This window comes from Aegilops tauschii, chromosome 6 (genome assembly GCF_002575655.3).
Source record: "Aegilops tauschii subsp. strangulata cultivar AL8/78 chromosome 6, Aet v6.0, whole genome shotgun sequence".
Lineage (NCBI taxonomy): Eukaryota > Viridiplantae > Streptophyta > Magnoliopsida > Poales > Poaceae > Aegilops > Aegilops tauschii.
The window spans coordinates 333479605-333623783 of NC_053040.3; the positions used below are offsets into that span (position 1 = coordinate 333479605).

Here is a 144179-nt window from a genome sequence, read left to right on the forward strand (position 1 = left end):
TTGACTTGGCGTAAGCCTCCCCGGCAACGGCGCCAGAAATCCTTCTTGCTACCTCTTGAGCACTGTGTTGGTTTTCCCTTGAAGAGGAAAGGGTGATGCAGCAAAGTAGCGTAAGTATTTCCCTCAGTTTTTGAGAACCAAGGTATTAATCCAGTAGGAGACTTCACGCAAATCGCCTCGTACCTACACAAACAAATAAGAACCTTCCAACCAACGCGATAAAGGGGTTGTCAATCCCTTCACGGCCACTTGCAAAAGTGAGATCTGATAGAGATAAAAAGATAAATATTTTTGGTATTTTTTATGATATAGATTGAAAGTAAAGATTGCAAAGTAAAATAGATTGGAAACTTATATGATGGAAAATAGACCCGGGGGCCATAGGTTTCACTAGTGGCTTATCTCAAGATAGCATAAGTATTACGGTGGGTGAACAAATTACTGTCGAGCAATTGATAGAAAAGTGCATAGTTATGAGAATATCTAGGCATGATCATGTATATAGGCATCACGTCCGCGACAAGTAGACCGAAACGATTCTGTATCTACTACTATTACTCCACACATCGACCGCTATCCAGCATGCATCTAGAGTATTAAGTTCATAAGAATAGAGTAACGCATTAGGCAAGATGACATGATGTAGAGGGATAAACTCAAGCAATATGATATAAACCCCATCTTTTTATCCTCGATGGCAACAATACAATACGTGCCTTGCTGCCCCTGCTGTCACTGGGAAAGGACACCGCAAGATTGAACCCAAAGCTAAGCACTTCTCCCATTGCAAGAAAGATCAATCTAGTAGGCCAAACCAAACTGATAATTCGAAGAGACTTGCAAAGATATCAAATCATACATATAAGAATTCAGAGAAGAAGCAAATATTGTTCATAGATAATCTTGATCATAAACCCACAATTCATCAGATCTCGACAAACACACCGCAAAAAGAATTATATCGAATAGATCTCCAAGAAGATCGAGGAGAACTTTGTATTGAGATCCAAAGAGAGAGAAGAAGCCATCTAGCTAATAACTATGGACCCGAAGGTCTGTGGTAAACTACTCACACATCATCGGAGAGGCTATGGTGTTGATGTAGAAGCCCTCCATGATCGATTCCCCCTCCGGCGGAGCGCCGGAAAAGGCCCCAAGATGGGATCTCACAGGTACAAAAGGTTGCGGCGGTGGAAATAGGGTTTCGTGGTGCTCTCGGATGTTTTCGGGGTATATGAGTATTTATAGGCGAAAGAAGTCGGTCAGGGGAGCCACGAGGGGCCCATGAGGGTGGGAGGCGCGCCCTCCTGCCTCGTGGCCTCCTCGTTTCTTTCTTGACGTGCACTCCAAGTCTCCTGGATTGCGTTTTTTCCAAAAATCATTCTCCCGAAGGTTTCATTCCATTTGGATTCCGTTTGATATTCCTTTTCTGCGAAAACTGAAATAGGCAAAAAAAAACATCAATTTGCATTGGGCCTTTGGTTAGTAGGTTAGTCCCAAAAATAATATAAAAGTGTATGATAAAGCCCATTAAACATCCAAAACAGACAATATAATAGCATGGAACAATCAAAAATTATAGATACGTTGAAGATGTATCAGCGCGCCACAGAGTGCGCCACCGAGATGCGAGGACCTGTGTGCGGCAGCCATCCTTGGTGGGGTGAAGGAAGATGATCTCCCCAAGGATGTCGTCCAGGATATCTCTGATGCGGTCTGCCTGATATTCTATGGGTTCCTCAGATCCATGGGCGTGGCCGCTTCTGCCCGCGCCGGTGGCCAGAGCCTCATCTGTGTACATAGCAATCTGGAAGAAAAAAAGGTAGAAACATACATGTCGGACATTCAAAATCAATTCTCAAGATCTGGAAGAAAAAAAGGGCACAAACATATATGTAGGACATTCAAAATCAATTCTCAAGGTCTGGCTATGAATTATTAGCACGCACGCTAACCCTAGTCGGATTATTAGCAAAAAAATCATTTGTACAGAACAAACAATTAATCACTAACCATAGATACCATTCAAACAATCAATACACTACACAGATCTAGCGAATCTTACTCTGATTTCTTGGAATGGTGAGCATAACCAAGGGTTTCTGTTCCCAACAAGGGGGGGGACTAACCGGTTTTCTGTCGGAGTCGGAGTCCTTGCCGGAGTAGCTGTGGACCTCCGGCTCCGGCTGGGGAGGCACGACGATGGCGACGATGTCAAGGTCGCGCTGCTGCCCGCGCGAGACCTTGTCGGCGGTGACAGCAACCTCTGCGCCCAGTTTCATGCGTTGCATGGGTGGTTCACCAGCCCCGGTGTCGCCACTCCAACCGATGGTGCGCTTCGGCAAAATCTTAATACACTCCATGCGGCGGTGACAACTGCGGACGGGGTGTGCAGCCGCCTATTATGACCAGCGGATCGGGCGTGTCATTAATATGGAGCAGTGGGAGCGAGGTGGGCGGCGGTCAAAGGGCTGGCTTGCCTCCCGGTGAGTGATGTTTGCTAGAACTACATCGTTATTTCCCCAATGAGGAAGGGATGATGCAGCACAGCGACGGTAGGTACTTCCCTCAGTGATGAGACCAAGGTTATCGAACCAGTAGGAGAACCAAGCAACACTACGTAAATACCACCTGCACACAAATAACAAATACTCGCAACCCGACGTGTTAAAGGGGTTATCAATCCCTTTCGGGTAACGGCACCAGAAATTGGCAAAAGAACGGGATAAAGTTGTAATGAATTGATAGATCGAACGCCAAATAAAATAAAGTGTTGCAAGGTATTTTTGTATTTTTGGTTTAATAGATCTGAAAATAAAAGCAAAGGAAAATAGATCGCAAAGGGAAATATAATAAAGAAGAGACCCGGGGGCCGTAGATTTCACCAGTGGCTTCTCTCGAGAAAAATAGCAAACGGTGGGTAAACGAATTACTGTTGGGCAATTGATAGAACTTCAAATAATCATGATGATATCCAGGCAATGATCATTATATAGGCATCACATCCAAGATTAGTAGACCGACTCGTGCCTGCATCTACTACTATTACTCCACACATCGACCGCTATCCAGCATGCATCTAGTGTATTAAGTTCATGGAGAAACGGAGTAATGCAATAAGAACGATGACATGATGTAGACAAGATCTATTTATGTAGAAATAGACCCCATCTTGTTATCCTTAATAGCAACGATACATACGTGTTGGTTCCCCTTCTGTCACTGGGATCAAGCACCGTAAGATCGAACCCATTACAAAGCACCTCTGCCCATTACAAGATAAATAGATCAAGTTGGCCAAACAAAACCCAAATATCGGAGAAGAAATACGAGGCTATAAGCAAACATGCATATAAGAGATCAAAGAAGACTCAAATACTTTTATGGATAAAAAGATAGATCTGATCATAAACCTAAAGTTCATCGGATCCCAACAAACACACCGCAAAAAGAGTTACATCATATGAATCTCCAAGAGACCATTGTATTGAGAATCAAAATAGAGAGAGGAAGCCATCTAGCTACTAACTACGGAGCCGTAGGTATACAAAAGACTACTCACGCATCATTGGAGAGGCGCCAATGGTCATGATGAACCCCTCTGTGATGGTGTCTAGATTCGATCTGGTGGTTCTGGAATTTGCGGCGGCTGGAATTGATTTTCGTCGACTCCCCTAGGGTTTCTGGAATATTGGGGTATTTATAGAGCAAAGAGGCGGTTCGGGAGGCAACCGAGGTGGGCACAACCCACGAGGGTGCACCTGGGCCTCTAGGCGCGCCCTGGTTGGTTGTGCTCCCCTCGGAGCACCCCCAAGGTGCTTCTCCGGCCCACTGGATGTCTTCTGGTCCAAAAAAATCCACAAAAAGTTTCGCTGTGTTTGGACTCCTTTTTGTATTGATTTCTTGCAATGTAAAAAAACATGCAGAAATAGCACTTGGCACTATGTCAATAGGTTAGAACCAAAAAATGATATAAAATGGCTATAAAATGATTGTAAAACATCCAAGAATGATAATATAACAGCATGGAACAATATAAAATTATAGATACGTTGGAGACGTATCAGCATCCCCAAGCTTAATTCCTGCTCGTCCTCGAGTAGGTAAATGATAAAAAAAGAATTTTTGATGTGGAATGCTGCCTAACATGTTCATCTCATATTCTTTTCTTTGTAGCATGGACATTTGGACTTTTATATGGTTCAAAGCAATAGTCTAATTTTGACATGATAATTTCAATTCTCAAGCATATCAACAAGCAACCGTGTCTTTCAAAATATCAACGCTAAAATAAGTTATCCCTAGCCCATCATGCTTAATCATTGATCCATTCATGAAACACACTCGCATATTAGCTACACCCAATGCTCAAGTACGATCATAGTGCCCCTTAGTTGGTGCTTTATAAGAGAATATGGAGACTCAAATTAAAAATAAAAATTGCATAAAGTAAAAGAAAGGCCCTTCACGGAGGGAAGTAGGGATTTGTAGAGGTGCCAGAGCTCAAAGCGAAAAACATAGAGATAAAACACATTTTGGGAGGCATGCTTTTCCTGTCAAGGAGAACGATCGAGTAGTTCCCAATACTTTCCATGCTAGATATATCATAGGCGGTTCCCAAACAAAAATTAAAGTTTATTCCTTTTTCAACCATACTTTCACTTTCCATGGCTAGCCGTATCCACGGGTGCCTTCCATACCAACACTTTCCAAGGAATTTATTATTTGACAACATAAAGTAAATTCATTTTTCATTTCAGGACTAGGCATCCCTAATACCTTTGCCTTACTCTCGTGCAATGACAAGTGAATAAACACTCATCGTGAGAATAACATATCTAGCATGGAAATATATTAGCCACCCCCTACCGTTTCATGAGCGGTACGAGCACACAAAAGAGAAGTTTATTTTGAAAATTAGAGATGGCACATACAAATTTGCTTAGAACAACAAAAGAATACCGCATATAGGTAGGTATGGTGGACTCATGTGGCAAAACTGGTTTAAAGGATTTTGGATACACAAGTAGTGCTCATACTTAGTGCAAAATGAAGGCTAGCAAAAGATTGAGAAGCGACCAACCAAGAAATGAATAATCTCATAAGCGAGGATTAAGCATAATTAACACCGAACAAAGCACCACAAGTAGGATGTAATTTCATTGCATAACTATTGACTTTCCTGCTTGCATAGGGAATCACAAACCTTAACACCAATATTCTTACTAAAGCATAATTACTCATCAACATGACTCACATATCATATCATCATATCTCAAAACTATTACAAGGAATCAAGTTTATTTTGTCCAATGATCTTCATGAAAGTTTTTATTATATCCTTCTTGGATATCTATCACTTTGGAACTAATTTTCATGTGTTGCTTTTGATAAGCTCAAACAAATATAAGTGAAGATCATGAGCATAATATTTCTTTCTCTCAAATTAATTTAAGTGAAGCAAAAGAGAATTTCTTAAAAAAATTACTAACTCTCAAATAAACCTAAGTGAAGCATGACAGGATTTCTTCAAAAATAGCAAAGCACACCATGGTCAAAAAGATATAAGTGAAGCACTAGAGCAATTCCATAGCTCATAAAGATTTAAGTGAAGCATAGAGAGCAATTCTAACAAGTCATGGCATAATTTTGGCTCTCTCAAATAGGTGTGTCCAACAAGGATTCAAGGCTTATATCAAAAAGCAAAACAAGCAAAGACTCATATCATCCAAGACGCTCCAAGCAAAATTCATAGTATGTGACGAATAAAAATATAGTTCCGAGTAAAATACCGATGGTCGTTAGAAGAAACAGGGGATGCCACTCGGGCATCCCCAAGCTTAGTTGCTTGCTTCTCTTTGGATAATAGCTTGGGATGCCATGGGCATCCCCAAGCTTAGGCTCTTCTTACTCCTTATTCCTTCATCCATCATAACATCACCTAAAACTTGAAAACTTCAATCACACAAAACTCAACAAAACCTTTGTGAGATCCGTTAGTATAAGAAAGCAAATCACTACTATAAGTACTGTTGCAACCCATTCATATTTTATTCTTGCATTATATCTACTATATTCCAACTTTTCTATGGCAAAAACCCTTCAAAGAAACCATAGAATCATCAAAACAAGCACATAACACAAAGAAAACAGAATCTGTCAAAAACAGAACAGTCTGCAGCAATCTGGCACGGGTGCGCCTCGGTCCTAAACAAACGGTTTTTGACCCCATTCCGCGACGGCATTTGGAACGTCGCCAAGTGAGTGTGGGCGATAGGGGGGTCCTTCCCACACGACCCAGAAACCGTCGGGGATATGCCCTCCTGGCACACACGTTCGGCAAAATGAGGTCGTGTGCGACCGGCGAGCTCTCAAATATGGAAATACGTACAGTAGAGCTAAAAAATACAATTATACGGCGAAATTGTTTTCGGTCGCAAGTACATCCCACACAGCCAGTCCCCGCTAAACGTTTCCGTTCATATGTACATCCCACACAGTCACTCCAAGGAAAACGTTTCCGTTCACAGGTACATCACACACAATTTTTCCCGTTAAATCGTTTGTGATAGCGTTGCCATTGCACACGATATTAATAATTTTATCATTTGCGTTATTGAATGCATCACACACGGTGCATAGAAGAAACTGTGTGGCAAAGGCCGTCCATCACACACACTTTTTATGTGGTAAACGTTTGCGCAAGGTGGCCTAACACAAACAGTTTTCAAGAAAAAGTCGTGTGTGCAGTGGAGATTGATCGCACACGTAGTGGATCCTAGAAACGTTTCTGATCTCCACGTATATCGTAGATGTTTCGCTTTCGCAAACTGTGTGCAGTGTAATCCCTAATCAATCCATAATTAATCCAATTAATCCCTAATTTAAAAATCACATGTTTTGAATTTAAAAGTAGGCAATCACTTATTTCATATCCAGCCATGTTTATTACAAATATAGGTTCAACCATGAATCCATAATTCAATGCACTGGTATATATACTGAAGAACTACAGAAGCACCAAGTAAAGAATGATGAACCACAATTGTACTAAAGACTGTAAAGAGAGAGGCGAAAGACATTCTGGTTGCTGGAGAAGGTGAAGCGGAATGCCCATATTGTGCCCTCCTCCATGCGTAAGGCGCGCACGTACGACTCTAGGCCAACCCCTTGTGATGGCTGCCCGTCCATCCTTCACTGTCTTCATTAGGACTTCTCGATGCTCATTGTAGTCCGGATGAAATACTTTAACCTTCATTGTGTGTCCACCAATCATGTACTTTGCGAGGTAATCTTGAGTGAACTGCTTCGGGAACCACTGGGAACGAAAAAGATTCAGACATTGTTGTCTAACAACTCATTATGGGTAGTAAAAAGAGAAGGCTGCAGAGTTTGTAGTTACCATCCTACAGCTCACTGTTGTGTTGGATAGAGCATAAACAAATAATTTGCTTGCCACCATTCATATCTTTTTGCTAATAATCCTTATCAGTGTCCTCACTTGATGCTTGTTCATCGATATCTCATTGCCCCATACGCAAAAAGGGTCGATGTGTGGATCCTTGCCAAGGGCATATGTACCTACAAGCAACAAGTTAATATTAGAAGCTAACTAGTGTCCAGGCCTGGATCTATATGCACTACATTGTGGAACGACGGGGGGAGTACTAGCCGAGGGATGAAGCTAACCTCGGCGGAAAATGGTGGCCACTCCCGTTGTTGTCCTGCATAAGTAGTGGAAAGGCATGATAAGTACAGCAATCTTAACATCAAAGAAATTAGCAAAGGTAAACAACATCATCTCCAAATGATAGCTTGAATGTGTTGGTTTCAGCATGTTGTTAAAGCAGATATAAAATGGAAGGCAATGTTACCGATAGCAGGCTTAACAGCCATCAAACATTGCAATTCAAACTGGTATTGTTGAAAGTGAATAGAACGTAGGTAATGCTTAAACATCACACTCGATAAATGTATAAATTGAAATAAAGGGCATGTGTTAACTACACCAGGAATAACTGGAACCAAATATAGCCGTTCAAACTGGTACTGATGTAGTCGAGCGGCACAGTTCCGACTTGCACATAATGAACCACACATTGTGAATGACTAAAATAAACAAGGCATAAATGACCAGTATAACAACCAAATATAGCCATTGAAAACTGGACAGAGTCTCATTGCAACCAACCTAACAAGCAAATACAGATAAACAGGGCATATGCTTGAAAACTGGACAAATGCTCACTACAACCAACCTAACAAGCAAATAAAGATAAACAAGGCATCTGCTTGATAACTAGAGAAATGCTAAAAAAGCAACCTAACAACCAAATACAGATAAACAAGGCATCTGCTTGATAACCGGACAAATGCTAAAAAAGGCAACCTAACAACCAAATACAGATAAACAAGGTATCTGCTTGATAACTGGACAAATACTCACTGCAACCAAAGAACCAAATACAAATAAACAAGGCATCTGCTCGATAACTGAAAAAATGCTCACTCCAACCAACCTAACAACCAAATACAGATAAACAAGGCATCTACTCACTTTAAACAACCAAATATAGCCATTCTTGAAACTAAAGTGGACAATTCATACTTAAACATCACATAGACCTATTGAACAATACATTTTTGCATAACTGAAATAATTAAACACGACACAGTTAAAGCACCGCATGGAAAATGCTACTACAGCAAAGGGTACGAGTTGGGAAGCTAGACAAGGTAAGATTTGCTGATAGAATGTTGCCTCACATTTCATGGACGGGATCCTTCCAGTTGGAAGATCACAGAGCCATGGTGCGCTCTGTGATGTCACAGATGGGTTGTTTCACTTGGAAGAACCATCGTGGGTGCCCTCCTCGTGGTCGTGGTCGATGAGATCTGACTTGGCAATTGAGGATCCCAAGCTGCCGCCGTAGAACGTGTCCTTCAGAAGTGACAAAATGGGCTCGATGGCGTATAAAGCTCGCAAATCCTTGACCGTTTGGCGGAGGAGATCAGCGGCAGGGCCGTCGAAGAGATCGACGGCAGTTGAACCAGAGGGGTTGGGGATGGACCACTTAACCTATGACATGTCCCGCGTGAAGCCTTCGGTGTGGACGAGCTTGATTTCGTAGCCAGCATTCCCGAGATACAGTAATACGCTAGCCCGCTGACATGAAGCCTTCGGCATGGCAACGTAGTCAACGTCTTCGCCGGCTTCCGTGGCGACGTGTTGCTCCGAGATCGACAGGTCGGGGCGAACGGCGGCCACCTCGCCAACATCCGCCGGAGAGGCCATCATAAACCTCTTCTTGGCCGAACGCTCATCGGGCTCCCCGGGATACGTGGTCGAGCTTAGGCTGCGACATTCTAGAGCAAGGGATGTGGATCTGGCGGGGAGGGACACCGCAGGCCTCATCTAAAAACTCAGGGGAGTGGGGCGTGATAATCCCCAAGTGCAGGGAATCATCGTAGCAATTTCCAAAGGTGGAAGTGATAAGTATGGAGTGTCGAACCCACAAGGAGCTAAAGGTAAGATCAATATTCTCTCAAGCCCTATCTGCCACTGATACGACTCTACGTACACCGAGCGTTTGCTTCCAACTAGAAACGAGAAATAAAACTATGTTGTGGGTATGAAGATGATAACTTTGTATGATATCGGAGAGCTAAAATATAAAAGTAGGTGCTGTTATCATAAAGTTAGAATATATTACTAAATAATATAAATAGCGAGTGTGGAATAATGATGGGTCGGTGTGCAAAATTATCCTAGGTAATCGTTAACAAGACCGGTAGTCATCATTGCAATTTCATATGAGGGAGAGGCATAAGCTAACATACTTTCTCTACTTGGATCACATGCACTTATGATTGGAACTCTAGCAAGCATCCGCAACTACTAAAGATCATTAAGGTAAAACCCAACCATAGCATTAAAGCATCAAGTCCTCTTTATTCCCATACGCAACAACCCCCTTACTCGGGTTTGTGTTTCAGTCACTCACCAACCCACTATAAGCGAATCATGAACGTATTGCAACACCCTACATCGGGAATCCCTCACGCTTGCGCGACACGGAGGGCACCATAGGACAGCACCAAAGTAAAACATACAACTCGTACCAATCTAGATCATCGATCAACCCAAGGACAAAAGATATCTACTCAAAACATCATAGGATGGCAACACATCATTGGATCATAATATGTGGCATAAAGCACCATGTTCAAGTAGGGATTACAGCGGGGTGCGGGAGAGTGGACCGCGTAAAAGAGATGAGGATGGTGATGATGATGGTGATGTTGATGAAGACGATCACCGCGGCAATGATTCCCCTCCCGATGGCACTCCGGCGCCACCAAGAGAGAGGAGAAGAGGTTCTCCCCCTTGTGCTTCCTCCTCCATGGCCTCCTCCCTAGATGGGGAAAGGTTCTCCCTCTGGTCCTTGGCCTTCATGGCGATGATGGCCTCTCCGGGATACTCCTCCATGGCCACCGGTGATGATGGCCCCCTCCGGCAGGGTGCCGGAGAGGGCCTAGATTGATTTCTCGTGGCTACAGAGGCTTGCGGCGGCGGAACTTCTGATCTAGGTTAATTTTCTGAGGTTTCTGTATTTATAGGAATTTTTGGCGTCGGTCTCACGTCAAGGAGGTGCCCGAGGTGTCCACGAGGCAGGCCCATGCGCCTCGGGGGGGGGGGGGGGGGGGTGGTCGCGCCCCCCACCCTCGTGGACGCCCCGGGACTCTCCTGGCCCAACTCTTTTACTCCGGGGTCTTCTTTTGGTCCATAAAAAATCGTCAAAAATTGGCACGTCAATTGGACTCCATTTGATATTCCTTTTCTGTAAAACTCAAAAACATGGAGAAAACAGAAACTGGCACTGGGCTCTAGGTTAATAGGTTAGTCTCAAAGATCATATAAAATAGCATATAAATGCATATAAAACATCTAAGATTGACAATATAATAGCATGAAGACTTCATAAATTATAGATACGTTGGAGACGTATCAACATCCCCAAGCTTAATTCCTGCTCGTCCTCGAGTAGGTAAATGATAAAAGAAATAATTTATGAAGTGTGAATGCTAGCAAGTGCTTAAGTTTGATCAATGATAGTTTTAATCACTTTTTCTAGCATCATTATATGTCATAACAGTGGCTCATTTCCTAAAACTTTTCATGATCAAGTAACAAGATATTAACATGTTAAAGTATAGATCATAAACTTTCTTGAAACTAACAAACTATATTCTCAGTCATCAAACAATTGCAATTCATCTTATTTTCAGGAAGGGTCCATGTCAGAGCTTTGATTCAGCAAACTCCACATACTCAACTATCATTTAATCTTTCACAATTGCTAACACTCACGCGATATTTATGGGTTCAAAGTTTTAATCAGACACAGAGAAAGATAGGGGCTTATAGATTCGCCTCCCAACCTTGTACCTCAAGGGTAATGTCAACAATAATAGTTCATGATGCCTTACATCCAATTGGATATATATATCAGAATCTTTCCAACACAATGTGCTTGCCAAAGGATAAAATGTAAAAAGGAAAGGTGAAAAATCACCATGACTCTTGCATAAGGGTAAGAGATAAAAGTAAAACATAGGCCCTTCGCAGAGGGAAGCAGAGGTTGCCATGCGCTTTCAGGGTTGGATGCACAAAATCTTAATGCAAAAGAATGTCACTTTATATTGCCACTTGTGATATGGACCTTTATTATGCAGTCCGTCGCTTTTATTTCTTCCACATCACAAGATCGTATAAAGCTTATTTCCTCCACACTAATCAATCATACATATTTAGAGAGCAATTTTTATTGCTTGCACCAATTACAACTTACTTGAGGGATCTTACTCAATCCATAGGTAGGTATGGTGGACTCTCATGGCAAAACCGGGTTTAAGGGTATTTGGAAGCACAAGTAGTATCTCTACTTAGTGCGAAGAATTTGGATAGCATGAGGGGGAAAGGCAAGCTCAACGTGTTGGGCGATCCATGACAATATACTTTATTTCAGATATAAGAAAACATAACCCATTACGTTGTCTTCCTTGTCCAACATCAACCTTTTAGCATGTCATATTTTAATGAGTACTCACAATTACAAAAGATGTCCAAGATAGTATATTTATATGTGAAATCCCTCTTCCTTCAATATTCTTTCATGAATTGTTCAAGTGACCAATTCTACGTTTGCTAACTTTCAATAAGTTTACTACCTATACTTATTATGTGTGAAGTCATTACTCCCCATGTTATAAGCATATGAAACATATATAAATTTAGGTTTATGACATTCAATTTGTTCAACCATTTACTCATAGGATATACGTGAAGCACATGAGTAAATGACAAACTACTCCAAAAGATATGAGTGAAGAACACTGAGTAGTCAAATAATTAACTAGCCATGGGAGGATTCTTTTTCATTCAATATTTCAGATCCAATGATTTTATTCAAACAGCAAGTAAAATTGAAAATACGCTCCAAGCAAAACACATATCATGTGACGAATAAAAATATAGCTCCGAGTAAGGTATACTGATAGTTTTGAAGATGAAAGAGGGGATGCCTTCCGGGGCATCCCCAAGCTTAGGCGCTTGAGTCTTCCTTGAATATTACCTTAGGGTGCCTTGGGCATCCCCAAGCTTAGGGTCTTTCCACTCCTTATTCTCCTCATATCGATATCTCACCCAAAGCTTGAAAACTTCAATCACACAAAACTTAACAAAACTTCGTGAGATAGGTTAGTATGATAAAGAGTAAACCATTCACTTTGGTACTGTCAAGGACAAGTTTCATAATTTTTATCAAACAATGCCCACTGTACCATATCATTTCTACAATTTATATTGAGAAATATAAGTCATAGAAATTAGAAAACAAGCAAACTATGCAATGAAAACAGAATCTGTCAGAAACAGAACAGTCTGTAATGATCTGAACATAAACCATACTTCTGCTACACCAAAAATTATGAAATAAATTGGTGGACGTGAGTAATTTGTCTATTAATCTTCTGCAAAAAGAATCAACTCAAAATCACTCTTTCGTAAAAAATTACAGCTAATCTCGTGAGCGCAAAGTTTCTGTTTTTTACAGCAAGATCACATTGACTTTCTCCCAAGTCTTCCCAAAGGTCTTACTTGGCACTTTATTGAAACAAAAGCTATAAAACATGATTACTACAGTAGCTTAATCATGTAAACACACAAAAACAGTAAGGGTAAATATTGGGTTGTCTCCCAACAAGCGCTTTTCTTTAATGCCTTTTAGCTAGGCATGATGATTTCAATGATGCTCACATAAAAGATAGGAATTGAAGCACAAAGAGAGCATCTTGAAGAATATGACTAGCACATTTAAATATAACCCACTTCCTATGCCTAGGGATTTTGTGAGCACACAATTTATGTAACATCCCAAATTTTCAATTTGGTATGTTATACATAGATCATCATTGCATATCATATTTTATTGCATTTTGACAAATCCTCGATAAATCCTAAGCAACTCAAGGACCCTTGGAGAGAGTTGGGGATTTTCTCGAATTTTCATATTTGATTTTCATCAAATAATAAGACGAGGATTTTGGTTTTAATTATTTTCTCTCTGGAAAAATATTTCATTAAACAAAATAAATGAGAGCAGAAAATATGACTTCTCCAAAACAATTGAAATACTGGAGGAAAAATGTTAAAATCATCTATTGGATTTTATTTGCCATTTTTATTGCATTAAAAATATTGCATGTTTTCAAAAAAATTATTTTTGTGTTAAAAAAATGTTCACCCTATTCTAGATTTTCTAACTAGACGGGGAAAATTTATTTTATATTTTTTGACTTTTATTTATTTTTCTACGAATTATTTTCCGCGGAACATATTTAAAAAAAACTGCGCGCGCCCGCCGGGCCGAAGCCCAGCCGAGGCCCAGCCGCCCGCGCCCCTCTCCTTCTCCAGCACGCGCCGCCGCCGCCGTGTCCGGCTTGGACACGGGACCCCGCCGGAGCTTGCCCCCTCCTCCAAGCCGAGCACCCCCCCTCCTTTATATACCCCCGCACCCCCCTCTTCCCTCATCTCGCCGCCGCCCGCACCCGCCTCGCTCGCCGCCGCCGTTCGCCGCCGAACCCCGCCGCCTCGCCGCCCCTCGCACCCCCCCGAGCCCCCAAGCCCCGCCGCCCTCGCCGCCCCTCGACCGGAGCACGGGAGCCCTGCCGGAGCTCTGCCCCGACGAGGTACTGCCTCGCCTCGTTTTGCCGGTTTTCTTCAAAAGAAAAAAAAACCATTCGTTTAAAAAAAACTCTAGATCGGTTTTTTTTCGGTTTTATTATTTTGCGAGCGTTCACCGAATCGTTCGTTTTAACGAACGCGTTCATCGATTTTTCTCTGTTAACGAACGTCCGTTCTTTAACCGTTCGTCCATTTTTCTTTTTCGTCGGATTTTTCCGCAATTTTTCTCAGATTTGATTTCTGATCGAATCTTCGTTTCTGTTTAACTTCTCGCTCGTTTATCGGAATCAGGCGATTCAAGCGCCTAGAGTTTCGTCACGAAATTCTCTTTCCGTTTAACCTACTCAAACAAGTTTTTGCTACAGTAAAATTTGACCTAGATCCAGATTAGTAAACGAAGGTTGTTTCTTTCGCCGTTTGACTTTCGTTGCTTCTTTCGAGTTGATTCTTTTTGCAAACCGGAGTTCTTAAGTTGAACTTTCTGGTTGGATCTTTCATTCGAGTTTTACCTGTGCATTAGATGAGTACTTATTGTTTGCTTGTTTGTTTGCGATAGAGTACCCGGAGTGTGCCGCTTGTTACTTCGAATCGCTAGGTTTTGCGGATCATCAGCAAGGCAAGTAACACTTTGATCATACCTTTCCATACCCAGTTTTATTGCATTAGATCAATCCTCAAACACTTGCATGATTAGGATCTAATTAAATTGTGGGTATTGGGAAGTAGTTGAGGTAGCACCTATTACCTGTTTTCTTATCAAACCCTTGGGAGTTACTTCTACGTTTGCTATTATATTGCCATGCTATGCTCGTAGACGTGGATTGGGTTTGAAGAGATTTCCATGACAGATGTGAGATTGTTAGTTAATGGTTTACTTAAGGTGGCAACTAAAACTCACATCTGGGTGGATTGAGGTACCTGGGTATTCCAGGATTGCCTGTTTTTCTTTTGGACCGCCACCCAGGTTCAAAGGGATCATGAGATTATTCATGCTAGAAACTTCCGTGTGCAGCCGCAAGCTATTATGGGCTCTAGCATAGTTGATTAAGTTGTGTGAACTCTTACAGTGGTAGACTAGCAGATGTAGGGGAAAGTAGGTGTAACTGTCTACCCATACGTAAGGTGCAAACACTTCTGAAAGACTGTGTCTCGGTCATCCGTTACTCAAACACCATGTAGTGCGAGTAATCCAACGGAGGAGATCGAGTCTTGTGGGGAAAAGTGCGCAAACCTCTGCAGAGTGTACAAACTAATCATGGTTAGCCGTGTCCCCGGTTATGGACAACTTGAGTATCTAGTATTTGGATTATCATGTGAATCTCATCACCATGTTACTTTTAATTAATTTTGTTGGGTTAATGATGATTCTTAATTGGGATTGAGATGCTGTCAACCATCTCAATGTTTCACAACCACCATGATAGTTAAATAAAATTTATTCCTTTGAGGTAGGATAAAATTTGCTTTTCGCAAAAATTGTAACCATAGAGCTTTCCACCAGCCATATATGCATGTAGTATAGCATTATTATTGTTCATTATTCTCTATGTGTTACATTGCCAGCATATTCTATGTGCTGACCCGTTTTCGGGCTGCAACGTTTCATGTTGCAGACTTTTCAGACGACGAGTAAGGTGCTTTAGGTCGTGGTCTTATACTCAGTGATGCCGCTGGAGTTGATGGACTCACTTATCTTCCAAGTCTTCCGCTGTTATCGTTATTAGATGGCCTTAAGCCATATTTATCATACTTATTCTCTTTGGAGATATTCGATGTAATAAGTGTGTGATTGCTACTCTGTTATAAATCCTCCATTTGTACTGTGCGTGTCAGCATTACTGATCCAGGGATGACATTGGTGCACAGCAGCACAGACCATTTGAGGTCTGGTCGCTACAAAGTTGGTATCAGAGCACACGCTGACTGTAGGACACGACCACTAAGCTTAAGCCCTAGAAAGCTTCTCTCTTCTCATTTCTGACCCTCTCCACTTTCTACTCTTTTAGGAATGGTGGATGCAAGGAGCAAGTTCATGCAACCAGATGAAGACATGCCGTTTGGTCGACACTTGAAGGAAGTCACCAAGTACTTGAACATAGGAATACCAAGCATCACCGGAACCTACAACGCCACATTACCCGAAGAGGAGAGCTGGAAGATTCAAGTTCACATTCCAGGAAGGACGTTTGTGCCAGTTACTGAACCCATAAGATTGGTTTTCGAAGCACCAACCTGGAGTTTAGGGAAGAGCATGGCCGCTCACATCGCCATGGGACGCATTGGAGAAGTCTACTACCAGGAGCTTAAGGATACAATCTATCAGATTTGTGGATGCCGAGACGCGCAATGGGAGATGATCAGAACCAAGAAGGATGGATCAATTGCAGCTTTCATCCAGGAGCAGAACCAACATATTCGTCGCCAGGAGAACCAGATGTGCACGGACAAGGAAGAACTGAAGAAGGCATTAACGAAGATCAAGGAGCTGCAAGAAGAACTCAAGGCTACACGCGAGGATTATATGGAGGAAATCATCGCACTAGTAGGGAAGAATGACGACCTGGAGAAGAAGATTGGAGTATTCATGGGAAATCCAGTGCCAAAAGTAGAAGTCGACGAATGCACTTGTACGGACAACTACATCATCATCGACGACACTGACTCGGAACCAAGTGAAGATGACTTTGTTGATGAAGCTGGAGCAGACATCATGGAATCTTCAATGGATTAGAATTTTATTAGACCACCATATCAGTAGTAGTTTTCCCCCATTTAATAGTATAGTTCAAGCACTTTGTAATGCTAGTTAGATCGATTGTTTTGCCTTGTTTGAATTGATTGAGTGATATTGATTGAATTTGTCTCATGAGCATATGGGTAGTGTTTTCTCTCTAGACCTCATTCTATTCTTAACTCTCATCTTTTCTAACCTATCAGATGCCTCCGAGACGCGACACCGGATTTGTTTTTCCACCAGAGATCACCCAGTTGATTCAGCAACAGAATGCCCTGATGTAAGTGTTAGTGCAGAACCAAGGCAACAACAACAACAACAACAACCCACCGCCACCACCACCTGTTGATCACTTAGCCCGTTTCTTAAGGCTAAACCCGCCGGTGTTTTCCAGTAGCACCGAGCCGATTGTTGCAGATGATTGGCTCCGCAAAGTTGGAAGGGACTTGACCACTGCAGGATGCACAGATGCGGAAAGAGTGCGTTTTGCCGCACATCAGCTTGATGGACCCGCAGCATCATGGTGGGAGAATTTTACAGCCACGCACCCTATTGACACTGTCACATGGGACCAGTTTCAGCAAGCTTTCCGTACAGCTCATGTTTCAGCAGGAGCTATGGCTATGAAGAAGCGTGAGTTTCGCAACCTACGCCAAGGAGGACGCACCGTAGGCCAGTATGTGGAGGATTTCAGTAAGTTAGCACGTTATGCACCAGATGACGTTGATACAGATGCAGCCAAGCAGGAGAAGTTTTTGGAAGGACTGAATGATGAACTGAGTATGCAGTTGATGGTAGCAACTTTCAACAACTACCAGGAGCTGGTAGATAGAGCTCTCATGATTGAAGGAAAGCAACAGCAGATTGAAAACCGTAAGAGGAAGTATGGACAAGGGAAGTATAACTCAGGAGCTCAACAGAAGCCTCGTTTTGCCTCGAAGCCGGGAGGACAGTTTCAGCATACCCACGGAGGAGGTAGTTCGCACAACCATAATGGCTCTAAAAATGGTAATGGGAATGGAGGAAGCAACGGACAGAACCGCACCAACCCATCTACCCCAGCCAAGAGGGACCTGAGCCAAGTCACTTGCTTTAAGTGCCAGAAGAATGGACATTATGCCAATGAATGTCCTGAAGCCCAAAATGGAAATGGCAATGGAAGCTCTGGGAAGAAGCCGAACCCGTTCAACAAAGGGCATGTGAACCACGTGAGCGTGGAGGAGGTTGAAGCTCAGCCTGATGCAGTAATAGGTAAGTTTTTGGTTAAGTCATTTACTGCAACCGTTCTTTTCGATACTGGTGCATCGCATTCATACATATCAAGGGGATTTGTGAATAAGTTTAAGCTGTCCACCAAAGTTCTCAGAACCCCTATGTTAGTAACCTCGCCAGGAGCAAAGTATATGGCCAGCCAAGGATGTTTTCAGATACCATTGGCCATTGGTAGGCATGTTTTCCCCTCAGACCTCATAGTTTTGGAGTCGCAAGGTTTGGATGTGATTTTGGGAATGGATTGGCTATCGTTGTATGGAGGAAACATCGACTGTGCCAACAAGACGATTTTGCTTACCACCCCGGAAAGAAAAAGGATCAAGTATGTATCCCGGCATATGCCGAAGAGGACTCAAGTAAATTCCTTATCAGGAGTTGTACAGGAGGAAGTGCCAGTGGTGAAGGATTATCCGGATGTATTTCCAGAAGAGTTGCCAGGCATGCCACCAGATAGAGACATTGAGTTCTTGATTGAACTTTTGCCAGGCACAGGGCCAATATCTAAGAGACCGTACAGGATGCCCGCAAAAGATTTGGAGGAAATTAAGAAGCAGATCAAGGAGTTACTGGATAAAGGCTATATTCGCCCAAGTTCGTCACCTTGGGGATCACCAGTACTTCTAGTGGAGAAGAAAGATGGATCATCGAGGATGGTTGTTGATTACCGTGGATTGAATGAAGTGACCATCAAAAACAAGTACCCGCTGCCGATGATCAATGATTTGTTTGACCGCCTACAAGGAGCTAAAGTATTTTCCAAGATCGATCTACGATCAGGATACCATCAGTTAAAGATTCGAGAGCAGGATATACCCAAGACGGCATTTACCACCAGATATGGATTGTATGAGTATACCTTTATGTCATTTGGTCTGACTAACGCACCTGCCTATTTCATGAACCTGATGAACAAAGTGTTTATGGAATTTCTGGATAAGTTCGTCGTGGTGTTCATTGATGATATTTTAATCTTTTCCAAGGATGAGGAAGAGCATGAGGAGCATTTACGATTGGTACTTGAGAAGCTCAGAGAACATCAGTTATATGCCAAGTTCAGCAAATGTGAATTTTGGCTGAAGGAAGTTGGATTCCTCGGACATGTTATTTCTGGAGAAGGAATAGCAGTGGACCCTGCCAAGGTTGACACAGTGACAAGTTGGGAATCACCCACGACAGTTGGAGAAATCCGGAGTTTTCTTGGACTTGCAGGATACTACCGGAGATTCATCGAGAATTTCTCGAAGATTGCTAAGCCCATGACTGAGCTATTGAAGAAGGACACCAAATTCAATTGGACTGAGGAATGTGAAGCTAGTTTCCAAGAGTTGAAGAAACGATTGGTTACATCACCAGCATTGATTCTGCCAGATCAACGCAAGGATTATGAAGTTTATTGCGACGCTTCTCGTCGAGGACTTGGAGCGGTGCTTATGCAGGAAGGAAGAGTTGTGTCATATGCTTCACGACAACTTAAACCTCATGAGAAGAATTATGCTACGCATGATTTGGAGTTAGCAGCCGTGGTGCATGCGTTGAAGACATGGAGACATTTTCTCATCGGAAACCATTGTGAGGTGTACACGGATCACAAGAGTTTGAAGTATATTTTCACGCAGAAGGAGTTAAATCTCAGACAGAGGAGATGGTTGGAGCTCATTAAAGATTATGATATGAGATTGCATTATCACCCAGGAAAGGCTAACGTAGTAGCAGACGCGTTGAGCCGCAAGAGTCATGTCAACACCCTCATGACAGGAGAGTTACCCCAGGAGTTAGCCGAGGACCTTCGCGAGCTATGTTTGGAGATAGTCCCAAGAGGCTATTTAGCGACACTGGAGATTCAGTCTACCTTGATGGAAAGGATCAGAGAAGCTCAGAAGACAGACAAGGAGATTGAAGAGATAAAGGAGAAGATGAGCAAAGGAAAAGCCAAGGGATTTCGTGAGGATGAACACGATACCTTATGGTTTGAGGACCGCGTATATGTGCCAAATGATCCGGAGATCAGGAAGTTGATTTTGCAAGAAGCCCATGATTCACCGTACTCGATTCACCCAGGGAATACCAAGATGTATTTGGATCTGAAGAATACTTTCTGGTGGACCGGAATGAAGAAGGATATTGCAGAATATGTAGCAGTTTGTGATGTGTGTCAGAGAGTGAAGGCAGAGCATCAGAAGGCAGCAAGATTGCTACAACCATTGCCGATACCCGAATGGAAGTGGGATAAAATAGGCATGGATTTTATCACAGGATTACCCAGGACTCATTCAGGCTATGACTCAATATGGGTTGTAGTCGACCGTTTGACGAAAGTGGCTCATTTCATTCCAGTAAAGACCACTTATACCAGTGCTAAGTTGGCAAAGATATACATGACGAGGATCGTATGTTTGCATGGAGTTCCGAGGACCATTGTATCAGACAGAGGAACCCAATTTACCTCGAAGTTTTGGAAGCAGTTACATGAAACATTGGGAACCAGGCTGGAATTTAGTATAGCTTTTCACCCACAGACTGATGGACAGACCGAGAGAGTCAACCAGATTTTGGAGGACATGTTGAGAGCATGTGCACTAGATTATGGATCTAGTTGGGACGATAATTTGCCATATGCAGAGTTTTCGTATAACAACAGTTATCAAACCAGTTTGAAGATGGCCCCTTTCGAAGCCTTGTACGGAAGGAGGTGTAGAACACCGTTGTTATGGGACGAAGTTGGAGACCGTCAGTTGTTTGGACCAGATTTGATTAAGGAGTCTGAAAAGAAAGTGAGGTTGATTCGCGATAGGCTCAAGGTAGCCCAGTCCAGGCAGAAGAGTTATGCTGATTCTAAACGAAAGGAGACAGTTCACGAAGTCGGAGACCGAGTTTATCTTCGAGTATCACCACTTCGAGGAGTGAAGCGCTTTGGCGTTAAGGGAAAGTTAGCGCCCCGTTTTATCGGACCATACAGAGTTGTGGAACGTATGGGAGAGGTTGCCTACAAGCTGGAATTGCCCGAAGGATTGTCTGGAGTTCATGATGTATTTCACGTTTCCCAGTTGAAGAAGTGCCACGCAGAGATGGCTGAGATACCACTGAGAGATACTGTGCCACTGGAAGCGATTCAGTTGGAAAGTGATTTGACCTATGAGGAGAAACCAGTTAAGATTCTTGAGTATGCCAGCCGAGTTACCCGCAGCAAGGTTATCAAGTTTTGCAAAGTCCAGTGGAGTCACCACACGGAAGATGAAGCCACCTGGGAGCGAGAGGAAGATCTACGGAAGGACCACTCCCACCTGTTTTCTAGCCAACCCGAATCTCGAGGGCGAGATTCATCTTAAGGGGGGTAGGTTTGTAACATCCCAAATTTTCAATTTGGTATGTTATACATAGATCATCATTGCATATCATATTTTATTGCATTTTGACAAATCCTCGATAAATCCTAAGCAACTCAAGGACCCTCGGAGAGAGTTGGGGATTTTCTCGAATTTTCATATTTGATTTTCATCAAATAATAAGACGAGGATTTTGGTTTTAATTATTTTCTCTCCGGAAAATATTTCATTAAACAAAATAAATGAGAGGAGAAAATATGACTTCTCCAAAACAATTGAAATACTGGAGGAAAAATGTTAAAATCATCTATTGGATTTTATTCGGATTTTATTTGCCATTTTTATTGCATTAAAAATATTGCATGTTTTCAAAAAAATTATTTTTGTGTTAAAAAAATGTTCACCCTATTCTAGATTTTCTAACTAGACGGGGAAATTTTATTTTATATTTTTTTGACTTTTATTTATTTTTCTACGAATTATTTTCCGCGAAACGTATTTAAAAAAAAACTGCGCGCGCCCGCCGGGCCGAAGCCCAGCCGAGGCCCAGCCGCCCGCGCCCCTCTCCTTCTCCAGCACGCGCCGCCGCCGCCGTGTCCGGCTTGGACACGGGACCCCGCCGGAGCTTGCCCCCTCCTCCAAGCCGAGCACCCCCTCCTTTATATACCCCCGCACCCCCCCTCTTCCCTCATCTCGCCGCCGCCCGCACCCGCCTCGCTCGCCGCCGCCGGAGCCGAGCCCGAGCCGCCGCCGTTCGCCGCCGAACCCCGCCGCCTCGCCGCCCCTCGCACCCCCCCGAGCCCCCAAGCCCCGCCGCCCTCGCCGCCCCTCGACCGGAGCACGGGAGCCCCGCCGGAGCTCTGCCCCGACGAGGTACTGCCTCGCCTCATTTTGCCGGTTTTCTTTAAAAAAAAAAACCATTCGTTTTAAAAAAAAACCCTAGATCGTTTTTTTCGGTTTTATTATTTTGCGAGCGTTCACCGAATCGTTCGTTTTAACGAACGCGTTCGTCGGTTTTTCTCTGTTAACGAACGTCCGTTCTTTAACCGTTCGTCCGTTTTTCTTTTTCGTCGGATTTTTCCGCTATTTTCTCAGATTCGATTTCTGATCGAATCTTCGTTTCTGTTTAACTTCTCGCTCGTTTATCGAAATGAGGCGATTCAAGCGCCTAGAGTTTCGTCTCGAAATTCTCTTTCCGTTTCACCTACTCAAACAAGTTTTTGCTACAGTAAAATTTGACCTAGATCCAGATTAGTAAACGAAGCTTGTTTCTTTCGCCGTTTGACTTTCGTTGCTTCTTTCGAGTTGATTCTTTTTGCAAATCGGAGTTCTTAAGTTGAACTTTCTGGTTGGATCTTTCATTCGAGTTTTACCTGTGCATTAGATGAGTACTTATTGTTTGCTTGTTTGTTTGCGATAGAGTACCCGGAGTGTGCCGCTTGTTACTTCGAATCGCTAGGTTTTGCGGATCATCAGCAAGGCAAGTAACACTTTGATCATACCTTTCCATACCCAGTTTTATTGCATTAGATCAATCCTCAAACACTTGCATGATTAGGATCTAATTAAATTGTGGGTATTGGGAAGTAGTTGAGGTAGTACCTATTACCTGTGTTATTATCAAACCCTTGGGAGTTACTTCTACGTTTGCTATTATATTGCCATGCTATGCTCGTAGACGTGGATTGGGTTTGAAGAGATTTCCATGACAGATGTGAGATTGTTAATTAATGGTTTACTTAAGGTGGCAACTAAAACTCACATCTGGGTGGATTGAGGTACCTGGGTATTCCAGGATTGCTTGTTTTTCTTTTGGACCGCCACCCAGGTTCAAAGGGATCATGAGATTATTCATGCTAGAAACTTCCGTGTGCAGCCGCAAGCTATTATGGGCTCTAGCATAGTTGATTAAGTTGTGTGAACTCTTACAGTGGTAGACTAGCAGATGTAGGGGAAAGTAGGTGTAACTGTCTACCCATACGTAAGGTGCAAACACTTCTGAAAGACTGTGTCTCGGTCATCCGTTACTCAAACACCATGTAGTGCGAGTAATCCAACGGAGGAGATCGAGTCTTGTGGGGAAAAGTGCGCAAACCTCTGCGGAGTGTACAAACTAATCATGGTTAGCCGTGTCCCCGGTTATGGACAACTTGAGTATCTAGTATTTGGATTATCATGTGAATCTCATCACCATGTTACTTTTAATTAATTTTGTTGGGTTAATGATGATTCTTAATTGGGATTGAGATGCTGTCAACCATCTCAATGTTTCACAACCACCATGATAGTTAAATAAAATTTATTCCTTTGAGGTAGGATAAAATTTGCTTTTCGCAAAAATTGTAACCATAGAGCTTTCCACCAGCCATATATGCATGTAGTATAGCATTATTATTGTTCATTATTCTCTATGTGTTACATTGCCAGCATATTCTATGTGCTGACCCGTTTTCGGGCTGCAATGTTTCATGTTGCAGACTTTTCAGACGACGAGTAAGGTGCTTTAGGTCGTGGTCTTATACTCAGTGATGCCGCTGGAGTTGATGGACTCACTTATCTTCCAAGTCTTCCACTGTTATCGTTATTAGATGGCCTTAAGCCATATTTATCATACTTATTCTCTTTGGAGATATTCGATGTAATAAGTGTGTGATTGCTACTCTGTTATAAATCCTCCATTTGTACTGTGCGTGTCAGCGTTACTGATCCAGGGATGACACTGGTGCACAGCAGCACAGACCATTTGAGGTCTGGTCGCTACAATTTATAAGAACAACAATCAACTAGCATAGGAAGGCAAAACAAGTATAACTTCAAAACTTTAAGCACTTAGAGGGGAAACTTGATATTATTGCAACTCCTACAAGCATGTATTCGTCCCTCATAATAATTTTCAGTAGCATCATGGATAGCAACTTTGTTCTCATACTCAATTGGAACCACTTCCGAAATAGTGGAATCATTACTAGCTAAAGTTGACACTCTTCCAAATCCACTTTCATAAATATCACACTAAGATTCAACACCCTCCAAAATAGTGGGATCACTAATTCCTAAAGTTGACACTCTTCCAAACCCAATTTAAATGATAGTATTATTCATACTCCAAAAGATATAAGTGAAGTTCATGGAGCATTCTACAATTAATATAGACTAACCAAGCTCAAAATGTATAAGTGAAGCACACGAAGCATTCTATAAAACCGTAGTCAAAAGATTTAAGTGAAGCACAAAGAGCAATTCTATAAGATCATTCTTAAAAGATATAAGTGAAGCACATGAAGTATTCTATAAATTGATGAAGGGACATCTCACACTAGCATGGTTCTTAAAGGAAAAACAAAAACACAAAGGACACAAATCATGTGAACAAAACAAAAACCGAGGGATACCGATATTTGTTGAAGAAGAAAAATGGGATGCCAACCGGGGCATCCCCAAGCTTAGATGCTTGAGTATCCTCTTAAATATTTACTTGGGGTGCCTTGGGCATCCCCAAGCTTGAACTCTTGCCTCTCTTTATTCTTCTCATATTGATAGCTCCTCGATCTTCGAACACTTCATCCACACAAAACTTTAACAAAAAACTTTGTGAGGTCCGTTAGTGTAATAAAGCAAACTACCACTTTAAGGTACTGTAATGAACTCATTCTTTATTTATATCGGTGTTAAACCTACTGTATTCCAACTTCCCTATGGTTCATATCCCCCGATACTAGCCATAGATTCATCAAAATAAGCAAACAACACATGAAAAACAGAATCTGTCAAAAACAGGACAGTCTGTAGTAATCCGGAAGTTTAGTAAACTTATGTAACTCCTAAAATTATGAAATAAATTTGAAAATTTGAAAAATTTGTACAGAAGTAATTTTCAAAAAGTTTCAGACCCATTTGACTCTCCAGTAAAAAATGGAAATTCATGCACTACAGCCAAAGTTTCTGTTTTTGTTCTGCACATAGTAAACAAGCAATCTAATCATCCTAAAACCAAAGCTTGGCACACTATTTTTATAATACAATGGATATATACAAGGGGATAATTATTTACAGAGAAACTTCCATGAAAAATTCTACATTGTTTCCGTGAGCATGAACACAAGTGCTCAAGGTCGGCCCTCACTTCTTCAATGCATAACTTTCCAATCACTTCTCTTTTCGAAAAACCTTTTAGGCATGATAGGCAAGTAATTTTTTTTGTATTTTCATTCTTTAATTTTTTTTGTATGTTTCACCCACAACTAAATAGAAACAAAAAGGAAAAAAAATCTACTTAGTGGAGAAAGCAAACAAGCACACACGAGAATATCAACCCCACGCTATTGCTCCCCGGCAACAGCGCCAAAAAAGAGCTTGATAATCCCCAAGTGCAGGGAATCATCGTAGCAATTTCCAAAGGTGGAAGTGATAAGTATGGAGTGTCGAACCCACAAGGAGCTAAAGGTAAGATCAGTATTCTCTCAAGCCCTATCTGCCACTGATACGACTCTACGTACACCGAGCGTTTGCTTCCAACTAGAAACGAGAAATAAAACTATGTTGTGGGTATGAAGATGATAACTTTGTATGATATCGGAGAGCTAAAATATAAAAGTAGGTGCTGTTATCATAAAGTTAGAATATATTACTAAATAATATAAATAGCGAGTGTGGAATAATGATGGGTCAGTGTGCAGAATTATCCTAGGTAATCGTTAACAAGACCGGTAGTCATCATTGCAATTTCATATGAGGGAGAGGCATAAGCTAACATACTTTTTCTACTTGGATCACATGCACTTATGATTGGAACTCTAGCAAGCATCCGCAACTACTAAAGATCATTAAGGTAAAACCCAACCATAGCATTAAAGCATCAAGTCCTCTTTATTCCCATACGCAACAACCCCCTTACTCGGGTTTGTGTTTCAGTCACTCACCAACCCACTATAAGCAAATCATGAACGTATTGCAACACCCTACAGCGGGAATCCCTCACGCTTGCGCGACACGGAGGGCACCATAGGACAGCACCAAAGTAAAACATACAACTCGTACCAATCTAGATCATCGATCAACCCAAGGACAAAAGATATCTACTCAAAACATCATAGGATGGCAACACATCATTGGATCATAATATGTGGCATAAAGCACCATGTTCAAGTAGGGATTACAGCGGGGTGCGGGAGAGTGGACCGCGTAAAAGAGATGAGGATGGTGATGATGATGGTGATGTTGATGAAGACGATCACCGCGGCGATGATTCCCCTCCCGATGGCACTCCGGCGCCACCAAGAGAGAGGAGAAGAGGTTCTCCCCCTTGTGCTTCCTCCTCCATGGCCTCCCCCCTAGATGGGGAAAGGTTCTCCCTCTGGTCCTTGGCCTTCATGGCGATGATGGCCTCTCCGGGATACTCCTCCATGGCCACCGGTGATGATGGCCCCCTCCGGCAGGGTGCCGGAGAGGGCCTAGATTGATTTCTTGTGGCTACAGAGGCTTGCGGCGGCGGAACTTCTGATCTAGGTTAATTTTCCGAGGTTTCTGTATTTATAGGAATTTTTGGCGTCGGTCTCACGTCAAGGAGGTGCCCGAGGTGTCCATGAGGCAGGCCCACGCGCCTGGGGGGGTGGGCGCGCCCCCACCCTCGTGGATGCCCCGGGACTCTCCTGGCCCAACTCTTTTACTCCGGGGTCTTCTTTTGGTCCATAAAAAATCGTCAAAAATTGGCACGTCAATTGGACTCCGTTTGATATTCCTTTTCTGTAAAACTCAAAAACAAGGGGAAAACAGAAACTGGCACTGGGCTCTAGGTTAATAGGTTAGTCCAAAAAAATCATATAAAATAGCATATAAATGCATATGAAACATCTAAGATTGATAATATAATAGCATGAAGACTTCATAAATTATAGATACGTTGGAGACGTATCAGGGCGACGGTATGGGAATGCTGGATAACCTAAACTTTATTATCTAAGCTAGGAGGAACGGGCAGACCGGCAGGCTTGGCGGCGGCCCCGGCGCCGGCCGCGAGCTAGGGTTCGAAGGGGGGAGGGGCGGGTGCGGATTGTGGAGGGGGGTGGTGTTTGAGGATACGCCGCGGCTACTGAAAATTTTAGTAATGGTTGGTGGAGATGTTGGTGGACGAGGGAGGGCAACGGTTCAAATGCCTCGGCTACTGCAATTTTACTATAAGGTCGGTGGTGGAGGAGTGTGGGCGACGGTTGAAGTACGGCAGCTACTAAAATTTGGGTAAAGGAATTGATGCGGGGCGGGAGTACCCAAGATCGCGCATAGTCCAATCACAATATGCGTGTATGATAATAAGGAAAAGTGGTGCGGATCCGCCGATTTTTGCAATGCTCAAGGCGGGTAGTTTGTTTTTTATATTTCTAGCTAGCTGGTCTATCACACACGGTTCGTCCTAATTTCCAAATAAACTTACCCGCCTTTAGCTTCCACAGGTGGTGGTTTTACAGCGCACTTGCATCGCACACGATTAAGCCAGTACCTCCACCCTTTGCTCGTGCTTGCGCGGTCGTGGTGATTTCAGCGCACTTGCATCGCACACGGTTGAGCCAATACCTCCACCCTTTGCTCGCGCTTGCGCGGCCATGGTGATTTCAGCGCACTTGCATCGCACACGGTTGAGCCAGTACCTCAACCTTAATTTGCTCACGCTTGCACGGTCGTGGTGATTCACATCGCACTTGTATCGCACACGGTTAAGATATTATACCCCGTGTCCGTTGAGGGTCATCCGAGTCTTTGCAGCAAAAAATAATGTTAGGGAGGGTCAAAAGACAGCCACACCAGCATGTGGCCCAAATACATATGAGTGAAAAGGGTGGTATGTGATGTTCAAAACTACAATGCACAATTTTGACCCCGCGGGCCCATGGTTGGGCGCGTCATTGAAGATCGATGAGAGGGGCCAAAAGTCAAGAACCACCTGGAAGTGGCCAAATATATGTACGAATATTGGGGATGTTTAAAACTTTAAATACACAATGCATAACTTTGGTGGCACCTGCCTCGCAAACCCGAAAGCACCCTAACAACCACCTAGCTAGGATATATATATAATGACATAATGCCGTACCTAGCTAGGATGCTTGGCCCACCACCTCCCACTTCGTGTCAGTGGGGCGGATGCACGTAATGATCGATACTTTGGTCAGACATGCATGTTGCCATGACCAACCATAAGACGGACCAATAATCTTTCGTTTGGTCAAATGACAGTTGTTGTTGTCGATAAACCGCTTGGGCCAATAGATTTAACCATCATAAACATCGCACGAGAGGGCCACAAAACCAGCACCTCTTGCATGCGGCCCAAAATGATGTACGTTGGGAAGGGGTGATATGTGTTTTCAATATAGAATAATGTACAATTTAGATGTGGTGCCTACTTCTCGATACAGACAACAACCATGAAGGCAAGGTAGTTAAGGACGAGATACGTACGCAGGGTTTGATGTAGGTCAAACCCAGCAATCCGAGCATCTGGGAGGGAATCCTGACAACGCATGAGCTCGAGCTTTGGTTGACCGACATTTGAGGTGACCGACCCTAACATGAACTAGGAGGAATCCATTCATGGCCAACACATACCCCTCATTATCGGTCAAAGGGATGATATATATACACTCAGGGAGCCCACAGATATCCGTGTCGTCACAAAAAACCGCACAAGGGAGACGTGGTCAATCAGAAGACCCCGTATACACTACATGCGGCCCGAAAATATGTATGGGTACGATGGTGTATGATGTGTTTAAATCCCAAATGCACAACTTCGATGGCCACGCCAAGTACATTACAAACCGAACACCGTACCCGACTCCAAGCATGGTTCAATACCTATGATGTCAGATTCCCAACTTTGAGGCGGCAGCGGGGGGGGGGGGGGGTCGTCCCACGCATGCGCTCAAACTTTATTTTGTCTAGCATGGGACACATCTATATATATATATATATATCTATACATCTATACACCTATATAGTGTTCGAATAACTATGAAAGTTGCTCGTTGGATGAAGCCTATCCGATGGTACAGAGATGGCAAATCCGAGCACTACTGGCCGTTGGATATCATCTACATTCCACCAGATTCTGCCACATGTACAATCTAGAAGACTCCATGGTTGAACTTAAGCATAATGCACAAACCTCAAAACACAAGCACTTCTCCTTTATTCTCTAGAATCTTCCATATCTTAATTGCCCAAACCTTTTTTTAAATGAATTGTCACTTTTTGTTTTTACCTTTACAATGCACAATTCCATGAATCTTAATATAGTTTTTTATATAAAACTAATTGATTTTGGATGAGATGAACTATAAGAATTAAACGAACATCTACATCATGCATATCTAGGAGAAGAGGCGGGAAACCGATGAGAGGATGGCGAGAAACAGTAGCCTATTTTGAATGAAAACCTAGTACAGAAGGAAGCGTGAGGTACACGACGGATGCGCACAGTGCTTACCCATGTACTGCATGTGTTGTCGAAAGGGCTCAGGGTTGCCGTTCGATCTGGGAGCATCCAACGGTGCACAGGTATGATCCGTGGGGTTTGGGTTCTGGCCAGTCAGAACGCAGGACTCAGATCGCGCGCGCAGTGGGGGGGGGGAATATCATACGGAAACCAACATTCGGTGGAAACCGGTGAAAACCACGAGAAAAAGATGTTTTGAAGTTTCAAAAAAATGTGGGATGTTAAGAGGATGATGTTTTATTGGCACACAAAATTTCAAGTTGAAACACATTAAGAGATGTGAGCTATGAAAAAGACAAAATCAGTGTTGAATAGTGCCGAATAGTAATGTCACTATTCAGGGCGGAATTTGTCTTTTTCATAGCTCACATCTCGTAATGTTTTTCAACTTGAAATTTTTTTTCGCAATAAAACATCACCTTCTTAACATCCCACATTTTTTCAGATTTTTATGAAACTTCAAAATATGGTTTCCACGAAGTTTTCATTGAATATCGGCTTTCGTGAGTGAACCGTGTGCTATTTGAAAACATTTCATGAGAAGAATCTCGGTTTTTAAATCCCCGTAAATCCAAAACTAAGTTAAAAATCGTGAAACCTGCCATGGTGTCACGACATCGCACTTATATGTCGAGGAATTTTTTTCGTCCATTGTGGCGCAAGTTTTATTACAAGCCTCTTACAAACCGGAGCTTCTCTCAAAGAAGCCTCGTGGTTCCGATAGGGAAACGTGTCCCCCTTGTGGGCGAAATGTAATCACTGCCTCTTTTCACCTTATATTTTCTTCTACGGGCAACATGGAACGACAGGATATCCGTGCTGAAATTTAAAGTTATTCAGGGTTTGTTTGGCCTTTTTATACACTAATTGAGTTTCCTAGGCATTTAATGTCCATAATTCAAATCTGAACTACAAATACATGCTCCAGTTTACCAAAATGGCTAGAAAAACTATACATGTGTCCTTGGGTGCATGTTTAGGCCCATGCCAGGAATGGGAACGAATTACAACCGTACTGGTGTCATGGCTCGTACTCAAACATTTCGAATCTCGGTTTTTAAGTCCCCATAAATCCTAAACTCACCAAAAAGTCATCAAAGGTGGCATGGTGTCACGTCATGGCACATATATGTTGTGGTAAAAACATTGTCCAATTTGGGCCAAGCTTTATTACAAACCTCTTACAAAAACTGGAGCTTCTCTCAAAGAAGCCTCGTGGTTCTGATAGGGAAACGTGTTCCCCTTGTGGGCAAAACGTAATCAGTGCCTCTTTTCGCCTTGTATTTTCTTCCACGGGCAACATGGAATGACAGGGTATCCGTGCTGAAATTTAAACTTATTCAGGGTTTGTTTGGCCTTTTTATACACTAATTGAGTTTCCTAGGCATTTAATGTCCATAATTCAAATCTGAACTACAAATACATGCTCCAGTTTACCAAAATGGCTAGAAAAACTATACATGTGTCCTTGGGTGCATGTTTAGGCCCATGCCAGGAATGGGAACGAATTACAACCGTACTGGTGTCATGGCTCGTACTCAAACATTTCGAATCTCGGTTTTTAAGTCCCCATAAATCCTAAACTCACCAGAAAGTCATCAAAGGTGGCATGGTGTCACGTCATGGCACATATATGTCATGGTAAAAACATTGCCAATTTGGGCCAAGCTTTATTACAAACCTCTTAAAAACCGGAGCCTGTCGCAAGAACCCTCGTGGTTTCGATAGGGAAACGTGTCCCCTTGTGGGCCAAACAATAATTACTCCCTCTTCTAGCCTCGTATTTTCTTCTACACACGACATGGAACAACTGGAGATTCACACTAAACTTTGAAATTATTCAGGGTTCGTTTGACCTTTTTTATTCATTAATTGAGTTTTCTAGGCATTTAATGTCCATTATTCAAATCCGAACTACAAATACATGCTCCAGTGCACCAAAATGGCTAGAAAAAACATACATGTTTCCTTGGGGTGCATGTTTAGGTCCCGTGGAACGAATTCAACCGTCTCGTCATCCTGGCCTGGCCACAAACATTGCGAATCTTGGTTTTTAAATGTCTGTAAATCCAAAACTCACCAGGAAATCATGAAACTTGGCATGGTGTCACTACATGGTATATATAATTGTCCAATTTGGGCGAAGCTATATTACAAGCCTTTTACAAACTGGATCCTGTCGCAACCCTCGTGGTTATGGTAGGGAAACATGCCCCTCTTGTGGGCGAAACGATAATCGATGCCTCTTCTCGCCTTGAACTTTGTTTTCTACAGGCAACATAGAATAACAGGAGTGTCGGGCTGAAATTTGAAACTGTTCAGAGTTCGTTTGGCCATTGTATATATATTACTAATTACTAAGTTTTCTATGCATTTAATGTAGTCCATAATTCAAATTTGAATTACAACCACATGCTCCAGTGAAGCAAAATGGGTGGGAAATCGTACATGTGTCATTGGGTGCATGTTTAGGTCCCGTTTAAGGAATGAGAATGAATTACAAACTTGTCATCATCCTGAAACAATGAGAATCTCGGTTTTTAAATCCCAGTAAATAAAAAAGTCACCCAAAAAACATGAAACTTGGCATGGTTTCATGACATGGCACATATATGCCGTGGAAAAAAATCGTCCAGTTTGAGAAGAGGCGCACACATTAGTAGCCAACGAAGTCCTTTTCGAAACAAAAGGCTGACACGTTAATATCGCAAATGGTTGTATTATATTTACCGTGTTGAAATTTAACCATACTCGGTGGCGTGTGTGCAGCTGTTTGATTAGACGGGACGAGCGCGAGAAGTCCGCCGTGCAGGTTCGATGGGACACGTGCGAGCAGTCCGCCACGCAGGCTCGACGGGACACGTGCGAGAAGCAAGGCCGCCCATGCTCACCGGGAAGCGAGCTCTTTGACCTCCATGCACCAGCCGCCGCCCGCCTCGCTCACAACTTCTCCATTAATGGGTTAATTAAAGCACCTAGACGGAGGGTGTTTGCTTGTGATCCTACGGCAGCATCTGCTTTGTTCATGTTTTCAACTCGTATTCCGCCCTAATTTAAATTGCCACATAGGGCAACGGATAATACGACCACAAATAAAATGGCAACGAATAATATGACCACAAATTTACAATGGGGCAGATAATAATTGTCATACATATTCCGGATAATTTAAAATGCCACATGCGGCATAGCTGGGAAGACACGGGGGCAAGAGAAGAAGGAAATTGCAGACAACGATCTGGGTCGCTACTGTCTCTACTCGTCGGGCGGCGAAATCCTCCAGCTCCTTCTTCAATTCCTCACGACTTTGCTTGAAAGCAGCCACTGATTCCTCCACCTCCTGCTCGCACTTGATCCGGAGCTTCCTCAAGCCACCCATCAGTTCCTCGATGACCACTTTCAGCGTCATCTCCGAGGCACTGCTCTGCTCATGCAGCATCTTCCAGCCGGCGGCCTCCTCCTCCTCGGCGACCAACTTGAGGAGCTTCGCATTGTCATCCATGAGTTGCCCGACGAGGCCGGTCGCATTGTCAACCGAGGCATCGCTGATCTTGAGCAGCTTCATCAAGCCGTCGACCAGCTCCTGCTGCGTAGTGACGCCAGCGAGAATGTCGTCGCCGCCGGCGAAGGACTTCAGGAATGCCGGCTCGTCGCGATGGCCGACGCCGTGAATGCACTTGTGAGAGCCCTCACGTGCCCGTGAGAGCTCGTTCGAGGGCTCCGCGGCGCGCCGGGACATCTCTGCTGCGGCTGCGGCTTTGCGGCGGGACCTCTCTAGTGCTTCCGCGGCCTTGGTCTTTGCTGCCTGGTTATATGACCACCCTAAACTCCTCCTACCGGTCATGGCAGAACAACTTGACAGAAAAAACCAGTTTTGTGGGTGATGAGGAGATGAACTGTGAAGTAATTTTCGAGTGGGTAGTTTTTATAGCCCGGTGCTAAGTGTGAACACATATTAGTTTGATAGGTGTGAACAGATTTGCAATTACTTATTGTGTTGTAATCAGCAATGTGATGAGAAACAAGGTCAAAATTTATTGATGGCAGAAGGTTGACCACGTGGTTGCTCGCCGTTGAGGCGGCCGTGGCGCGCTCCGCTCTGGCGTCCCTACGCGCGCTCTGCTCGCCGTTGAGGCAAAGTTACAATGGCAACGGTTAATAATTCTTAATAATTGTCTTAGATATTCAGGATAAAATGCCAAATGCGGCAAGGCCCAGAACACTCACGACCTACACATGCACACAATTATAATAAAATATAAGCTAAAAGGCTGAGGTGGCGGCCTTTCGAGGATGATCTTCTCGGACTCCATGATCAGCATAGCACCCTTGCGGCCGTTCACTCCGAGTGTCCCGACCCGCCTCCGCCTACGGAGCTGCTAGCGCTGGGAGGCTCTTGGGGTTGCTGGGCCTCTTCCAGAAGAGCTTGACAATCTCGTGCATGACAACTCCACGGAACCGCTCCATTTCCATGTCTCTGGCCTGGTAGCAAATTCCGTCGATCACATGCATCCTCAAGATATCACGTTGGTGATGTTCTACTTCGTTGGGGACGTCAACTCCGCCAAGGATGCGCTCAAGCCTGGCCACCACATCATCGGGATCGAGGTTGACATGACCGCTGCGGGCAATGATGAAGCCACAGGCTGCCTTTGTCTTGACTGAATCGCAGAGGTCCTCTGCCCATTCCTTGCGGGGCATCAGGCTCTCGATGAGCAACTGTGACGGCGGTTCTTCGGGTGGGTCGTCGATCATGCCGCCGAGCAGCTCTGGATCTTTTGCACGGTGGATGGCAAACTGCTCATCACACCTCCTCTGCAATATGTCGATTGTGCTCCCAAGGACTGTGACACCGATATCGCTGCCGATGGGCCATGGTGCCTGCACCGGCCGATGAAGCTCTTGCTCCCCGACCTGCTCCGGCTCGTTCTCCTCGCCGAAGATGTAACACAGGTAGGCGTCGATGTCAAAGCTTTGGTCGTTGCCTAGCATGCTCGGAATAACTAATGGTAGATGGGTGAGGACTAGATCTTTGCAGAGTGTCGCGGCGGTGCGTTGCCGCCTATGTTATATGCAGCAAGCCGTTACCTGGTGGCGGGAAACCGGTGAGGGAATAGGCGTGGGTTTTACAATTCACCCATGTGGAGCACGGGAAGCATTCGCTCGAGCGCGGGAAGACTAAGTGGAGCACACACACAACACGAATACCTTATCCGGTGCCACGTGTTATTTATCACACAAGTGTTAACATAAGGAAATGCATGTGTAACTTACCATCGCACACGAGTACTCGCAGACGCATCGTGTGTGATACTCCTAGCCACCACAAGCAACTAGTTTGCATTTTTTTAAAGTTTTTTGTACAGACAGAATTGCACACAAACTAACTGTATTAACCGTCTGTGTTGTAAATTCTCATCGCAAACAGTTCATCCGAGTCGGCTGTTTGCCACGTATCACACACATCTTGTTAAGTTGAACCGTTTCTGTTGCGTTCACTAATCAAAAATAGTTCGTCCGAGTGAACCGTATGCCCTATATCACACACACCCTGATCTGGCTAACCGTTTATGTTGCACTCCCTAATAGCAAACGGTTCATCGGAGCGAACTGTATGCCGTATATCGCACACATATTGATATGGCTGCCCGTTTCTGTTGTTCTACCTCATCGCAAACAGTTCGAACGGGTTAACCATGTGGCCTACATCGCACACGCAACTAAAATCTGAACCGTGTTTGATGCGTCCTCCATCACAAACGTTTTGCACTTGACGGTTTTTTTACATCCCTGTTTGTGATTAATGCATCGCACACAGTTTCGTGAAAGGGTCTCTGATCGTAGTGTCGCGTTAGCAGCATCCTGCAGTAGTGTGGATATTTTGAATACTTCTGTAACTCCAATTTTTTTGAAAATTAGGACAACCTGAGAAATTTGTATATTAATCTTCTGCAAAAAGAATTGGTATTTTATAATGCTCCTGTTAAAAATTAGAATTATTTTCGTGAGCGCAAAAGTTTCTGTTTTTCAGCAAGATCAAATCAACTATCACCCAAGATGATCCTAAAGGCTTTGCTTGGCACAAACACTAACTAAAACACAAAAAACACAATCATAACAGTAGCATAATTTTGTAAACACTCAAGAATAGAAAGCAAAAGGCAAAAATAAATTTTATTCATTGGGTTGCCTCCCAACAAGCGCTATCATTTTACGCCCTTAGCTAGGCATAAGATTTCAACGATGCTCACACGAAAGATAAAAATTGAAACACTAAGAGAGCATCATGAAGCATGTGAAGATCACTTTTAAGTCTAACATACTTCCTATGCATAGGAATTTCATAAGCAAATAAATTATCAAAACTAGCAAAAACTAGCATATGCAAGGAAAAGGAATAAAGCATTGACAATCTCAACATGAAGGGAGGTAATTTAGTAACATGAAAATTTCTATGACCATATTTTCCTATCTCATAATAATTACATGTAAGATCATACTCAAATTCAACAATATAGCTATCACATAAAATTTTCTCTTCATGATCCACATGTATGCAAAGTTGACACTCTTCCAAAGTAGTGGGATTATCATCAAATAAAGTCATGACCTCTCCAAACCCACTTTTATTAAAAAATTCATAAGATTGAACACTCTCCAAATATGTGGGATTATTTTTAGCTAAAGTTGACACTCTTCCAAACCCACTTTTAATATTATCACAAGCATATTCATCATGAGGTTTAAATAAATTTTCAAGATCATAAGAATCATCATCACCCCAATCATGATCATTGCAATAAGTAGTGGATATAGAGAAACAAGCATCCTCAAGCTTGGGGTTTTGCATATCACTAACACAATTGACATTAATAGAATTTATAATAACATCATTGCAATCATGCTTTTCATTCAAGGAGGTATCATGAATCACTTTATAAATTCCTTCGTTTAGCAATTCATCACAATTTTCAGATTCACGAATCTCAAGCAAAACTTCATAGAGATAATCTAGTGCACTCAAATCACTAGCAATTGGTTCATCATAATTGGATCTTTTGAAAAGATTAGCAAGTGGATGAGGATCCATATCAATATATTTTCAGCAAGCGAAGATGCAAGCAAATAGAAGGCACATGGCAACACAACCAAACATAAGATCGAATGAGAAAAAGGCGAATGAAAAAGAGGGCGAATAAAACGGCAAATTTTTGCGAAGTGGGGGAGAGGAAAACGAGAGCCAAATGGCAAATAATGTAAATTGCAAGGAGATGAGATTTGTGATTAGGAACCTGGTAGATGTTGATGATGTTTCCCCGGCAATGGCGCCAGAAATTCCATTTGATGTCTGCTAGAACTACGTCGGTATTTCGCCAAAGAGGCAGGGATGATGCAGCACAACAACGGTATGTATTTCCCTCAGTGATGAGACCAAGGTTATCGAACCAGTAGGAGAACAAAGCAACACTACGTAAACAACACCTGCACACAAATAACAAATACTTGCAACCCGACGTGTTAAAGGGGTTGTCAATCCCTTTCGGGTAACGGTGCCAGAAATTGGCAAAAGGACGGGATAAAGTTGTAATGAATTGATAGATCGAACGCCAAAAAAAATAAAGTGCAACAAGGTATTTTTGTATTTTTGTTTTAATAGATTTGAAAATAAAAGCAAAGGAAAATAGATCGCAAAGGCAAATATAATAAAGAAGAGACCTGGGGGCCGTAGATTTCACTAGTGGCTTCTCTCGAGAAAAATAGCAAACGGTGGCTAAACGAATTACTGTTGGGCAATTGATAGAATTTCAAATAATCATGACGATATCCAGGCAATGATCATTATATAGGCATCACGTCCAAGATTAGTAGACCGACTCGTGCCTGCATCTACTACTATTACTCCACACATCGACCGCTATCCAGCATGCATCTAGTGTATTAAGTTCATGGAGAAACGGAGTAATGCAATAAGAACGATGACATGATGTAGACAAGATCTATTTATGTAGAAATAGACCCCATCTTGTTATCCTTAATAGCAATGATACATATGTGTCGGTTCCCCTTTTGTCACTGGGATCAAGCACCATAAGATCGAACCCATTACAAAGCATCTCTTCCCATTGCAAGATAAATAGATCAAGTTGGCCAAACAAAACCCAAATATCGGAGAAGAAATACGAGGATATAAGCAATCATGCATATAAGAGATCAAACAAGACTCAAATAATTTAAAGTTCATCGGATCCCAACAAACACACCGCAAAAAGAGTTACATCATATGGATCTCAAAGAGACCATTGTATTGAGAATCAAAAGAGAGAGAGGAAGCCATCTAGCTACTAACTACAGACCCGTAGGTCTACAAAAGAGTACTCACGCATCATCGGAGAGGCACCAATGGGCATGTTGAACCCCTCCGTGATGGTGTCTAGATTGGATCTGGTGGTTCTGGAACTTGCAGCGGCTGGAATTGATTTTCGTCGACTCCCCTAGGGTTTCTGGAATATTGGAGTATTTATAGAGCAAAGAGGCGGTTCGGGAGGCAACCGAGGTGGGCACAACCCACCAGGGCGCGCCTAGGCTTCCAGGCACGCCCTGGTGGGTTGTGCTCCCCTCGGAGCACCCCCTAGGTGCTTCTCCGGCCCACTGGATGTCTTCTGGTCCAAAAAAATCCACAAAAAGTTTCGCTGCGTTTGGACTCCATTTGGCATTGATTTCCTGCGATGTAAAAAAACATGCAGAAAACAGCAAGTGGCACTTGGCACTATGTCAATAGGTTAGTACCAAAAAATGATATAAAATGACTATAAAATGATTGTAAACATCCAAGAATGATAATATAACAACATGGAACACTAAAAAATTATAGATACGTTGGAGACATGTCAGTGAGCCTGCGTAGCAGATTGTTGGCACGCCTACCGTCATTTCACACAGCTACTAGCACGCCCCATGGTGATTGCTTAGCAAACACGCACATGCTTCGGTCTCCCGGTCTGCCTGCTAGCATGCATCTCGTCAACTCACGCATGCTCGTACGGCACACGGGACACGTGCGCGACACGTATTATATTGATTTTTCCTTTTTGATGATTAATTCTGCCGCTTTATTGCTTAACCAAAGCACGGCACTTAAATTGTTGGTCTAATGCACACGGTTCGAATAAAGAGTCCGTTTGCGATATTGGTTGATAATTATTTATAATTTCCTGTATGTAAGAAAATTATATCAAAACTTGTCTCAAATTTGAAAAAAATAATGATATCACAGTCTATTGGTGTCCATATGACACCACGATAAGTTTCTTGAATTTCAACTTAGTTTTGGATTTATTAGATTTTAAAATCAAGATTCTCGATGTTAGAAATTTCTTGCATGGGGGCTAAACATGGACCCAGGGGCACATACACATATGATTGTGCAATCCATTTTCGTGCACTATCATGGGTCTCATGTAGATCAAATTTGATTTTTGCACATCTAAATCCCTGGGAAATCAATCAATGCATAAAAAACGGACAAATGTTATCTATTTTTTTCAATTTTCAACACTAAACTCATTTGCTCGCATGTTCGCTGCAGAAAAAGTTTGACATGCATTTTTGGGCCACATGCACGCGGTGGTCCTAGGACACTCACTCGTGTGGGCCCGCGAGGTCGCCGTCCAGCACTATGACATGCGATGAGAGAGGTTAATTTGACCAACAAGGATGGTCATTTTTTGGTTTTTGTTATACGTATGGTAGGAGTATATATATAGTACGCGTTGAAGAGGGTGGTCGGGGGCAATACTACGCGTCATATAGGACAGCACATACTACACACACATCAAGGAGGTTGTCCTCCATCACTTTGACCCAGCAAGGAGGTTTATTTTTGGGTTGTGTTGCAGTAGGAGTATATAGTACGCGTCGAAGAGGAAAGGAGGGGGCCGGGGCAGCACATACTACACACACGTCATGAATCGATCTTGCTCCGTGTTGGGGACTTTTTGGTTTCCGAGGCAGGTCCCGTAAAGAAGTTGTGCATATTGGGTATTAAAAACATCACCGACACATTGGGCCACGTGCAGACGATGGTTGTCACTCATTCGCCTGCGACTCTTCCCTCCATGGGCCCGCGAGGTCGTCATCCATCTAATATGACACAATGAGAAAGGTAATTTGACGAACAAGGAGGATTATTTTCGGGTTGTGTTACGGTACATAGGAGTATATATTACGCGTCAAAGAGGGGAGGGGGCAACATATATATACTACATGTCATGACCTCGGTTAAAGGTTTCCCAGGGAGGTGCCACATCAAAGTTCTGCATATATATTAGGTATTCAAACATCACAACCACACATCTCCATACATGTGTTTGGCCCACAAGCAAGCGATGCGGTTGTCCTCTAGCACTCACTCACGGGTTTATCAGCGACATGCTTTGTCCATCTCTGTGTGCCCACTTGGTCAATCACTTCGAGCGACAGCGATAGAGATTAATTTGTCTTATAATTAGGAGGGGGTTAAATTTTGGTTCGTCTTATACGGTTCGGTACATGCAACTATACTTCACGCGCATGTGTACGCAGGAATCCTTCCCATCGGGTCGAAGTGGGGGGGGGGGGGGGGGCGAGCACGCGACGCGTCATGAACCAGATCTATGTGGGGACTGTGTGATTTTCGACGCATGCATGCGCCACATCAAAATGTTGTGCTTTTGGTATTCAAACATATATGCATGCATCACGCATGTCCATACATGTGTTTGGGGCACATACATGAAGTGGTTGTCTTTGGACACTCTCCCTCGCTTGGTTATCATCGACGGCCTATATATTCATGGGCCCGCGTGGACGTCCATCACTTCGGCCAACAACGCGAGAGAGGTTACCGGGGTGGATTCTTCTTCTCTTGGTTTGCGTTACCATATAGTTGTACGTCGATCATGGTGAGATTCGAGACCTAAGTTCTAGGGCTCGCATACACATGAATATATATGTGTGTGTGTGTGTGCGCGCGTATGGATATATATATATATATAGTACACTACGCGTCATGAACCCTCGCTCCGTGTGGGGACTTTCCGGTTCCAAAAGCACGCTGCCACATCAAAGTTGTGCATTAGGTATATTCAAACACCACATGACACTTCATACATATGTTTGGGCCACATGCATGTAGTGGTTGTCTTCAGGAACTCCCTCGCGTGGTTATCGGCGACAAGCTAGCCTATTTTGTGGGGCCGCGTGTGGAACGTCAATGCATGACTTTGACCCAACAAACAAGAGAGGATATATGACCAAGGTGGTGATTCTTCTTGGTCAGTCTTATAATACGCCTTGGTGAGATGCCCCCTCCCATGGACTCAAAGTGTGTGTGGGGGGGGGGGGCACAGTACTACTTCGTACTAGATGAACCTCCATGGGGTCGGGGATGTCCGGTTAATTTGCGATGCACATGTGCCACATCAAATTTGTGATTTGGTTATTTAAATATCATTCCGCATCGTTTTCACACACACACATACACACACATCTAACGCATCGTTTTCACACACATACACACACACGCATGCATGCACGCACACATACACACACATCGGGTCACCCGCAGGTGTGGTTCGTATGTGGTCTCACCCATCTAACGCTAGAAGAATACATCTATGGGCCAGCACACGGTCCACATTTGATTGGAAGCAAAGGGGGGAGGGGGGTTGACCATGATGTACTCATGACCCACAAGTATATGGGATCAATTGTAGCTCGATAAGTAAGAGTGTCGAACCCAACGAGGAGCAGAAGGAAATGACAAGTGGTTTTCAGCAAGGTAATGTCTGCAAGTGCTGAAATTGCAAGTAACAGAGTAGTTTGATAGCAAGATAATTTGTAACGAGCAGGTAACGATAATAGTAACAAAAGTGCAGCAAGATAGCCCAATCCTTTTGAGGCAAAGGACAGGCCAAAATGGTCTCTTATAGTAAGCAAAGTGTTCTTGAGGGTACACGGGAATTTCATCTAGTCACTTTCATCATGTTGATTCGATTCGTGTTCGCTACTTTGATAATTTGATATGTGGGTGGACCAGTGCTTAGGTGTTGTTCTTCCTTGAACAAACCTCCTACTTATGATTAACCCCCTCGCAAGCATCCGCAACTACGAGAAAGGTATTAAGAATAAATTCTAACCATAGCATTAAACTTTTGGATCCAATCGGTCCCTTACGGAATAGCGCATAAACTAGGGTTTAAGCTTCTGTCACTCTCGCAACCCATCATCTAATAACTACTCCACAATGCATTCCCTTAGGCCCAAATATGGTAAAGTGTCATGTAGTCGACGTTCACATGACACCACTAAGGGAATCACAACATACATACTATCAAAATATCGAACACATATCAAGTTCACATGATTACTTGCAACAAGATTTCTCCCATGAGCTCAAGAACAAAAGTAACTACTCACAAATGATAATCATGCTCAAGACCAGAGGGGTATTAAATAGCATATTGGATCTGAACATATATGCTTCCACCAAATAAACCATATAGTAATCAACTACAAGATGTAATGAACACTACTAGTCACCCACAAGCACCAATCTATAGTTCCGGTACAAACATTGAACACCAGAGATGAACTAGGGTTTGAGATGAGATGGTGCTGTTGAATATGTTGATGGATATTGCCCTCCCCAAGATGGGACAGTTGTTGGTGACGATGATGACGATGATTTCCCCCTGCGGGAGGGAAGTTCCCCCGGCGGAATCGCTCCGTCGGAGAGCAAAAGTGCTCCTGCCCAAGTTCCGCCTCGAGACGGCAGCGGTCTGTCCCAAAAGTCCTCCCCTTGTTTTTTCTAGGTCAAAATGACTTATATACCAGAAGATGGGCACCGGAGGTGGGCCGAGGGGAGCACAACCCACCAGGGCGCGCCTGGGATCCTTGGCGCGCCCAGGTGGGTTGTGCCCACCTGGTGGGCCCCCTCTGGTACTTATTGGCTCCATTATTCCTCATATATTCCATAAAAAATCTCCATAAAGTTTCAGCTTGTTTGGAGTTGTGCAGAATACGTGGCCTGATGTAGCTTTTCCAGGTCCAGATTTCCAGCTGCCGGAATTCTCCCTCTTTGTGTGTACCTTGCATATTATGAGAGAAAATGCATTAGAATTACTCCAAAAAGCATTATTGTGCATAAAAACATCATAAATAACATTAGGAAAACATGATGCAAAATGGACGTATCAACTCCCCCAAGCTGAGACCTTGCTTGTCCTCAAGCGAAAACCGAAATCAAAAAACATGTCCACATGCTTAGAGAGAGAGGCGTCGATAAAAACAAAATACGGACATAGAATCATAATGTAGATTATTATAACATCAACAAATTTAAACATAAAACTTTTATCATAGCACTTTTATCATAGACTTCTCATGAATAAGTAACAATTCATCACACTATCGAAGTATAAAGTATAAACTCTATTAGAAACCGACAAACTATGTTCTCAGTCAACTTTGCAACTACAATTCATCATCTTTTCAGGAAGGGTCACGTATAGGAGCCTTTAGGTAAGTCCACATACTCAACCATCATATAGTCTTCTATGATTGCTAACACTCACCGCATACACATGTGCAAAACGTTTCAACCGGACACATAGAAAGATAGGGGCTTATAGTTTCGCCTCCCAACGTATTCACCTCAGGGGTCATGTCAACAATAATAACTCATGCTACCCATATTCAACTGGACATATGTGCCTAGATCTTTCCTCACCACATGATGCTTGCCAAAGGAGAAAAATAAAAAGGAATAGAGAGAAAAACTTTGACTCTTGCATAAAAGTAAATACATAAAAGTAAAAGATATGCCCTTCGTAGAGGGAAGCAGAGGTTGCCATGCGCTTATTTGTTTGTATGCTCAACCCCTTAGTGCAAAAGAACGTCATGTTTTATTGCCCCTTGTGATGGCAACCTTTATTATGCAGTCTATCGCTTTTATTCTTCACCATCACAAGTTTGTACAATGCTCAATTTTCTCTTACACTAAATGATCTCACACTTTTAGAAGCAATTTTTATTACCCTATTGCACCGATGACAACTTACTTGAGGGATCTTGCTCAATCCCTAGGTAGGTATGGTGGACCCTTGAAAATAAGATTTGGATTTAAGGGTTTATGGATGCACAAGTAGTATCTCTAAGCAAGCTCTCGAAAAGAAAGGATCGAACTAAACTTTTATTCATCTAAAGCAAAAGATCGAACTAAAATAAGTAAAGGCAAAAGATAGTGGGGGTGATACGATACTGGGGCACCTCCCCCAAGCTTGGCGGAAGCCAAGGGGAGTGCCCATACCCAATACTCAATTTTCTTTTGGTGATGAAGAAGGTGGTGGTGATGAAGTAGAGGGTTTGTTCTTCTTCCTTAGCTTACGCTTGAGGATGAAATTTTCCTCCTTCAGTTCATCGACCTCCTGCTCAAACTCCAATACATTTTTGCATAGATCTTGCTTATTTTCCTACAAAAGGTGGAAGGGTATGAACTGAACCAGGTTGAGGCAACGGGGTTTCATCCTCGTCTGAGCTTGTCTCCCCCTTCTCCCTAGGATAATAGTCTTCCTCTTCCTTCGAAGTCCAGCTATAATGCTCCACATCCCCATAAGACTTGGGGTTTGCAATGAAATCAGCAACATAGCTCTCACCCTCAGAGCCTTGGGATGACATATTTTCAGATCTGTCACGGAAACAACAAGAAAAGAAAACAGAAGATTTCTCCATGATACGGTCGTCAATAGGTTCGGGGGGTATATAAAGATTTTTTTATCTTAGTAAACAAGAAAACGGTAGAAAACGGAGTCCGGAAGGTACCCGAGGTGGGCACAACGCACAACCCACCTGGGCGCGCCTTGCCAGGCACGCCCTAGTGTCTTGTGCCCACCAGGGTGACTTTCCTGGTTGTTTCTTATTTTCCTAATTTTTGTTATATTGCAAAACTGACAAAAAAAATTTGCGGATTTTTCGGAATCCGTTTACTTACCGTATCACGTACCTCCTTTTTTCACGATTCTGGAGTGTGCCGGAAGGACTCTTTTATGTGTTCTTCCGGTGTCATAGTTTGGATAATAATATTACTTTCAACATTAATGGGCGTACCTGAGATATAATGTTTTATTCGTTGCCCATTAACAACCTTCGGGTTAGTGCCTTCGGCATTATTTATTTTGATAGCTCCAAACTGATAAACCTCCTCGATAACATAGGATCCTTCCCATTTGGAGAGGAGTTTTCCTGCGAAGAATCTAAAACGAGAAATGTACAAAAGAACATACTCTCCAACTTTAAACTCACGCTTTTGAATTCTTTTATCATGCCATCTTTTAACTTTTTCTTTAAATAACTTGGCATTTTCATAAGCTTGGGTTCTCCATTCATCTAATGAACTAATATCAAATAACCTCTTTTCACCGGCAAGTTTGAAATCATACTTGAGTTCTTTGATTGCCCAATATGCTTTATGTTCTAACTCAAGAGGCAAATGACAAGGTTTTCCATAAACCATTTTATAAGGAGACATACCCATAGGATTTTTGTATGTTGTTCTATATGCCCAAAGTGCATCATCTAATTTCTTAGACCCATTCTTCTGGGACCTATTGATAGTATTTTGCAAAATTAATTTTATTTCTCTATTGCTAAGCTCAACTTGACCACTAGACTGAGGATGATAAGGTGATGCAATTCTATGGTTAACATCATACTTGGCAAGCATTTTACGGAAAGCACCATGAATAAAGTGTGAACCACCATCAGTCATTAAATATCTAGGGACTCCAAACCTTGGGAAAATAACTTCCTTAGCATTTTAATAGAGGTGTTGCGATCAGCACTACTGGTTGGAATAGCTTCTGCCCATTTAGTAACATAATCAACAGCAACTAAAATATGTGTCTGCCCATTAGAGGAAGGAAAAGGTCCCATGTAATCAAATCCCCAAACATCAAATGGTTCAACAGCAAGTGAATAATTCATAGGCATTTCTTGACGCTTACCGATATTACCTATTCTCTGACATTCATCACAAGAAAAGACGAACTTACGGGCATCCTTGAAGAGAGTAGGCCAATAAAATTCAGATTGCAATACCTTGTGAGCAGTTCTGTCTCCAGCATGATGCCCTCCATAAGCTTCGGAGTGACATTTCCGTAGGATTTGTCCCTGTTCATGCTCACGTACACAACGTCTAATAATACCATCTACTCCTTCTTCATAAAGATGTGGGTCATCCCAAAAGTATTGTCTTAAATCATAGAAGAATTTTTTCTTTTGTTGGTGTGTAAAGCTAGGTGGTAAACATTTAGCAACAATGTAATTAGCATAGTCAGCATACCAAGGAGTGTTATGAGAAACATTTATTGCAGCTAACTGCTCATCAGGAAAACTATCATCAATAGGTAGTGGGTCATCAAGCACATCTTCAAGCCTAGACAAGTTATCAGCTACGGGGTTCTCAGCTCCTTTTCTATCAGTGATATGTAAATCAAATTCTTGTAGAAAGAGAACCCATCGAATAAGTCTAGGTTTAGCATCTTTCTTTTCCATAAGATATTTTATAGCAGCATGATCGGTGTGAACAATTACTTTTGAATCAACTATGTAAGATCTAAATTTATCACAAGCAAACACCACTGCTAGGAATTCTTTTTCAGTAGTTGCATAATTTCATTGAGCACTATCTAGAGTTTTACTAGCATAATGAATAACATTCAGTTTTTATCAACTCTTTGTCCTAGAATAGCGCCAACAGCATAATCACTAGCATCACACATAATTTCAAAAGGCAAGTTCCAATCAGGTGGTTGAACAATAGGTGCATAAATTAAGGCTTTCTTGAGTGTTTCGAAGGCTTCTAAACAATCATCATCAAAAACAAAAGGAACATCATTTTGCAAAAGATTTGTAAGAGGCCTAGAAATTTTAGAAAAGTCTTTGATAAATCTCCTATAGAAACCAACATGACCTAGGAAACTACGAATACCTTTGATATCTTTAGGACATGGCATTTTGTCAATTGCATCAACCTTAGCTTTGTCCACTTCAATACCTCTTTCAGAAATTTTATGGCCCAAAACAATACCTGCATTAACCATAAAAGTGAACCTTCTCCCAATTCAAGACAAGATTTGTTTGCTCGCATCTCTTCAAAACTCGATCAAGATTGCTTAAACAGTCATCAAAAGACTTCCCATAAACAGAGAAGTCATCCATGAAAACCCCAACAATCTTTTCACAAAAGTCAGAGAATATAGCAGTCATACATCTTTGAAAGGTAGCAGGTGCATTGCATAAACCAAAAGACATACGTCTATAAGCATAAGTTCCAAAGGGACAAGTGAAAGTGGTCTTTTCTTGATCAGGTTGAGAAACAGGTATTTGTGAAAAACCAGAGTATCTATCAAGGAAGCAAAAATGTGTGTGCTTAGATAATCTTTCTAGCATTTGATCAATAAAAGGCAGAGGGTAATGATCTTCTCTAGTTGCTTTGTTTAACTTTCTAAAATCAATTACCATTCTATAGCCTGTAACAATTCTTTGTGGAATAAGTTCATTCTTATCATTAGGAACAATAGTAATACCTCCTTTCTTAGGGACACAATGAACAAGACTTACCCATCTACTATCAGCTATAGGATAGATTATACCTGCTTCCAGAAGTTTTAATATTTCCGTTCTTACCAATTCCTTCATTTTCGGATTTAACTGACGTTGGTGATCAACAACGGTTTAGCATCAGGTTCCATATTAATCTTGTGCTGACATGGAGTGGGAGTAATGCCCTTTAAATCTTCAAAAGTATATCCAATAGCAGCTCGGTGCTTCCTTAGAACTTTCAATAATCTTTCTTCTTCATGTTCTGGAAGGTTAGCACTAATAATAACAGGATATATCTTCTTTTCATCAAGATAAGCATATTTCAAAGTGTCTGGCAATTGTTTTAATTCAAACACAGGATCACCTTTAGGTGGAGGAGGACCTCCTAGAGTTTGAATAGGCAAATTGTGTTTAAGCAGAGGACTTTGTACAAATAAAATCTTATCTATTTCATTTCTTTCATGCATATGTAAATCATTTTCATGGTCTAGCAGATATTGTTCTAGTGGATCAGTAGGATGCACAGCAATAGAAGCAAGACCAATTATTTCATCCTTACTAGGCAATTCTTTTTCAAGAAGCTTTCTACTAAACTTGGAAAAATTAAACTCATGAGACCCATCACCAAAACTAACACCGACAGTTTGTTTCTCACAATCTATTTTAGCATTAACGGTGTTCACGAAAGGTCTACCAAAGATAATGGGACAAAATTCATCTTGTGGCGAACCAAGAATAAGGAAATCAGTAGGGTATTTTATTTTCCCACACAAGACTTCAACATCTCTAACAATCCCAAGTGGTGTGATGGTGTCTCTATTAGCAAGTTTAATAGTGGCATCTATTTCTTCTATTTCAGCGGGTGCTATGTCATTCATAATTTCTTGATATAAAGTAAATGGAATAGCACTCACACTAGCACCTATGTCACATAAATCATGATAACAGTGATCTCCTATTTTAACCGAGACAACGGGCATGCCAACAACGGGTTTATGATTATCCGTTTTATCGGGTTTGGCAATTCTAGTAGCTTCATTGCAGAAGTAAATAAGATGCCCATCTATATTTTATTCCAAGAGGTCCTTAACCATAGCAACACTAGGCTCTACTTTAATTTATTCATCAGGTTTAGGTGTTCTAATATAACTTTTGTTGACCATTGTTGAAACTTTAGCATGTTACTTTATCCTAACAGGGAAAGGTGGTTTCTCAATATAAGCAGTAGGAACAACTGGATCAACATTAGAAAGTATAGTTTCGTCTTTAGCTAGTTCCGGTTCTTTAATTTCTTCTTTAATAGGTGGGTGATATTTAAACCATTCTCTTTAGGGAGATCAACATGAGTAGCAAATTATTCACAAAAGGAGGCTACTATCTCAGAGTCAAGTCCATATTTAGTGCTAAACTTTTGAAAAGCATCGGTATTCATAAAAGATTTAACACAACCATACTTAAGCTTAATACCTGAATCTTTACCTTCGTCGAATTCCCAATCTTCAGAGTTGCGTTTAATTCCTTCCAAAAGATCCCACCAGAATTCAATAGTCTTCTTTACAAAAAGAACCAGCACAAGTATCAAGCATGGATCGATCATTATGAGAAAGCCGAGCATAAAAATTCTGGATAATAATTTCTCTTGAGAGCTCATGATTGGGGCATGAATATAACATTAACTTAAGCCTCCCCCAAGCTAGAGCGATACTTTCTCCTTCACGAGGCCAAAAGTTATATATGTAATTCCAATCACGATGAATTAGATGCATCGGATATTTTTTTGGTGAAACTCCAATTTCAATCGATTCCAATTCCAAGATCCAATATCATCGCATAGCCTATACCTTGCCAATGATTTTCCCTTCAAAGATAAAGGTAAAACCTTCTTCTTAACTTCATCTCCGGGTAAAATTGCAAGCTTAAACAATCTGCAAATTTGTTCCACATATATCAAGTGCATATCAGGATGTTCGGTTCCATCTCCTGCATAAGGATTAGCTAGCAGTTGTTCTATCATACCTGAAGGAATTTCATATTCAATATTTTAGTAGGTCCAGTAGGTTGAGGGGTAGCTAATTGTGGTTCCGGTCGAGGTGAAGATACCCCGAACAAACCCCTCAAAGGATTGTTTTCCATAGTAACAAGTGACAGTAAATTTCAGCACACTATATAAATGTTTCCTTACCAAAGATGCTTCACTCCCCGGCAATGGCGCCATAAAATAGCCTTGATGACCCACAAGTATATGGGATCAATTGTAGCTCTTTTCGGTAAGTAAGAGTGTCGAACCCAACGAGGAGCAGAAGGAAATGACAAGTGGTTTTCAGCAAGGTAATGTGTGCAAGTGCTGAAATTGCAAGTAACAGAGTAGTTTGATAGCAAGATAATTTGTAACGAGCAGGTAACGATAATAGTAACAAAAGTGCAGCAAGATAGCCCAATCCTTTTGAGGCAAAGGACAGGCCAAAACGGTCTCTTATAGTAAGCAAAGCGTTCTTAAGGGTACACGGGAATTTCATCTAGTCACTTTCATCATGTCTGATTCGTGTTCGCTACTTTGATAATTTGATATGTGGGTCGAGCGGTGCTTAGGTGTTGTTCTTACTTGAACAAACCTCCTACTTATGATTAACCCCCTTGCAAGCATCCTCAACTACGAGAAAAGTATTAATAATAAATTCGAACCATAGCATTAAACTTTTGGATCCAATCGGTCCCTTACGGAATAGCGCATAAACTAGGGTTTAAGCTTCTATCACTCTCGCAACCTATCATCTAATAACTACTCCACAATGCATTCCCTTAGGCACAAATATGGTGAAGTATCATGTAGTCGATGTTCACATGACACCACTAAGGGAATCACAACATACATACTATCAAATATCGAACACATATCAAGTTCACATGATTACTTGCAACAAGATTTCTCCCGTGAGCTCAAGAACAAAAGTAACTACTCACAAATGATAATCATGCGCAAGATCAGAGGGGTATTAAATAGCATATTGGATCTGAACATATAATCTTCCACCAAATAAACCATATAGTAATCAACTACAAGATGTAATGAACACTACTAGTCACCCACAAGCACCAATCTATAGTTCCGGTACAAAGATTGAACACAAGAGATGAACTAGGGTTTGAGATGAGATGGTGCTATTGAAGATGTTGATGGAGATTGCCCTCCCCAAGATGGGAGAGTTGTTGGTGATGATGATGACGATGATTTCCGCCTCCGGGAGGGAAGTTCCCCCGGCGGAACTGCTCCGCCGGAGGGCAAAAGTGCTCCTGCCCAAGTTCCGCCTTGAGACGGCGGCACTCCGTCCCGAAAGTCCTCCCCTTATTTTTTTCTAGGTCAAAATGATTTATATAGGGACAATTGCATTTTTACCCCTAGTTGGTTCCTACCCACGGGTTTTGCCCTTACTTTTCGAGCTTGCTCAGTTTGCCCTTACTTTTTCCGTCGAGGTCCCTCCAATGCCCTTTGACCGTTTGACCAAAACTTTGAAAATTCATAACTAATTCATATGAACTCGGAAAAATGCAAATAAGATATCAAAATGTGTAGATAAACATTACCTTTATGTGCATATCATTTGCATTCAGGACAAAAGCACTCTTTAAACTACCTGAGGTAATTAATATTATTAACATTATTAAAGATAAAAAGGTATAAACAATATTTTTTCATGAATAAAAATTACATGCAAATGTAGGTGATGTTTTCTGAACATCCTAATATCTTATTTGCATTTTTATGAGTTCGTATCAACTTGTTATGAAGTTTCCAAATAATGGTCAAAGTCATTAGAACATTCTTAACAAGATGATACGAACTCAGAAAAATGCAAATAAGATATCTGGATGTTCAGAAAACATCACCTACATTTGCATGTATTTTTTATTCATGAAAAAAATATTATTTATACCTTTTTATTTTTGATAATGTTAATAACATTAATTACCTCAGGTAGTTTAAAGGGTGCTTTTGTCCTAAATGCAAATAATATGCACATAAAGGTATTGTTTATCTGAACATTTTGATATCTTATGTGCATTTTTTTCGAGTTCATATGAATTAGTTATGAATTTTCAAATTTTCGGTCAAACGGTCAAAGGGCATTCGAGGGACCTCAACGGAAAAAGTAAGGGCAAAACTGAGCAAGCTCGAAAAGTAAGGGGCAAAACCCGTGGGTAGGAACCAACTAGGGGTAAAAATGCAATTGTCCCATTTATATACCAAAAGATGGGGAGGTGGGCCAAGGGGAGCACAACCCACCAGGGCGCGCCTGGGCTCCCTGGCGCGCCCAGGTGGGTTGTGCCCACCTGGTGGGCCCCCTTTGGTAGTTATTGGCTCCATTATTCCTCATATATTAAATAAAAAAACTTCGTAAAGTTTCAGCTTGTTTGGAGTTGTGCAGAATAGGTGGCCTGACGTAGCTTTTCCAGGTCCAGATTTCCAGCTGCCGGAATTCTCCCTCTTGGTGTGTACCTTGCATATTATGAGAGAAAATGCATTAGAATTACTCCAAAAGCATTATTATGCATAAAAACATCATAAATAACAGTAGGAAAACATGATGCAAAATGGACATATCATGTACTCCTTTAGGTTTTGTGTTACGGTAGGGTGAGATGTCAGACCTAGCTATTTGGAGGCATGCGTTCATAGCTAGGATTCCCCAACCGGCAACACGAAGTGTGTGTGTATGTGGGGGGGGCTAGCAATAATAATGTGCGCTTTGTGCGACAGGTGCCATGATACGTCTCCAATGTATCTATAATTTTTTATTGTTCCATGCTATTATATTATCTGTTTTGGATGTTTTATATGCATTAATATGCTATTTTATATTATTTTTGGGACTAACCTATTAACCTAGAGCCCAGTGCCAGTTTTTGTTTTTTCCTTGTTTTTGAGTTTCGCGGAAAAGGAATACCAAACGGAGTCCAAACGGAATAAAACCTTCGTGATGATTTTTCTTGGACCAGAAGACACCACAGAGACTTGGAGATCAAGTCGGAAGAGCCACGAGGCGGCCACAAGGGGGAAGGGCGCACCCAGGGGGTAGGGCGCGCCCCCTGCCTTATGGGCCCCTCGTGACTCCCCTGACCTAATTCTTCGGCCTATATATTACCAAATATTCCCAAACCACCAGAAGTATCCACGAAAACACTTTTCCACCGCCGCAACCTTCTGTTCCCGTGAGATTCCATCTTGGGGCCTTTTCTGGCATCCTGCCGGAGGGGGATTCGATCACGGAGGGCTTCTACATCAACTCTATTGCCCTTCCGATGAAGCGTGAGTAGTTTACCACAGACCTACGGGTCCATAGCTAGTAGATAGATGGCTTATTCTCTCTCTTTGATTCTCAATACCATGTTCTCCTCGATGTTCTTGGAGATCTATCCGATGTAATCTTCTTTTGCAGTGTGTTTGTCGAGATCCAATGAATTGTGTATTTATGATTAGCTTATCTATGAATATTATTTGAATCTTCTCTGAATTCTTTTATGCATGATTTGGTATCTTTGTAATTCTCTTCGAACTATCAGTTTGGTTTGGCCAACTAGATTAGTTTTTCTTGCAATGGGAGAAGTGCTTAGCTTTGGGTTAAATCTTGCGGTGTCCTTTCCCAGTGACAGTAGGGGCAGCAAGGCACGTATTGTATTGTTGCCATCGAGGATAAAAAGATGGGGTTTACATCATATTGCTTGATTTATTCCTCTACATCATGTCATCTTACTTAATGCGTTACTCTATTCTTCATGAACTTAATACTCTAGATGCATGCTAGATAGCGGTCGATGTGTGGAGTAATAGTAGTAGATGCAGGCAGGAGTCGGTCTACTTGACACGGACGTGATGCCTATATTTCATAATCATTGCCATAGATATCGTCATAACTTTGTGCTTTTCTATCAATTGCTCGACAGTAATTTGTTCACCCACCGTATTATTTGCTATCTTGAGAGCAGCCTCTAGTGAAACCTATGGCCCCTGGGTCTATTTTCCATCATATAAGTTTCCGGTCTACTATTTTGCAATCTTTTACTTTTCGATCTGTAAACCAAAAACCCAAAAATATTTACTTTATTGTTTGTTTAGTTTCATCTATCTCTATCACATCTCACTTTTGCAAGTAACCGTGAAGGGATTGGCAACCCCTTTATCGCGTTGGGTGCAAGTTGTTTGATTGTTTGTGCTGGTATTGGTGATTTGTGCGTTGTCTCCTATTGGATTGATACCTTGGTTCTCTAACTGAGGGAAATACTTATCTCTACTTTGCTGCATCACCTTTTCCTCTTCAAGGGAAAAACCAACGCAAGCTCAAGAAGTAGCATGCCACATCAAAGTTGAGCATTGGGTATTTGAACATCAAACCACCCTTTTCATACATATATTTGGTCCACATGAAAGTGTGTTCGTGTTCTGACCATTTCCCGCGTTTTTTGGCCAAATTTATAAACAACAGACGAATCGCACGCAGCAACCGTCTGCGATCGGGTACGAAACAGACAAGGTTCCCTAGGACTACCCGTGTGCCACGCCCCTGCCCCTATCACCCACATGATCACAGTAGATTTGGCTCCACGAGGCTTCCCACCCCCTCTAGAAAATATCTACTCCCTCGCAAGCTCGAAAATATCTACCCCCTCGCAATCTCGAAAATATCTACCCGCGTATATGGTTTTTCTGTTTGATAGCACACGATTAGTATGTATGGACCGTCTTTGATGTTTGTTAGTCCCGCTTTGCTTCAATCAGTAGATCCAAATTTTCAGTAGCCCCGGCATTTCACTCCCGCCTGCATCCCTCGCAATCTCAAAAATATCTGCTCGGCTGGAATGTTTTTCTGTTTGATAGCACATGATTATTATGTTTTAACTATGTGTGATGTTCGTTACTCCCGCCCCACTCTGCTTCAATCCCTTGATCCAAATTTTCGGTAACCCCGCCATTTTACTCCCGCCTAGTAAAATTTTCAGTACCCGCAGCATTTCCTCAAACACCACCTTGAACCCCCTCCACACACACACCCCAAATCCTTCGCTCACCCCAAATCCCCCGCTCACACACATACACACCATCCCTCCCTCGCTCCAAACCTAGCTAGGTCGCTGCCGCCGCCACCGCGCCGCCTCCATCGTCAACCTCTGCCGGTCTGCCCGTGCAGTTTACCCACTGATATAAATACCCTCGCTACCCTGAGTTTCTTAGATGATGCCTGCGAAATGCCCCCTTTTCCAAAGATCCCCATCCCCACCCCCTCCCCCACTCCAGAGCGTCGCAACCTAAGCCCGACTACCCTTCTCGAGGAGCTCAAGGAGCAAATGGCCCAAAAGAGTTTTACCGCGGCCTCTTCGCCCGACATCAGCAAGGTGGCCGCCGAGGAAGGTGACGATGATGACTGGACCTGGATTGAGCCTTTCAATCAGCAGGCTAGAGTATTCTGGCATGTCGTGGATGCCAGCTACGACATCGAGGTTGTCAACACCGATGGCTTGACATGGGTTATGTCACAGGTTAAGTTGCCCACCCCCAACCCTTCGGGTTCGACAGCCGTCGATCTCATCGATGGCCCTGCCGCTGATCTCCTGCGTCTCGTTATGAACAATTTGCCATCCTTCATCGCTATGGAGCCCGTTTTGTCATTTCTGAAGGACACGTTCTGCGACGCTGGCTTGGGATCCTCAGCTGGCAAGGCAGACCTCATCAACGGCGACCACGAGGAGGATCCAATCTGTGACAAGTGAGGAAGCCCATGATTTGTTTTCTCAAACCCCTTTTGTAGTGAGAACATGTCCAGTATTTATTGTTATATTTGGTTGTTTGCATTATGCCTTGTTTGTTTCTACGGTTTATGGTTTTTCGGTTGTTTGTAGTTAGCATATGTCCAGTTTCAATTTCCATCTTTGGTTGCTCGTAGTATGCCTTGTTTATTTCACCTATTAACAGTGTGATATTCTATATGTGCTAGATATGAACTGTGCAGTTCAATTTCATCAATACCAATTTTAACAATAGCTCTATGAATGACTATATTTGGTTGCTGTTAAGCATGTCGAACTCCCTCTGAATCTTTTTAGTTCACATATAAGATTTGTCTACAGTCAAGCCTCATAAAGTTTGACTAACTTTATAGAAAAAATACCAACATTCACAATATGAAATCAATATCAGTACATGTGTCGTGACTTAAATTTTCATATTGTATAACTTTAGCATGGTAGATGTTGATATTTTTCATATAAATAAGGTTAAACTTTATGAAGTTTGACTTCAGATAATTATTATATGCAGAGTAAAAAGGACTGGAAGGAGTATTTACCACGCCTTTCCATTTGATTTAACAATGGCACTGTTTGGATACTCTAACTTAGCTAGAGGTTAGAGTTAGTTTCTAGCTCATGACAGTTAAAAGGGAGAGAGAGATTGGTGGAATAGTTGATTCTATTGCTTGAGCCTCGTGGGCATATATATAGGAGTACATGGTCATCTTGGAGTACAAGTCAAGGTAGAATAAATCCTACGCTATCCTACGTTTCCTAAATAACAATGATACTCAACAATGACTAACCCTAAACTAACTCTAGCCAAAGAGGTGTTTGGATGGCAGTGTTAGATTGACAATGGCCCGGTTTGGTTCCATGAGTTAGAGTTAGTTTGGGTTAGTTTGGACTCAACTAACCCAAAAATATCCAAACGGGAGGGTTAGTTTGGGTTAGATGCATCTAACCCACCCAAGAGGTGCTTATTTGGGTTAGTTCTCCTTAGACCACTAAAAAAACACATTTTTCTCTCGCTCTCCCCGCAGCAGATCCCTTCCCACTTCCTCGAAGCTTCTCGTCCTCTCCTTCCCTCCCTCTCGCACCGCCCGTGAAGGCGCCTCGCCGTATCCGCGCTCCCGTCCGCCTCCGGTAAGCAGCCCTGTCCTATCCTCCCGTTCCAACCCCCTTGTCTCCCCGCGGCCCGTCCGCCCGCTGGTAAGCAGCCACGGCTCCTTGCGCGGCCCGTCCCCGTCGGCCTCGGCCAGCGTGACTCCTTGCGCAGGGACGGCAGATTCGGTCGGCGTGCTGCGCGAGAGGCCAGCGCAGCTCCTTGCCGGGCGCGTCCCCGTCTGCCTCGGCCAGGGCTCGCTCCGCCAAATCCGGCAGGAAATAGGGTCCAAAGTAGCCAAATGATTGAGAAAAAGCATTTATTGTCAATCTAACCCTGCCATCCAAACACCACTTTGGTTAGAGTTAGTTCAGGGTTGGTTTAAGTTTAGAATCTAACTCTAACCTCTAACTGTGTTAGAGAATCCAAACAGGGCCAATAAATGCACTAGGAGAACTAGCCCCAATCAGCACCTCTTGGGTGGGATAGTTGTTTTGGGTGGGTTAGATGCAACTAGCTCAAACTAGCCCTCGTGTTTGAATACTTTAGGGCTATTTGAGCCGAAACTAGCTCAAACTAATTCTAACCCATGGATCCAAACAGGGCCAATAACTAGTGTATTTAGACCTTCACAATACAAGTTTGAATGACTATGTTTGCTTGCTTTTAAATATTAGGCCTGTTGCAGTTAATAACACACCTTTCCACTTCTTGTTTTTAAATATTAGGTTTTTAACAGTTTGGTCTGGCACACGTAGGTCCTGCTGTCAGAGGTTTTGACCCACTGTTTGACCCTTTTGCAGATGTGGAAATGAGTTGTCCATGAATATCGGTCAAGTCAAGAAACTCAGAAAGATTGTTACAATAAAGAAATTAGCGACAAAAAACAACAAGATCTTTGTCTGCACAATAAAAAAGACATCAGTTCACTAAAGGATGGTACTAACTGTTATACCTTGTCTTTTTAATTCCTTTGCGCCATTTCAAATCTAGAGAAGATATTTATGCATATTCTTATTTTCAGGCCTTTCCAAAGCAGTTCACTGATGATTACCTGTCAAACCACATGTATGGTCAGGAGGCGAGGAAGGTATTCATACAACACCCACGGTTCAATATTGAAGTGTTCCTAAAGAGGACGAATGATGGACAGGCACTGACCTAAAGTTGCAAAGACCTTCAACATCAATGAAGGCTCAATATTCGCCTTCCGCTTCATCAGTTTTTCAGATGAGATCCATCTATGTACCATCTATGATGCTAATTCCGAAAGGTTACAGATGTTGCATGTGAAACTTGGTGCTGGTGCAGTTGTGTAATGGGGTAGCTGAGTGCTGAAGATATATGATGTTGTACTCTGATGTATTTCAATTATGAAATCATGCTTCCTTAATATGAAAATGAAATATATTGTGTGCTTAATATGAAATGTCAATTAGATTAATAAATGGATTATTAATAATAGGGCAATTAGCCTGCTAATTGTGTTTTTCTATTGCAAACAGTTATTGAGAAAACATCGTGGGCGATGATCTTAGGCAACACACACAGTTTCTAAGAATAAACCATGTTGGATCAATGAACAATCACACACGCCATCCTCTTGAAAACTATTTGCATTACGCCACCTTGCGCAAACGTTTACAACATAAAAAGTGTGTGTGATGGACAGCCTTTGCCACACAGTTTCTTCTATGCATCGTGTGTGATGCATTCAATAACACAAACGATAAAATTGTGAATATCGTGTGCAATGGCAACGCCATCACAAACGATTTAATGGGGAAAGTTGTGTGTGCTGTACCTGCGAACGAAAACGTTTTCTTTGGAGTGACTGTGTGGGATGTATATACGAACGGAAAGGTATTCCTTAGATTGACTATGTGGAAGGTACATACGAACGGAAACATTTAACCGGGGCTTACTGTGTATGACCGGAAACGATTTGGCCTGTATAATTGTATTTTTTAGCACAATTGTGCATATAACCGTATTTGATCGCTCGCCCATCGCACAAGACCTCATTTTGCCGAGCGTGTGTGTCGGGAGGGCCTATAGCCGACGGTTTCTGGGTCGTGTGGGAAGCACCCCCCTATTGCAGTCACTCACTTGGCGACGGTTCGAAACTATTGAGTATATGTGTTATGTGCATATTGTGTATTGGGCCCGCCTCCTAGTTTCTTGTATAGTTGAAGTCCATGGCCCACCTTTGTACATCATATATACGTGCCTATGCATGAAGAGCAATACATCATGCAATATACATGGTGTTAGAGCGGAACGGGTAGCGGCGGCTGGCGTTGGCGGATCGGACACTGCAGCGGGCGTTGGCGGGTAGTAGCGGGCTTTGGCGATCGGGCACTGTAGCGGGCGTTGGCGATCGGGCACTGCAGCGGGATGAGCACGCGCGGGGATGACGGGGAGAGGCTAGCAGCGGGCGTTGGCGCGCGCGGCTGCAGCGGATCGGGCTGCGCGGCAGCTGGATGAGCACGCGCGGGGCTGGCGGGGAGGTGGCGGCGGCGGCGGCAGCAGTGGAAGACTAGGGGTAAAACCTAAAAACTGATATTGTTCGGGAACAGGTGGCCCTTGGTCATATTCGTGTTTTACACGTCCCTACTTCCCAACAATTTACCGATATCATGACCAAGGGCTTGCCTACGGCGTCATTTGAGGAGTTCCGGTCCAGCCTTTGCGTCAGCCGCGGTGCCGCTTCGACTGCGGGGGGGGGGGTGTTGAGTATATGTGTTATGTGCATATTGTGTATTGGTGTAACATCCCAAATTTTCAATTTGGAATGTTATACATAGGTCATACATGCATATCATATTTTATTGCATTTCGTTTTGCGATCCTCGAAATTCTAAGCAACTCAAGGACCCTCGGAGAGAGTTGGGGATTTCACTGTTTTCATATTTGAATTTTATCAAATATTGAAACGAGGATTATTTGTTTTAATTATTTTTCTCTCCGCAAATATTTCATATTAAAATATATGAGAGGAGATAATATGACTTCTCCAAAATAAATGAAATATTGGAGGAAAAATATTAAAATCAAATATTTGATTTTATTCGGATTTTATTGCTATTTTATTTGCATAGGAAAAATATACGTTTTTCAAAATTGCATTATTGGCCCAAATAAATGTTCAGCTTGTCCGGCTTATTTTTAAAGGACGGGGAAAATTTATTTCGGAATTTTTGGAGTCCGTTTAGTATTCTTTTTCTACACACCGGAATTATTTAAAAATAAGAAGAAAAAAAAAGAAAAAAAGGAAACCGCCTAACGGGCCGTGTCCGACCGGGACTCCGCCCGGCCGGCCTTATAAGCCGGGGCCCGGACCCCGAGCCCACCAGCCGCGCCGCCCGCCCGAGCCCCGCGCCGCCCGCTGCTGTTGCCCCGCCCCGCCGGAGCCGCTGCCGCTGCCGCCGCTTTTCGCGGGTTAACCGCCGTTTTTTTGGTTCGATCGGTTTTTTTAGAACCCTAGATTCGTTTTTTTATTATTAGATCGGTTCGGTTTTCTCGGTTCGGTTAAATAGCGGACGTTCGTCCGTACGTTCGTTTTAACGAACGGTTTTCGCTTGTTAGTCACAGACAGCAAACGTTCGTTCGTTTGCCTGTTCGTCAGTTTTTCTTTTTCTCGGATTTTTCGCGATTATTTCCAATCGCGATTTCTGATCCGATTTTCGTTTTAGCGTATCTTTTCGCTCGTTTATCGGAATCAGGCGATTCAAGCGCCTAGATATTCGTCTCGAAGCCCTTTTTCTGTTTAACCAACTTGAACAAGATTTTGGTACTATAAAATTTGACTTTAGTCTAGATTAGTAAATGGATCTTGTTTCTTTCGCAGTTTGTGTTTCGTTGCTCCGTTTGATTTGATTCTTTTTGCAAACCGGAGTTCTTAAGTTGAACTTTCTGGTTAGATCTTGTTATTTGAGTTTTACCCATGCATGTTTGATTGATTGCTTATGTATGCTATTGTTGTTTGCGATAGAATTCCCGGAGTGCGAAGCGTGCTACTATGAGTCACTAGGTTTTGCGGATCGTCAGCAAGGCAAGTAACACATTGATCATACTTCTTTTCATACCCAGTTTTTATGCATTAGTTCCAATCCTCAAACACTGCATGATTAGGATGTGATTAACTTGTGGGTATTGGGAAGTAGTTGATGAGGTAGAACCTATTACCTGTTTTATTATCAAACCCATGGGAGTTACTTCTACGTTATGCTTATACTGCTATGCTATGCTCGTAGACGTGGATTGGGTTGAGTGTATCCATGACAGATGTGAGATTGTTAATTAATGGTTCAACTTAAGGTGGCTACTTTAATACACATCTGGGTGGATTGCTTGTTTGGGCACCTAGGGAATCCAGTGTTGTCCTAGGAGATCCCAGGGTATCCATGTGATCATCCTACGGTCCGCCACCCAGGCTCAAAGGGATCGTGAGATATTTCATGCTAGAAACTTCCATGTGCAGCCACAAGCTATTATGGGCTCTAGCATAGTTGAGTATGTTGCATGACCTCTTCCAGTGGTAGGCTAGCAGATGTAGAGGGATGTAGGTTGGTACTGTCTACCCGGTGTTAGAGTTAATGCTTCTGAAAGACTGTGTGTCGGTCATCCGTTTCTCAAACACCATGTAGTGCGAGAAATCCAACGGAGGAGATCGAGTCTTGTGGGGAAAAGTGCGCAAACCTCTGCAGAGTGTACAATCTAATCATGGTTAGCCGTGTCCCCGGTTACGGACAATCTTGAGTATCTAGTACTTGGATTATCAAATGTATCTCATCACTCTATTTTAATATGTTGGGTTGATAATTACTTTAATTGGGATTGAGTTGGAGGAACCTTCTCAATGATGTTTCAACTACCATGATAGTTAAATAAAATCTATTCCTTTGTTGTAGGGAAAAATTGGCTTTTCGCAAAAACATATAACCATAGAGCCTCCACCAGCCATATATGCATGTAGTGATAGCTTTTATCTGTTCATTGCTCTACTGTGTTATATTGCCAGCATATTGAAGGAAATATGCCCTAGAGGCAATAATAAAGTTATTATTTATTTCCTTATTTCATGATAAATGATTATTATTCATGCTAGAATTGTATTAACCGGAAACATAATACATGTGTGAATACATAGACAAACATAGTGTCACTAGTATGCCTCTACTTGACTAGCTTGTTAATCGAAGATGGTTAAGTTTCCTAGCCATGGACATGAGTTGTCATTTGATGAACAGGATCACATCATTAGGAGAATGATGTGATTGACTTGACCCATTCCGTTAGCTTAGCACTTGATCGTTTAGTGTGTTGCTATTGCTTTCTTCATGACTTATACATGTTCCTATGACTATGAGATTATGCAACTCCCGTTTACCGGAGGAACACTTTGTGTGCTACCAAACGTCACAACGTAATTGGGTGATTATATAGGTGCTCTACAGGTGTCTCCGAAGGTACTTGTTGGGTTGCGTATTTCGAGATTAGGATTTGTCACTCCGATTGTCGGAGAGGTATCTCTGGGCCCACTCGGTAATACACATCACTTTAAGCCTTGCAAGCATTGCAACTAATGAGTTAGTTGCGGGATGATGTATAACGTAACGAGTAAAGAGAATTGCCGGTAACAAGATTGAACTAGGTATTGAGATACCGACGATCGAATCTCGGGCAAGTAACATATCGATGACAAAGGGAACAACGTATGTTGTTATGCGGTTTGACCGATAAAGATCTTCATAGAATATGTAGGAGCCAATATGAGCATCTAGGTTCCGCTATTGGTTATTGACCGGAGATGTGTCTCGGTCATGTCTACATAGTTCTCGAACCCGTAGGGTCCACACGCTTAAAGTTACATGACGGTTATATTATGAGTTTATGTGTTTTGATGTACCGAAGGTAGTTCGGAGTCCCGGATGTGATCACGGACATGACGAGGAGTCTCGAAATGGTCGAGACATAAAGATTGATATATTGGAAGCCTACATTTGGATATCGGAAGTGTTCTGGGTGAAATCGAGATTTTACCGGAGTACCGGGGGTTACGGGAACCCCCCCGGGGGCTTAATGGGCCATGATGGGCCTTAGTGGAGAAGGGGAGGGGCGACCAGGGCAGGCCGCGCCCCCCTCCCCCTCTAGTCCGAATTGGACAAGGAGGGGGGCGGCGCCCCCCTTTCCTTCCTCTCTCCCTCCTCCTTCCCCCTTCTCCTACTCCAATTAGGAAAGGAGGGAGTCCTACTCCCGGTGGGAGTAGGACTCCTCCCTGGCGCGCCTCCTCCTGGCCGGCCGCCTCTTCCCCCTTGCTCCTTTATATACGGGGGCAGGGGGCACCTCTAGACACAACAATTGATCCTTTGGATCTCTTAGCCGTGTGCGGTGCCCCCGTCCACCATAGTCCACCTCGATAATATCGTAGCAGTGCTTAGGCGAAGCCCTGCGTCGGTAGAACATCATCATCATCACCATGCCGTCGTGCTGACGGAACTCTCCCTCAAAGCTTGGCTGGATCGGAGTTCGAGGGACGTCATCGAGCTGAACGTGTGCTGAACTCGGAGGTGTCGTGCGTTCGGTACTTGATCGGTCGGATCGTGAAGACGTACGACTACATCAACCGCGTTGTGCTAACACTTCTGATTTCGGTCTACGAGGGTACGTGGACAACACTCTCCCCTCTCGTTGCTATGCATCACCATGATCCTGTGTGTGCGTAGGAATTTTTTTGAAATTACTACGTTCCCCAACAGTGGCATCCGAGCCTGGTTTTATGCATAGATGTTATATGCACGAGTAGAACACAAGTGAGTTGTGGGCGATACAAGTCATACTGCTTACCAGCATGTCATACTTTGGTTCGGCGGTATTGTTGGATGAAGCGGCCCGGACCGACATTACGCGTACGCTTACGCGAGACTGGTTCTACCGGCGTGCTTTGCACACAGGTGGCTGGCGGGTGTCAGTTTCTCCAACTTTAGTTGAACCGAGTGTGGCTGCGCCCGGTCCTTGAGAAGGTTAAAACAACACTAACTTGATGAACTATCGTTGTGGTTTTGATGCGTAGGTAAGAACGGTTCTTGCTCAGCCTGTAGCAGCCACCTAAAACTTGCAACAACAAAGTAGAGGACGTCTAACTTGTTTTTGCAGGGCATGTTGTGATGTGATATGGTCAAGGCATGATGCTATATTTTATTGTATGAGATGATCATGTTTTGTAACCGAGTTATCGGCAACTGGCAGGAGCCATATGGTTGTCGCTTTATTGTATGCAATGCAATCGCCATGTAATGCTTTACTTTATCACTAAGCGGTAGCGATAGTCGTAGAAGCATAAGTTGGCGAGACGACAACGATGCTACGATGGAGATCAAGGTGTCGCGCCGGTGACGATGGTGATCATGACGGTGCTTCAGAGATGGAGATCACAAGCACAAGATGATGATGGCCATATCATATCACTTATATTGATTGCATGTGATGTTTATCTTTTATGCATCTTATCTTGCTTTGATTGACAGTAGCATTATAAGATGATCTCTCACTAAATTATCAAGGTATAAGTGTTCTCCCTGAGTATGCACCGTTGCGAAAGTTCTTCGTGCTGAGACACCACGTGATGATCGGGTGTGATAGGCTCTACGTTCAAATACAACGGGTGCAAAACAGTTGCACACGCAGAATACTCAGGTTAAACTTGACGAGCCTAGCATATGCAGATATGGCCTCGGAACACTGAGACCGAAAGGTCGAGCGTGAATCATATAGTAGATACGATCAACATAGTAATGTTCACCATTGAAACTACTCCATCTCACGTGATGATCGGACATGGTTTAGTTGATTTGGATCACGTGATCACTTAGATGATTAGAGGGATGTCTATCTAAGTGGAAGTTCTTAAGTAATATGATTAATTGAACTTTAATTTATCATGAACTTAGTCCTGGTAGTATTAGCATATCTATGTTGTAGATCAATAGCTCGCGTTGTTGCTTCCCTATGTTTTATATATGTTCCTAGAGAAAACTAAGTTGAAAGAGGTTAGTAGCAATGATGCGGATTGGATCCGTGGTCTGAGGTTTATCCTCATTGCTGCATAGAAGAATTATGTCCTTGATGCACCGCTAGGTGACAGACCTATTGCAGGAGCAGATGCAGACGTTATGAACGTTTTGACAAAGGCTCGGTATGATGACTACTTGATAGTTAAGTGCACCATGCTTTACGGCTTAGAACCGGGACTTCAAAAATGTTTTGAACACCACGGAGCATATAAGATGTTCCAAGAGTTGAAATTGGTATTTCATGCCCGTGTCGAGAGGTATGAGACCTCTGACAGTACTTTTCCTACAAGATGGAGGAGAATAGCTCAACCAGTGAGCATGTGCTCATATTGTCTGGGTACTACAATTGCTTGAATCAAGTGGGAGTTAATCTTCCAGATAAGATAGTAATTGACAGAATTCTCTTGTCACTGTCACCAAGTTACTAGAACTTCATGATGAACTATAATATTCAAGGGATGATGAAAGTAATTCCCGAGCTCTTCGCGATGCTGAAATCGACGAAGGTAGAAATCAAGAAAGAGCATCAAGTGTTGATGGTTAACAAGATCACTAGTTTCAAGTAAAGGGACAAAGGGAAGAAAGGGGAACTTCAAGAAGAACGGCAAGCAAGTTGCTACTCAAGTGAAGAAGCCCAAGTCTGTACCTAAGCCTGAGACTAAGTGCTTCTACTGCAAAGGGACTGGTCACTGGAAGCGGAACTGCCCCAAGTATTTGGCGGATACGAAGGATGGCAAAGTGAACAAAGGTACATTTGATATACAGATTATTGATGTGTATTTTACTAGTGTTCGTAGCAAGCCCTCGGTATTTGATACTGGTTCAGTTACTAAGAGTAGGAACTCGAAACAGGAGTTGCAGAATGAACAGAGACTAGTTAAAGGTGAAGTGACGATGTGTATTGGAAGTGGTTCCAAGATTGATATGATCATCATCGCACACTCCCTATACTTTCGGGATTAGTGTTGAACCTAAAATAAATGTTATTTAGTGTTTTGCGTTGAGCATGAATATGATTGGATCATGTTTATTGCAATACGGTTATTCATGTAAGCTAGAGAATAATTGTTGTTCTGTTTGTATGAATAAAACCTTCAATGGTCATACACCCAATGAAAATGGTTTGTTGGATCTCGATCGTGGTGATACACATTTTCATAATATTGAAGCCAAAAGATGCAAAGTTAATAATGATAGTGCAACTTATTTATGGCACTGCCGTTTAGGTCATATGGTGTAAAACGCATGAAGAAACTCCATGCTAATGGACTTTTGGAATCACTTGATTATGAATCACTTGATGCTTGCGAACCATGCCTCATGGGCAAGATGACTAAGACTCCGTTCTCTGGAACAATGGAAAGAGCAACAGATTTGTTGCAAATCATACATACTGATGTATGTGGTCCGATGAATATTAAGGCTCGCGGCGGGTATCATTATTTTCTGACCTTCACAGATGATTTGAGCAGATATGGGTATATCTACTTAATGAAACATAAGTCTGAAACATTTGAAAAGTTCAAAGAATTTCAGAGTGAAGTTGAAAATCATCGTAACAAGAAAATAAAGTTTCTACGATCTGATCGTGGAGGAGAATATTTGAGTTACGAATTTGGTCTTCATTTGAAACAATGCGGAATAGTTTCGCAACTCATGCCACCCGGAACACCACAGCATAATGGTGTGTCCAAACGTCGTAACCGTACTTTATTAGATATGGTGTAATCTATGATGTCTCTTACCGATTTACCACTATCGTTTTGGGGTTATGCATTAGAGACAGCTGCATTCATGTTAAATAGGGCACCATCTAAATCCGTTAAGATGACACCATATGAACTGTGGTTTGGCAAGAAACCAAAGTTGTCGTTTCTTAAAGTTTGGGGTTGTGATGCTTATGTGAAAAAGTTTCATCCTGATAAACTCAAACCCAAATCGGAGAAATCATAGGATACCCAAAGGAGACAGTTGGGTACACTTTCTATCACAGATCCGAAGGCAAGACATTCATTTCTAAGAATGGATCCTTTCTACAGAAGGAGTTTCTCTCGAAAGAAGTGAGTGGGAGGAAAGTAGAACTTGATGAGGTAACTGTACCTGCTCCCTCATTGGAAAGTAGTTCATCACAGAAATTTGTTCCTGTGCTCCTACACCAATTAGTGAGGAAGCTAATGATGATGATCATGTAAATTCAGATCAAGTTACTACCGAACCTCGTAGGTCAACCAGAGTGAGATCCGCACCAGAGTGGTACGGTAATCTTGTTCTGGAGGTCATGTTACTTGACCATGACGAACCTACGAACTATGAGGAAGCGATGATGAGCCCAGATTCCGCAAAATGGCTTGAGGCCATGAAATCTGAGATGGGATCCATGTATGAGAACAAAGTATGGACTTTGATTGACTTGCCCAATGATCGGCGAGCCATTGAGATTAAATGGATCTTCAAGAGGAAGACGGACGCTGATAGTAGTGTTACTATCTACAAAGCTAGAATTGTCGCAAAAGGTTTTCGACAAGTTCAAGGTGTTGACTACGATGAGAGTTTCTCACTTGTATCTTGTGACGCCCGGATAATTAAGCTACAGTAACCCTCTACTAATGATGCCACGTCACTTCGATTACTGTTGCAAATCTCGCGTTAGTTTGAAACCGATTCAAATTCAAATTCAAAATCAAGCAAACAATAAAATTTTCAAATATTAAAACTAAAATGTTCGGAGTGAACCAAATATTGCATAGGTAATTAGGGTGGAGAAACCACATTTTTATAAAATAATTAAATGCACTCAGGTAATTAAAACAACAACTAAAACATTAATAAAATGCCTTTTATAAATTATATAATATTAAGACATCTTAATTAGGGGTCAAACTTTTTGGGGCAGTGGGTTTAAAGATAATACTAATTTAGAAGTTTGTTTTGTATTTCAGTTAAACTAAAATACATTAAAGACTAAAAGAAAACAAATAAATAAAAGAAAAGGAACAAAAGGAGAAAACAAAACGAAAAGAAAGGAGAAGAAAGCAACCCCACTGGGCTCCGGCCCAGCAGGCCACCGGCCCAACTGGGCCATCTCCTAGCCAGGCCGGCCCACCCCGGCCTGCACATACCCCCCCCCCCCACCGAACCAAACCCTAGCCCCGCACCCCCACGACCCCCCTCCACTCTCTCTCTCTCGCCCCCCCACTCTCGCTGAATCTGGACCGGGAGGGCCCGATCCCGACGCCCCTCGCCGGAGCTGTCGTGCCGTCGCCGCACGCCGGACTGTCGCGTCCTCATCTCCTCCCCAACGAGCTACCACGAGCCTCGCCGCCCCGATCCCCTGCAACGGGGGTGAGCCACAACCCCTCTGCCTCCTCTCTCCTGTAGTCACCACGTCTCGCCCCGCCGTGCTGCTCGCGCTCCCTACCATGGCCACCGCCCGCGCCGGTGACCTGGCCACGCGCCCGCGTCGGCCAATCCCCGCCGTCCCGCGCCCAAGCTCGCACTCTGGCAGCTCCTGGCCTCCTAGCCGTACTCAGCGACGCTCGCAACCGCGCTGTGCCTCGCCCTACCGCTCGCCCCGCCGCCCGCACCTCTGCCCGTTGCCGCCCGTGCGGGCCGTGCCTACGACCCCCGCTCCTGTCGCCGCTGACACCGGTCCGGTGGACCGCCGGCCACCCCTCGGCTACCCTCCCATTCGCGGCGCCGTCTGCTCCCCAACGCGCCCGCTCGCACCTTCTCTCGTCGCCGGAATCGGCCGGCCGGAGCCCCCTCTGTCGCACCGGCTAGCGCCAACGATAGCCACTATCGCGGCCTAATTGGTGCTAAGCTAATTACCCCCCCCCCCCCACTTAATTAGCCCCACTAACCCGGCCCCTGTTAAAAAAAAAGAGAGAAGGAAAAAATGTAGTTAAAAATAATAATAATAACAATTAATTAATTAAATTGCCTTGATTAAATTAGTTAATCTTAATTAATTAACCTAATCTTGTTAAGCTAAATTAACTAGGTTAATCAGTAGATCAGAGAATGACATGGGGCCCCACCCCCTGTTGACCAGTCAAACTTTGACTGGTCAACTAGGCCCCCCTGGCCCACATGTCAGCCGTTGTGTACATTCTATGTACACAGGGCTGGGTACCCGTAGCAATTTATTCATTTAATTTCGAATTAAAATAAATCCAGGAAATTGGAAAAACAATTAAAACTTTGAAAGTTAATATAAAATAAACCGTAACTCGGATCGAAATACTTTCTACATGAAAGTTGCTCAGAACGACGAGACGAATCTGGATACGCAGCCCGTTCGTCCGCCACACACCCCTAGCATATCGAACACGCAACTTTCCCCCTCCGGTTCATCTGTGCGAAAACGCGAAACACCGGGGATACTTTCCCGGATGTTCCCCCTTCGCTGGTATCACCTCTTACCGCGTTAGGGCACACCTAACACCGATGTTTGCTTTGTCATGCATCGTTATGCATCTGTTTGCATTGTATTCATTGTTTCTTCCCCCTCTTCTCTCCGGTAGACTACGAGACCGATGCCGCTGCTGGTGCCCCGACCGACTACGTTGTTGACGACCCCTACTTGCCAGAGCAACCAGGCAAGCCCCCCCCCCTTGATCACCAGATATCGCCTATTCCTTCTCTCTACTGCTTGCATTAGAGTAGTGTAGCATGTTACTGCTTTCGGTTAATCCTATTCTGCTGCATAGCCTGTCATTGTTGCTACAGTTGTTACCCTTACCTGCTATCCTAATGCTTAGTATAGGATGCTAGTGTTCCATCAGTAGCCCTACACTCTTGTCCGTCTGCCATGCTATACTACTGGGCCGTGATCACTTCAGGAGGTGATCACGGGCATATGCTATATACTTTATACTGTTACATTACTTATGATACAGTTCGGAGATGGGGGATGAAGGGGCAGGTGGCTCCATCCCGGTAGAGGTGGGCCTGGGTTCCCGACGGCCCCCGACTGTTACTTTGTGGCGGAGCGACAGGGCAGGTTGAGACCATCTAGGAGAGAGGTGGGCCTGGCCCTGGTCGGCGTTCGCGGTTACTTCACATAACACGCTTAACGAGATCTTGGTATTTGATCTGAGTCTGGCCACTAGCCTATACGCACTAACCAACTACGCGGGAACAGTTATGGGCACTCGGCGTCGTGGTATCAGCCGAAGCCTTCGTGACGTCAGCGACTGAGCGGCGCGCGCCGGATTGGACTGGAACGCCTGCTAGGCTAGGTCTGCTTCCGGCCGCCCTCGCAACGTGCAGGTGTGCAATGGGCGATGGGCCCAGACCCCTGCGCCATAGGATTTAGACCGGCGTGCTGACCTCTCTGTTGTGCCTAGGTAGGGCTGCGACGTGTTGATCTTCCGAGGTCGGGCATGACCCAGGAAAGTGTGTCCGGCCAAATGGGATCGAGCGTGTTGGGTTATGTGGTGCACCCCTGCAGGGAGGTTTATCTATTCGAATAGCCGTGATCTTCGGTAACAGGACGACTCAGAGTTGTACCTTGACCTTATGACAACTAGAACCGGATACTTAATAAAACACACCCTTCCAAGTGCCAGATATAACCCGGTGATCGCTCTCACACAGGGCGACGAGGGGAGGATCGCCGGGTAGGATTATGCTATGCGATGATACTTGGTGAACTTACCATCTGCTCTCTTCTACATGTTGCAAGATGGAGGCTGCCAGAAGCGTAGTCTTCGACAGGACTAGCTATCCCCCTCTTATTCTGGCATTCTGCAGTTCAGTCTACCGATATTGCCCCTTTACACAGATACCCATGCATATGTAGTGTAGATCCTTGCTTGCGAGTACTTTGGATGAGTACTCAAGGTTGATTTTCTCCCTCTTTTCCCCTTTTCCATTCTACCTGGTTGTCGCAACCAGATGCTGGAGCCCAGGAGCTAGATGCCACCTTCGATGACTCCTACTACATCGGAGGTGCCTACTACTACGTGCAGGCCGCTGACGATGACCAGGAGTAGTTTAGGAGGATCCCAGGCAGGAGGCCTGCGCCTCTTTCAATCTGTATCCTAGTTTGTGCTAGCCTTCTTAAGGCAAACTTGTTTAACTTATGTCTGTACTCAGATATTGTTACTTCCGCTGACTCGTCTATGATCGAGCACTTGTATTCGAGCCCTCGAGGCCCCTGGCTTGTATTATGATGCCTGTATGACTTATTTTATTTTTAGAGTTGTGTTGTGATATCTTCCCGTGAGTCCCTGATCTTGATCGTACACGTTTGCGTGTATGATTAGTGTACGATTGAATCGGGGGCGTCACATATCTATGCTTAAGTCTGTCCGAATCATGTTAGCAATTGCCGCATTTTATGAAATCTGGCAAATGGATAAACAAAACTGCATTCCTTAATGGATTTATTAAAGAAGAGTTGTATATGATGCAACCAGAAGGTTTTGTCAATCCTAAAGGTACTAACAAAATATGCAAGCTCCAGCGATCCATCTATGGACTGGTGCAAGCATCTCGGAGTTGGAATATACGCTTTGGTGAGTTGATCAAAGCATATAGTTTTATACAGACTTGTGGTGAAGCCTGTATTTACAAGAAAGTGAGTGGGAGCACTACAGCCTTTCTGATAAGTATATGTGAATGACATATCGACGATCGGAAATGATGTAGAATTTTCTGGAAAGCAAAAAGGAGTGTTTGAAAGGAGGTTTTCAAAGAAAGACCTCGGTGAAGCTGCTTACATATTGAGCATCAAGATCTATAGAGAAAGATCAAGACGCTTGATAAGTTTTTCAATGAGTACATACCTTGACAAGTTTTTGAAGTAGTTCAAAATGGAACAGTCAAAGAAAGAGTTCTTGCCTGTGTTACAAGGTGTGAAATTGAGTAAGACTCAAAGCCCGACCACGGCAGAAGATAGAAAGAGAATGAAAGTCATTCCCTATGCCTCAGCCATAGGTTCTATAAAGTATGCCATGCTTGGTACCAGATCTATTGTATACCCTACACTGATTTTGGCAAGGGAGTACAATAGTGATCTAGGAGTAGATCACTGGACAGCGGTCAAAATTATCCTTAGTGGAATCAGGATGTGTTTCTCGGCTATGGAGGTGACAAAAGGTTCATCGCAAAGAGTTACGCCGATGCAAGCTTTTACACCGATCTGGATGACTCTAAGTCTCAATCTAGATACATATTGAAAGTGGGAGCTATTAGCTAGAGTAGCTCCGTGCAGAGCATTGTAGACATAGAAATTTGCAAAATACTTACGGATCTGAATGTGACAGACCCGTTGACTAAAATTATCTCACAAGAAAAACATGATCACACCTTAGTACTCTTTGGGTGTTAATCACATAGCGATGTGAACTAGATTGCTGACTCTAGTAAACCCTTTGGGTGTTGGTCACATGTCGATGTGAACTATGGGTGTTAGCCACATAAAGATGTGAACTATTGATGTTAAATCACATAGCGATGTGAACTAGATTATTGACTCTAGTGCAAGTGGGAGACTGAAGGAAATATGCCCTAGAGGCAATAATAAAGTTATTATTTATTTCCTTATTTCATGATAAATGTTTAAGCTTGTTAATCGAAGATGGTTAAGTTTCCTAGCCATGGACATGAGTTGTCATTTGATTAACAGGATCACATCATTAGGAGAATGATGTGATTTACTTGACCCATTCCGTTAGCTTAGCACTTGATCATTTAGTGTGTTGCTATTGCTTTCTTCATGACTTATACATGTTCCTATGACTATGAGATTATGCAACTCCCGTTTACCGGAGGAACACTTTGTGTGCTACCAAACATCACAACGTAACTGGGTGATTATAAAGGTGCTCTACAGGTGTCTCCGAAGGTACTTGTTGGGTTGGCGTATTTCGAGATTAGGATTTGTCACTCCGATTGTCGGAGAGGTATCTCTGGGCCCACTCGGTAATACACATCACTATAATCCTTGCAAGCATTGCAACTAATGAGTTAGTTGCGGGATGATGTATTACGGAACGAGTAAAGAGACTTGCCGGTAACGAGATTGAACTAGGTATTGAGATACCGACGATCGAATCTTGGGCAAGTAACACACCGATGACAAAGGGAACAACGTATGTTGTTATGCGGTTTGACCGATAAAGATCTTCGTAGAATATGTAGGAGCCAATATGAGCATCCAGGTTCCGCTATTGGTTATTGACCGGAGACGTGTCTCGGTCATGTCTACATAGTTCTCGAACCCGTAGGGTCCGCACGCTTAAAGTTAGATGACGGTTATATTATGAGTTTATGTGTTTTGATGTATCAAAGGTAGTTTGGAGTCCCGGATGTGATCACGGACATGACTAGGAGTCTCGAAATGGTCGAGACATAAAGATTGATATATTGGAAGCCTACATTTGGATATCGGAAGTGTTCCGGGTGAAATCGGGATTTTACCGAAGTACCAGGGGTTACCGGAAACCCCCCCCCCCCCCGGGGGGGGGGGCTTAATGGGCCATGATGGGCCTTAGTGGAGAAGAGGAGGGGCGGCCAGGGCAGGCCGCGCCCCCCTCCCCCTCTAGTCCGAATTGGACAGGGGGGGCCCCCTTTCCTTCCTCTCTCCCTCCTCCTTCCCCCTTCTCCTACTCCAATTAGGAAAGGAGGGAGTCCTACTCCCGGTGGGAGTAGGACTCCTCCCTGGCGCGCCTCCTCCTGGCCGGCCGCCTCTTCCCCCTTGCTCCTTTATATACGGGGGCAGGGGGCACCCCTAGACACAACAATTGATCCTTTGGATCTCTTAGCCGTGTGCGGTGTCCCCCCTCCACCGTAGTCCACCTCGATAATATCGTAGCGGTGCTTAGGCGAAGCCCTGCGTCGGTAGAACATCATCATCGTCACCACGCCGTCGTGCTGACGGAACTCTCCCTCAAAGCTCGGCTGGATCGGAGTTCGAGGGACGTCATCGAGCTGAACGTGTGCTGAACTCGGAGGTGTCGTACGTTCGGTACTTGATCGGTCGGATCGTGAAGACGTACGACTACATCAACCGCGTTGTGCTAACGCTTCCGCTTTCGGTCTACGAGGGTACGTGGACAACACTCTCCCCTCTCGTTGCTATGCATCACCATGATCCTGTATGTGCGTAGGAATTTTTTTGAAATTACTACATTCCCCAACACATATTCCATGTGTTGACCCGTTTTCGGGCTGCAACGTATTATGTTGCAGACTTTTCAGACGACGAGTAAAGGTGCGATAGGTCGTTGTCATGCACTCAGCTATGCCGTTAGAGTTGATGGACTCACTTTATCTTCCAAGCCTTCCGCTGTTATCGTATTAAATGGCCTTAAGCCATATTTATAGTATTAAGTTCTCTTTTGAGATATTCGATGTAATAAGTGTGTGATTGCTACTCTGCTATAAATCCTTCGAGTACTGTGTGTGTCAGCATTACCGATCCAGGAATGACACTGAAACACAGAGACTTGACCATTTGAGGTCGGGTCGCTACAATTGGGCCCGCCTCCTAGTTCCTTGTATAGTTGAGATCCGTGGCCCACCTTTGTACATCATATATACGTGCCTATGCACAAAGAGCAATACATCGTGCAATCATACAGAAACGCTGTCACGGAAAGGGGTTAAAAACTGTTTGTATAGCACCTCGTTGTACCAGTGGGTGATGTAACCTAGCGATAAGTATTTTTTCCTCGATTGAGAACCAAGGTTTATCGAACCAGTAGGAATTATCTCGACGAGGATTAATGATCGGTAGCTGCACAGAACACACAAAACAAATTTGCCCCAACGAAGAATGTCAAGCTTTTTATCTTGTTAGTTACAGAGGTAAATTGTATAGTAAGGTAGAAAGTGATAAATAGATTTGATAAATAAAAACGAGACAACAAGAAAACAAAATAATAACGAGTGGTTGCAATGGTAGCGAAATAGAATCAGGGTCGTAGCGTCACTGAGGCGTCTATCCAAGCAACATAGAGGTGTTGTAGTGAAAAATTTACACTTGGTCAGCGATTAATTTACAATATTTATGGTTATGATTATTCATTGCATAATTCAATATAGGCATTGATACGTTCCGATGTATCTATAAGTTTTAACTGTTTCATGTTATTATATTATCATTTTTGTAAGCTTTATATGCTATTTTATATTATTTTTATGGACTAACCTATTAACTTAGTGTCGAGTGCCATTTTTGGTTTTTTGCCCATTTCTTTGTTTCGTCGAAAAACCATACCAAACAAAGTTCAAATGCGAAAAAAAAAATATACCATGATACCACGATTTTTGTTGAACATAAGAGACCCCCGAAGTTTCGGGGGAGGACCAGAAGACCCACGAGGTGGTCACAAGCTCAATGGGCGTGCCTACCCCCCCCCCCCCAGGGCGCGTGAGTTGAGCTTGTGGGGGCCCTTGTGACACCTTTTGACGTGACTCCAACGCTGAAAATTCCTATGAATTAAGAAACCCTGTAAAGTAACCTAGAACTTTTACTCCGCCGCCGCAAGCCTCTGCTCCGAAGCAATCTCATCTGGAGGCCTTTTCCGGCACCCTGTCGGAGGGGGAAGCTCCGAAGGCCATCTTCATCATCCTTGTTGCCTCCATGGTGATGCGTGAGTAGTTCATCCTCGGGGCTGAGGGTTTATACCCGTAGCTATATGTTTGATCGTTCTCTCTCTCTATCGTGTTGTTGATTTGACATGATCTTGATCGCTCGTGGTGTCCCCGACGGTGGAGTAGGATTTTTTGGTTGTCTTCATTAGGTTCGAGTTGCTTCTCACGACTAGGAGAGTTATGTCGTGTTATTTTTCTTTGTTTGGGCCGAGCACATGTCCCTCTGCTCCGGGCACCATGTCATGTCATCTTGCGTTCGTGCATGTGTTGTCCCATACCTTGTATTATTGTGCCGGATGATACGCAAGCTTTCCGTATTTGCGAAAAAAACTTGATTTGAAAACGTTCGAGTAAGACATGGACCGCTCCTAGGGCTCCTAGGGCATTTCCACAAAACCGTTCTTAAAATATGTGAATAATTGAATAGTTGTATTATTGTGCCATATATGGTTAAGAAAAGGGATGAATAAAGTTTTCTTATTGATATGAAATCATGTTATGAGTGATGAAAGGTTTGGATCGGCAAAACAACTATAATCATCTAAAGCAATTAGTCGATAAAATGCGAGGCTAATAATTAGGTGTTGAGGCCATAGGTTGGTCCCAATGTGGGGATTTTCAAAGAACAATGATGTTTTAGGACCTCAGTTTCTAAAGCCAGTTTGAAATAAACACTTATACGAGAAGGTAGTTTGAAATAAACACTTCTACAAGAAAATAGTTTGAAATAAACTCTTCCTCTTTCCTCTGGGTCGGGCAAGTTTGTTGCGAGCACATACACCCTGCATGCACTTCGTGTTAGAGAAGATCATGAAACCCTAAGTTCCCATTGTTTTCTTTTTGGGGGGAGGGGGTAAAGAGTTTTATTTCAAAGCAATGGGGTTACACTATGCTGATAAAAGATCTAGAATAAAAAAAGTGGCCCTCGATGTAACCAACACGCGGTATTGCGAGCTATGCCAGCATAATTGGCAAGACAATGAGAAACTCTATTTTGTCACCAGGCTATCTTAACTAGAACAAACTCACGCTTCCACATGAGCAACTTAATCTCTTGTAACAAGTGACCAGTAACGAGTTGATAACAAAATCACTGTTCATGTACTAGTCTCTTCATCTAAAAATCTTCTCCTGCTCATATTCGTGTACATGATGAGTTGAAAACAAAATCAGAAGACTTCATTGACTAAAACAAGTACTCCCTCCGATCCAAAATGAGCGTCGCAATTTTGAACTAAGATTCAATTTTAGTTCAAAACCGTGACACTTATTTGGGTCGGATGGAGTAAGAACTATCAATTCATTAATCATGAAACTAACAATACATATAACTTGCATGGCAGATGTGGCACCCACATATATGGTTCAAAAATACTGCAGAAAACACAATTATTCAGGTAAGAACAAGAGGAGAGCATAAAAATCGTCTCCTCTTCCAGAACCTTTATTAGGAACCCTAAAGCCATACACAACACAACTAAAGATGCAGTAAACAACTGATGAGTACTAGCTATCTAATGTCTAAAACTCATCTTAGAATCATCACGGAAGGTTCTACAAGGATGGAGAATCAAATATAGTCCACCTTTGTCCCAGCCTATAAAATGCAGCCGGGGACTTCCTTGCTATTTTCAGGAGAAAATCGATCAGAGAGAAAAGAAAAGGTGATGAGATGTTCCTGCTATGTGATGATGCCACAAGCTGTCTGTTAAAAATCTGCAGCCTGTGTGCATCTCACAGCGTAGGTTGGTTCTGTGTGTGAGATGTTCAGATATGGGATTCTGTATCTAGTCCTTCCACATGAAGGGAGGACGAGGAGGAAGAGGAGAAGGGGGAGCGCCACAGGCCGTGCCTGTCCCTGCCGCCGGTGCCACGTGGGCTTCCGGCGCACTGGGGACGTAGTCCATGCCGGCCTGCTCACCGGCGAAGCGAGACTGGAGTAAGAGGCCATGAGCGCTGTCCATGTCGTAGTCCCAGACAGAGCTGCCCGGGCCCCACGCGCTGAACCATGCGTCGTCGGCGGGGCCCCAGACGCCGCCGGGGGTCACTGGAGCCTGCTGCATCATGGCCGTGCTGCCGTCGCTGCAATGTTGCTCTGCGTTCTGGAGCTGAGGATTTTGCTCTGGTTCCGGTTGGCCGTCCTGCTCTGCTGCGGAGAGCGGAGGTTTCGGTCCAGTGTTCGCTTGCCCGTCCGTGTGCTGTTGCTGCTGTTCACGCTGGAGCAGCAGCTGAGCTTGCTGCGCATGGGTTTCGTCCGGCGTCGGCGGAGCGGACGTGGAGGAGGAGGAGGCCGACGCCGCAGCGCTGGCGCTGGTGCGGCCGCTGCCGCCGGAGCGGCCTTTGCCGAGGAAGAGGTCGGGGAAGTTGAGCCGCGCGTTCTCGCCGCGCAGCTTGAAGGCCTCGCGATCGTACGCCATGGCCGCGTCCTCGGCGGTGTCGAAGGTGCCGAGCCACAGGCGCGTGCGGTTCCGTGGCAGGCGGATCTCCGCCACCCACTTCCCCCAGTGACGCTGGCGTACGCCGCGGTACAGCTTGGCCGGGCCAGGCGGCCGCAGCAGGTGCTGGTACAGCGCCGGCGGCACGACCCCGCCAAGCACGCCTCGCGGGCTCAGGTTCAGGGCCGCGCTCCAGTAGCGCAGCGCCTCCGGCGCCATGTACTGCGGCGGGATCAAGGCCGCCGCCGCCTCGAACTGCTGCTGCTGCTGCTGCTGGGCATCGCCGAAGGATATCATCTGCGGGTGCTGCGAAGGTGTGTGCTGCTGCTGCTGCAGCTGCTGCGGCAGCATCGGCTGTTGGTACAGGCTGGAGGAGTACCGCAACAGCTGCAGGAGCCTCGGGGCCGCCGCCGGGGACGGATCGTACGCGAACGGGAATATCTGCCGCGTCGACGACGCGTGGAGCGGCAAGGACGTCGCGGGCGGCGAGAGGGGGTTGGAAACAGAGGAGGAGTCAGGGGAAGCAGGAGCCGACGACAGCGAGGACACGGAGCGGCGGAGGCGGCAGTCGGGGCTCCGCATCTTCTTCAGCGGCGGGAGCAATGCGGCCGCCGGCGCGTCTTCTAAAACCGGCGCCAGCTGCTGCTGCTGCTTCTCCGCGGCCGAGCTCGCGGCCTTCCCCTTCCATCTCCGCTCGCGCCGGCCCCCACTATCCGCCGCATCCATTCCAACAACTCGCTCGATCGCGCGAATCCTCCGGTTGAATTTAACCCGGCCGCCGCCGCCGCCCAAGCAACTAACGTACGAGCTGTACAAAGCTGCGTGGCGAACGAGAGAAGCTGCGGGGCGCGCGTGCGCGGGGGAGGAGGAGGGGAGCCAATGGGGCGCGTTGTTCTGATCTGATTTGGAGAGATCGGCCGGCCGCGACGGGCTTATAAAGGTGGGCGGGCGAGATATTTTTGGAGAGCTCGGGGATGTTCCACGGGGGTGAAAACGAAAAAGGCGGTTGTCGCTGTGTGGCGCGAACGGGGTCGTGGACGGTGATCGGGCCCCACGCGCATTGACCCGTCAGCGAGCCCCTACCGGCGACACGGCGGACCTCGCGATGTGTGCGACGGCCGGCGGAGGCCCGCACGGATCGCGAGGCGTGCGCTGGAACGCGGACGTAGCTTTCGGTTTGGTGCCGCGGCTTTGCACGGACGGCACTGGCCTTGGAGTGATCCGTCCGTTGCTTTCCTTGCACTACAATCCCATCTCGGCCGGGGCCCCATTATTCATTCTTCTCGGCTCCAAAATCGACTTCTTGTTGCTAGGCTGACCGAGTAGGAGAATGCCTATCACTTCCAGTTGTTAAGCTGGTACCGCTTCTCCAATATTCCGACAGGTTTTTCTTCCAATCATTGAGTACTGTGTGCTCCATCTGCAATCAACGAGAGGAGCCCAGGTGTATGGTTTGCAGACGACGCAGGACTGGCGGAAGATCTTTGCATTTGCTACGGAGTACTACTAATAACAATTGCATGCATGGGGCTGCATATGCCGAAAGGCCAGTGGATTAGCTACTTTAACTAGTGAACCAATCGGCTTATCGTCTCAGAAAAGAACTGGCCGAGGAATTTCCCCCTAGTTTAGGACCTTGTCTTTTACTACTAAACTGTCTGTCTATGGTCCATTCTGGCAACACGTGCCGCTGCCAACCACGCCTTTTTCTCTTCCTGCGAATCTGATGCATGTTCGGTGATGTACTGCTGGGAATGGTGTGAAAGGCGTTCTGGAATGTTGATTCCGGCTATTGGTGTGTGAGTGTAACTTGTCACCACCTTTCGTAGTTACTTGGGAATTTCTCCTTTAAAATTACTCGTAGCTACGAAAAGATGCAAGGTGGCTGCAGGAATATTTTTCTGGGAACAACTGCGTGAACAATATACAGTATGTTCGTACAGAAACGATTCCTTCTCCTATACGCAACATAAGCAGAGCCAGAGATGAGATCACCATGCTTTAATCCCCGCAGCAAGCAACTCTTAAACTGCATAACAATGCGTTGACCACTTGATAGTGGCTAGTATTGTGAGAACGGCTGTATTAGTTTATTGTGCTCCGAGAATATGCTCGAGCGTATGAACCTCCTCCCAGTTTCGGTTCCAGCATTATGCTCATCAAATGCTCGAGCGTATGAACCTCCTCCCAGTTTCGGTTCCAGCATTATGCTCATCAGTGTCAGGCATGGCAGTATTATTGGAGGTTTAACTTTTACCTCATACTAGAGATTTTTGTTTTACGGACAAGACAGCGTGTCCTGCTGTATTATATTGTAAAAATAAAATATGGTACAAGGGGTATTTACAGTGAAGCTAAAAGAAAAGGCAAATGAAAAGAACATATAAGTTCAGATGTATCCGGTGATTGAACTGAGTGAAGTGCTTATGCTTGGCTCAATGAACCAAGACAAAATCAGGTTTGAGTTCCCCCTTTCAAAGAAGGTGCTTCATCTTTGAATATCTAGCCGTTCCGTTACACGATATATTCTTCTAATCCCTCTAATTCAAATTAATTGACGCAGCTTCTATCCGATGTTTCCCTTCATAGATGTTAAAGGTTTAGTCTAACTCCGCCAGTGAAAAGTGTGTTGGACCAACATATAAGATCGATCCCTCCACGACACACACTAGCAAAAGCTTGAGAAGGGAACATATACGCCCGCGCTCCTCCTCTACCATTCATCCTATCTGCGTCGTGTTTCATGAATTAGCGACTCGAGTTAGGATCTATGCATGTGTAAGCGCAGCTTCTTTTTATCACTCAACAAAGAAGTTTAGGGTGCGTTTGGATGCAAAGTATTTTTGTAGTTTTTCTAGAATACCGTGGTTTCCGAAAAAAAAACTTTGGTTTTGAATACTTCGATGTGTTTGGCTTCAACAAAAACCGAAGTTTTGTAAACCATAATATTCCAGAAACTGTGGTATTTTTGAAGTATTTGAAAAAGTGGTCTAGACTTCTTTTTTCTAAACAGAACAGAGAGAAAGTGCAATTGACGTTGCCATCTACGTTGGGATAAGAATATTAGATGCGATCGTCTTCTAATTTTCCTCCATCTGTCCAGTCTGATTGCAAGACTGCTACAAGGGGTGGCATATATATTAGATATGACGCCGCTGGATGGGATGACAAAACTGATTAGTTTCTAGTGATCTTGCATGCTTCTCCATGGAGTCCTTAGCCGTCGATTAATTTCGGACTAGTAGCGCACTGATTAGATCAGGAGAACACTCGTATGCAACCGGGTATATATGCTAGGTAGCCAATTCAGTATAAATGGCGCATCGTACACGCGCAAAGAATTTTGGTCCGCCTCCAAGAGTACATGCACGTATAGACATATGATAGCAACACGCTCCTAGAATTGTATTACTTCAATCTAGTTGATTAATGAACTTAAGTTGCCACAGGCTCTTGATCAATCATGCACCTCATGGTTAAATCAGTCCAGCCATTGAAGGCCGGCTGATCGATCCGTTTCTTGCGCCTGCCTAGTTAGCATAGCAGTACACAAATCTGCTACATAGGTGCGGACGAGCTGACCTTGTGCGTAGAAGCTGCATGCACCCGGCGGCCGTTAGGTCTTGTAGCTCAGTGAGTTTCAGATGTCACCCCGCGTTACAATCGGTCAAAACTGTAGTATAACAACACCAGCCAAGCACCTATGTAGTTTCGCTAAAACTGAGAAAAAACACGGTTTAAAGAAACTGTAGTATTCGTTGTGTGCACATCTGAATACTGTGGTTTTCAATTACCATGGTTCTCTAAAAACTTCGTTGCCAAACTAAGCCTTAATGTTTCGCCCACTAGTGGGAGTCGAACTGACGGATCAGTTTTAACTAGTAGCTTTGCGCCGCCTACCATTTTCCCATCATGCTTCTCGGTGTGCACCCGAAGTGGGACAACATGTCTCCAAAACACTGACTCTTGTGATCATGTGCGGGAGAGGAGCGGTAAGGTTTTTGATGAGCAACTGTTGGCTTCTTCACCAACATGGTTGCGCGCGACTACTTCCACAACATCGACGATCTTTTCAGCGAGATGGCCAACGAAGTGACCGTCTCTTCTTTCACCGTATATGCTCTTTTTCCCGTTGTTAGGGATTGTGGTTGGTCTAACAGTATTAGCAATTGACATTGGTATGACCTTTGTCCTTTAGGTACCCGATTGCATTACTAGGTTTATCACCTTGTTACCTATTTCAGTTCTCATTGCTATTATTTATCGAAACAAGGCAAAAGACCTACATCTATCACTATTATGATCATTATGTTTTATCTGCTGTTTTTTCTGAATTATATGTAATAAAAAAATGCTCATTTAATCGAGATCGTTTGAGTTCCAGACCTTTCGTTTCACATCAAAGGTTTTTTTAATGGAATTTCACATCAAAGGTTGATATAAGTGCTTGAAAGAGGAGCGCTACTGGAATTATGATTGCAACACTTCCGCCAAACAGGACACAGAACAGGGCGACACTGTTAACCTTTTCGCATTTATGCGCGCGGCACGCACCATGACAAATCCATCTGGCCGATTCAGCGCTCACTTTCGGCACGCAGGACTCCAAACCCCCCTCCCTCCCAATCTCAAGAGAGAAAAAAGACGTCGCTCGCGCTGTGCTGGTAGTACAATCCAAAGTCCACGACAACAAGCCAGCCACGGGCCCACCGCCACCGCCGGCCGGCGGTCACCCCGTGACGACGGACCGCCGCCCAGTCCCACCCACCACCAACACCAACACCAAACCCCCGCAGCCTCGACGACGCCTCCGGCGACCGTACACGTGTGGCCGTCCCGGGGGTCCCCTGCCAGCGTCGGCCCCGCTCGTCACTGGACGGGGCTTCCAGCCGCGGGTGGGCCGGCCTTCCGCGCGGGCCTGGGCTGACTTTTCGCAGCCGCGAGATGGCACCTTGGCCCGGAGACTTGCGTCCTGGCCAGTGGCGGGGGCGGGGGCGGGGCACCGCGCTGCCCCGGCGGCTCGACACGTAGCCGCGGTAATCATGTCTGGCTGGGTCAAAACATGGCCCGCAGATGGATTTCAAAAGCGGAGCAAGGTGTTGGTCAGTAGTGCTCGCAACGCATGAAATGGAAAGGCCAACGAGCACGCTAGGTAGTGCGCGAGTTATCCAGGTTCCAGAACATTCCATGCCAGTAACCGACAGACTTGCTCAGCAATCCCCCCGGTTGACAAAACAAACCAACGAGTACTGATGCAGCTCCTCTTATCTTAATCTTAATTTTAAAACCGTAGGGGGCTATATACTCACGAGTAAATTTTTTCACCCACTAAGGGCCTTTCTAACCGATCCCTAAAAAATAACGGAGTATCCGGCCTAATAAACTTTAGTGGAGTAGTCATACTCCGCCAAATTTTGATTGGTTTTAGCCGATTCCTTAAACTTAATGAAGTAAAGCATAAATTTGCATTAATTGAATCTAATTTCAACCAATTCACATGCATTTAAAAATAAGTTCAACATAAATAATCTTGACAACCTAAATTAAACATAACTTCAACATAAATTTAAACTTAAACTATACTACACTAAAAACCTATACTGAACTACACTCAAATTCGGTCGAAGTGGAGGTCGAGCCAGTCCTTCCTCGTGAGGCCACCCTCGGTGAGAGTTGGGTCTGAGCCGGTGCCGTCGTCGTCGGGGAAGACGCCTCGCCACTCCTCGACGTCGATCTCCTCCTCCTCGCCGCCCGCCTTGCCGCCCTTCTCGTCGTCGGAGATGACGACGACTTTGCCGCCATTGACGGCGAATATCGCCTGCTCCGCCTCCACGAGCTCTGGGTACTGCCGGCGGAGGTCATCCACCTAGGCCTCGTCGTCGGCCTCTGCCGAGAGGCGCTCTCGGCGGAGGGGACCTCCGTTCATCACGTCCGGCTATTGGGAGGAGAGGAGGTGGCAGAACGGGGCGGGGGACGCGCAGACGGCGGTGCGTGGAGGAGAAAATGAGGCATATGAGAGGAAGATAATTTTACCAGCCGCTGCAAGCCGAAGTAAATATACTCGCGGGAACAGGGATGGAGTAAATTTTTTACTCCACAAACTGGTACTGTATAAGGGATCAGCTAGATGTTTTTTTTAGAAAAGGAGGATTACCTCCGAGCTCTGCATCTGATCGATGCATGCAACCATTTTATTAATTATTATCAGAGACCTTACAAAGCATTATATCAGTAAGCCTGAAGCCACCATCCTGACGACACCTGTCGCTACTCCTATCCCCTTGATGCAGATGTGCCGAATGTCCGAGTCTAATACCAAACAGACATCGCACCAAAACCTAACATCTAATTCCGGATGCCCCATCCCAGCCACATACTAGGAATGGGTCACATACCGGTCCGGCGCACTCACCGAGGGGGATGTGCCTTAGAGAAGAAAAAAAAACTCACTTATACTTCTTACGGCTGGATAAGGAATCGGTTAGAAATGCCGTGAGACAGAGATTAATGGGTGTCCTTCACGGACAATCGCTCACCAACAGGCCGCGAGTAAACGAAGTGACTAACACGCAAATCCTTGAGAGCCTCCAGCTGCCCCGCAGTAGATAGATTAAGAAAGTCGGCAGTCATCCTCAAGTCCTGATTAAAACTCTGCAGGGCTACGCAATGCGGCAATCATGCAGGTTGCCGTACCCGCGATAAGGTCCGCGCATAGATACAACGCAATGATTGCGCATAATTCTGCCGCTTCGGCGTTGTTTAATCGCTACTCCTGGCTCGCTTAACCCTGGATCAAGGCACGTAACGACCTTATCAAGCCGCCTCCCCGCGCGTCGTTGAGATTAGGTCTGAGCTGAGGTCAGGTCACCGATGGGGATCAGCTCTCACGAACCCGTTCCGCGTCCGAGGGGCGCATCAGCGAGTGTCGCTGTAGCCGACCGAACGGATCAGCATGGGCGCGCTTTGTTTAATCGGGAAGTGCTCTGGGGATTAGGGAAGTAATCGCCTCGCATTAGCGTGCCTCGCAGTAGTATATTGTTGGTACGATGAAAGTCAATCCTAGTGCGGGGGGTGGCGGACATGGCGTCACTGCTCTTGTACATATCGTTTGACCTCTTCTCCTTTTCCTGGCACGCAACAGCTCAGCAGAAAGAATATCTGCAGAATAACCTCGTCCTCATCTTGTATGCATGTTACGTATTTGGCCATTTGGACTATGGCATGCATTCGCTAGCAACTGAACAAAAGAAAAGAAAAATATCGATAAGCATGGTAAATTGGTAATGGAGTTATCTCCATTAGGTTGACATCAAAACTTGACTGTAAGAATACATTACGAGGGTACAGAGCCAGTGGCATTGCATTTTGTTTTAGCACTGAAATACCTCCCGGGGATTTAACACTGCCGCAAGGAGTAATGTTTCGTTGTTCTAAAAAAAAAACACATGCTGTATATGTATGTGTTGTCTAGCTAAAGGCATGGCGGGTTGACTCTGTTGAAAATATCTACCAACATATCTTCAGATTTGGAAAAAAAACGTCGGCACGCTTTACCATTGTTCGTACAGTACAATGTTCTATGATAGCTGACCTAACCACACTACTAGCTAACAGCAGCACCATATACTAGTCGAGAGATGCAACAAAAGTGATCTTCACAAGATGGATAATATTGAAATGCAGCTACTGTTCGTCAGCAGCAATCCCTCATCTAACATTTTCTTTGTCTGAAAAGCAGCTCATCTAACTTAATTACACGTTCCATCCAATAGATCAGCCGACTAGGCCTTATCCTCAAAAGTAGCCGACTAGTACTATTGTTTGTTACTACATCTACTGTTATCCACCGAAGCCCGAAAGAACCAGATTAGAGCACTCAACACAGAAATTGCCTGCTGATGCTGTCAGTCTGAAAGATCAGAAGCTAGCCGACTTCATAAGGAAACTGGCGCTCACGCGCCACGCTGATGGGCCGGCCAAACAATCCGAGAAAGCTGCTCTCAAACACAGCGAAAAAAAATAACTAATTTTTTTATTCCTGTCGATAATCTGCAGCGTCAAATAGGGTTTGCCTACGCATTGCAGAAGGATCGGGAAGAGTTTCGTTTGGGCTTTTATCTTTTTTCTTAGAGATCCTATTGGGCTTTTATCTGGCCCATGTCGGGTACACATGGGCTCAGCTTTTTCTTTACTATTAGAGCCAGGCCGAAAGATCAACCGTCTTTGCTTAGCCACAGACTGGTTACTCTCAAAAAAAAAAAGCCACAGACTGGTTCTCCTTTAGGCCGAAAGATCTCCCCTGCAATTCATGCTACTTTTTTTATCCACTATATCTTTAAAATAAAATTGAATATCACAATCTATATTACAGCTTGTAGGAAAAACATATTATCTGTATACTAAAAATGACATACCCTGTTTGTTTTAAATGTGTGTGTGTGTTTGTTTTAAAAAATATATATATACATTTATCTGTATACTAAAGATGACATACCCTGGTTCTATTAAGGCATGCCTTTGAGCACTAATTAATAGGTTAACATATGATTTGTGTGATATGAATACTCCATCCGTCTCAAAGGTAAGCTTATTCAAATATTCATCTAATGACATCATATTACTAGAGTGAGTCATATTTTAAAATAGGAACTGTTTCCGTGCAAAAACAAATGTTGGTCCAAATCTTGTAGTGTAACAGACTAAAATAGGAGTGAGGCATTTTGGAGCTCTTTTTCCGAAATGAAAGTCCAAAATTATATTTCAGAGCTTCAAAAAAATCTGAAAAAATTCTACATGTTCATATAGATGTATTTTTATAAGTGTGCAGAGTTTCACAATTAAAATACAATAACATGCGGCCTACATAAAAAGACAAATTCGTGCATATTTTAATAGCAAACAGATGTGTACTGCTCACCATCTTCGAAAACAGATATTTTTATTTTCTGTGTAGATCTCACCTTAATGTATATCATCATCAAACTTTACAAGACATGTAGTAAACATCCATTTACACGTGTATAATATTTTAAGTTTTTCTTGAAAACTTAAATGTGTTTTTTTTTGAAAAAAAAGGAGATCCATGGAGCTCGAGCTCTACCTTGCATTGTCATTAAAATAGGTATTATAGTTAAAAACGAAGGAAGTATTGTTAATGACCACGTGGTAAAGTTGGGTTATCGCCACAAAAAAGGACAATATGGGTTAATGATTAATTATATGATTTCATAAGGGATTACTCCCTCCGTCCTTACTAATTTTGTACTAAATTAGCGACACTTATTTTAGGATAGCGGGAGTATTTTCTAAGGTATGTGAACTTACAATATTAAATGGATTGTGTTCTTGATTCATTTTGCCTCCTCTTCTTTTACTTAGGCGAAGGATCATAGAGCTCAATGGCACAATGTCAGTAGAGGAATTCGAGGAGGCAGGGGGCCGACTCAAGAGAAGAATCGTCGTCCCTCGAACCTAGAGGGATGGTCGGGAGGGACGAACGAGGCAAGCCGAGGTAGTGATCTTACCAAAGACAGGGAATAAAGTGTTGGAGACGTCGTCTTAAAAAGAGGCGACTACTTGGATGGACATTGGTTATTGTAGAAATATTTACGTCTGATGCTAAATGTAGTGTTCTTCACAAAGAAGGCACATAGCGATTCCCAAAATTCAGAAGCAGCTAGTAGTACAGTAGATAACAAAGATATCAGCTCGCAGCGGGACCGATGACCACACACACGCACCAAGTCGATCGTTTGTCCCTCACCAACTGATCATGGATCATCCAATGTGGAGGTGATCATCACGCAGAACTGCCGCGACGGCTAGCGTTAAGGCCAACATGTTTCTCCCGGCTCCTATGCTCTTCACATCTTCAACTGAAATTACATCGTCGATCTCATACGTGTTGCAAATAGGAACATGGAATGGAGGGGTATTTGATTTTTTGCCACAACTTACTTCGCACATTGATAATTTGCCACTACCTAGATTGTAATTGATCTGTTGCCACTCTTTACTTGGAACTTTAGAGGATGTTTGTTTTCAAAGACTTATTAGTTTAAGGACTTAAAAAAAATCCCTATAAGTCCCATCTAAACCAAACAGGAGGGACTTACAGGGACTTAAAATGGGCATTTAAAACTTATAGTTGTAATATGGTCTTTTAGTCCATGTTAAGTCCCAGGAACCAAATATGTAGGGACTTTTTAGTGACTTGGGACTTATAAGTTGGGACTAAAAAAAGTCATAGGACTTATGAACCAAACAGGGCGTTAATCTTTTGCCCTATGTCAGCTGGGTCCCATGTAAAATGTCCAGAATACCCCCATGCTAGATTAACCAGGAACTGGCGCGCACACAAGAGACGGCGGCGCTCCGGTGGCAGTCGACAGCCTTCCCCGGCGACTCCCCTTCCGCGCGCGGTATCCAGCGGCGGCTGTTGGTGGCCACGACCGCTCACGGTGTGGCGCGCATCCCCCCACCGACGCTTGACCGGGCTTGCCCGATGCGGCGTTCCGGCGCGCGCAAGGCGCCTGCCAGCGATGCGCAGCCCGACCTCCGTGTTCGACCTGGAGTGGACGCCATCTGAGGAAACTCACGTCGGAGGAAGCCCAGTACGTCCTGCTCGGCCACCGACGGCGGCGACGGCAAGAACAGCAGCGACCGTGACTGCCTGGCCGGTGGCCCGAGGACCCGATTCCCCAGGCTGGAGCTCCCATCGCGCGGCGTGTGCAATAGCTGCTGGCAGTGGCGCGTGCAACGGCGGCGGCAGTAGCCTGGTCGCGCGAACGGGAGGAGCAGAGGAGCTCGGCCATGGTGGAGAGGACGCTGGGAGCAGGTCGTGATTCCTCCAACACACGCACTGTCAACAGCGAGCAGGGCGAGGCGGCGCTGGTTGTCCGCGGCTGAGTGGGCTGGCTTCCCCTGCTACCTGCACCACACCGCCGGGCCCAGCCCCAGCCCCAACTACCGCGGTTGCCTCCCCAAACCAGCCATGACAGAGCTATGTTCATCCCGATTTGGGGAATAGGCTGGACTATGGTTGTTTCGGTCAAAAAAGGTATGTAAGGGTATACTTGTCCACTCTTTTATGCACACAATATGTTTTTCATTCATAAGTATTCTTTTTGTGTGAAAAAGTGGCAAAAGATCAAAGTGCAAACTAAAGAATGGCAAAAGATCAATTACAATATAAGCGGTGGCAAATTATCAAAGTCCGAAGTAAGTAGTGGCTTAAATCAAATCGCCCTGGAATGGACCCTTCCAACATAGGAAGGTGTGAGCATGATGTAGTCGTCCCAAAATCTCCATTTACTTCACGCCGACAGTGGAGCATCACGAGCAAACTAAAACAACAGTGTCGAGAATGCTCTTCCTGCGCAGGTGTGCTCGCGGCCCAGGAGGCCCCATTCCCGGCCTGCCCCGGCGTGCGGTGTCCAAAGCTGCACGCAAAAGCCGCGACCGAAGGCCCGGGCCTTTTGGCACTTCTCCAAAAATTTCGCAATAATGCAACGAGCGAGCGGCCGGTGGATCGATCTAGCAGCAGCGGGCGGAGGAGGCGGCGGTGGTTGCGGAGTAGCTTTCGGGGCATAAGCGCGCACTGACAGGCAAGTATGGATGATGGATCATGGACGGGAGGAAAGGGTAACTGATCGATCGGGACGATGCTGCATCTGCATGCATCATTGAAGAAGGCAGGCGCGCCGATCATTATTCGATCCCCACCCCATGCGCATGACTTGTAACGTCAACGGAGCAGCATCATTGGATCCAAGAGATCCACATCGTCGGACGTGCTAAGCAGGTGTATTGGATCTGAGCATGCCTTTATTTGGCGGGAACGGGTTACATGCATGCTAGTGCATGTATCAATGGGAAGCTAGCACATTGCACATGCATGAAGGACCCAACTAAGCACCGTGCACGTACAAGCAACGTCTTGGAGAACAATTTGTTCCAGGCCAAGCAAGTAACGGAGTTAAGTTGTTGGGAACTACTCCCTCCGTCCGAAAAAACTTGTCCCTCAAAGAGACAAGCTCGGGACAAGCTTTATCAGACGGATGGAGTGCTACTTAGTTTGGCCTGAACCTCCCTCCATCAACCCCGCCGGCCTCATTATTTGGCATCTCCCCGCAGTGCACGTGATTTACTCGAAACTATCACTACTCTACACAAGGCACCAGCGAGATGGAGCAAATAATGCGGCTAGCTAGAGAGAGATCACTGCTCACTACTCAGGGCATCATGGATGCATGAGTGGTGGAGATGATCATCATCAGCTTTAAAGGAAAAACCGGACCAACAACCCCTTCAACGCTTGATTATTATCAGTACCCCTCTCTTTCCTCAGGTTGCCACCGACGTGGACCATGTACGCACGTACGTGCCACTCTCGATCCCTCCACTCCACGGCTAGCTAGCCAGGCACGATGCGTTCCACTTGGTGCGTGCGTAGCTGGACGTCCCAATCTGCACTCTGCACAGAAAGACAGCCAAAAACCCTGTGGTGTGGGCGGAGCAAGGGCAGGGACGTGTCCGGTTCCGGCGCACGGGAACGGATCTGGGATGCGCGTGGTGTGGGCATGGCCAGCGTTCCCGGCGTCGGCGCCCGCCCTGGTCCCCCTTGTCATCACGTTTGCGCGCGGTACGGTTGGATGGGAGCCAAACATGCATGCCATTGCCATGCTACGCGGCGGTGCGTACGTACGTCTAGTAACGCGCGGGCGCCGGCAAGTGGCCGGCCGGCTCTGCGCGATCGACCGCCGGTTCGTACGCACCACGCGCTGGCTGTGTCCTGCCCTATCGTGATTGGACAAATTTATCACGCCTCACAGTGGATCTTGGGCACTAGCTAGCGAGATCTAGCGAACGGATCGTGAGGTGGTGGTGATGCCTCGTTGTCGCGCGCGCTATGATGGGTCGATCCATCTCCTGTTGCTTCTCGCCATCGAACCTCCATTGCCCTTGCCCATTGCATTCGTACGACTTGTCCGACGGTACAGAATATAACAGCTCCAGTAGTACGTGCTCGCCTTCGCCCAATGGTATTTGTTCCATGGTTAGCGTCTGCTCGAGCCAAGAATGAGAGGCGAGAAGACGACGCATGCATACCGGCCATACCCGTCGTTTTAGCCAGACATTCCCGACGTGACGCGCGCCCTGTTAAACTTTCTTTCTTTCCATCGGCTAAGAGCAAGTATAATAGAGCTGAGTCAGCGGGCTATAAGAAATAAACTAGTATATTTCTGCTTAGTTGGAGGAAAGAAAAGAGGAGAGAGAAGGTAAGCGGGCTCTTCGTGAAGAGCCAGCCCTAGCACGTGCTCCTAGGCACTTTGTGAGAATGAAAGGTGGACCACATAATAAAAAAGTAGTACACTCTTTTGATGTACTATTATACATGTTGGCTATAAGATGGGCTGTAGATGATATGGCACTGGCTTATAGCCAGCAGCTGGCTATACTATTAACCATACTCTAAATAAGTCAAGGTTGCGGTCCTTTCCGGCCGGCTCCATGCATGCACAGTCTTCAACTGTTGCTCACGCCTCTAGCCTACCTAGGGTATGTTTTGTTTGTTCGAGTACCTTTGCATAGCCTTCCTAGTTCCTAGCTGCGGTCGGGAAATCCATGCCTATCTTGCCTACCCTTGCTAATGGTGAAGGAAATACCTTGCTTTCCTGTTTGAGTTGGAGAAACAGAGTCCATCTTTTGATGGGGTGGTAATTACGAAATGTAACGCTCAAAGACCTTTTAGGGCGATTATTACGGATAGGGAGAAATAGTAGGAAGAAAAAGGAAAGGGGCCGGGGTCCGGGCAGAAGCAGAACAACCGACGATGGTGCATGTGATCGATGTCCTCCTCACACCTGCAACGGAAAGATCTCCATGCTTCTCTCCTCGATCGCCCCTTTGCTCTTTTTCTCCAACACATCCAGATGCATCCGATGTTTCACACTGTTTCCACTCACCGGCCGTGCATCTTTTCAGGTGTCGGCTTCACCTAGGCCCCATGTGGAGGCCTTAGATTTACGTACTCCCACGACAAGTTGCGTGCATCAGCATCAACCACCGGGGCTTGCAAGGATGCAAAATAATCTACTGCTGCGGTCTGCCGAGGTGCTGCTTGCCTGGATATTTTCCTATCATTCTTGCAGGCAGTTGCAGGCGGCACAAGAGATTGTATTGTGCGATGTACGTTGCACGGCTGTGATTTTGCTGGGGTCAACTGCTACCGTCCGCTAGTTTATTATTTGATGCAGAGCCCAGACGGTGTTTGGCAGAGGAGCATGTGAAACTGTCTTGCTGGTGCCATCTACTGTAAACGTACCATAGGAATACAGAAATATGTAGGCTGCAGCAGGTTCCCTTGTGTCTGTTGGTCGATGACTACGTTTTGTTAAAATGCTGCAACATGCAGTCTCATCAGTAATCGTCGGATGGATCTCACCTGACCTGACAGCAGAAGCTGTTTCCTATATTATTGGTGCACATCTCGATCGGCATGGACACATGGTCTATTGTTCTACTCTATCTAAGTATATAATTAGTGCTATCTGGAGTAGCTAGATAGCCATTAACTCTTGTGTGACATGGATGCTTCTGGCAAGCTGTTTTTTGTTGTAAAAAGGTGGTACGTTGATGACTCGTGGGTGGGGAAGGCCCGCCGTCGACATCCATGGAACAGTGCCTCGATCTAAATCCATGGGTACAATACGAGCTGGATGAGACGCAGAAAAGCTAGATCTCTCGACAAGGACCACAACCGACTTGAAATCACACACCAGATAAGAAAGCAGTGGAGCCTCGTCTCGGTTTTTCAAGATTGCAATGTGGGGCGTCTGGGTGAGTTATATACGGTTCGATATGTTTGACAACCAATTATATACATGTACTCTCCCTGCTATATCTCGTCACTACAGCAATCCACAGAGAACATTCTCATCCAGCCAGCCAGCCAACCAACCAATCGGCATAAGATTTAACAATTTGTCTAATTCACATCTAGATGTTTTTTAAGGATGTCACATCTAAGCTCCCACAAATAACACATCAACAAGGAACAAAAAAACCCGGAACAAAAAAAAAAGACTACAAACATAGTGGACACAAGGTTAGATGTAACATAATTATGTCACATCTAGATGTGTTTTAAACAGACCCAAGATTTAAACTCAAGAGCACTGTCCGTGGTACTCTTCCGTAACCCGTGGTTACAGTTTTCAGACATATGCACAACTACTGCACGAGAGATTGTTCCCGAGCTTAAAGGTTACTGCTGCAAAGCTTTTACTACTGCTGAGTCGGCCATCAGCAGGTACATACAGGATATTCATCCGTCACATCACAGCCGGTCGGCGGCACCAATCAGCTGGTAAGGTTGCCATGTTTTCACCGGCCGAAAGCCTGAGGTAGGACGGCCTCCCGCTTGATCTCACTGTGGTGATCGTCTCCTCGGATGGGCAGAAGCGCAAGCCAATTAAGCTGGTGGAGTACACACCCACCAACAAACTGCATGAGACATGGTACTAAAAGCCGAGAGAGAGTGACGATGCCCACACCGACACCGTCCAATCAAACTGTACGTAGTACTCGTCAGGCGCGCACCCATTTTCCATCGACACCGAATCATGCCCATCAGGACCCTCCGATCGATCATAGATTCACATACTCCCTCCGTTTCAAAATACTCGTCGTGGACCACGACAAATACATGTAGCTTTATCTATAAAAGTCGGACATATGCATTTTCATGAATTTCAGTATTTACCCCTTAATTAAACATTTTTACCACATTTAACAAATGTTCATCCAGATTACCCCATTTAGCAAAGGTCTTGCCAGTTTTTACCCCAGTAACTTTTTTTGAGAGCGATCTGCCAGCTAACTCCTCTTGGCATTTTTTCGAATGCTCGAACCGGTCACTTGGCTTAGCAGCACCGGGTTTTTTTTCTCCTGGCTGTCAGGTGTAGGTGTGCACCACATCGCGGAAAAAAGGAAGAGTTATCTTGAGCGGTCAAGGATGTTCAATTTTGCATTGTGGGTTGTGGTTCGTAGGTTTAATGTGATGATATTTTAGTTTTCTTCCTTGATGCAAAACACCGGAGGACGCATTATTTTACGCTTTGGGAGATCATCAAACTAAAACATCGCATTCTATTTTACAGCTTTGCATTGCTATCGTCGAACATGTGTCTTTTAGTTGGGCTCCAATGATGTGTGTCAATTGAAAATTAGTACTACCAGTTATTAACATAATAGTATGTTTTTTTTTTGTTATAACAGAAATGTATGTTTGGGCACTTAGTCTCTCTCAAGTAAAACACGATCTAGAAGGGTCTTAAAAATTAAAAGGGGTAAAAACAAAAAAGATTGTCACTAAATGGGGTAATCTGGATGAAAATTTGTTAAAGGGGTAACTAATGTCAAAAATGCTAAATAGGGGGTAAAAATGGAATTCACTCCTAAAAAGAACATGACAAGTATTTTGCAACAGAGAGAGTATATGTTTATGTGGTATAATTGTTTCACTGCATGGTTTGAATCTTACTGCACCACATGGCATGGGCTACTTAGGGCATCTCCAACGACAACCCACAAATTTCCTCCCACATCCGTGCGCGGACATGGATGCGCAAGGACGACATCCAACGCTAGCCGCATACATCCGACCTTCCTTATTTTTTCCAAGTCTGCACGGTCGAATATCTGCATGCAAAGGGTACAAACATTCCAATAGCTGTACCCAGCAGTAGTTCAAATTTGAAAAAGTTCAAATATTACATCCCAACATTGTTGTCCCCTTTAACCACCTACTGATGCTCAATCGGATCTTCCTTCAGCTGCTCATGAGTTGGTCGATGTCGAATTTGTTAATGCATTTGAATAAACTCATCAAATGAGGCCGGATTCTGGTTCGGAAGTTGGATAGGATCACTCATGTTCTCAAATACAGAGCAGTGGCAGCATCGTCACCCTCATCCTCGAGGATCATATTGTGCATGATCACACAACATGTCATCACCTCCCACAAGGTTTCTGGATCCCATTGTTTAGTAGGTCCACGAACAACTACAAAACAGGCTTGCAGAACTCCAAATGGCTGCTCGACATCCTTTCTAGCTGCTTCTTGTCATTGGGCAAAGTGAGCCTTTTTTCTGGCCAACTGGGTTTGAGATGGTGCAGATAAAGGTAGCCCATGAAGGATAGATACCGTCAAGCAGATAGTAGCCCATGTTGTACTCATGTCCCTTGACAGTATAGTGGTAAGGAGGAGCTTTTCCTTCAGTCAGCCTCGCAAACAACGGTGATCGCTGCAGCACATTGATGTCATTGTGAGACCCGGGCATGCCAAAGAAAGCATGCCAAATCCAAAGATCCTGTGATGCAACTGCTTAAAGAATGATGGTGGACTTATTAACAATGACCTTGATATTGCCTTTGTAAAGCCTTCGGGCAGTTCTTCCATTTCCAATGCATGAAGTCAAGAGATCCAAGAAAAGATGGCCATCCTCTTGCTTCTGAGATTGCCAAGAGCCTCTCGGTGTCTGCCACAATTGGTTCTCTCAGGTACCGAGGTCCGAACACCTCGACCACGACAGTTGCAAACCTGACCATGGCATCTCCGCATCTGCTCTCAGACATTCATAGGTACCCGTCCCACGAATCAACGACCGTGCCATATGCAAGCATCCGGAGTGCGGCCGTGCACTTCTCGTAACCATAGAAGTAGTCATCGTTCCCACGACATCCTTCATCATGATGAAGTAGTCATCATAGGACCGGACACCAAGGTACAAACGACCGAAGACAGTTTTGTGCATCCGAAAACGCCAGCGAAAATAACCAGTGAATAGTGCATCGGGGGCAAAGTAGTCGGCCATCAGTGTCAAATGGCCACGCTCCCTGTTGCGATTGAGCACTCGATGACCCTTGATCGAGCCCTTGAAATTGAGAACATGCTCCTCCGCACGCTCCGCATCCTCAAGGACCGCCTGCATCATCGCCATCTCACCGGAGTACTCCTCCTCGTCTAAAGAGCCGTCAGACAACTCAACATACTACTTGTATATGTACTCCAAATCGGAATCCATTTCTAGAAAGAAGAGCCAATTGTTTTTAGCTCCAGCAATTCATCAAACAGTTATCGGGCATGGTGAGAATAGCAGTAGCGGATGGTACCTGGCGGGATGGTCGGAGGACAGGGGTTGAACAAAGACGGAGGAGAAGCAGGGTGAAGCCCTAGTGGAGCGCTGGAAGTGACGGAGCGTTGAATGGCTTCTGCGGTCCGGACAGCGCGGTCTGGACGGATGCGGGCGGTTTATAGGTCCGCTTTGGAGATGCTTTTGGATCCTGTTTATTACCACTCTCTTGTGATTTGATGACCAACAAGTATAGGGGATCTATCATAGTCCTTTCGATAAATAAGAGTGTCGAACCCAACGAGGAGCAGAAGGAAATGACAAGCGGTGTTCAGCAAGGTATTCTCTCCAAGCATTGAAATTATCGGTAACAGATAGTTTGGTGATAAGATAATTCGTAACGGGTAACAAGTAACAAATGTAACAAAGGTGCAGCAAGGTTGCCCAATCCTTTTTGTAGCAAAAGATAAGCCTGGACGAATTCTTATATAAAGCAAAGCACTCCCGAGGACAGATGGGAATTATTGTCAAGTTAGTTTTCATCATGCTCATATGATTCGCGTTCGTTACTTTGATAATTTGATATGTGGGTGTTGTCCTTACTTGGACAATCCTCCCACTTATGGTTAACCCCTCTCGCAAGCATCCGCAACTACGAAAGAAGAATTAAGATAAATCTAACCATAGCATGAAACATGTGGATCCAAATAAGCCCCTTACGAAGCAACACATAAAATAGGGTTTAAGCTTCTGTAACCCATCATCTACTTATTACTTCCCAATGCCTTCCCCTAGGCCCAAATCATGCTGAAGTGTCATGCAGTCGACGTTCACATAACACCACTAGAGGAAAGACAACATACATCTCATCAAAATATCGAACGGATACCAAATTCACATGATTACTTACACCAAGACTTCTCCCATGTCCTCGGGAACAACGTAACTACTCACAAAGCATATTCATGTTCAAAATCAGAGGGGTATTATATATCATTAAGGATCTGAACATTTGATCTTCCACCAAATAAACCAACTAGCATCTACTACGAAGAGTAATCAACACTACTAGCAACCTATAGGTACCAATCTGAGGTTTTGAGACAAAGATCGGATATAAGAGATGAACTAGGGTTTGAGAGGAGACGGTGCTGGTGAAGATGTTGATGGAGATTGACCCCCTCTCGATGAGAGGATCGTTGGTGATGATGAGGGCTTCGATTTCCCCCTCCCGGAGTGAAGTTTCCCCGGCAGAATCGCTCTGCCGGAGCTCTAAATTGCTCCTGCCCAGGTTCCGTCTTGAGACGACGGTGCTTCATCCCGAAAGCTATCTTCTGATTTTTTTCTAGGTAAAAACCCTCCATATAGCCAAAGATGGGCACCGGTGACCTGCCAGGGGGCCCACAAGCCCTGGGGGCGCGCCCCCAAGCTTGTGGCCACCTGGTGGGTCCCCTCTGGTATTTTCTTCGCCCAATAATTCTTATATATTCCAGAATAATTCTCTATAAATTTTCAGGACTTTTGGAGTTGTGCAGAATAGGTCTCTCATATTTGCTCCTTCCCGGTCCAGAATTCCAGCTGTCGGCATTCTCCCTCTTCATGTAAACCTTGTAAAATAAGAGAGAAACGACATAATTATTATACCATAAAGTGAAATAACAGTCCATAATGCAATAAAAATTGATATAAAAACATGATGCAAAATGGACGTATCAACTCCCCCAAGTTTAGACCTCGCTTGTCCTCAAGGGAAAACCGAAATCGATAATTGAGTCCACATGTTTAGAGATAGAGGTGTCGATAAAATAAAATACGGACATGAGGGCATCATGATCATCTTTAGAACAACAATATACTATCATGTAACTCCTTATGCTAGAGTGATAATTCATTCACAAAGTAAAGCATGAATCAAAAACTTTATTGAAAACTAACAAACTATGATCTCGGTCATGGAAGCAATTGCCATTTATCATAATATCGGAAAGAGTCAATATAAGAGTGTGACGCCTGGATAATTAGACTACAGTAATTCCCTGCTAATGATGCCACGTCACCTCTGTCACTGTAGTTAGTCTCGGGTTATATCAAAACCGATTCAAATTCAAAGTTGAATTAAAGTCAAACAATTAAAGTTTTCAAAAGCCAAACTAAAATGTTCTTAGTGTGACAAATAAATCTTGGATAATATTGGTGGAGAAACAATATCTTTATAAAATAACTAAATACCCTAAAATGATTAAAACAGCAGCAAAAACAAATAATTATACCCCTATTATATTTTATAAAATAATAAACTATTTTAGCTAGGTGCCAAAGTTATTGTGGCAGTGGTATAATTAATGTTACTATTTTAGGGGCTAATTGAATATTTTGCAAAACTAAAACAATTTGGGAAATAAAATTAAAATAGAAAAGGGAAAATAAATAAAAGAAAAAGAATAAAGCCAGAGAACAAAACAAAAGAGAAAAGAGAAAAAGAAACCCCCCACTGGGCTCCGGCCCAGCTGCCGGCCGGCCCAACCGGCCCGTCCACGCCCCCTTATCCCCTCACCACCCCGCAAACCCTAACCCCACGATCCCCACTCACTCCTCCCACTCTTCCCCCGACTGGATCGGGATCGGGCGACCCCGATCCCGTCGCCCCGAGCCCGACGCCGGCGTCCATCCCCGACGCCGCCCCGCCGTCGCCGGGCTGCCTCGCCCCACCACTCCGTCGCCGGAGCACCACCACCGCTCGGATCGAATCACCGCCGCTTGGAGCCCCACACCTCCCCGGACTTCCCCGACCGCGCCCCGCCACCTCGTTTCCGTCACCGGACCTCGCCGTCATCGCGCCACCACGCCATGGAGCCTCCCTGACGCTGTTGGTCGTCGCCTCCCCGACCCCATCGCCGCCGCCCGGATCGCCATCGCTGGACTGCCTCCCCGTCGTCCTCTCCGTCGCCTACTCGTCCCCATCGTCGCTCCCGTCGTCCCCGTTGACCTCCTCCCCGAGCACCGCTGCCCGAACCCCTATAGCCCCCGGTGAGGACCCCGGTCCTCCTCTCTCCCTCGCCCCGCTCACCTGCCGCGTCGCCGCGCCCGCGTGCTTAGTGCCACGCCGGCCGCGTCGTTGTTTCCCGAACCCACCTCGGCTACTCGCCATCGTCGTCATGCACGCCGGCTGCGCTGGCCCCGGTCCTCCCCTACTGCTGCACCCCATGGCCGCCGCTGCACCGTCCAGTAGCTCCCCTGCCGCCCTGCCCTGCAGCCGCCTCCACCACCCCCTCGCGCGACCCTGCCGTCCTCTGCTGCAGTCTGGCACTCGGCCGGCCTCGCCGGTGCCATTCCCGGCCAGCCTCGCCGCGGCCCCGGTCGTCGCCCGACGCCGGCGCCCGTCGGCGGCCGCTCGGCCCTCGCCCCATCGGGCGCCTGCAACCGCACCCGAGACCCGCGCCCGTTCGCCCGCTAGGGCTCCCCCTGAGCCACTGACGTTGGGGCCCCTTGCCCTCCAGAACGTTAAAAAAAGGAATAAAAATATATAATAAAAATATTAATACTAATTAATTAATTAGTCAATTAAATTAATTAATCTGTTTAGTTAATTAATTTTGTTTAACTAAGCTAAGTGAAATCAGATAACCTAATCATTTAGTTAAAGCTAATTAACCCTGTTTAATTACTCTAAGACTATGAAGAACGGGACCCACACGTCTGTTGATCGAGTCAACAGACGGTTGACTGATGACATCATGCTGACATCTTAATTACATTTTTAATTAATTTAATTCTGTTAATTATAAAAATTGAATTAAAACTTTGATAGATAATATAAATTAAACCATTTATCAGATGAAAAAGCTTTGTACATGAAAGTTGCTCAGAACAATGAGACAAATCCGGTTCCGCAGCCCGTTTGTCCGCCCCACATCCCTAGCATAGCGAACACGCAACTTTCCCCCTCCGGTTCATTTGTCCAAAAACGCGAAACACCGGGAATACTTTCCCGGATGTTTCCCCCCTTCGCCGATATCACCTACTACCGTGATTGGGCACGCCTAGCATCACGCTTTGTCATGTCATGCATCGTCATGCATTTGTTTGCATTGTATTTATTGTTTCTTCCCCCTCTTCTCTCGCTAGACACCGAGACCGACGCCGCTGCTACCCAGTACGACTACGGTGTTGACGACCCCTCCTTCTCGGCTGAGCTTCCAGGCAATCTCGCCCCTTGATCACCAGATATCGCCAATTCTTCTCTATACTGCTTGCATTAGAGTAGTGTAGCATGTTACTGCTTTCGGTTAATCCTATTCTGCTGCATAGCCTGTCATTGTTACTACAGTTGTTACCCTTACCTGCTATCCTACTGCTTAGTATAGGATGCTAGTGTTCAATCAGTGGCCCTACACTCTTGTCCGTCTGCCATGCTATACTACTGGGCCGTGATCACTTCGGGAGGTGATCACGGGTATATACTATATACTTTATACATGATACATATGGTGACTAAAGTCGGGTCGGCTCGAGGAGTACCCGCGAGTGATTCACGGATTGGGGGCTGAAAGGACCTTTGTCCCGACGACCCTCTGGGTGGATCTTTGTGGCGGAGCGATAGGGCAGGTTGAGACCGCCTAGGTGAGAGGTGGGCCTGGCCCTGGTCGGTGTCCGCGGTTACATCAATTAACACGCTTAACGAGATCTTGGTATTTGATCTGAGTCTGGCCATTTGGTCTATACGCACTAACCAACTACGCGGGAATAATTATGGGCACTCGACGTCGTGGTATCAGCCGAAGCCTTCGTGACGTCAGCGACTGAGCGGCGCGCGCCGGATTGGACTGGAACGCCTGCTAGGCTAGGTCTGCTTTCGGTCGCGTTCGCAACGTGCAGGTGTGCAATGGGCGATGGGCCCTGACCCCTCCGCCATAGGATTTAGACCGGCGTGCTGACCTCTCTGTTGTGCCTAGGTGGGGCTGCGACGTGTTGATCTTCCGAGGCCGGGCATGACCCAGGAAAGTGTGTCCGGCCAAATGGAATCAAGCGTGTTGGGTTATGTGGTGCACCCCAGCAGGGAAGTTTATCTATTCGAATAGCCGTGTCCCTCGGTAAAAGGACGACCCGGAGTTGTGCCTTGACCTTATGACAACTAGAACCGGATACTTAATAAAACACACCCTTCCAAGTGCCAGATACAACCCGGTGATCGCTCTCTAACAGGGCGACGAGGAGGGAATCGCCGGGTAGGATTATGCTATGCGATGCTACTTGGTGAACTTACCATCTACTCTCTTCTACATGCTGCAAGATGGAGGTGGCCAGAAGCGTAGTCTTCGACAAGATTAGCTACCCCCCTCTTATTCTGGCATTCTGCAGTTCAGTCCACCGATATGGCCCTTTACACATATACCCATGCATATGTAGTGTAGCTCCTTGCTTGCGAGTACTTTGGATGAGTACTCACGGTTGCTTTTCTCCCTCTTTTCCCCTTTCTATACCTGGTTGCCGCAACCAGATGCTGGAGTCCAGGAGCTAGAGATCCCGAGGATGATTCTACATGGAGTTCGGCTTCGAGGAGTAGCTAGGAGGTCCCAGGTAGGAGGCCTTGCCTTTTCGATCGTTGCTACTTTTGCGCTAGCCTTCTTAAGGCAAACTTGTTTAACTTATGCCTGTACTCAGATATTGTTGCTTCCGCTGACTCGTCTATGATCGAGCACTTGTATTCGAGCCCTCGAGGCCCCTGGCTTGTATTATGATGCTTGTATGACTTATTTATGTTTTAGAGTTGTGTTGTGATATCTTCCCGTGAGTCCCTGATCTTGATCGTACACGTTTGCGTGCATGATTAGTGTACGATTGAATCGGGGGCGTCACAAAGAGCTTGTCTAGCAAGTCCGCATACTCAATCATCGTTTAGTCTTTCACAATTGCTGACACTCACGCGGTACTTATGAGATCAAAGCTTCAACCAGACGCAGAGAAAGATAGGGGCTTATAATTTCACCTCCCAACTATTTACCTCAACGGTAATGTCAACAATAATAACTCATGATCACCTACATCCGAGTGGATATATGTGTCTAGATCTTTCCCTGACACATGACGCTTGCCAAAACAAAAAGGCGAAATATAGGAAGTGGTGAAGATCACCATGACTCGTGCATAAAGGTAAGTACTAAAAAGTAAAAGATAGGCCCTTCACAGAGGGAAGCAGAGGTTGTCATGCGCTTTTTGGTTGGATGCACAAAATCTTAATGCAACAGAACGCCACTTTATATTGCTGCTTGTGATAAAGAACTTTATTATGCAGTCCGTCGCTTTTATTTCTTCCCCATCACAAATTCGTATAAATCTTATTTTCCTCACACTAATAGATCATACATATTTAGAGAGCAATTTTTATTGCTTGCACCAATGACAACTTACTTGAAGGATGTTTATGGTGTTTGGATGCACAAGTAGTATCTCTACTTGGTGCGGAAGTTTTGGCTAGTATAAGGTGAAAGCAAGGGGTCACATGTTAGAGGATCCATGACAATATATCTTCTATCCGGAAATAAGCAAACATAACTCATCATGTTGTCTTCCTTGTCCAACATCAACTTCTTAGCATATAATATTTTAATGAGTGCTCACAATCATAAAAGATGTCCAACATAATATATTTGTATGTGAACCTCTCTTTCTTTATTACTTCCTTTTAATTGCAACAATGACCATAACTATGTTTGTCAACTCACACCAAGTTTCAATCTTCATACTTCTTATATGTAAAGTCATCACTCTCCATAAGATTTTATATAATATTTTATTTCTTTTATTCTTTTTATTTTTCTTCTTTACCAAGATCAAAGCAGGAAAGCAAAGCCCTCAATCAAAACTACTCTTTGTTATATAACTCTCGGAATCGATTACATAAAGGGAACTCAAAGCTAGATCAAACTAAAAACTTTATTCTACTAAATCAAGATATAACCAAAAGGATCAAACTAATAAAAATGATAAAGGTAAAGGTGTGATGGTGATACGATACCGGGGCACCTCCCCCAAGCTTGGCACAAGCCAAGGGGAGTGCCCATACGAGTTTACTCAATTTTCCTTCTTCCGAGGTGGTATTTTGATAATCTTGGCGATAATGCCCCTTAGAATGCGATTCTCCTCCTCAAGTTTATTATTTTGCTGCTTAAGATCCATTATTTCCTCGCGGAGTTTGCCTGTGATAGCTAGAGGTCCAATCACCCATGGATGCTTCCTGGCTGCGGGGGAAAAAGCAATACTCTTTTTCATGTTATCATAAGAGAGAAATCTAGCATTAGGAGTTATGACCGAATCTGGTATTGCTGAGGTCTGGAGTTCCTCCAACATGGCTCCAGGTTGAGGGCGAGAGGTAACTTCTTGATCCTCCTCCATGGCATCCACCCTTTTCAGGTCAGCCTCCATCTCTTCCTTCGTTGACCACCCAAAGTGGTCAGCTTCGCTGTATGCTCTTGGATGTGGTATAGGGTGAGAGACACGACTCTCCCCGACCGACTCTTGCGAAGACATCTTGCTCCAAATCTGCTTCAGAAATAGCTAAACACAAGAACAGAGAATTTTGCCGTGATACGGTAGTCAAAACCTTCGGGAGATTATATAATTAATTTTTACCGACCAAAAGAAGTGTTGTGCAGGAAAACAGAGTCCGGGGGGAGCACGAGGTGGCCACAAGCCAGGGAGGCGCGCCCAGGGGGTAGAGCGCGCCCCCAAGGCTTGTCGCCTCCTCATGCACTCTTCGGACTACTTTTTATTTTTCTAATTTTTTAAATATTCCAAAACGGAGTAAAATTGCTTTTGGAAAAGTTTTGGAGTCAGTTTACCGTATCACATACCTATTCCTTTTCGGAGTCTGGAACATTCTGGTAGATATCCTTTATGTACTCCTCCGGTGTTATGGTATTAGTAATATTGGTTTCAACATTTATGGGAGTACATGAGATGTAATGTTTGATTCTTTGCCCGTTTACCACCTTCGGGTTATTGCCTTCGGCGTTGTTTATTTTGATGGCACCGGAACGATAAACTTCCTCGATAATGTAAGGCCCTTCCCATTTAGAGAGAAGTTTTGCTGCAAAAAATCTTAAACGGGAATTGTATAGCAAGACATAGTCACCTACATTGAATTCACGCTTTTGTATCCTTTTGTCATGCCATATTTTAACCTTTTATTTAAATAACTTGGCATTTTCATAAGCGGGTTCTCCATTCATCAAGTGAGTTAATGTCAAATAATCTCTTTTCACCGGCAAGTTTGAAATCATAGTTGAGCTCTTTAATTGCCCAATAAGCTTTATGTTCTAGTTCAAGAGGTAAGTCACATGCTTTTTCCATAAACCATTTTGTATGGAGACATACCAATAGGGTTCTTATAAACAGTTCTATAAGCCCATAATGCGTCATCAAATTTCTTAGACCAATTCTTTCTGGATCTATTATCAGTCTTTTGCAAGATCAACTTTATTTCTCTATTACTCAATTCTACTTGACCACTAGACTGAGGATGATATGGAGATGCAATTCTATGGTTAACATCATACTTAGCAAGCAATTTACGGAAAGCACCATGAATAAAATGTGAACCACCATTAGTCATTAAATATCTAGGGACTCCAAACCTCGAGAAAATAACTTCTTTAAGCATTTTAATGGAGGTGTTATGATCAGCACTACTAGTTGGAATAGCTTCTACCCACTTAGTAACATAATCAACAGCAACCAAAATATGTGTATACCCACTAGAGGAAGGAATAGGTCCCATATAATCAAATCCGCAAACATCAAATGGTTCAATAACAAGTGAATAATTCATAGGCATTTCCTGACGTCTACTAATATTACCAATTCTTTGACATTCATCACAAGACAATACAAACTTATGAGCATCCTTGAAAAGAGTAGGCCAATAAAAACCGGATTGTAATACCTTGTGTGCAGTTCTATCTCCAGCATGGTGTCCTCCGTAAGCCTCGGAGTGACACTTGCGTAGGGTCTCTTCCTGTTCATGCTCAGGTACACAACGTCTAATAACACCATCTACTCCTTCTTTATAAAGATGTGGGTCATCCCAGAAGTAATGCCTTAAATCATAGAAAAACTTCTTTTGTTGGTATGTGAAACTAGGTGGTATGAATTTAGCAACGATATAATTAGCATAATCAGCATACCAAGGAGTACTATGAGAAGCATTTATGACAGCTAATTGTTCATCAGGAAAACTATCATCAATAGGTAGTGGGTCATCAAGAACGTTTTCTAACCTAGACAAGTTGTCTGCTACGGGATTCTCAGCTCCCTTTCTATCAATAATATGCAAATCAAATTCCTGTAGCAAGAGAACCCACCTAATGAGTCTATGTTTAGCATCTTTCTTTTCCATAAGGTATTGTCGGTGTACTAAGGTTTGGGCCCTTTTGTACCCCTTACTTGTGCACGGGCAGTTGCAGCCGCACCAGTGGTGCGGCTTGACGAGGGAAGCTGGGGACAAGGTACACGACGATAGAGAAGCGGCCAAGCCAGAAACCAGAGAGCAGAAGACGAGCTGGACCCCCGGCAAGATCCTTGCCGGGACGGCTTGCGAGCCCCCGGCAAGACCGTTGCCGGGACGACTCGCAGGGCACTAACAAGAACACCACCCATGAGGTTGAGAGCTCTGACAACATCGGCAACATTAAGGCCAGATGATGAAGTGCCTAGCAAGATCCTTGTCGAGGACGTCTACGAAGCCCCCGACAAGATTCTTGCCGGGGACATCAGCAAGACCGCGGCAAGACTCTGCCACCCCGTCACCACTCCAGCGCGGTGGCCATCCTGCCAGCCTGGCAAGCGCGTGCGTGGTGGCATGCAGATCTTCGTGAAGACCGTGCCACCTCTCCAGCGCAGCAGCTGGCCAGCCAACTTGGCACTGCATGCCCCGTTGGCGTGGACGCGTGTCGAGACAGGGAGGGGCGACGACGGACGGGACGGGTTCTATTCCCGTCCCCGATAAAGCTAAAGGACACGTAAGCAGCGCATTTATGGCATTTGTCCTAAGACGCCGATGATAAACATAGAACCTGTAGCTACTTTACACCTCCTGTATGCCACTGTGGCAGCCCCTTGAACATATAAAAGGAGGCCCACGGCGTACTGGAGGAGGATTCAGACTTTTGAACCTCTCGGCCCAGCTCGCATGCAGAGCAGCTAGCCGAAGCTCAAGAACACAGAATATACACTCAAGCAGGACTAGGGTTTTACGCTTCCGAGCGGCCCGAACCTGGGTAAAAATCCGTCGCGTTGATCATTAGATCTGCTCTTTGCTCTACCCCTTTTCCCTGCCAAACCGTAGAAGGGATCCGCGTGGTCACGTAGGTGTCGTTTTCCCCGACATCCTTGTCGCGCCAGGTAGGGGAAGAGGACTGACAAGACCTCAGTCGCCAGCAAGGATTCTGGCCCCAGCCAAGCCTCTTGCACCCACTCCGGCAAACGCGCCTCCTCGGAGTGCTGCGTTCCCGTTGAGGGCGTGCCAAAGAGCTCCATCGGCAAGAACAAGAAATCCAAGACTGCACCACTAGAGATCAAGAAGGTGCCCGTCAAGGAGGACGGCACGGGCGGAGCTTTCACTATAAGCTCCACCCTCGACAGCAAATAGGAAAGCACACTCGTCGCCTTCCTGCGGGAGAATGTCGATGTGTTTGCATGGCAAGCATCTGACATCCCCGGCGTTCCAAGGGAGGTGATTGAGCACCCCACCTTGTTGTCTGTCCTCATGCGCGGCCCGTCAAGTAGAAGGTCAGGAAGCAAGCTTTGGAGTAGCAAGAGTTCATCATCAAGGAGATTAGGAAGCTGGAAGCGGCAGGATTGGTCAGAGGAGTGCTCCACCCAACATGGTTGGCCAATCCGGTGGTGGTGCGTAAGGAAAATGGGAAATGGAGGCTATGCACTGATTATACAGATATCAATAAAGCCTGCTCGAAGGATCCCTTCCCTTTGCCGCGCATTGACCAGATCGTGGACTGCACCGCTGGGTGCGACCTGCTGTCATTCGTTTACGCCTATTCAGGATACCACCAAATCTTTATGACGAAGGAAGATGAAGAGAAGACCGCCTTCATCACCCCATGTGGTACGTATTGTTTTATACGAATGCCTTTCGGGTTGAAAAGTGTTGGTTCGACATTTGCAAGAGCGGTTCAGATTCGTTTTGGGCCCCGGCTCCATAGAAATATGGAAGCTTACATGGATGACATAGTGGTCAAAACCAAGGATAGGGCAACACTGGTGCGAGATTTGGAAGAAACATTTGCAAATTTACGCAAGATCATCCTCAAGCTCAACCCTGAGAAATGTGTGTTCGGTGTTCCATCCGGCAAACTCCTCGGGTTCTTTCTGTCTCAACGGGGGATCGAGGCAAACCCCGACAAGATCAAGGCAATTGAGCAGATTGAAGCACCAAGACGAGTCAAAGATGTGTGTCGGCTTGTTGGCTGCGTTGCCGCTTTGAGTAGGTTCATCTTCAAATCTGCTGAGCGCGCCCTCCCCTTTTTCAAGATTTTGAAAAAGGCAGGGCCAATGAAATGGACCCCGGAGGCCGAGGTAGCGCTACAAGATTTGAAGAAGTACCTCTCCTCTATGCCAATACTAGTTGCACCTAAACCGCAAGAGCCATTGCTGCTATATCTAGCGGCAACGAATCAAGTGGTCAGTGCTGCGCTAGTCGCGCAGAGGGAAGTTGATGAAGAGGCGGTAGCGGTAGCAGGACTGTCGGCCCCGGCAGGGTTTTGCGGCGGCAAGGCGGTACCCCCGGCAGAGTCTGGCGCCGGCAAGGCAGGATCCACACAAGCAAATGAAGTAATACAGAGGAAGAGGATGATGCGGCACCCAGTTTACTTTTTCAGCTCCCTCTTGCAGGGAGCTAGATCAAGATATTCTAGTGTGCAGAAGTTGCTCTTCGGCCTCCTTATGGCCTCGAGGAAGCTGCGTCATTATTTTCAAGCACATGAGATCACCGTCATCACTCGCTTCCCGTTGCAACGGATCTTGCACAACCCAGATGCAACCGGAAGGATTGTGGAATGGGCGTTGGAACTGTCAAGCTTTGGTCTCAGGTTTGAAAGCACTTCGACAATCCAGAGCAGAGTCTTGGCGGAGTTCATTGTAGAATGGACCTCAACGCATGACGAGGAAATTCAAGAGACCACTCTCCCCGGCAGGGAAACAAACCGCAACTGGATTATGTACTTTGATGGGGCTTTCTCGCTGCAGGGCGCCGGTGCCGGCTTGCTGCTTGTTGCACCCACCGGAGAGCACCTCATGTACGTAGTCCAAATGCACTTTCCCCGGGAGAGATCAACGAACAACACCGCGGAGTATGAGGGGTTGCTTGCCGGTCTCGGGATCGCGGCAGACCTTGGGATCAGAAAGTTGATCGTTCGTGGGGATTCGCAACTCGTAGTGAAGCAAGTGAACAAGGATTATCAGAGCCCGCTGATGGAAGCTTATGTAGATGAAGTGAGGAAGTTGGAAGTGCTGACGACCTGTCAAAATGTGCTGCCCTCAAGTTACCTGTGGAACCAGGGACCTTTGTGCTCCAATTGACTCAGTCATCCGTTGAACCATCGGCAGGACAGAACACGCGAAGAAAATCAGGCCCCGGCAAGTACTTTCCCACCGAGCTCCCCGGATCCACCGGCAAGGATGCTGCCGGGGAAGCCAAGCTTGCCGGTGAGCAGCAGGCTCCGGCAGGGCCTCAAGCCCTTGCCGTATAGACAACTGCTCCCATGGCAGAAGACACGCCTCTAGTCCTTGCCGTCGAGCCTCGGGCTCCGGCATGGGCGCAACATACCGTTCAGTTCCTCCAAACAGGGGAACTCCCTGAGGAACAGGAAGAAGCAAAGAGAGTAGCCCGTCGGTCTGGCATGTACCAATTTGTGGACGATGTCCTATACAGGAAAAGACCGAATGGTGTGAAATTGAAGTGCATTCCCTAGGAGGACGGACTGGAGCTGTTGGCAGAGATACATGGAGGCATATGTGGCCCTCACATAGGGTCAAGAGCCCTTGCCGGCAAGGCATTCCGGCAAGGTTTCCTTTGGCCCACTGCTCTCCAGGATGCAACTGCACTAGTAACCAAGTGTGAATCATGTTAGTTCCATTCGAAGAAACTCCATCAATCGGCTCAAGCTCTTCAGACGATCCCTCTTTCCTGGCCATTTTCGGTCTGTGGGATCGACATACTAGGCCCCTTTCCCCGCGTTGTCGGGGGCTTTGAGTACTTGTACGTTGCGATCGACAAGTTCACAAAGTGGCCAGAAGTGGAAGCTGTGAGAAAGGTGACAACACAATCAGCCGTCAAGTTCTTCAAAGGGCTAGTTTGTCGTTTTGGTGTGCCGAACAGGGTCATCACCGACAACGACACGTAGTTCACAAGCCGCACCTTCATGAAATACGTCCAAGACCTCGGCAACAAGATCTGTTTTGCTTCTGTTGCATAGCCACGAAGCAACGGCCAAGCGGAAAGGGAAATGCTGAAGTGTTGCGGGGCCTCAGGACGAAGACTTTTGACAGGCTGCACAAGTGCGCAAGACGCTGGATTGACGAGTTGTCGACGGTTCTTTGGTCAATCAGGACAACGCCAAATCGAGCCACTGGCCAGACACCATTCTCCCTCGTGTATGGGGCAGAAGCAGTTCTCCCCACAGAACTCACATACGGATCACCTCGAGTGCTTGCTTATGATGAGCTTGAGCAAGAGCAGTTGCGGCAAGATGACGCTACGTTCCTTGAGGAAGATCGTCTTCAGGCTACTGTGCGAGCTGCATGCTACCAGCAAGACTTGCACCGCTACCATAGCCGCAAGGTTCATGGCCGAAGCTTTGAGGAAGGCAACCTTGTTCTTCGGCGCGTTCAGTCGGCCAAGAATTCCAACAAGTTGACGCCGAAGTGGGAAGGCCCTTATCGGGTAATACGAGTCACCAGGCCCAACGCAGTCTGCCTGGAGACCGATGATGGTATTCCAGTGAGCAACTCCTGGAACATCGAACATCTTCGCAAGTTTCGCCAGTAAGGCGTGGTTGCCGGGCCTCCCGGCAAACCACCTTTTGTACAAGCCTTGCCGACAAGGCATGTAACCCTTTGTACAAAGCCAGGCGCAGACCCTGAGCAACAGATGAATAAACGAAGCGCTGGCGCCCTAAGAATTAGCATGCATGCTAGGTTGAGTTTCTCTCTCTAGGGTTGATAGTGCTTAGCAGCAACTAACCCCTAGCATAGAGCTCAGGTGTGTGTGTCCTTTTCTTCCTTCCAGTCCTTTTTGGTTCGCAGGCTACACGGGCGATTCAGCGGAACTTTTTGGAGGAAAGGAGATGAACTGACACCCCGACCCCGGCAAGCCAAGGCTGCCGGGAGCAGCAGATTCAGATAAGTCCTTTTTTCCCTGCTACGTACTTTCATATGAAACTTGAACGTATGAAACTTCGCTCGATCCCATGCCACTGTGCTCCCTCTTTCCTATACCCAAAATCCCTTTTGGGCTGGAATTTGGTTGTAGTTGCAGTGGAAGGAGACAAACGGAGGGCCTAATCCTACTTTGCCCCTACCTCTGCCAAGGGCGTGAGTGTAGTTGTGCTATGGAGTGGGAGAACGACAAGGCCTGTTGCCGAGTGACGATGTTTACTTAAATAACAAGGACTCGTTCCTTGGTGTGAGCCTTGCTCACACACAAAAGAACCCGGCAAACACCCTTTTCTTCATTAATACGTTGGTGAACGGGTACAATTCATACGGAATGTAAACATGAGCAAGGGGTCACAAAGATTAAATTTGATAAGTGCCCGCAGGCTTAAGATCTAAAAAAATATAAGATGCCCGTAATCGCTTTCTTGTCCCTCTCCTCAGGGAGCGAATCAAGATAGAGGAAGGGCGAAAGGAGTGCCTAGGCGAGGTACACGCAGCAGAAGACACCAAGAGAACATCCCGGCGGCCGGCCGGAAGAGGGCTGGTGATGACGGTGCCGGGGGAGGAGCCGAAAAATGAGGCAGCACCGACAATACGAGACGAAGGCGTCACTGCCATCGTACTCCGACTTGACGGCCCATCACCCGCCTTCTTCGTCTTCTCCGGCCTTCCAGCGCCAGCCGCCAGAAGCGACGGCCCCGAGAAGTTCAAGGACCTGGCTTGAGAAGCCATCGCCAAGAACTACCCCTCGGCAAATCGCTCTGCCGGGGAGAACGCCAGGTGCAGATGATGGTGCTGCCGGCGTTGCCTGGGGACGGTGTGCCCGACGCCTAGTCGGACCTGTCCCCATCGTCCTCCCCACCGGTCTCCTCCTCGTCGCTATCGCTCGAGGAGGAGCTTTCATCGTCGGTCGAGCTCTCCGCGCAGCGCCCTAACCTGATTCTCGAGCGCCCAAAGACCTTGACGGAGAGTAGGTCAGCCTCCACTAATTTGAAGTGGAGGACGTGCCCCTTCATCAGGCAGTGGGCGCGTGCGAAGGTTTTCCAACCACGACAAAGAAGCATTACATGAGGGACGGGGAACTTTACGTTCGCCCACATATCGCCATTGCAACATCACTTCATGTGAAGCCTCAACCTCGACGGCTGGTCAACCTCCAACACCCTCACGAATGCCTCGGGAAGGCGAAGACGACTACGCGGCGGTTCACACAGTTGCAAGATAAACTCCAGCGCCGTGTCTCCAACATGGCCACTTGATGAAGCGGGAGGAGACGGCGGCGCCGCAGGTGCCCCACTTCCGCGTCCACTTCTGCCTCGACCACCTCGCCGACCACGACCATGTACAGCACCTCTGCCTTGGGCGCCTGGCTCTTCCTTAACCGCCGCGGCTCTCTGGCGAGAGGAAGATCTAGTCGCCTCCGCAGGGGGGCGGCCGCGACCACGCCCTCTTGGCATGATGGTGGATGAAGAACGGAGAAGAAGAGAAGACACAAAGCAATGCCCCTCCTTCTCCTCCCGACCTCCCTTTTATAGCCAGGCAGGAAGGACTGGGGGCTGGCTCTATACCTTCTCTAAAGGGCCCTTTCGAGACCGGCTCATTAAGTCCATTGGCAACGAGCGAGGTCGTCGACCGCCCTCCCTGCGCCCATCAAAGGCGCATGGGTATCTGCCATGGCATGCCTTTCCATATCCCACGTGCCCGCCACCTACCCCGCACCATGCATGCGGCGTACGTGGCGAAAAAGGCCTGCGTAGTGGGAAGTGTGGAACAGTGATTACCATCCCATGAATAAAGGCTATACACGGGCCGCTGCGAGCACGACAGATGAGAAGATTACCGCAGTTATCCCCTGCCATGCGTGCCCGCGCACTGTTTTGGGCCTGGCCCAACGACGCTTCACACTCGTGTGTGGCCCAGGCCCGGGGCTCTGTCGGTGTACTAAGGTTTGGGCCCTTTTGTATCCCTTACTTGTGCACGGGCAGTTGCAGCTGCACCCGTGGCGCGGCTTGACGAGGGAAGCTGGGGACAAGGTACAAGACGATAGAGAAGCTTTATTTAATTTCCTAAAATCGATTACCATTATATAACCTGTGACAATTCTTTGCGGAATCAATTCATTTTTATCATTAGGCACAACAGTAATACCTCCCTTCTTAGGGACACAATGAACAGGACTTATCCATCTACTATCAGCAATATGATAAATTATACCTGCTTCCAGAAGCTTTAATATTTCATTTCTTACCACTTCCTTCATTTTGGACAACCGTTGCTGGTGATCAACGACTGGTTTATCATCAGGCTCCATATTAATTTTATGCTGACATAGAGTGGGACTAATGCCCTTAAGATCATCCAGAGTATATCCAATAGCTGCACGTTGCTTCTTCAGAGTTTTCAATAATTTCTTTTCTTCATGCTTTGAAAGGTTAACACTAATAATAACAAGATATATCTTCTTTTCATCAAGATAAGCATATTTCAAAGTATCAGGTAATTGTTTAAGATCGAATACAGGATCTCTCTTGGGCGGTAGAGGATCTCCGAGAGTCTCAACAGGCATTTGTTTAAAGAATATTTCATCTATTTCCTTTCTTTCATTCATGAACATATCATTTTCATGGTCTAGCAAATATTGTTCTAAAGGATTAGTAGGAGGCACAAGAGTAGAAGCAAGACCAATAATGTCATCTCTATTAGGCAGTTCTTTATCATGAGGTTGTCTACGAAATTTGGAGAAATTAAACTCATGAGACACATCCCCAAAACTTACACTAACAGTTTCTTTCTCACGATCTATTTTAGAATTAACAGTGTTAAAGAAAGGTCTACCAAATATAATGGGACAAAAATCATCTTGTGGGGAACCAAGAACTAGGAAATCAGTAGGGTATTTTATTTTCCCACACAATACTTCAACATCTCTAACGATCCCAATTGGTGATATAGTATCTCTGTTAGCAATCTTAATAGTAACATCAATATCTTCTATTTCAGCAGGTGCAGTATCATTCATAATTTCTTGGTATAAGGTAAAGGGAATTGCACTCACACTAGCACCCAAATCACATAAGCCATGATAACAATGATCTCCTATCTTAACAGAAACAACAGGTCTATGTTTATCTTTATCACCGGGTCTAGCAATTCTAGCAGCTTCATCACAGAAATAAATAACATACCCATCAATATTATCGACCAAGAGATCTTTAACCATAGCAATACTAGGTTAAACTTTAATTAGTTCAGGGGGTGTAGGTTTTCTAGTGTAGCTCTTATGGACTACGACTGAAGCTTTAGCATGTTCCTTTATCCTAACAGGAAATGGTGGTTCTCAATATAAGCAGTAGGAATAACAGGATCAACATTATAATTAACTGTTTCTTCTTCAGCCTTAATGGGTCCTACTATATTCACTTCAATGGGAGGATGATATTTAAACCACTTCTCCTTAGGGAGATCAATATGAGTAGCAAATGATTTACGGAAAGAAGCTACTATCTCAGAGTCAAGTCCATACTTAGTGCTAAATTCACGAAAAGCATCGGTATCCATAAAAGATTTAACACAATCAAATTCAAGCTTTATACCTGACTCCTTACCTTCGTTGAGCTCCCAATCTTCAGAGTTGCTTTTAATTCTTTCCAAGAGATCCATTTGAATTCAATAGTTTTCTTCATGAAAGAATCAATACAGGAAGTATCGAGCATGGATTGATCATTACGAGAAAGCCGGGCATAAAAGTTCTGAATAATAATTTCTCTTGAGAGATCATGATTGGGGCATGAATATACCATTGACTTAAGCCTCCCCCAAGATTGAGCGATACTTGCTCCTTCACGAGGCCAAAAATTATATATATAATTCTGATCATGATGAACCAGATGCATAGGATAAAACTTCTGATGAAATTCCAATTTCAGTCGGTTGTTATTCCAAGATCCAATATCATCGCGTAGCCTATACCATGTCAATGCGTTCTCCTTCAAAGATAAAGGGAAGACCTTCTTCTTGACTTCATCCTCGGGCAAACCTGCAAGCTTAAACAATCCACAAACTTCATCCACATAGATTAGATGCATATCAGGATGTAGTGTTCCATCTCATGCATAAGGATTAGCTAACAGTTTCTCTATCATACCCGAAGGAATTTCATAATAAATATTTTTAGTAGGTTCAGTAGGTTGATGAGCAACTCTTTGCTCTTCCGGTCAAGGTGAAGATAACCCAAACAAGCCCCTCAAAGGATGATTTTGCAGAGTAACAAGTGATAGTAAATTTCAGCACACAATATAAATTTTTCCTTACCAAATTCCACTCACCAAAGATGCTTCACTACCCGACAACGGTGCTAGAAAAGAGTCTTGATGACCCACAAGTATAGGGGATCTATCGTAGTCCTTTCGATAAATAAGAGTGTCGAACCCAACGAGGAGCAGAAGGAAATGACAAGCAGTTTTCAGCAAGGTATTCTCTGCAAGCACTGAAATTATCGGTAACAGATAGTTTGGTGATAAGATAATTCGTAACAGGTAACAAGTAAAAAATGGAACGAAGGTGCAGCAAGGTGGCCCAATCCTTTTTGTAGCAAAAGATAAACTCTCATATAAAGCAAATCGCTCCCGAGACAGATGGGAATTATTGTCAAGTTAGTTTTCATCATGCTCATATGATTCACGTTCGTTACTTTGATAATTTGATATGTGGGTGCTGTCCTTACTTGGACAAGCCTCCCGCTTATGATTAACCCCTCTCGCAAGCATCCGTAACTATGAAAGAAGAATTAAGATAAATCTAACCATAGCATGAAACATGTGGATCCAAATCAGCCCCTCACGAAGCAACACATAAACTAGGGTTTAAGCTTCTGTCACTCCAATGATGTCTACTACACAACTTTATTCTTGTACACACGTGTTGGGCCTCCAAGCGCAGAGTTTTGTAGGACAGTAGCAATTTTTCCTCAAGTGGATGACCTAAGGTTTATCAATCCGTGGGAGGCGTACGATGAAGATAGTCTCTCAAACGACCCTGCAACCAAATACAAGAAATCTCTTGTGTCCCCAACACACCCAATATAATGGAAAATTGTATAGGTGCACTAGTTCGGCGAAGAGATGGTGATAAAAGTGTAATATGGATGGTAGAAATATATTTTTATAATCTGAATAAATAAAAACAGCAAGGTAGCAAATAGTAAACGGGCACAAAAACGGTATTGCAATGCTTGAAAATGAGGCCTAGGGTCCGTACTTTTGCTAGTGCAATCTCTCAACAGTGCTAATATAATTGGATCATATAACCACCCCTCAAAGTGCGATGAAGAATCACTCCAAAGTTCCTATCTAGCGGAGAACATAAGAATAAATTGTTTGTAGGGCACGAAACCACCTCACAGCTATTCTTTCCGTTCGATCTATTCAAGAGTTCGTACTAAAATAACACAAAGCTATTCTTTCCGTTCGATCTATCCTAGAGTTCGTACTAAAATAACACCAAAGCAAATTCATATTCATAATACTCAATCCAACACAAAGAAGTTCAAAGAATGCCCAAGATTTCTACCGGAGAAACAAAGACAAGAACGTGCATCAACCCCTATGCATAGATTACACCAATGTCACCTCGGGAATCCGCGAGTAGAGTGCCAATACATATATCAAGTGAATCAATAAGATACCCCATTGTCACCACAAGTATTCAATTGCAAGACATATATAAAGTGTTCTCAAATCCATAAAAGTATTCAATCCGATAACAACGAAATCTCAAAGGGAAAACTCAATTCATCACAACAAGATAGAGAGGGGAAAACACCATATGATCCGACTATATTAACAAAGCCCGCGATACATCAAGATCGTGGCATCTCAAGAACACGAGAGAGAGAGAGAGAGAGACATTAAACACATAGCTACTTGTACTAACCCTCAGCCCCAAGGGTGGACTAGTCCCTCCTCATCGTGGTGGCCGCCGGGATGATGAAGATGGCCACCGGTGATGATTCCCCCCTCCGGCAGGGTGCCGGAAAGGGTCTAGATTGGTTTTCGGTGGCTACAGAATCTTGCGGCGGTGGAACTTCTGATCTAGGTTAACCCGGAAGGGTTTTGGAATATTTGTGAATTTATAGGGTAAAGAGGGGGTTCGGGAGGCCACCGAGGTGGGCACAACCCACCTAGGCGCGCTTAGGCCCCCAGGCGTGCCCTGGTGGGTTGTACCCCCCTCGGGGCACCCCCCAGGTGCTTCTTTGGCCCATTGTTGGTCTTCTGTCCATAAAAAATCTCCGTGAAGTTTCGTTGCACTTGGACTCCGTTTGGTATTGATTTCCTGCGATGTAGAAAACAAGCAACAAAATAGGAACTGGCACTGGGTCAATAGGTTAGTCCCAAAATAATGATATAAAGTTGCTATAAAATGATTGTAAAACATCCAAGAATGATAAAATAACAGCATGAATACTTCATAAATTATAGGTACGTTGGAGACGTATCATCCAGCAACCCACCATCTACTTATTACTTCCCAATGCCTTCCCCTAGGCCCAAATCATGGTGAAGTCTCATGCAGTCGACGTTCACATAACACCACTAGAGGAAAGACAACATACATCTCATCAAAATATCGAACGAATACCAAATTCACATGATTACTTATAACAAGACTTCTCAGGAACAAATGTAACTACTCACAAAGCATATTAATGTTCAAAATCAAAGGGGTATGGAATATCATTAAGGATGTGAACATTTGATCTTCCACCAAATAAACCAACTAGCACCAACTACGGAGAGTAATCAACACTACTAGCAACCTACAGGTACCAATTTGAGGTTTTGAGACAAAGATCGGATACAAGAGATGAACTAGGGTTTGAGAGGAGATGGTGCTGGTGAAGATGTTGATGGAGATTGACCCCCTCTCGATGAGAGGATCGTTGGTGATGATGAGGGCTTTGATTTCCCCCTCCCGGAGGGAAGTTTCCCCGGCAGAATCGCTCTGCCGGAGCTCTAGATTGCTCCTGCCCAGGTTCCGCCTCGAGACGGTGGCGCTTCGTCCCGAAAGCTATCTTCTGATTTTTTTCTAGGTCAAAACCTTCTATATAGCCAAAGATGGGCACCGGAGACCTGCCAGGGGGCCCACAAGCCCTGGGGGAGCGCCCAGGGGGGTAGGGCGCGCCCCCAGGCTTGTGGCCACCTGGTGGGTCCCCTCTGGTATTTTCTTCGCCCAATAACTCTTATATATTCCAAAATAATTCTCCATAAATTTCCAGGACTTTTGGAGTTGTGCAGAAAGGTCTCTCAGATTTGCTCCTTTCCGGTCCAGAATTCCAGCTGCCGGCATTCTCCCTCTTCATGTAGACCTTGTAAAATAAGAGAGAAACGGCATAATTATTGTACCATAAAGTGAAATAAAAGTCCATAATGCAATAAAAATTGATATAAAAACATGATGCAAAATGGACGTATCATGCTTGCGCATACTGTGAGCAAGAACGTCACACCCCCGCAAACTTCATCGTTGTGTTGAAAAAATAACACAAACTTAGTAGGGAGAGCAAATTCTGCTCTAACTTTTTAGTCGTTGTTAGTCATGTTGACGCAATGAAATGAGCGCATGGTTAGAGCATCTACAGCCGGACGCCCAAAATCCGCTTAAACGCCTTGACAGATGACCCGGCAACTGATCGGTCACAAAAAATGACCCAGACATGCTCTTTAAACGGGCCTCAAATGCCCGGGCTGACCAGCACCTCTCATATCCAGGACAAATATGAGATGAATATGGGGGCGCTCGGGCGCGTCCGTCATGTCAGACTAATGATGGGGTCCCACACGAAATCGCCCAGAAACCCGGTCGTCTGACAAACTTATCCTCCGATGGGGGGTGCAAACATCGCGTGGCACTTCTCTGGCTCACCGCCCTAGGTCAAATCATGTTATTTAAGCCTGTCGGTGTTAGGGATATAACCCCGCGGTGTGACCCACCCAGGAGGGGCCGGGTTACACCGTTGGCGACTTAGAGATAATGTCCAAGTAGGCCCAAGAGGCTAGATGGAGGACCCGGAGGGCGACTTACGTGGTGAGCTGCCGGAGGTCCAAGCCCAGAAGATGGTGCGATACCCGGCGCTTGTAAGCCGCCCGATGATGACTTGTCCAGAAAGGCAATGTGATTTAGAACCTAGATCGGTCACGTTGTGTGATCCGACTTGGACTCTTGTAAGCCCAGGGCTCGACCTGTGTATATAAAGGCGAGACCCTACGGCGGGTTGACTCAAGAAACAATTGATGGATAGCTAGGTCAAGCGATTCCGCTCCCTTGTAATCGATATCCAATCAATACAACACAAAGCAGGACGTAGGCTTTCACCTCGTTGTGAGGGGCCGAACCTGGGTAAACTTGTGTCTGTCGTCCCGATCACAAGGACATCTGCCGTGACAAAACCAAGACAGTTGGCGCCCACCATGGGGCCAGAGCACGATGGTTTCGAGTTCTTGAATGGCAATTTCCCAGGGATCGAGGGATACGCCGTTGGCAGGATGACTAAGAGTCGTCGCGGCAAGCTCTACATCATCGACGCTGGCTGGGGCCCCGAGGCCGACTCAATTGAGTATGGGTACCGGGTCCCCTTCGGCGGGAAGATCGGCGAATCTGAGCCTGAGCCGGACATCTCCACCAACCTCGTCGAGTCGGCTCGGAGCACACAACCCGCCCAAGTTCAACCCGGCCGGAAGCGTGTTTTCGTCGGTTTCGTGCATGGCACGGGCCTGGAAGAAGATTCTGTATCCAAAGGAGAGACTGCCATCTATTCAGGAGATGGGTCCTCGACCGGAGAGACGGAGTCGATTTACTAGCTTGAAGACGGCGGGCTTGGGGGCTATTCCGATAGCAAAAGTATTCCGGACCCCTATGAGCCGCCATCCAGGGCTGCGATCTTCATGGCTGGCACTATGCCGGTTCTGAATTCATCAACGACTGCTGCTATGACATCTGGATCAACCGCTTCTACGGCGGCAGGAGCTGGCGGGTCAGGCACTCCGCCGGCTCAAGCTTTGTCACATCTCTTGGGCACTTTGACAACCTTGCTAGCAACAGAGGTTACTGCAATGAATCAAGCAGAGCACAATGCAGAAATTGCAAAGGTGCGAGATCAGATAACCAAAGCCCAGGAGGATCTTAACGCAGAGAACGTCAGGATGGCAATGAAGCGGGCCCGGTTAGATGTGGAGTCACAGCGGGTAAGGGCGGAAACTTTTCGCTTAAGCTTGGATCAGGATGCCTCCAACGCTGTTCTTCGAAGGAGACACCATACCCGCCTGCCTTTGCAATATGAGGCCCATTATATTTTTAACACGCCTGGGGCAGGGCCAAGTAATCCGCCAGGTATGACCGGGCTGCGGAAGCGCCAGGGAGCGGGGTGGCGGCTTAGCCTTGATCGCCAGACCCGCCCCGTAGGGATCAAACCCCACCTCGACAGTTTTCGACACCGCCTGGTCACTATTCTAACCCAGTGGATAACATGTTAGCGGCGGCAACCCGGCTGGCGGCAATTCCGATCGAGGGAGAGTCACCGGAGGCGATAGAGACCCGGAACACAGTTGAACTCCTTCCAACGGCTGTGGCACAGCAGGCGGCTTACTCCTACAGTCGTGATCGGGTTCATTCGACCCCTCGCCAAAGTCGAAGTTACAGCCGACGCATTAAGTCGCCAGCAGTTTCTAGCAGTGAACGACATCGTCGACCACCCCAGGATGACCCGCCCCGTGGGAATAACCCGCCCCTCACTAATGCTCAGGCGATTGTGGATGAAGCCAGAGCCCGCCGAGAGGTGGAGGCAGCGGCGGCTCAGATGGCGGTGGTGGCTCAACTAGGGGCTTCTCAGCAGCCTCTGGTGACCCCTTCAACCTCGATGGGAGCTGGAGCAATCTCTCGGATGGTTGGAGTGCCGTTCTTGGTGCCAGCGTTGCGTAATGAACATCTGCCTAAGGATTTTAAGGGTCCTCGTAAGGTGCCCAATTATACAGCTGATCTCCCCCTGAAGGCTAGATCGAGAGTTATGAGCTCGCCATGGAGATGTTGGATGTCAATGACGCGGTCTGTGCTAAGTATTTTACTATGATGTTAGATGGGCCAGCTTGTACATGGTTAAAAGGATTGCCTCCTAGTTCCATCAACTCATGGGCAGAGTTGAAAGAGCGGTTCATTAAGAATTTTCAAGGGACATGCAACAGCCTCTAACGATTATTGATCTGGATAACTACATACAACGTGAGGATGAGTCGGCCCATCATTGGGTCCGGAGGGTTTCTGCAATTATTCACCCGCCAGATAGTATTGCGGCGAACCAAGCGGTCCTGGTCTTGGAGAAGAACTGTCATTTCACCCCCCATAAGCATAAGCCTGTGCGGCTCAAGCATTATTGTAATGACATGGGTGAGCTCATGGCAGCTCTCATTAAATACACTGAATCTGACAGCACGAAGGACCCTGGATCTGATGAGGAGAAATCAAACAAAGGCAAGAAGTGTGGCAATGGTAAGGGTCAACAGCACAATGTGGCAGGAGGCAATATAATTAACCAAGGCAACGGTGGTAAGCGAAGACACCCGGATGGCGGGTCAGATCTAGTAGCTAATACCAACGCCGGGTCTAAAAGCCGACGCCGTAATGGTAATGGTAAGCCATCCTTTGGAGGGAAAAACTTCAATATTGAAGCAATGATGAATGAACCTTTCCCGAAACACATTTTACCTAATAAGCCGGCCACCCATGCTTGGAAAGATTGTTTCATCATGCGAGAGTATAGAAATTACAGCTTTCATCAGAATCATGGTAATAACAATGAGCCGCCTGGCGGGTCAGGATCTGGTCCCTAAGGGTCTGGCTTTGGGGGCGACGGCTCATATTCTGGTTATCAAGGTCAAGGTAACCATGGTGGGTACAATCAACAGTCTGGTCAGAACAACCAGCAGCAGGGTAACCAATCAGGGTATCAGAGCAACCCGAAATAGCTTAATGGAGGTCAATATCATGTTTTCATTACAAGTCTCTACAAGCGTGACCAAAAGGTTCATAAGCACACCGTCAATGCTGTTGAGCCGGCAGTACCCCAGTACCTGCGATGGTCAGAATATCCGATCACATGGAGTCGGGAGGATCACCCACCCCGGGTCGAAAATCCGGGTCATCTGGCGTTGGTGGTAGTCCTCAAGTAGGTGGTAATAAGTTCACTAAATTACTTATGGACGGTGGCAGCAGCATCAATATCCTGTATTATGACACGTTCCGGTGGATGAATTTAACTAACAAGGATCTTAAGCCGTCTTCCACAATTTTCCATGGTGTGGTACCTGGTAAGTCGGCGTATCCTGTGGGAAAATTTTCCTTAGAAGTGGCTTTGGTGATGACTATGACTATAGGGCAGAGACACTATGGTTTGAGGTGGTTAAAATCAAGAGTCTGTATCATGCTTTGTTCGGACGGCCGGCTTAGGCCAAGTTCATGGCCCGCCCTTGCTATGTTTATTTATAACTTAAGATGCCAGGGCGAAAAGGTACAATTACGGTCCATGGTGATCGAAAAATTGCTTTGGAGTGTGAGGAAGGAGGCTTATGTTGAGTCAGCCTGCGCTACAGAAGAGCTTAAATTTTATAAAGACAATGTTGACCCGACAGATATGACTCCTCTAAAGAAGCCCACCACTGAGCAAGACCCTCTATTGAAGTTTAAAGCTGATGATACTAAGCATGTTGATTTTATCTCGGGCGACTCATCTCAGCAGTTCACCATAGGGGCTAATATGGATCCTAAATAGGAAAGCGTGCTCAGCGAGTTCATCCATGAGAATCGGGACATCTTTGCTTGGAAACCTTCTGACATGCCGGGTGTACCGAGAGAATTCGCTGAGCACACTCTTAATTTGGATCCAAAATTTAAGCCGGTCAAGCAACTCCTCCGTCGTTTCAATGAAGAGTGACATAAAGCTATTGAAGAAGAAGTGGCCCGACTCTTGGCAGCTGGGTTTATCGTTGAAGTTTTTCACCCTGAGTGGTTGGCTAACCCTGTGCTTGTACTTAAGAAAAATGGCACATGGCGTATGTGTGTTGATTACGCAAATCTTAATAAGGCTTGTCCAGCTGATCCGTTTGCTCTCCCCCGTATCGACCAGATCATTGATGCAACGGCGGGTTGTGAGAGTTTCTGTTTCCTGGATGCTTATTCTGGTTATCATCAGATCAAGATGTGAGTTAAAGACCAAGGGAAGACGATTTTCATCACCCCTCTTGGAGCTTTCTGCTATGTTTCAATGCATGTTGGGCTCAAGAGTGCCCAGGCGACTTATCAACGCTGTGTTCAGAATTGTTTTCACAGTCAGATTGGGCGCAATGTTCATGCTTATGTGGATGATATTGTGGTCAAGTCCAGGAAGAAGGAGAATCTCCTCGATGACCTGAAGGAAACTTTTGACAATCTCCGGGTCTACAAAATGATGCTTAACCCGGCCAAGTGTGTCTTTGGTGTGCCTGCAGGTTAACTGTTGGGGTTCCTGGGCTCAGAACGGGGTATTGAAGCTAACCCAGAGAAGATTAAAGTCATCACGTCACTCTCTAAGCCGGCGTGCGTTAACGACGTTCAGCGTCTGGCGGGTCGCATTGCGGCATTGAGCCGGTTTATAAGCTGCCTCAGAGAGAAGGTGCTTCCTTTATATCAGATGATGAAAAAGATGGATCATTTTGTCTGGAGTGATGCGGCTAATGAAGCGTTTGAGGCACTCAATAAACAGTTGGCTGAGCCGCCCGTCCTAGCTACTCCTATCGACAAAGAGCCTTAGCTCCTGTACGTGGCTGCTAATAATAAGGCAGTTAGTGTAGCAGTTGTTGTGGAGCGCAAGGAGGCGGGTAAGGAGTACCCATTTTAGCGGCCGGTTTATTATGTCAGTGAGGTGTTGACTGAGTCCAAGCAACGATATCCACATTGGCAGAAACTGGTGTTTGGAGTGTTCATGGAAAGTCGCAAATTAAAGCATTATTTCCTTGGTCATCCCATTAGTGTGGTTAGCACTGCTCCCCTAGGAGATATTATTCAAAACAGAGAAGCCACATGCCGGGTTGCTAAGTGGGCAATTGAGCTTGGGCCTCACAATTTGAAGTATGTGCCAAGAACTGCCATCAAGTCTCAAGCATTGGTGGATTTCATCAATGACTGGACAGAGTTGCAGACACCTGAGGGGAAACCTGACAACACATATTGGACAATCCATTTTGATGAGTCCAGGCAGTTGGAAGGCTCGGGGGCTGGAGTTATTTTGACTTCCCCACGAGGTGACAAATTTTGTTATGTTTTAAGGCTAATGTTTCCTTGTATTAACAATGCAGCTAAATATGAGGCTCTGCTCCTTGGCCTTCGTATGGCTAAAGAGATGAATCTAAGCCGGGTCAGGTGCCTGGGTGACTCGGACCTTGTAGCTCAGCAGGTCTCAGGCAAGTGGGACTCCAAAGACCCGCTCATGGCGGCTTATCGCCGGGCAGTTGACAATATTGGTGGTCACTATAAGGGTTATCAGGTGGTTCACCTTGATCGACGAAAGAACGAGGCGGCTGACGCCTTAAGTTGGCTTGGGTCTCAACGTAAGCCGGTGCCTCCTAATGTGTTCCTTGATGTTTTACACAATCCTTCGGTCAAGCTACCGTCTGAAGAGGATCTTGCTGTCCCTGACCTGGAGGCGCAGCTGGTGGCGGCTCTCCATGCTATTCCTGATCGGACGCTTCCCTACCTGGCTTATATGACCCGGGGCGAGTTGCCAGAGGATGAGACTTTGGCAAGGCAGATCACTAGAAGGTCTAAGTCCATGACTATCATCAACAGAGAGTTACACCGATGCAGTGTGACAGGCGTGTTCTAGCGTTGTGTTTCTCCTTAAGAGGGTCGTGAGATCCTACGAGAGGTTCATGAAGGCGATTGTGGTCATCATGCTGGCTCTAAGTCTTTGGTGGCTAAACCTTTTCGTCATGGGTTTTACTGGTTGACGGCTCATGCTGATGCAGAGGATATTGTTAGCAAATGTGATGGATGTCAGAAATTTGCAAGATGAGCTCATGTGCCGGCTCAAGAATTGCGGATGACTCCCATAACTTGGCCATTTGCGGTTTGGGGGCTTGATATGTTTGGGCCGTTCAGGAGATCCAAGGATAAGAAGACCCACCTTTTGGTGGCGGTTGACAAGTTTACTAAGTGGATTGAGGCAGAGCCAGTTAGTAAGTGTGACGGCAGCTGCAGTTCCGTTTGTTAAAAAGTTGATCTTCCGCTTTGGGTATCCCCATAGTATCATCACTGATAATGGAATCAATATCTCTAAGGGTGCTATGAAGGAGTTCTACCAAAGAGAACATATTCGTTTGGATGTTTCTTCAGTGGCTCATCCACAGTCTAATGGGCAAGAAGAACGAGCTAACCAGGAAATTTTGAGAGGTATTAAGCCTCGGCTGTTCCTTTGGAGCGGATGCCGGGTTGTTGGGTGGAGGAGTTACTTTTAGTGGTTTGGGGTATCAATACCACCCCCAACAGGTTAACAGGCTATACGCCTTTCTTCATGGTCTATGGTGCAAAGGCCATTCTCCCAAGTGATATCCATCATGACTCACCCAGGGTGGCGGCTTATGTTCAAGCTGACAATGAGATGGTGTGTCAGAACGCACTTGATGTTTTGGATGAAGAACATGACCTAGCAGTGGCCCGTTCGGCGATTTATCAACAAGACCTGCATCGCTATCATAGCCATAGAGTTAAGACTCGGGCGTTTCAAGAGGGTGACTTAGTGTTGTGACTGATTCAAGATCAGACCGACATGCATAAGCTCTCGCCTCCATGGGAAGGGCCTTTTCTGATCAGCAAAAACCTTAATAATGGGTCATATTACCTCATTGATACACGAGAGTACAACAAGTCGCGCACCTCTGAGCAGGAGACCAATAGGTCGTGGAACATTGCTCATATTTAGCCTTACTACACCTGAGCCATTGGCTCTTATCATTGTACAAACTTCTGTCGATGTATATATCTTTTTATGATCAATATAATAAAGCCGACATCCCTGAAAAAATTCAGGGCCTCTGTCATTTCATTTCTGTGTATCTGAGTCTTTACTAATTGATCATATAAGGTCACTTGGGGGCTTCCAACCCACCGGGTTTAGCTTTCATACCCTCTTGACCGGCCTAAGTTGCCATATTATGAGTTACACCTGCCTGTTTGCAACTTGCTACTCCGCCAGGTGACCCGCCGAACTCTTAACAGTCAATCTTTTGTAAGACCCTGAACTTGTTAAGGTTAAAACGATGGCTTGTGTCACGTGAGAGCCGGTTTACAGTGAGCTAGGATAAACCAAACGGCTATGCGGCCTTGAAAGTAAATATGAGGCCTGTGGGCCAACTTTCCTAGTCGTGTTTTAAAAACCAGCTTAATAAATATTTGAGATTTGCATTTTTCTGTTTTTGATTTCTTTTGATGTTTTTGTGCTCTCAAAGTTTTTGCTTTTGTGCAAATTCTGACTACTTGGGTCATGAGGTTCCGGATTTTGTTGGTCATGTTTGAGTACTTCGGGTTGTCACCTGCCCTGACTTTTGACTTTAAGTCGCCAGTATGTTTTGGTTTGAACAACCGTGCTTATGATTTATTCAGTAGTCATCTAAGGCTACAAGTCTTTGGGTTGTCACCCGCCTTGGTTTTTTACTTTAAGTCGCCAGAATATATGTTGATTGGTCTTCTGCAAAATATACAAGACCTCAAGTGAAAACAGGAGTCGTGGCACGTCTCATATGTTTGATTCAATCAAGCACGCAACCAAGTTTTTCTGCCAAACAAAAAGGTCAGATAAACATGCACGAAGGCATGATAGGGCGGATCATTGTTTTAAACTACCCTATTACAAGGCTTTGAGTTGAGCCCAAAAAGTGTTGCATCAACTGTTTTTGGAGTTGCACTCCCGTAACCCAGCCTCAGAGCCATCCGGCTTATAGTCAACACGCTCAGTTATCTTCCTGACGCCTTGAAGATTCTAGGTCATCCCGCGCCGGCTCTTCCTTGTTGACCATCTGGAGGTCAGCCGATGTCCATTCGATGCCGGTTAAGGCCTCGAAGATAACTTCATCATTAATAATGACAGAAGGATCAAGATCAGGAGCGAAAATATGCTTACGCCTTGGCGGAATGAGATCCGCAACATTATGGGATGGCGGCTTAATCTTGTTGTTGTTGTTGTCATCATAAGCCGTCGTGTACTTATTCAGATCCAGCTCTTCTATGAGTTTGCATGCCACGGGCCGCATCTCTCTGACGCAGTTGTTGAAGTCTCTCTCTTCAAAGATTGATCCATCATCTTTGAACTCTGGGCAGCCAGTTGCTATCTCTTCCGGGTCAAGTTCTGATTGCCACGCTTTGACCCGACCCAGAGCAACAATGGCCCCTGCACGGGCGGCTGACAATTTAAATTTTTCAATTTGAGCCAGCACTATTGACAGATGGTCTAGCACAGTCTTTATATGCTTCGCGGGTTTTTTGCCACCTGCCAAAGAGACAAGGCTGCGCAGTGTTCTAGCATACAACTATTCGGTCAATGAATAAACGACCTTTAATTTCAGCAGCATGTTCTAATCAAGACTAGCGCTTCTAGGGCATGTTCAATTTTTGCACAAGAGTCGCCAGGCGGGTTAAAGATTGTACATTATGAATTGCCAGGCGGGTTAGAACAAAATGACAAAACAGATGATGAGTTGCATATAAATCTTATCAAAGATGGCGGCTGACATTTGGGTAATATGTTGCTTTAAGCCGGCCAACTCTTCAGTCACCGGTTTTAGCTCAGCCTCGGCATCTTCTGCTCTCTTCAACAGTGCAGCCTTGTTAGTTTCCCAGGCGGTTTTTTCAACATCAAAACCCGCCTTGATATTTTCAATGTTTTCCAGTGAAGTCTTCAACTTTGACTCGACTTTAGCAGTTTCAGCTTGCTGCGGTTCTATATTTTTCCTTGATAACCCACAAGTATAGGGGTCAATTGTAGCCTTTCTCGATAAGTAAGTGTGTCGAACCCAACGAGGAGCTAAAGGTAGAAAAAAATATTCCCTCAAGTTCTATCGACCACTGATACAACACTACGCACGCTTAACGTTCGCTTTACCTAGAACAAGTATGAAACAAGAAGTACTTTGTAGGTGTTGTGGGATAGGTTTGCAAGATAATAAAGAGCACATAAATAAAAACTGGGGGCTGTTTAGATAAAGAAACAACTAAATTTGTTTTAGTAGAGAGCTTTTTGTCACAAGTAAGTTATTTGTCCCTAGGCAATTGATAACTAGACCGGTAATCATTATTGCAATTTTATATAAGGGAGAGGCATAAGCTAACATACTTTATCTACTTGGATCATATGCACTTATGATTAGAACTCTAGCAAGCATCCGCAACTACTAAAGATCATTAAGGTAAAACCCAACCATAGCATTAAAGTATCAAGTCCTCTTTACTCCCATACGCAAACAATCTACTCACTCGGGTCTGTGCTTCTGTCACTCACGCCACCCACCATAAGCAAATCATGAACATATTGCAAACCCAACAGTGGGGATCCCTCACGCTTGCGCGACACGGAGAGCACCATAGGACAACACCAATAATAAAACATACAACTCAAACCAATCATGATCATCAATCAACCCATAGGACAAAACGGATCTACTCAAACATCATAGGATAGCCATACATCATTGGGAAATAATATATAGCGTTGAGCACCATGTTTAAGTAGAGATTACAACGGGGAGCAGAGGTGTTACACCGCTGCATAGAGGGGGAGAGAGTGATGAAGATGTTCGGGAAGATGACAGAGGTGCTGGTGTAGATCACCATCACACGATGATCGCCCCGGCGGTGTTCCGGCGACATGGGGAGAGAGGGGGAGAGAGCCCCCCTCCTTCTTCTTCTTCCTTGACCTCCCCCTAGATGGGAGGAGGGTTTCCCCTCTGGTCCATGGCCTCCATGGCGGCAGACGGGCGGGAGCCTCTCCGAGATTGGACCTCTCTCTATTTCCTTCTGTTTCTTTCTATTTCTGCGTTCCCAGATTCTGGCCTTTCACCGTTTCTTAAATTCCCGGAGATCCGTAACTCTGATTGGGCTGAAATTATAACACGATTTTTATCTGGATATTATCTTTCTTGCGGCGAAAGAAGGGCACCAACTACCTTACGGGGTGGCCACAAGCCTCCAAGGTGTGCCCAGGGTAGGGGGCGCTCCCCTAGGGCTTGTGGGCCCCTCGGGCATCGTTTCACGTTGATTCCAATTCCCGAAAATCACATATATTCCAAAAAATCTCCGTAAGTTTTTATCGCGTTTGGACTTCGTTTGGTATAGATATTTTGCGAAACAAAAAATATGCAACAAACAAGAACTGGCACTGGGCACTAGATCACCAAAAGTATATGAAAGTTGTAGAATAATGGCATGAAGCAATGAAAAATTATATATACGACGGACACGTATCAGCATCACCAATCTTAATTCCTGCTCATTCTCGAGTAGGTAAATAATAAAAAAGGTACTTTTTGATGTGGAATGCTACCTAGCATAATCTTGATTATATAATCTAATCATGGCATGAATATTAAAACATGAGTGATTCAAAGCAATAGTCTATAATTTGACATAAAGACAATAATACTTCAAGCATACTAATAAAGCAATCATGTGTCCTGTTTCTTGCCCGCCTTAGCTACGCCTCTGTCACAAGAGTACAAGAATTCAAGAGCATATCACTACAAGTCGTTTATCAACAAGTGAAAGTACTCACCCACGGGCAACCTTGAAAACAGGCATTTGAGTTCCACTAGAGTCGCCGGATGATGGAGGCGTTCCCTGATATTTTGAGTCAGAAGAATTAAGAGGTTGACGTAAAAGACCGGCTTGTGGAAGAGATAGAGTCGGGCTATGTGGCACCTCGTTGCGACGCTTTCGAGGTGCTGGGTGTTGGGTAAGCGGGACATGAGATCTTCAGTACCATCACTCCGGGTCTTAGCCTTGATTCATATTGATGTTTCTTCAAAAGAAAGTTGGGATCCAAATCAGCAAGAGGATGTGAAAATCTTACTTTCCGGATGACCCGCTGAGTTTTCTGTCTTGGCAAGGGTTATGAGTCGGAGGAAATTATAGTTACCTCTGCTGCATCGACATGACTGGTCTCTGCCTCTTCCTGAGAGGGATCAATGTCAATAAGTTGCATAAAGAAAAGACCGAGGGAATCAAGTTCTACCTCTGACTAATCATCAAGTGTGAGCAGTTCTTCAGCTGATGGCTTCTTGCGGCGAGCCGGAGCGTGATACTTTCCTTTAGCCTTCTTAACAGGCACGGTGGCTTGTAATTTCTTCTTCCAGAAAGAAGAGTTGGCCTGTATACGGATACATATGTGCAATAAGTTAAGGATATAAAACACAATAGATATATAAGGTCAAGGTTCATCCAAGATGCTTACAGGCGGAGCCGGATTAAGCATGCAAAAGGGTTCACTCCCACTTTACGGCAATTCTCCAGAGGCTCTCCAAGCAATGATTTAGCCACATCAATAATATCCTTATCAGTTAAGGATGTCTGGTTATAGCGCTGAGGATCTTTTGTATCACCCGTGTATTCACACATTAAGCCGCTGCACCGGCTGAATGGTAGAATTCTCCAAGAGACCCAACAGCGGACCAGATCAACTCCAGATAAGCCGTTGGCTACCAGGGCCCTTATCTTTGAAAAAATGGATGAATATTTAGCCCGCTCCGCAGCAGTGATACGATCTGGAAGTTCGTGGTTAGGACTGAGCCGAAATGAGCGGAAACCTGGCAAGGGATTTTCACCTGCTGGAGAGGTGTCTTGGCAGTATAACCAAGTATAGTTCCAGTCTTTGGGGTGACTGGGCAATGCAGCGGCAGGGAAAATGACATCTCATTGCCTTTGAATAGAAAGCCCACCAAGCTCGAGACTTGGCCCATTTGTCATTTTAGTTTGGCGGTTGAGATGAAAATACTCTCTAAATAGATCAAATTCATGTTCCATTTGAAGATATACTTCGCAGAAAACTTGGAAGTTGCAGATGTTGGATACAGAATTGGGGCCAATGTCTAGAGGATGAAGGTTGTAAAACTGCAGAACATCCCGGAAGAACTTTGACCCGGGTGGTGAAAAGCCATGGAGAAGGTGATCCGAAAAGACAATAACTTCACCTTCTTTAGGTAAAGGAGTAGTGTCAACACCTGGAACTCGCCAATGAATGACATCTTTTGCTGGCATGGTTCCCATGTCGACATACTCATTCAGAGAGAGCTCAGAGACTCTAGAAGCGACCCAGTCACAAGAAGTGGGAGCCCTAGTCATTGTTGGCGGGTTGCAAGCTAAGGCCTGGGAATAAAAGCATGGCGAGTTAATATTACGATGATAAGCCGCCCAAAGGTTGCAATGATATTTCAGTAGTAGTACGCCGGTCATGACCATAAGACGGATTACTATGGAAACATTATAAGCCGCCCTGTCTAAAAGGTTGAGCTGGTTAGATGCTGGCGGGTTACAAGTTTATTGATAAGCCGGCCAGGTGCTGGCGGGTTATAAGTTCATGGTTAAGGTCAGACAGGTGCTGTCAGATTACAAAGTTACCATTATAAGCCGCCCAAACAAAGAATGGCGGGTCAATTTCTATGGATTCAAGGTTGTTGAAATTTTGCTAAGTGTTGGGCAAACAAGTTCTGCAGATCACAGCTATAATTACGAATCTGCGGCAGTTTGAAAAAGGGGGCATAATTTTTGACCTACAATGCGGCAGTGGAAGAACTACACAAGCTATATATCAATTCTGAATAGGAGGAGATCTATCCAGACGCAAGATAAGGACTAAAACTGCTACCGCCCTACGTCTACCTGGTTTTTGGATTGAACTACGTTCTCTAAGAGGAAGGTGGATGAACTTGGAAGAACAACGATGAACAGACCGATGAACTACATGAACTGCTATGACTTAATGTGAACCTGAAGCAGAGAAAGAGGAATACCTGATGGAGTTAAAGAAGAGCGGGGGTGTGCCGTAGTTATCTGGTCCGGTCAGGTTGATGCAGCGGCCTTTGTCGGAGTCGCTGGTGAGGAACGGTCGGAGCGGCGGAGCTCTTGTGCGGCGTAGGTCGCAAGGAGGAAGAAGAAGTGGAGGCGAAGGGGATAAAAGTAAAAAAGGAACCCCCATGCCTATTTATAAGGAAAAATCGGTGAACAATAAAATGGCATGTGCGGAAATCGAGGGGACGTCATGATTATTTTAACAAAGGAGACGCCTCGATTCTCGGGTGGATAGTCATTGTGAAAAGTTCCGTTGTGATGTCATCAGTTTGTTCTGGATTTACTTCACATGACATCATGGCAGGTTATAAGGATTCGTTTAGAGTTAAGCACTAGAAGGAGTCTAAGGAATTCGCCAACCGAAGAATGAAGATTGACATGAACAAGTTCAAATCAATCTGGGGCCTAATGTTGGGGATATAACCCCATGGTGTGACCCACCCAGGAGGGGCCAGGTTACACCATTGGTGACTTAGAGGTAAAGTCCAAGTAGGCCCAAGAGGCCAGATGGAGAACCTGGAGGGCGACTTACGTGGTGAGCCGCCGAAGGCCCCAGCCCAGAAGATGGTGCGAGACCCGGCGCTTGTAAGCCGCCTGACGATGACTTGTCCAGAAAGGCAAGGTGATTTAGAACCCAGATCAGTCATGTTGTGTGATCTGACTTGAACTCTTGTAAGCCCAGGGCCTCGACCTGTGTATATAAAGGCGAAACCCTGCAGCCGGTTGACTCAATAAACAATTGATCGATAGCTAGGTCAAGCGATTCCGCTCCCTTGTAATCGATATCCAATCAATACAACACAAAGGAGGCCGTAGGCTTTTACCTTGTTGTGAGGGGCCGAACCTGGGTAAACTCGTGTCTCTCGTCTCGATCAACCCTTGTAAGTTAACCTACATTGCGACGACTCCATGCTTAAGTCCTTTCACAAGGACATCTGCCGCGACAAAACCACGATAGTCGGTGTCCCCTAACCCTAGCCACATTCACCCCTTCCTCTCCACGCCGCCAGTTCAAGCCCATCCATCTCTCACCTGCTCCGCCGCTCTTCCCACGCCCTCTGGCTTCGCCATGGTTCGGCAAGAGATAACCACGTGTGCTATGCTCACGCTGGAGCACCAGTGGCAGATTGATCAGGAGATCCGGGCGAGGCGTGCCTTACATGCCGCCTACATCGCTGTTGGGCTGCCTCCGGACTCGCAGAAGCCAGAGGAGTTGGCGAAGGAGGTGGAGGGAGAGCAACAGCTGCCGGCTATGATGGAGGTGGCGGATCCGGGGTAGGACGAGGCGGAGCAGTCGGTGGAGGATGCGGCGCCGGCTCTGGGCTTTAACATGGCGGCTGAGGAGGTGGAGTTAGTGGTCACCCAAGCGGCCGAGATGGAGGAGCAGCTGGCCATCCTGGAGTCCATCCAGGATGAGGCCTATGTGGAGGCCAGCCGACAGTTTATCTGGCAGGAACGGATGGCGGCCGACGTGCTCTTTAGTGAGGACGAAGCAGAGATGGGTGCGAAGGCCGACGCGGAGGAGCTGGAGCTACGGCTGCCGCCCATGTACCCAATGTTGGGCGCAAAGATAGTGGACATCTAAGTTGAGGATTATGGTAATATAGGTTATTTGATCTGGGTAGTACGTGGATTTTATTATTTGCATGCTTTTGTACGTATTTAAGATTTTTCTAGTATGAGGTGTTGGAAATATTCCCTAGAGGCAATAATAAAATAGTTATTATCAAATTTACCGTTCATGATAAATGTTTATTATTCATGCTAGAATTATAATGACCGGAAACTTAAATACATGTGTGAATACATACACAAATACTATGTCCCTAGTGAGCCTCTACTAAACTAGCTCATTGATCAAAGATGGTTAAGGTTTCCTAACCATAGACATGAGTTGTCATTTGATAACGGGATCACATCATTAGGAGAATGATGTGATGGACAAGACCCAACCGTAAGCTTAGCATCAGAACGTTTAAGTTATTTGCTATAGCTTTATTCATGTCAAGTATGTGCTCCTTTGACCATGAGATCATGCAACTCCCAGACACCAGAGGAATACCTTGTGTGCTATCAAACGTCACTTCATAACTGGGTGATCATAAAGATGCTCTACATGTATCTCCGAAGGTGTTTGTTGGGTTGGCATGGATTGAGACTGGGATTTGTCACTCCGTGTGACGGAGAGATATCTCTAGGACCTCTCGGTAATACAACATCGTAAAGAGCTTCCAAGCAATGTGCCTAATGAGTTAGTCACGGGATCTTGTATTACAGAATGAGTAAAGAGACTTGCCGGTAACGAGATTGAACTAGGTATGGAGATACCGACGATCGAATCTCAGGCAAGTAACATATCGCCGGACAAAGGGAATTGTATACGGGATTAGCTGAATCCTTGATATCGTGGTTCCACCGATAAAGATCATCACCGAATATGTAGGAATCAATATGGGCATCCAGTTACCGCTATTGGTTATTGACTGGAGAGGAGTCCCGGTCATGTCTACATGATTCTCGAACCCGTAGGGTCATACACTTAACATTCAATAGCGCTAGGGTAGTGTTGAGATATTAATAGTGGAAAGTACGAAAGTTGTTCGGAGTCCCGGATGGGATCCAGGACATCACGAGGAGCTCCAAAATAGTTCGGAGGTAAAGATTCATATATGGCATGTTGTTATCGGGGTTCCCAAAAAAGTTTGAGTTTTTTCGGTATTGTACCGGGAAGGTTCTAGAAGGTTCTGGAGTGGAGCCCACCTGCATGGCGGACCCACATGAACATGGGTAGTGAGGAAATTCCCCACAACCCTGATCTAGACGCACCAAGATCCTTCCATAAAAGGAATAGTATCATATCCCAAAGGGATAAGATAAGGATCACTAAAAAGGGGATAGCGATCGGTGGGGAAGGAAAGTAGGGATTTCCTTCCTCCCCCATTGGACAATGACCCTAGGGCCTTGGAGGGCAAGCCACCAGCCCCCTCCATGCCTATATAAAGGTGGGGAGGTGTTGGGGGCAGCCACCCTTTGACCCTTGCCCGTTATCTAACTCCTCCCACATTCCACCGATACACGCTTGGCGAAGCCTGATACGTCTCCAACGTATCTATAATTTTTGATTGTTCCATGCTATCATATATTCTGTTTTGGATGTTTAATGGGCTTTATTATACACTTTTATATTATTTTTGGGACTAACCTATTAATCGGAGGCCCAGCCCGAATTGCTGTTTTTTTGCCTATTTCAGTGTTTCGAAGGAAAGGAATATCAAACGGAATAAAACCTTCGGGAACGTGATTTTCGGAACAAACGTGATCCAGAGGACTTGGAGTGGACGTCAAGAAACAAACGAGGAAGCCACGAGGCAGGGGGCGCGTCTACCCCCCTGGGCGCGCCCTCCACCCTCGTGGGCCCCTCGTAGCTCTCCTGACCGACCTCCTTCGCCTATATATACTAATATACCCTAGAAACATCAGAGACGGAGCCAAAACCCTATTTCCACCGCCGCAACCTTCTGTACCTGTGAGATCCCATCTTGGGGCCTTTTTCGGCGCTCCGTCGGAGGGGGCAGTGATCACGGAGGGCTTCTACATCAACACCATAGCCTCTCTGATGATGTGTGAGTAGTTTACTTCAGACCTTCGGGTCCATAGTTATTAGCTAGATGGCTTCTTCTCTCTCTTTGGATCTCAATACAAAGTTCTCCTCGATTCTCTTGGAGATATATTTGATGTAACTCTTCTTTTTGCGGTGTGTTTGTCGAGATCCGATTAATTGTGGGTTTATGATCAAGATTATCTATGAACAATATTTGAATCTCCTCTGAATTCTTTTATGTATGATTGGTTATCTTTGCAAGTCTCTTCGAATTATCAGTTTGGTTTGGCCTACTAGATTGATCTTTCTTGCAATGGGAGAAGTGCTTAGCTTTGGGTTCAATCTTGCGGTGCTCGATCCCAATGACAGTAGGGGAAACGACACGTATTGTATTGTTGCCATCGAGGATAAAAAGATGGGGTTTATTTCATATTGCGTGAGTTTATCCCTCTACATCATGTCATCTTGCTTAAGTCGTTACTCTGTTCTTATGAACTTAATACTCTAGATGCATGCTGGATAGCGGTCGATGTGTGGAGTAATAGTAGTAGATGCAGGCAGGAGTCGGTCTACTTGTCACAGACGTGATGCCTATATACATGATCATACCTAGATATTCTCATAACTATGCTCAATTCTATCAATTGCTCGACAGTAATTTGTTCACCCACCGTAATACTTATGCTATCTTGAGAGGAGCCACTAGTGAAACCTATGGCCCCAGGGTCTATTTTCCATCATAATCTCCCATCAACAAGCTATTTCTACCGCCGTTTATTTTGCTTTCTTTACTTTTAGTCTTTACCATAAAAATACCAAAAATATTATCTTATCATCTCTATTAGATCTCACTCTCGTAAGTGACCGTGAAGGGATTGCAACCCATTTATCGCGTTGGTTGCGAGGTTCTTATTTGTTTGTGTAGGTGCGTGGGACTCGAGCGTGGTCTCCTACTGGATTGATACCTTGGTTCTCGAAAACCGAGGGAAATACTTACACTACTTTACTGCATCACCCTTTCCTCTTCAAGGGAAAACCAACGCAGTGCTCAAGAGGTAGGAAGAAGGATTTCTGGCGCCGTTGCCGGGGAGGCCTACACCAAGTCAAGTCAAGATTTGACTCCCGACAACGAGCCATTTCTGGCGCCGTTGCCTGGGAGTCTACGCACAAGTCAAGACATACCAAGTACCCATCACAAACTCTTATCCCTCGCATTACATTACTTGCCATTTGCCTCTCGTTTTCCTCTCCCCCACTTCACCCTTGCCGTTTTATTCGCCATTTTTTCTGTTCGCCCTCTTTTTCGCTCGCCTTTCTTTCGCCATGTCTGAATCTGGGGAGGTTATTGCTAATGAAGGCAATAATAATAACATGGGAAACTTTGATGCCTTCGATGATCCTCTTGAGGAACCTACTATCTTGCATACTAAAAAGTTTCGAGTCAGTAGTGGTAATATTATTGGGAAAGGAGTTATTCAAGATTTCTTTACTTGTGCCGGTGCTTTGCCCATCATGGGTGGCTCTATTCTTCATAGAACTAGTAGCCTTGCAGATGCGATATCTTTGCTCGTAGTTGAACTTGAAAGGCAATTTCTTCATATGCATCCTTGCATACAAAGAATTTTCCTAGAATTTTCTAATATTGAGTACTCTTCTGTTAAGCGTGCCGCTACTATCTTTTTGGCCCATGAGTTCAGATTTATAATGAAAGAGGCTAATGAAATTTTTGCGCATTATAGGGTGGATGCTGGTCATCCTCCCATAGAAGCTATCCTTTTTAATCAAGAAGACATAATGCGTTTACAATATTTGGATCATGTTGCCTATAATGAAAACCTTAGAAAAAAGTTCCTACCGATCTTTTAGTTGATAGAATTTCTGAACTTAATGACGACTTTGCTATTCAGAATAATGGGTTAGGTTTTTCTCTTGAGCAAAGGCTCGTGACCTTTTGTCAAAAGAACGCTTGTAATGATGAATTGGTTGTGCAATATAAGGGGCCAAGGGAGGAACCCATACCTCCCGAGCTTGATCTTGGGGACTTCTGTCCTATTAAATTTAACCCCTTTGATTACTTTTGCTTGCCACAAAGGAAACTTGCTGCTGAACGTAGAGAATACGAAAGGAGTTTTCATGATTTACCTTACCATTATTATGGTAATACCTAGATCTATCCTTATTTTTATGTCTAGCTAAGGGCGTTAAACGATATAGCTTGTTGGGAGGCAACCCAATTTTATTTTATTTTTTTTGCTTTTTGCTCCTGTTTAGGAATAAATCTTTGATCTAGCCTATGGTTAGATTTGTTTTTGTGTTTTAATTAGTGTTTGTGCCAAGTGAAACCTATAGGATCTTCTTGGATGATAGTTATTTGATCTTGCTGAAACTTCCAGAAACTTTCTGTTCACGAAAACAATTGTTAAAAATCACCAGAACGTGATAAAATACTGATTCCAATTGCATCAGATCAATAAACAAATTATTTAGGCCGTCCTATTTTAGTAGAATTTTTGGAGTTCCAGAAGTTTGCGTTAGTTACAGATTACTACAGACTGTTCTGTTTTTGACAGATTCCGTTTTTCGTGTGTTGTTTGCTTATTTTGATGAATCTATGGCTAGTAAAAGAGTTTATAAACCATAGAGAAGTTGGAATACAGTAGGTTTAACACCAATATAAATAAAGAATGAGTTCAATACAGTACCTTGAAGTGGTGTTTTGTTTTCCTTCGCTAACGGAGCTCATGAGATTTTCTGTTAAGTTTTGTGTTGTGAAGTTTTCAAGTTTTGGGTAAGGATTTGATGGATTATGGAACAAGGAGTGGCAAGAGCCTAAGCTTGGGTATGCCAAAGGCACCCCAAGGTAAATCCAAGGATACCAAAAAGCCAAATCTTGGGGATGCCCCGGAAGGCATCCCCTCTTTCATCTTCGTCCATCGGTAACTTTACTTGGAGCTATATTTTTATTCACCACATGATACATGTTTTGCTTGGAGCGTCTTGTATGATTTGAGTCATTGCTTTTAGTTTACCACAATCATCCTCGCTGAATACACTTTTGAGAGAGACACACATGATTCGGAATTTATTAGAATACTCTATGTGCTTCACTTATATCTTTTGAGCTATATAGTTTTTGCTCTAGTACTTCACTTATATCTTTTAGAGCACGGCGGTGGCTTGTTTTATAGAAACTATTGTTCTCTCATGCTTCACTTATATTATTTTGAGAGTCCTACAAAACAGCATGGTAATTTGCTTTAATTGTGAAATTAGTCCTAATATGATAGGCATCCAAGATTAGTAAAAACTTTCTTATAAGTGCGTTGAATACTAAGAGAAGTTTGATGCTTGATAATTGTTTTGAGATATGAAGACGGTGATATTAGAGTCATGCTAGTTGAGTGGTTATGAATTTGAGAAATACTTGTGTTAAAGTTTGTGATTCCCGTAGCATGCACGTATGGTGAACCGTTATGTGATGAAGTCAGAGCATGATTTATTTATTGATTGTCTTCCTTATGGGTGGCGGTCGGGGACGAGCGATGGTCTTTTCCTACCAATCTATCCCCCTAGGAGCATGCGCGTAATACTTTGTTTTGATAACTAATAGATTTTTGCAACAAGTATATGTGTTCTTTTAACTAATGTTGAGTCCATGGATTATATGCACTTTTATCCTTCCACCATTGCTAGCCTCTCTACTACCGCGCACATTTCGCCGGTATCATACACCCACCATATACCTTCCTCAAAACAGCCACCATACCTACCTATCAGGGCATTTCCATAGCCATTTCGAGATATATTGCATGCAACTTACCACCGTTCCGTTTACTATGACACGCTCCATCATTGTCATATTGCTTTGCATGATCATGTAGTTGACATCGTATTTGTGGCAAAGCCACCGTTCATTATCTTCATACATGTCACCTCTTGATTCATTGCATATCCCGGTAATCCGCCGGAGGCATTCACATAGAGTCATATTTTTGTTCTAAGTATTGAGTTGTAATTCTTGAGTTGTAAGTAAATAAAAGTGTGATGATCATCATTATTAGAGCATTGTCCCAAGTGAGGATAGGATGATGGAGACTATGATTCCCCCACAAGTCGGGATGAGACTCCGGAGTAAATAAAAATAAAAAAAGAGGCCAAAAAAAGAGGAGAAAAGGCCCAACTAAAAAAATGAGAGAAAAGAGAGAAGTGACAATGCTACTATCCTTTTTCCACACTTGTGCTTCAAAGTAGCACCATGATCTTTATGATAGAGCGTCTCTTGTTTTGTCACTTTCATATACTATTGGGAATTTTTCATTATAGAACTTGGCTTTCATATTCCAATGATGGGCTTCCTCAAATTGCCCTAGGTTTTCGTGAGCAAGCAAGTTGGATGCACACCCACTTAGTTTTCATTATTGAGCTTTCATACACTTATAGCTCTAGTGCATCCATTGCATGGCAATCCCTACTCACTCACATTAATATCTATTAATGGGCATCTCCATAGCCCGTTGATACGCCTAGTTGATGTGAGGCTATCTTATCCTTTTTGTCTTCTCCACAACCACCATTCTATTCCACCTATAGTGCTATATCCATGGCTCACGCTCATGTATTGCGTGAAGATTGAAAAGTTTGAGAACACCAAAAGTACGAAACAATTGCTTGGCTTGTCATCGGGGTTGTGCATGATTTAAATATTTTGTGTGGTGAAGATAGAGCATAGCCAGACTATATGATTTTGTAGGGATAACTTTCTTTGGCCATGTTATTTTGAGAAGACATTGATTGCTTTATTAGTATGCTTGAAGTATTATTACTTTTATGTCAATATTAAACTTTTATCTTGAATATTTTGGATCTGAATATTCATACCACAAATAAGAGAATTACATTGAAAATTATGCTAACTAGCATTCCACATCAAAAATTCTGTTTTTATCATTTACCTACTCGAGGACGAGCAGGAATTAAGCTTGGGGATGCTTGATACGTCTCCAACGTATCTATAATTTTTGATTGTTCCATGATATTATATATTCTGTTTTGGATGTTTAATGGGCTTTATTATACACTTTTATATTATTTTTGGGACTAACCTATTAACCGGAGGCCCAGCCCGAATTGCTGTTTTTTTTTCCTATTTCAGTGTTTCGAAGGAAAGGAATATCAAACGGAATAAAACCTTCGGGAACGTGATTTTCGGAACAAACATGATCCAGAGGACTCGGAGTTGACGTCAAGAAACGAACGAGGAAGCCACGAGGCAGGGGGCGCGCCTACCCCCCTGGGCGTGCCCTCCACCCTCGTGGGCCCCTCGTAGCTCTCCTGACCGACCTCCTTCGCCTATATATACTCATATACCCTGGAAACATCAGAGACGGAGCCAAAACCCTATTTCCACCGCCGCAACCTCCTGTACCCGTGAGATCCTATCTTGGGGCCTTTTCCGGCGCTCCGCCGGAGGGGGCCTTGATCACGGAGGGCTTCTACATCAACACCATAGCCTCTCCGATGATGTCTGAGTAGTTTACTTCAGACCTTCGGGTCCATAGTTATTAGCTAGATGGCTTCTTCTCTCTTTTTGGATCTCAATACAAAGTTCTCCTCGATTCTCTTGGAGATCTATTTGATGTAACTCTTCTTTTTGCGGTGTGTTTGTCGAGATCCGATGAATTGTGGGTTTATGATCAAGATTATCTATGAACAATATTTGAATCTCCTCTGAATTCTTTTATGTATGATTGGTTATCTTTGATAGTCTCTTCGAATTATCAGTTTGGTTTGGCCTACTAGATTGATCTTTCTTGCAATGGGAGAAGTGCTTAGCTTTGGGTTCAATCTTGCGGTGCTCGATCCCACTGACAGTAGGGGAAACGACACGTATTGTATTGTTGCCATCGAGGATAAAAAGATGGGGTTTATATCATATTGCATGAGTTTATCCCTCTACATCATGTCATCTTGCTTAAGGCGTTACTCTGTTCTTATGAACTTAATACTCTAGATGCATGCTGGATAGCGGTCGATGTGTGGAGTAATAGTAGTAGATGCAAGCAGGAGTCGGTCTACTTGTCACGGACGTGATGCCTATATACATGATCATACCTAGATATTCTCATAACTATGCTCGATTCTATCAATTGCTCGACAGTAATTTGTTCACCCACCGTAATACTTATGCTATCATGAGAGAAGCCACTAGTGAAACCTATGGCCCCTAGGTCTATTTTCCATCATAATCTCCCGTCAACAAGCTATTTTTGCCGCCGTTTATTTTGCTTTCTTTACTTTTAGTCTTTACCATAAAAATGCCAAAAATATTATCTTATCATCTCTATTAGATCTCACTCTCGTAAGTGACCGTGAAGGGATTGACAACCCCTTTATCGCGTTGGTTGCGAGGTTCTTATTTGTTTGTGTAGGTGCGTGGGACTCGAGCGTGGTCTCCTACTGGATTGATACCTTGGTTCTAAAAAACTAAGGGAAATACTTACGCTACTTTACTGCATCACCCTTTCCTCTTCAAGGGAAAACCAACGCAGTGCTCAAGAGGTAGCAAAGCCCTGCTAGAATTCCGCTGCCACCACCAACATTCCGTCGTGTTGGTCCATATCTCATCTACCTACTCTCCCTCACTTGCTGGATCAATAAGGAGAGGACACCGCCGAGCTGTACGTGTGCTAAACTCGGAGGTGTTGCACGTGAGATACTTGGATCAGACTGGATCGCGATGTGAGTACGGCTATGCCAATCACGTTGTCTATATCGTTATCGCTTTCGGTCTACAAGGGCATGTAGACACACTCCCCTCTCGTAGCTTCGCATCTCCATAGATAGATCTTGGGTGTTTCGTAGATTTTTATTTTTATTTTCATGCAACGTTCCCCGACAGTGGCATCATGAGCTAGGTCTATGCGTAGATGTATATGCACTAGTAGAACACAAAGAGTTGTGGGCGTTGATGCTTAAATTACTTACCTTACTTGTCTTATTTGGATTCGGCGGTATTGTGGGATGAAGCGTCTCAGACCAATTTTACATGTCCTCGCACATGAGACCGGTTCCACCGACTAACATGCAACTCGTATTGCATAAGGTTGCTGGCGGGTGTCTGTCTCTCCTACTTTAGTTGAATCTGATTTGACAAAGGCAGTCATTGTAGAAGGTTAAAAGGAAACTTGATTATCACTGTTGTGGCTTTGCGTATATAAGAACGGTTCTTATAGTTTGCCCTAGCAGCCACGCAAAAATTGCAACAACAAAGTAGATGACGTCTAACTTGTTTTTGCAGGGCATGTTGTGATGTGGTATGGGCAAAACGTGATGTGATATATGTTGATTTATGAGATGATCATATTTTGTAATAAGTTCATTACTTGCATATTGATGAGTACGACAACCGGCAGGAGTCATAGGGTTCTCTTTAATTTATTGTATGACCTACGTGTCAATCATTAAACACCATGTAATTGCTTTACTTTATCGCTATGCGTTAGCAATAGTTGTAAAAGCAACAGTTGGTGGAGACAACCACGATGACGACACAATGATGGAGATAATTATGATGGAGATCATGGTGTCATGCCGATGATGATGGAGATCATGCCGGTGCTTTGGATATGGAGATCAAAAGCACAAGATGATAATGGCCATATCATGTCACATATATTGATTGCATCTGATATGTATCTTTTATGCATCTTATTTTGCTTAAGACGATGGTAGCATTATAAGACGATCCGTTCACTTAATTTCAAGATAAAAGTGTTCTCCCTAAGTATGCACCATTGCAAAAGTTCATCATTTTGAGACACCTCGTGATGATCGGGTGTGATAGACTCTACGTTCACATACAACGGGTGTATGCCAGTTTTACACATGCAGAATACTTGGGTTAAACTTGACGAGCCTAGCATGTACATACATGGCCTCGAAAAACAAGAGACCGAAAGGTCGAACATGAGTCATATAGTAGATATGATCAACATGGAGATGTTCACCATTGATGACTACCCCATCTCACGTGATGATCGGACATGGGTTAGTTGATTTGGATCATGTATCACTTAGATAACTTGAGGGATGTTAATTTAAGTGGGAGTTCATTAGTCATTTGATTAACTGAACTAATTATCATGAACATAGTCTAAATTGTCTTTGCAAATTATGTTGTAGATCAATAGCTCGCGCTGTAGATCCCTGTTTTAATACGTTCCTAGAGAAAGACTAAGTTGGAAGGTATTGTAAGCAATTATGCGAACTAGGTCCGTAGTCTGAGGATTGTCCTCACTCCTGCACAGAAGGCTTATGTCCTTGCACCGCTCGGTGTGCCAACCCCTCTAGAGTCATCTATGGATATTCTGAACGTCTGGCAGGCACGTTCTGACGACTACTTGATAGTTCAGTGCACCATGCTTTACGGCTTAGAAATCAGGGCCCCAAAGATGTTTTGAACACCACAGAGCATATGAGATGTTCCAAGAGCTGAAATTGGTATTTTAGGCTCATGCCCGTGTTGAGAGGTATAAGACCTCTGACAAGTTCTTTTGCCTGCAAGATGGTGGAGAATCGCTCAGTTAGTGAGAAAGTGCTCAGAGTGTCTGGGTGTTACAATCGCTTGAATCAAGTGCGAGTTAATCTTCCAGATAAGACAACGGTTGACAAAGTTTTCTAGTCACTGCCACCAAGCCATAAGGGCTTCATGATGAACTATAATATGCAAGGGACGGAGAAGACGATCCCTAAGCTATTCGCGATGCTTAAGGCCGCGGAGGTAGAAATCATGAAAATGCATCAAGTGTTGATTGTTAACAATACCACTAGTTTCAAGAAAGGCAAGGGAAATAAAGGGAATTTCAATAAGAATGGCAAGGCAGTTGCCGCTCCCGTGAAGAAACCCAATGCTAGACCCAAACCTAAAACTGAGTGCTTCTATTGCAAGGGGAAAGGCCACTGGAACCGGAACTGCCCCAAATACTTGGCAGATAAGAAGGTTGGCAATGTCAACAAAGGTATATTTGATATACATGTTATTGATGTGTACCTCACTAGTACTCGTAGTAGCATCTGTGTATTTGATACCGATTCAGTTGCTAATATTAGTAACTCAAAGCAGGAGCTGCGGAGTAACGGAGACTAGCTGAGGGCGAGGTGACGA

At 44.8% G+C, this 144179-nt stretch overlaps 1 protein-coding gene across 1 annotated transcript; it reads right to left on the reverse strand.

Moving 5' to 3' along the window:
* Positions 1-76580: 76580 nt before the first annotated feature.
* LOC109769372 (uncharacterized) lies at positions 76581-78614 on the reverse strand. The gene has a single exon (XM_020328120.4). It carries the CDS (start codon positions 78425-78427, stop codon positions 77054-77056), a length of 1374 nt encoding a protein of 457 aa, XP_020183709.1. The 5' UTR covers positions 78428-78614; the 3' UTR covers positions 76581-77053.
* Between the last annotated feature and the right edge of the window lie 65565 nt (positions 78615-144179).

Coding starts and splice junctions, on each gene's coding strand:
- LOC109769372 (XM_020328120.4), bottom strand. CDS start 78,427: ATGGATGCGGCGGATAGTGGGGGCCGGCGCGAGCGGAGATGGAAGGGG.